The sequence below is a fragment of the Cheilinus undulatus genome, linkage group 4 (genome assembly GCF_018320785.1).
Source record: "Cheilinus undulatus linkage group 4, ASM1832078v1, whole genome shotgun sequence".
Lineage (NCBI taxonomy): Eukaryota > Metazoa > Chordata > Actinopteri > Labriformes > Labridae > Cheilinus > Cheilinus undulatus.
The window spans coordinates 16304543-16448721 of record NC_054868.1 but is presented as its reverse complement, the minus strand read 5'-3'; the positions used below and the strand labels follow the sequence as shown (position 1 = coordinate 16448721).

The window sequence follows — 144179 nt, the reverse complement described above, 5'->3', positions numbered from 1 at the left end:
AATAGTTGGGAACATGAGTACTTTTTTTACTGAAATTGATTTCAAGGTGGTATGCCCAATTAGTATTTGTGCTATATGGATGTTAAGTACTTTCATGCTGTGAAACACAATAAAGAATAGTGTTATTCATTTTCAAAATTACTTTGTATGTTATTATTTTGCACAGTTATGCTACACGCACATTTAATTTCATGCACTGCAACAAGAATGTTTAGTTTTGGCCCGTGACCCTCCACCCCAATTCATTTTTGGCCCTTCACTGAAAAGAATTTGGGCACCCCTGTTAGATACTGTAGATCCATTGAAACACCTTTGTATGTTGCTGGTCCTTTCTGTGAGCACTGAGCTTCAACCGTGGAGGCGCTGAAGCGCAAGAGACTCTCGTCATTAAATTTTGTACCTTAAATAAGACAAGTACTGCGCATAAAGAAGACCAAAATCCAAATAAATCATTTAATTGTATATAATTTAACTAAAGATGTGATCTAAGTGAAGTATACAGTAAACTGCCATTTGTGCTGCTGTGGTCTAGAGGTCATTTCTAATCAAGCAAACCTGCAGGGGATCTCTTTCACCCTCACTACTGTAGGTTTGGCAGCACACAGGGCCTCCTGTAGCTGGCACATGCATTTCCCTGACTCTCTCTCCCTTATTACCTGCCTGCTTTCCCTTTCTCTCTCTTTCTCTCTATGTGTGTTTTATAAAAACACAGTCTCTTGGTTCTCTCATATCATCACCAGTGTTTCTATTTTTACCAATCTAACAAGGTTGCTTGGCCACAGAGGACTGTAGGGAGTGGCAAAGGAAAGAAATGTTCACAGAGATCGAGGATGCACACTGCTTCTTCTGTTACTCCTGCCCTCTGTGTAAAGGACCCTGGGACTGAAAACAGAGATCCCCCCCGAGAATAGAGAAATATAGAGGAAACGACAACAGGCTGGGTGCAAGAGCCTCTGGAGCAGAGATGGACAGAAAACGTGCAACCTTGCAAACAGATAAAAGAATGTGCCTGCTGATCAGTGAAGATAAGTTTTTGGTTTCTATCAGGGCTGTTAGTTGTAATGTGGGATTCAAAGTTTGATCCTTTATATTGCAAAAATGTTTTTATTGTGACAGAAAAAGATGAAAGATGTAAATATTTGCACTGGTGTTACCTTCTTACAATGTCAGGTTTAACTGAAAGCAAGTGTAAGACACCTACAAGTTTGGATGGCCTACTACCATTGAGTCAGGTTGGTTGTTAGACTGTTACCAGTGATGAACTAAATGGTTCAGACAGAAAATACTGTAGTTTTCAATGTTTCAAAATATTGTTCATCAGTGAATGGACATGAACATATGCTGTAGCTATACTAAATTAACTATTTCAAAGTTACCAGTCTGTGACCTGATTTAATGTTGTGTTTATTTCAGCATCTTTAGCACAGTGGTTAGCACTGTAACTCTTATACTGAGGCTTGTAGCAGGACAGTTTAATTTTTAATGTTTGTAAACTTAGTGCAAAGTTAACAAATTCCTTGTGTAGACAAACATGCTAACCTTGCAACAAGATTCTGCATCCGTCATCAGATGGATCCATCTTGCAAAGATTCAATCAGAAAAGGTTGTGCCAGGTCTGAGAATGGATCAGCATCATTCAAGGACAACGATGCGGTGGCTACAGTCGTGGTTTAGATTACAAGCTGGTAAACAATGGCTGCTGCAGGAACAGCAATTTGCTTAGATGTAGCCTCAGCTGCAGTTTTATCAAAACTGGAAAACAAGCTAAATTGCACTAAAAGCTTTTCAGACACTTTTTTGCTCCCCTTCTGACTGTCTTCAGCATGAGTTTACCAACTGGTTCCATTGATATTGAACAGATAGCGGTTGCCTGTTATCTAGTTTACTCAACGGGGCTGCACATGTCTACATCATATGCCGGTAATGTCTCTAATTTAATGAATGCAACAGCCGCAACATTCATCCATCTTCCCTCTGAAAATGTTTTTCAAAGGTTCAGCCAGTAAAACAACACAGACTGTGCTGTTTCCTAGGTAAATGTGAAATAAATTCAGTGCAATAGTTATGTTAAACACTCTATTTGTCATGTCTGGTTATATCTGGCCAATAAAGATTATTCTGATTCTAATTGGTTGTGGGAATCATGAAACAAAACATTTTTGAGGATGTGCAACACAAAGCATCACTCTCTATCCTATGATGTAATACCTTAAAAATGGTTTGGATGAAATAAATGTTGTGTGAAGCATTAGCCACTAACTTGAGACCACATTGCAAACTAAAGCATTCTGAATCTTTTTGGGGTTTTTTTCCTTTTCAAGACAGCTCCAACAGCAGGACCCAGATTGAAATTGATATTTTCAAATCAGATTTGGGCCACTTTTTTAATGTGAGTCCATTGGCATGAATTAAGAGTGCAAAGTGTAAATATGCTGACCAACACCTCATTCTGAGCTGAGAGTCTGAAGGTAAGGATTGTGCATTAAGGCTTGCAGTGGGAATCAGCCTCAGGCTGGCTACACACAAGTAAACATTTTCAAATATTAACTGATTTGAACCCTCTGAGCTCTTTACTGTTTTTTAACCATTCTGTCTATCCTTGGACTTTTTTGTCTTAAAAGCTTGTTAAACAACAATCCTGTGGTTCACTTTCAAGCTCTAAACATCTCTTGTTTTCAGGACAAGGGCTTTAAGAATAAAGACAAAAGAAAAAATACACAGAAATTAAAACTCAAAGTGTTTTATGTATTACACACAGTAGCAAACATGACTGAGGTTTTTGGGGTTTTCCCATAAATGGAAAAAAATAATCATTCTGTGACAAAAAAGAAATCAGAATATTCACACATTAAAAAAAACAGTCCTTCTGCTTTGGAATTTGCCCTTTGAGTGATTATTCAAAGCAGTTGCTGTCTGCAGTGATACAGAGGGTCACATCACAGCCTCTCTGTGTCTCTTTCTCTCTATTATAAACTCCTCAGGCCGGCTCATCCAGTTTCAAAGTGTTGAAGCATGCAGAGTTTTGGCAAAGCATGATGTGATGATGGAACTGCCTGCCATTGGTTGTCACAGAGCATAACAATGCATTGAGAGAAGAATTATAGTGTCTAATACTAAAGCAAGAGACTTACTCATGTGGGTTTAAGCATTAAATAAAAGTAACCTAAGTTCCAGGCTCATTAGAAAAGGCCTCTATAATAGCAAAAAAGGCATGGGTAGCGCCTTTAGAATGGCAAAATGGAGGGCACCAGAGGGGGGAAAGCTAAGTGGGTATGATTTATGATTCAGAAGTTATTCAACTTGAAATAACATGCGATTCTTGTCGTATATAACCGGCGACATAGGGAGATTTTCATCCAATTTTAACAATAGAAATTATTCAACTGATTGCTTCAGCAAGTCAGCAACACTGTGATCCCACTTACCTGCTATTTTACAGAATTTCACAGTGCAGATTCCACACTGGATTTGTCACAAAAACTTGCATGACGTGTTGGGATTTTCACAACTTTGCTGTCACCTTTGCTGTCACATACCAGAGCAATCACTATAATCATTCAAAAAATCCACGAGAGAGCAGAGTGAGCTGTTTACACTTTTTCTTCCTGCTTTACAGATGTCTGCCAGCTGATCCTGAGGTTCAGCTCACCTTACACTACCAGGTCTCAGGACAGCCCTGACACCACCCCAACCAATCAGATGTAGCAGATTATTTAAGCACAGTGACTGATGAGAAACAGAGGAAGACATTGACCATGTACAGACTCAGTGATCACTGTCTGAACACAGAGACAGGTAGACACAAACACACCTGGATACCTAGAGAGGACAGACTGTGTCAGCTCTGTACACAGAACCAGGTAGAAACTGAAATACACTTCCTGCTGCAGTAAATATGAACACATTCGAAAAGAATTCAGTGATCAAATGAAACAAAGGGATCCTCACTTTGATTCACTACAGGATGAAATCAAAATGACCTACCTTTAGGAGAACAAAGAATCTTCTGCATAGATGCTAGGGATGGGACAAAAAATCCATACACTGTAATATCACTATATTTCCTGGCGAGAGACTGTATCGATATTTTAAAATGCTATATCGATATTTAATTAATTAATAATTCATTTTGTTGGTGCAGTAGGTTGTGGTGTAATTTCACCCCCTGACCTCTAGTTTGCCACGGGCATCGCCAGCTGGCAGTTGACTCTTGCCTCTTCTTAGACAACGAGATCATACGAGACTTCGGATCTGAGCGAGCCAGTTTCTCATACCTACCCAGCAGAGCGACTTCTGCTGCATTCATAGCGGATATGTGGACTTTATTTAGCTTCCAAAACATTAAAGACAGTACACACTCAGACAGGAGTTAGACCGTCATTGGCATGATATGCCACGTCAGAGTGAAATACTCAGACAACACGATGAGTCTGCAAGTTAAGCATCCTCGCCCTAGCATTACTGCTAACGGCTAACGACAACAAACAAGACTGTTGAAGCTACTGCTGGTCTCTATGCATGCAAACATAATCACACTTAATACTTTGTTTTACTTGTAAGGACCTGTGCCATGTAGTGTCGTTAAGAATGATGGCTTCCGTAATATTATTTAAAAAACACTGGCCTGTCACGTCTTGCCCTTCACTATATATATATATATGTTTTTGTAAAATTGTTTTTTGTATGACTTCATGCACTTTATGATCCGTCTTCAGCTCAGTCTGTGTCAAATTCTATGAAATTGACTATAAATTGCAATAAATAAATTGAGAATTCCTGCACTTGACCTGTTTACAACCATTTTGTATTCTCTAGTTAGACATATTTTGTGATGTATCATTATACAGTTTTCTTGTTATATATCGATTATCACAGTATCGTGGTAATATCAGTATTGTGGACCAAGTATCGCTTATCATATCGTATCATGAGGTACCCTGTGGTTCCCACCCCTAATAGATACTGTTAAGAACATCAGATCCTGTCATAGCCTGAGGGACAACCATTCAGTCTCCTCCCAACCAACAATGAGAAATCTTTGATTTTGTGCATTTATTATTTTCTATCACAGTTTCTGTAATATAGTTATTTTAAACTTTCGTATTACTGTAACAGTGTCATTATTTCTCTGTACTGCTTTGGCAACAACATGATGCACTTGGTCATGCCAATAAAGCACATTCAAGATTTGGTAGATGTCAGTCAGCACCATGGACAGCTCCACATTGACACACATGCCATTTTCAACACAAACATCAACAATCTTGTCTTTTACAACACAAATGCACACTCGCACACTGTACCATACATGTATTGCTTGCCAAATTATTTAACCCTTTAAAACCTACCATTGTGCCAGGACATATTTTTACATTTTTACATACTGTGGTGCCATTTTTGGGAGTATTTTTATTTGCTTTACATCAATATAACCCTTATATCTCAAGTTTTAATAATATGTATTGACTTATGTCTTAACTACTACAAAAAAATTGCTTAAAAGTGCAATAAACCTAAAAAAAAAAAAAAACATGAAAATTGTTTTTTTTTTTTCACATATATTTAAAATTACAGAAATTGCACAGCTGTATCCCTCAAATTTCTAAATGTATAAAAGTTGCACAATATCCTTTGGAACCACAGGCAATTTATTTGGAGTCTGTACGTAACTTGCTTTTTGACATATAGTCAATTTTGTAACCTGTAAAAAAAAAAAATTGAGCCAGATGAGTAGTTGGACTCTTTATTTGACGCTGTAATTTGTTCCAAAGCTTCATGCCAGCTGCAAAACTGGTTTTTGCGGCTCCATAACGACATATTTCTGGAAGTGTGTCAGAGGTGTGTGTGTGTGATGGATGTCTGGTGTGTATGGGTTGTGTGTCTGAGTGTTTTTGTAAATAAAGTAGGGGTGAAATGAGAGCGAGAGCAAGTATGTGTGCAAGCTAAGTTCTTCGGTGTATTCTGTGGAGAAAAAAAAACTACAACTTCTGGGAAAATGCACCACCTCCATCACTACAAGGAAAAAGCGCTCTGAAACATGGTGAATATGTGAAATGTTAGTGTAACTCCCCAGATTTTACATGCAAAAAGAATGATCGATCTGTCTTAACCGGTTTCAAATCTACCACCAATCAAAATGGATATGCTAATCGTAGCGCCGGTGCTACGCTGGGTTCTGGAGGGTTAAATCATCATCAAAATCATCAGTCCTCTGATTAATAATGAAGACTTCACAGCAGTAGAGTGAAGAATAGCAACAAAACCTGAGCTCACCTGTTTATCTGGCTCAAAAGCCCACTTTTGATTTCTTGGCCTCCTTTTTCTCTTTCCTCACCTGACTGATGCTCTGTAGTGTGAACTTGTCTTGTTTTTCTTTTGTCTTTTGTTTTTCTTGCTGTTATTGTTGCCATATTCTCTGCTGACAGCATTTTAGTCAGACGGATGCACTGGTTTAATATGGAACTTATCAAAGTTGATTTTCTTTTTCACATTTCCTCCCTCCCATTTGCTGCGTTAAACCAGACTGCTGATATTAAAAACTTAAATCGCATTATGTGCACAAAACTCCCACTTCTAAATGTGATGACGGCATCCTGATCTTTGTTTCCAAGACAAGAAAGGGCCAATATGTGCTGCGCCGTAGACGCATGACATGGCACACATAAAGTTGTTAAAATTTATGTTTCTTTGAAAGTTGAAAGTGAATGAAAAGAGCTGCATGCAAAATTATCTCAATATAGCATTAGAAAAAACATGTATTTTTATTTTTAAAAAGTTTCCTTTATTTAATTTCTCTGGCACAGCTGCAGAGAGCCACTAAGGAAGGGCAAGGGACAATTTAACCTCAAATAGACAACATGAGCGCCAATAGACAAAAAGCTGCAAGGGGTTCAAATTTTATTCTGTATAAAATTTCACAAACAAAATCAATATCAATATATACTGTAAAATAAATGCAACATGGTAGGATTTTTTGCAGAGTACATTTATTTCTGTTTCTCAGATGATGAATGTTAATGACGTTGTTTTAAATAGATGGAGCGACACTTGTGAGGAGACAACTTGGGCTGTGTCATTTTCACCGGACTGGCACATCCTCCCAGCTGACTTTCCATTTAAGCTGCTAGTCCCAGTCTCTTTCTTTGCTTCGTTATTGCCAGCTCTACCCTGCATCAGTATTGTACTTTTTGATTTCAGCCCCTTACTCTACCTCCCAGCATCCAACCGCAGGCTCCAGCTGGAAGTTTATAATACTTTCTCATCACTCCTTAAATATCAGCACTAAAAATAAATCTGCAAGCATTGGGGAGCCTGAGTGCCATGCAAACTTTTCTTCTACAGCAATAAACTATTTAAATCATCACAAATGTGAGTTGTCTTGAATTATTTCAGGTTATGTTTCCATGGGATTGATTCTAATCAGACTTAAGTATGTTAAACACCTAACACAATGGCTGCAAAAAGGACATTTTCTACTGATTGCTGGTAAACAAACATTAACATGCCTAACGGTCTAGCATGGTACTTTGCACCAGTCTGCCAACATTAGCATGTAAGCATTTTTGGTGACTTCATAAGCATGCTCATGTTATAGCTCACAGGTAAGATGTGTGTGAGTGTAACTTTGTTCTCTCACAAAATGGTAGACAGTTCTCTATTTTTATGGAGTGTTTTTCTACTTGTTTAACAGCTTAAACCCTTCAACAATACTTCCCCAGTCACACCACATTCCTACAATGATATCAGAAAATGCTCTGAAAAGTGCCATCACCGTAACTAAACCCATTCATATATGTTCACACATCACTTGCCACTTTGCAGATATTTGGGGTTCAGTATCTCACCAGCTGCAGTCCATCTTCCTTGCTTTTATTCTCTTTTGATAATTAAAAGACAGCTTAACCCACGGCTCTTGTCCTTGTCCTCTTGCCCTTTCCTGCTTGCCTATATTCAAGGTTTTTGCTCACCATTTTCTGGGGTGCAATCCCCAGATGGCACAAACACTTAATCTAATACATCCAAACACTCTTTTGTCGCATTTACATGCTCAAAGACAAAACAAGATACTTAAATACCCTGATCAAAACTGGGGTAGTCCATTATGAAAGCATCAGATCACTGAAGATTGTAGCAGCCATATTTTCATCCCACTTTAAATAAAGAGAATGATCCTCATTATCTTTTCACTGAGCTTTTAGAAGACAGCACAAGCTTTTATTTCAAGAGCCTTTTTTCTTCTGCAGCCATCACTACACTGATGAAGAACATGGGAACATTATTGGGGATAATTCAAGTAACTTATCACCCTTAACTTGTGACCAGGACTTAACTGAAGGATGTATTTGCAGTCGAGCCTCATTTAATATTTTGTAAATGGGCACAGAGTACATATGATTATGTTCCTCTAACACAAATTAAATCTTCTGATGAGAAGGACAAGAAGCACAGATGCCCTTTGTAAATTGAAGGCAATGTTCCTGCTTCTTCCTGGTTTCCTGTCTAACAAGCTGTCACTGTATGGTGCAATTGGATTTTAGAAAAACAAAGCTGCAGAGGAAATTTGTCATCTTAGTGTACTAACACATTACAACTTCATGGGAAATCATTCAAGTAAGCTTCTATCTGAAAGCATTTGCTATGATTTCTTTTGTGAAATGAAGGGTGAAGAAGTTAAAAAGATTTTCACATCAAAAATCTCAACGGTTGACAGCACAAGTAGTGGACAGAGAAACTGCTGGAGTGTCTTATTTTTTCACATAGAGGTGATACTCAAAAGATGGGCTTAAATCACCAAGGACTTAGGCTAGTTGTATGGGCATTAGAAGAGTCCTCAAAACCACTAATATCACACTACCTGTTTGTGATCAACATTACAGTATGGTCCCACAAAAGGAGAAATTTGTCTCGGGTACTTCACCCATACTGCAAAGGAGACAACATTCAACATTATACACATTTAACACTGAAAATAAAATGCAAATATCTACTACTATAATTGTCAGCATGTCTGGACGTTTTGATTTGCACACCACACTGTTTGCTCCAAATTCCCTTGATACCTCTCAGAAGACATCTTCAGTGTACTGGTTTGAAATTTTTGCCATTAAAAAAAATCTAATATTTAAATGTTTTCAGTAAAAAATTGCTGTGCCTTTCACTTCAGTTTGCCCCTCTCCCCATCCCTGTCCCCCATTACATCACTTCCTCTGTGTAACACACACATGAAGAGGAGACCGCCTTCCCTCTAAAACAGAGGCAGACTTTACCGATAGGCAAAGACAGACTATTGCCTCAGGCACCAGACTACTGTGGGCCCCATGAAGATATAATTAATGTAACCCTCTCTCCTGCACTGCCTGTGATCAACACGCTCCATGAAAACAGGAAATATTGAATTAATTTTGTCACGTTACAGACTGTTACAAAGAGGAGAATCTCAAGACAGTTTGGTTTTGTTTGTGTCAGTAAAGCAACCGAGGGCTTCACTGGCTCTTGGCAGGTAGACTCTACGTTTTCTTGGCACACGTTTGGCCATAGAAAGTGGTTGTATTTTTGGAGCACCTCTATCTCTCTTCTTCTTGGATTGAGGTGACAGCATGTCTGAGAGGTGGAAGCATAGCCACTGCCACCATAACTACTCTACTGACAGCTGTGTCTGTGTGCACTGATCCTTCAGCAGAAGCTCGGCTGCATCAGTGCTTCACAAATTCTGAATAACTACTAAGTAGCATCAAAGTCAGCTGTTAGTTATTAAATGTTAATAAATTGAATCATTTGTGTGACTCATCTGTTTTATGACTTTTTTTATTAAGAAAACACCAAAACCAAGTAATTTGGTGTAACTGTATCATTTTATCCAATATTTTATCATCAACATTATTAGAATATATTAACAAGAATAAATGGCCACTTTTTAAGAGGTTTTGGTTGGTAAAAACATGATAAAAATCCAACATGGACCATAGATTCTTTTCTTTGATTACATTTTCATTTATTTGTTATTGAAAACATTCAGACTTCGTATTTGTCATTTGGTTTTCAATTTAGAGACTTTGAATTGACATTTTGACCTCCACCTGGACATTTGGTAAATAGTACATGAACTTACAATGCTTTACTAGTCATCTGACTGCTCAAAGAGCTTTTACACCGTAGGTCATACCCATTCACACCATTCACTCCATATCCACACACTGATAGCAGAGGTTGCTATGGTATTAGCCAACCCCATCCATACACATTCATACCTATTGATACATAACCAACAAAGTGGTTGGGGCAAATTGAGATTGAGTGTCCTACCATAGGACACATCCACATGTTCAGCTGGAAATCTAACTGCCATTTTTCATTTGTTTTACATCAAATTTAAACTTGAAATTCTGTTGGCATGTGCACATGGATCCATTATGTTTTTCCATTATGCTAAAATATTACTGCAATAATTGCATAATTTATGACTAAAATATATCTACTTTTAGGAAAGAATACAACTGATATTTTATTTGAGCTAGTCAAAGAATAATTTACATTTGATAAAACTTTCATTGCAGTTGCTAAAAGATTGTATCACATTATAGAGGAATATCAACTCAACTTAAGCTTCTGAAAAAAAATATACAGCAGTAGAATGAGGGGAAAAACAGGAAGATAGAACAATAATAGTGCTCTTCTTTGTCTCCGAATACAGAGCTGCTTTTAACACTAGTTACCTAAGTAAGCCAACAAGAACCTGCAGTAATGTTGATACAGAAATGTCTGCTAGCATACAAACATTGGTTGCTTTTGTTCCTTAGTAACAAAATTATGAGATCCTAACTTGACAGTGGTCTTTTGGGGAGGAAAATAGAATAGTTGCCGTGGCATTTTCATCAGGTCTGTAAAGACACTTCAAACTCTGTCATAGTGCAAATATGTCATCCAGTACCATTTTAAACAAATTAAATCAATACTCTTTTATACAAAGGAGTTGCTACATCTTTGTTGGGGCTTGCATTTTACAAAACAAACTGTGTAAGCGCACTGTTTCATATAAATGCTCTTTCAGCTGACTGCATTTTTCTTATCCATTTGCCCTTTAGAAGCTGTGGCTGGGTGCAGCAGGCTACTGAATGGTCTGTTTTCCCTGGTGGGGATTTGAGCTTTGTACCTGATAAGAGGTGCTGTCTTTCTTCAGGGTAAGCTGGCTGATGTGAGAAAAGCTCGGTATCCTGGAATACATCCATTTCCTCAGGAAGCACACTCACAGTCTTGCACATGTGTGCAGCAACTGCCAGTTAAAAATGACATACAGCATCACCCCATATGATCAGGTAAATAAGCTAATGACAACAGAAAGCTGTCCCCGGTGTGAAAATGCCACACCAAGGATTTGTCACATGATGTGGGCATATTTTAATTTGACAACCTGACCTTTTATTAGCTGTCCAGTGATCCTTTAGGTGTGGTACATGTCCTCTGGGTCACAGAATAGCTTTTGCCAGCTCAACCCCTCAGAGATCTCTGTTTTTGATATTGTTGTGATGGTAAACATTGGGATGATTCTGGACATTATGCAACAGTTTATTACAAAAAATGTTCTGATAAAGAGACATTACATGAGTGCTGTGGAGTGCATCACTGGGACTTTCACAATGTGTATCACTCTAGCCAGTATTTCTGAAATCATAAAGAAAAGAAAAAAAGTAGCAGTTTGTTGTGGTTAATCAAGTTAGTATCTCTGAATCATAAAACAGACTCTGCCAAGTAAATGTACGTCAAACTAAAGACGTCATCCATGGTAATCACAGTCACAAACAAAGAAGCTGTTGTTTGGCTCTCCATTTTTTTCCAAATGGCCATTTTTTTCCATTCACTCCACATTCACACACTGATGACAGAAGTAGAGAGAGGAGAGAGGCCATCAGTGTTAGCTATTTCCATTCAGATACCATTTAGCTCACAAGCGGAAGGTCGTGGGTTTGATCCCCAAACTCCTGCAGTCACATTTTGATGTTTCCTATGTAGGGATGGGTACCTACCGATTCCCATTTTAGGTACTTTTGAGTGTGAATAATATGCAATAATAAATGTTATATAACCTCAAAACTTCAGAATTTCTGATATCAAAACACTATCAAATATATCAAAACAATATCACAACTTTTAGGATGCACTCACACAAGTCAATCCGAACCATACCTTAATCCAGTGTCTGTTAGATGACTGAGCAAACAAACATATCCCCTTATCTACTACACTTCCATGATTAATATCCACATGATAAACGGGCAAATCACGGTGTTTAAAGTGTGGATTAGGTACGAGAGAGAGAGGGGGGCGAACGAGCAGAAAGCAGCAGCAGCCGATCATCAATCTGTATCATCAATCATCACACTGCTTCCTCAGATTAGAAGTTTTGCCGTGGTAAGCCTTAAACTTCATGTCACAAATATTGCAGCGTGGCCTGCATGGTATTTTGAAAAGTGGAACGTTCCTGTCGAGCGCCTCCCATCAGCCATGCTTGTTTTGTTGATTCAGTTAGCTGCTACCAGCGTTATTACTCACGTGCGTGCAATGCTGCGTTCATGTCCAGCATGGAAAATTGTCTACTCTTCCACTCTCTTGCAGTCACAAGGATGCATTAAGGTACTGAAACATGGTTCCGTTTGATTTTACATGAATTGGAGTACCGACAGAATTCGGTTGGTACCTATAAAAGTATCGAATTCGGTAACCATCCCTAGTCTATGGAAAGACACTTAAACCCATTTTACTCCCACTGCTTCATTAGTTACTATTACAATCACTCTTAAAAATAAGTTTGCATAAAAAGTTACGTTAAAAGAACAAAGATGTTCACTTCTTTGGTCAGCTGTCATTCGGATACCGGCAGTGTTAATTTTGTCGACTAAAACAATGACTAAAACTATTCGGCGACAGACTTATTTTTTCCATGACAAAAACTAGACTAAAACTAACAAAAACAGATCTGTGATGACTAAAACTGACAAAAATTAAGTATAGTTTTCGTCAAGATGACTAAAACTAGACTAAAATGTAATGTAATTTTTGTCAGACATTCAAAATCCATGACGTTTCTCCACTGTGGGTAAATTTGTCAAAAAACGATGCATCTGTATCTTTTCTGCCTCTCAGCTGTAGAAAGCAGGGACCCTGGGTTTGGCAGGGTGCAGAGAAAACACTACCATGATTTGGTACCAGATTTAGGCAAGAAAATAAATGCTTGGACTAAGAGTAAAGACTAAAATGTGAGGACTTTTTATGGACTAAAACTGGTGAAATGTTTTGAGTTTCTGTTTACTAAAACTAGACTAAAACTAAAAAGGATAGAAATGACTAAATTGTGATTAAAACAAAAATGCATTTCATTTAAAGCCTAAAACTAAGACTAAAATTAAAAATAGCTGCCAAAATTAACACTGGATACCGGAACATTAAAGTGAGATACCACAGCAGTAAAGGCAGCTCCTGCAACCCCCTCTTTTGCAACCTACGTCTCGGTCTGTTTAGTCCGGCCCTGCTCCTGCCTTGAGGGCAGAAGACACACTCCTTACTGGATACTGGACTTAGCACAAAGATTAAAGGAAATTTGGGTTTGGTAGATAATTTCTTTGTTGTTACACTCCTTCTTGACAGAAAATCTTACTGCCTGTTTCAGACTGGGCTCGATGGTGACACACCTGGATTTTCATTTTTATTGCATGTTAACAAGTCAGGGCTTTCAGACTACCTGCATGTGTGCCGTGTCTTAAGCGCTTGGCCCAGGCGCAAAGAGTCTCTATTTTTTTCATGAATCGCGCATGGCTATGTACAATATCAGATAGCAAAACGATAAATGGAGAGCCGTATTTACCTTGTTGTACCCAGATTTTGTTTCTACTTAATCTTTTTAGTAATCATTACTTATTCTTCTGTGGTTTGTCAAAAACGTTGACATTACTAAACCAGATAAGTTGTTTGTACTATTCAGCTGAAAGATGCAATGCAATGGTCATGTTAAGCTGAGATAACTTAATATGTTTAGTTCTTTCAGGGGAGGGGCTATTTCAAAATTTTCAAAAAACCCTGGGTGAGACTGTCAGTGCATCTGTTGGCACCGGCAGGCAGTCCTTCTGTCATGACTACCACACATGGCAAAGCTAGTGCTTTGCTGCACCATGTCTCCACCCCACCAGGGATGGCGTAATCAGCTGATCTGGAGCACCGTCTGGATCCCGGAATGTTTTTAAAGGACTCTTCACTATTGGGAGATGGGGCTAATGGCGTAAGTCTGCGTTTTTTGAGTGCTATTCTAGTTTCATATTGTGGGAAGCAGTGATGAATGAGTTTGACAAGCTCTCACACAGGAAGTGTGAGTAGCTATTATTAATTCTGAATCACAGATACAGTCACATACAGACAGTGTGGTCTGCAACATTGACCCCCTCACTCATGGTGTCACACTTCAAAAAACACTTCTTACTAAAAACACAAGCTAATAAACTAAATGCAATGAACATGAACATAAAAACAGTAGAATAACAAATTCTTACACACAAAGCACTCCCAGAAGTCCCAGCTCCAGGTGACTGCTTCCTGGATCACCACAATATATTTTTATGGAAGTTAAACTGAGCATTGTTGTTTCATACAAGTTAGACTTCATTTATGTGAACTAATGATTTTTAGTAAAGACTACTAATATACACTTAACATGACGACTGCATAAACTTAAGGTTCTCTGTTAATACAATTTAACTTCTTTAGTTTTAGCGTGTGTAAAAACTAAAGTGGTTTAAGGCAATCAGTTTACTCGGGCTTATTAGTAATGTCAACTTATTTGGGTTTAGAGTGTAGTTGCAGATCAGACCTGCACAACGGTCAGGAGGAATTTTGGACCATTCCTCTTTACAAAACTGTTTCAGTTCAGCAATATTCTTGGGATGTCTGGTGTGAATCGCTCTCTTGAGGTCATGCCACAGCATCTCAATCGGGTTGAGGTCAGGACTCTGACTGGGCCACTCCAGAAGGTGTATTTTCTTCTGTTGAAGCCATTCTGTTGTTGATTTACTTCTATGCTTTGGGTGGTTGTCCTGTTGCATCACCCATCCTCTGCTGAGCTTCAGTTGGTGGACAGATGGTCTTAAGTTTTCCTGTAAAATGTCTTGATTGACTTGGGAATTAATTTTTCTGTCAATGACAGCAGTCTGTCCAGGCCCTGATGCAGCAAAGCAGACCCAAACCATGATGGCCCCTCCACCATATTTCACAGTTGAGATGAGTTTTTGATGTTGGTGTGCTGTGCCTTTTAATGTTGTGTGTTCCTTCCAAACAACTCAATTTTGGTTTCATCTGTCCACAGAATATTTTGCCAGTAGTGCTGTGGAACATCCAGGTGCTCTTTTGCAAACTTCAAATATGCAGCAATGTTTTTTTTTTTTTGACAGCAGTGGCTTCCTCCGTGGTGTGCTCCCATGAACTCCATTCTTGTTTAATGTTTTACTTATTGTAGATTTGTCAACACAAATGTTAGCATGTGCCAGAGATTTCTTTAGCTGACACTCTATGATTCTTCTTCACCTCATTGAGCATTCTGTGCTGTGCTCTTGCAGTCATCTTTACAGGACGACCACGCCTAGGGAGAGTAGCAACAGTGCTGAACTTTCTCCATTTGTAGACAGTCTGTCTTACCGTGGACACATGAACATCAAGGCTTTTAGAGATACTTTTGTAACCCTTTCCAGCTTCATGCAAGTCAACAATTCTTGATCGCAGGTCTTCTGAGAACTCTTTTGTCCGAGGCGTGGTTCACATCAGGAAATGCTTCTTGAGAACAGCAAATTCAAAACTGGTGTGTGTTTTTTATAGGGCAGGACAACTTTAACCAACACATCCAATCCCATAACATTGATTGGACTCCAGGTTTGCTGACTCCTGGCTCCAATTAGCTCTTGGAGAAGTCATTAGTCCACGGGTTCACATACTTTTTCCTCCCTGCACTGTGAATGTTTACATGTTTTGTTCAATAAAAACATGAAAACATATTATTTTTGTGCTGTATTAGTTTAAGCAGACTGTGTTTGTCTATTGTTGTGACTTAAATGAAGATCAGAACACATTTTATGACCAATTTATGCAGAAATCCAAGAAACCCCAAAGGGTTCACATTCTTTTTGTTGCAACTGTATGTCACAGGAAGGATAAACACAGGATAAGTGCACTTCTGGTTTGTGCTTTTCAAATTAAAAGCCTGGTTCAGCATTTCTGTAGAGAAACTCCTTTCATATATACAGAATGCTTTGGTTTTGAATAGTTCCCGAAACACTTCCATTACACACCAAATGAGGTTGGTTGTAGGGGGGTTTGTTTAGACAAAACTTATGAATAAGGTCAGGGCTTTGAGAGCAGGGAGATGCGGCTGACATGTGGCAAACTGGCGCCTTGTGTGAAAGCCGCACCGGCAGGAGCCGGAGCAGACACGTGCGGCAAACGCAAGCAGCAAAACACTCCCAGTCTGAAACGGGCTTTCTCTTTAAAATGGTGCCACATTTGTAAGAAACATTCATTAGTGGTGTGAGCAGCAGAACTGAGGATGTCACTTTCCACTGATGGCTGGTTCTAGCTTTGATAATGTTAATTCTGGTCCTGACGTGGCGCCATGTTTTACAAGCCTGGAAAAGCTGGTTTACCAAGTTTACATAGGCTTTCTTCAAATGCTCAAACCCTTTGGCCCTTAGTAGTTGTCTGGTCTGGAACAATACATTTCTTTTTCAACTGACCAAGCATCAATAACTATGACTCTGTAAGTCTTTTGCCATCCATTTCCTGGTAGAGCCTTGTTTTGTGTCTTATCATGGTGGAGTGGGTTAGTGTTATTGGCTTGGAAATGCTTTTAAAAGAGGTAGGTATATCTGGCACAACATCACCAACTTCCAAGGTGCATGAAAGCTATATTAAGTCTTAAGTAAAAAAAATCTCCAGGAACACTTGTCATTTGGAGAAAAATTTATTAGATCCTGCTTTATTAAAAATGTTTTTAAAAACAAGAAAAATCCCTCTAAGCTCTTACAGATTATTGCCCCTAATATTGCGCCAAGTAAAATCTGTCAAACCATGATGGAACCATCCAGCCTCTAAGTCTTAATGACGGTTTCATTTAAGATGTTTGACTCTTTGAAGTGACATAAAAAAGTCAACTTATCTTGACTCCCCTTTTGTCCATAAAGAAGCAGAACAAGGAATGAATCCTCTGCTGCTTCAGTCTCTTGTCGTATCACAGTGGGAGAAAAAGGCTCCCTCTGCTCCCCTGGGGCATCACTGTCAAGGACACCTGTCTGCTGCTGTGTTTCTCTGTGTTCTACTGCGCTCCAGTCAGCACGCTGCCTGATTACATAAAAAACTGAATGCATGAGTGTCCTACAGCAGGACGCCTTAGGCTTCAGCAGTCATGTTGTGCAGTGCCCACCCAAGTTCCTCTTTGTCCTGTCCCAGAGTGACTCCACCAGCTGGCTGCTCATCTGTCTCTCTCTACCTCTCTGTCTCTCTGTTGTTTGTCCCTCAGAAGACATGGGTAGGCTGTTTGTGAGGATGGAGAGTTATTCTGGTCATTCTGTGTGTGTCGGTCTCTCTGAGTGACAAAAAGGTCGGCTCTAATTAAAATCAGCATTTGTTGCCGCGGGGAATGGTAACCATTGTCGCAGCGGCAGTCGGCCCACTCGGTCCCCAGAGCAACAGAGCTGCAGCTAATGAGAGGAGAAGACACGACTCTGCTGCCAGAAGTGCATGAGCTGTTCTCCATCTCATTTTATTCTTCTATTCTCTGGCTTTTGGTTCTTTCTATATTAAGCTCATAAAATCGTTTCTGTTTTTCTGCTCTTTGTCTTCCTCTGACTCTATTATCGTCCATCTCTCTAATTTAGTGGACCTATAGGCGGGCTTGCCATGCTTTGATTATGTTTTCTGTTCTTTCTCTCATTTTCTGACTTCAACTCTGCTTTCCAATTACAATCCAGTTTTGTCTTTTAACCGTTCTTCATCTTGCTCTTCTTTCCTCATTAACTGCAGTGCATGCATCTCCTCCCTCATCCTCTCTCTCATCTCCATCCTAATTAACAACTTTATATTTCTTTTGTTTCCAGAATCTATCCGTCTCTTTTCCTGTTCCTTACTGGTTGAAGTAAAATTAACATATACAAGAGCTTGAATATCTTTTAAGGGGCTGTGAGGATATAAAGACATATTAAGATTCAAAGCAACATTTCTCCATCGATGGTCTGCAGTCTCATCTCTACTTTTGGCTCTGTTTGCCTGCAGAAATATCACCATTTATGATGCAAATCAGAGGCTTAACTACTAAAACGAAAAGATAACTGATTAGAATGCAAACATAAAACTATGAGATGGATGTTTGACTGCTTAGGCAACAATAGAGTTTGTCAACTGACATGACTGCCCAGTGCATTATGGGATTTTTGTTTGGGTCCAAACTGCCATTTTGGAGAGCCCTCAGTTGTACTATCTTACTACAATAATTGGTGGCATGTCTGTCTGTCCGTCTGTGTTGATTTGCCACACCACTGTTCCAGAAGAGGAAGCTGAGCCAAAAGGCAAAGCTTCAATTTACCAGCTGATCTACGTCCCAACCCTCACCTATGGTCATGAACTCTGGGAAATGACTGAAAAAATGAGATTGCGAATCCAAGCAGTCGAAATGAGAGTGCTTAGGAGGGTGGCCGGGGTTAGCCTTAGGCACCATCCACATGGAAACGAATTCAGGTGTATACGCAAAAGTTTTTAGTCGTATCGGGGTTTCATCCACATGGAAACACTGTTTCGGGTGACTGTAAACGAACCTTTTTGAAAACGGGTCACGGAATGCATAAATCCATAAACCACCACCATTTCGTCTCCGTGTGGATGGCTATCCACATCTTTCTTGAAAATGATTACGTCACACACAGTGTAGCTCTCTAACGACGCCTTGGCGGGTCCGACCAAAACAACGATGGCTGAATACAGGGTTCTATTAGTGCTGCAGAAGCTACTGAGCTTGTTATGGCTTTTACAGCAATATATGATGCTCCTTTACCACCACCGGGAAATGCATACACCATATGTCCTTAAATCCAACGCAGAGAACAACCAGAAGGGCAACTAGCAGAAAGTTTGTGTCAGTTTTCTGTGATCTTCTTCTCTCGTTCATCGAATGTTCGTGACAACGTTACAGCGCCATGCACAGGCTTGGCATATGCACTGCAGTGTTTTCAGTGGTTCTGTGCTTACGTGGATATTTCCTGAAACGATTCCATCTTTACGGAAAACTTTTTCAAAACGAAATGGCAATATATCATTTTCGTCTGCGTGTGGACAGGGCCTTAGAGATAGGGTGAGGAACTCAGACATACGGAAGGATCTCAAAGTAGAACCGCTGCTCTCTCACGTCAAAACGAGCCAATTGAGGTGGTTTGGGCATCTGATCAGGTTGCCTCCTAGGCGCCTTCCTGTGGAGGTCTTCCAGGAGCATCCTACTGGGAGGAGACCCCGAGGCAGACCTAGAACTCCCTGGAGGTAATATAGGAGACTTTATATCCTGCCTGCTGCCACCACGTCCCAACCCCGGATAAGCAGAAGAAGATGGATGGATGGACCGTTGCTACAATTGTTCTCGATTGAATCTTGTGACAGAGGCCAGGATGTCAAATAAAAATGGTCACTATTTAAATAGGGAAATCCAGTTCCTGTTAAAACTTTTTAAATATGAATTAAAAAGTGCATAAATGTGAATGGAAACCAGTAGGGAGATAACAGCGCTTGGCAGCGGCTACGGCTGTGGCCACACAATATGGCAGCACGCCTTGAGAGTCACCATGGTGGCCTGGGGTGTGACGTCACACGTAAGCTCTATTAACTCTTTGTAGATGCAAGATAATAATCCTCTCTATATTGCCATGTGAAGAAAAGAAGAAACCAGATTCAGAAAACTGCTGGAATGTCTAATTGTCAGGTTGATCAAAGAACCACTCATACTCAGAGAAAATATTGCCTTTGTCTCCAACAAAGCTGTTGTTTTGGGCTTTGGGTAATGTTCTTTGTCTCAGTGTCAGAGGAAGCATTCCTAGAGAGGAAAACCACCATTTGCTGCTCAAAATTATAACTTCTTTTTCTGTCAAACAGCAGCTACAACAGTATATAATTCACTCACCAAGCTGAGGCTTGATATATGAAAAACTTTGTGTGGTGTCAAAGTTGCATCTAGCAATTTTCTTGTTTTTACTTCCCCTAATTATCTTATTTTGCCTGCCATTCAGTATATAACCTGCTATCAGTGTGTCAAAGAGCAATATCTTTTGTCTGTGTCAAGTCTGCAATCTAATTTACTCACCTCACTGCCTCTGAAAACAAAGACAAAGACAGGAATTGTTTTGACCAAGAGGAGCATTCATTAGGGTGTCAGTGTATTTCTTTTGTATTATTAAATAGAGAGTTGTGTATTTCCTCGTGGTGATGCTGTATTCTACATCCAGTGTAGACTCTACAGTCTTGGTTTGCAATTAGCAAGGAGCTGAGTTTGCTAACGTCTGCTATTTAAACATGAAACTGAGAAGCAAACACAACAGAGGGTACTTTCATTTAAAGTTTTTCTTCTTCTGTAGTCAATTCAAAGCTCTTTAAATGTGTCTTGTTTTTTCAGCTAATAGTCATTTATCCCTTTTGCAGTCTTAAGTAGCCTGTAGCTAAATCACTTATTCAACACTGCAGAGTAAACACGATAAACGCTCTGAGTAGGCAGTCTCTTCTTTCATTTAGCAACACACAGAGTCTGATGTAACTTTCCCCTGTGTGTCAGATCTTTGGTTAAAAAAACCTCTCAAGTTCAGCAGCTTATTAAAGGCCTCTGTTCTTGTTTGAATAAAAGGCAGATAAAACCGTAACCCTAACATCAGATATATGTCTGTTCTGAGTGACTAATTGAGCCAGGGTTACAGTCTCAATGAAGCTTTTAAAGGGACAGGCCTTAAATGTTTGCTGCTTGGTCTTCTTTGTCAGACAGCTACAGTTGTTGTATGGAGTCCTCATGTGGTCAGTCGAAAGCTACTTGTAGATTTTTTTTAATATATTGTTTTCATTGAGCAGCATGCAACATCTATTAGCATACTAAGGAGAGGGGAACTACTGCACATTCGAATTTTTTGGCATAAAGACAATATAGATTTAGTTATGATTGATAATGATAATGAAAGATCTCTCTTTTAACTCAGATCCCCTTCATATCAGAAATTGAGAAATGTGTATATGACTGAAGAAAATGTGTGACTAAGTGAGCAAGACATCTGAAATTTTGGATGAAAGAGAAAACAAATATGCCACCATTTCACAACCAAAAGCAAAACTGTAAAAAAGACTGATTATTTTTCACTTAAAACAACATCCTATTTCATGGTAATTGGGAATATCTTAGACTTGGATGAAAACTGGAGGTATTGTTAGGTTTTCTCTGACTCCCCTCTGAAATGCTGCAACAGTAACTCAATCTAAAAAGCACCTTATATTCTGCATCTCTGCAGCTGTCAGTCAGCTGGAGTGGACTGCATCATCCTCCCAGAGTGGGTTTTATTTCTGGGACTTGCATGATTGTAGGTGTATAAAGAAAATGATGGGTTTTGTGAATTTAAATAGCATATGTTTAAATCTATAAAAATTAAAGTTAATGGATAAAAACATAGCACAGAAATTATATTGTAAAGCACTGAAACTATACAAAGCCTATACATTTACCCCCTTGGGTGTCTTACCTTTTTATGACTTTAGAAACCAATCATGGTCAATTTAATGTGGCTTTTTTGAGTAACAAAAAATTGTTAATGTCAAAGTGAAAACAGAATTCCACTAAGTGCTGTCAATTACATAAAAATATGTCAGTTAAAATAAGTGACTGCATAAATATTCACCTCTTTAAGTGACTGACCTAATTTAACAGAGGTCCAGCCAATTGGTGCTAGTAGTGAAATGTGGATCACCTGAGTGCAGTGAATGTGTCTCAAGTGATTGTAGTATAAAAACATCCTTGTCTGGAAGGTCCAGTCACTGGTTAATCAGGATTCCTGGCTACCATTACACCATGAAGACAAAAGAACTTTCAAAGCAACTCAATAAAAGGTCATTGAGAAGTATGAGTCAGGGGATGGATACAAAGAAAACTCCAGAGTTCAGTTGCATCCATGATCCAAAAAACAGACAGAATATGACACATGTATAAATCGGTCTAGATCAGGGCGTCCTCGCAAACTGAGTGATCATGAAAGAAGGAGACTATTGAGAGAGGCAACCCAGACACCTACAACTACTCTGAAGGAGTTACAAGCTTCAGCAGCCATGAGACAGCATAAAACTGTTGCCCGGGTTCTTCGCCAGTAAAATATTAATGGCAGAGTGGCGAAGAGAAAGCCAATGTTGAAGAAAAATCACATTAAATCTCAAATAGAGTTAATCAAAAGGCACATGGGAGACTCCATGCTCAAGCTGAAGAAAATTCTTTGGTCCGATGAGACCAAAATGGTGCTTTTTGGCCATCTGACAAGGCGCTATGTTTGGCAGAGACCAAACACTGCACATCAAACACACCATCACCACTGCGAAGCACAGTAGTGGCAGCATCATGCTATGGGGGCGCTTCTCGGCAGCTGGCCCTTGAAGGCTTTTAGAAGGTAAAATTATCGTGGCAAAATATAGGAAAATCTCGGAGGACAAGACTGCAAAAGAACTATAGCTTTGAAGATGTATTTGCCAGCAAGACAATGACCTGAAGCATACAGGGAAAGCTACACAGAAATGTTTTAAAGACCCAGTAAAGTTAAATCCAAAGTTTTTGTCTTAACATACATATGTTGGAATATGGTTGCTGTAAACATGTGAAAACACTGAGATCTACATGTGACTGAATTCTGGATTTGGACTGTTAGAAAGTTTTTCACCTCTTTCCTGGCTAGGTTTCATGTAGGCGGGGTCAATGTAGGGAATGACCCTGCCCCTCTGACAATATAATATAAAATTACAGAGCACTTCAACTCGGTACAGTCTGTTGTTAGGTGATGTCACTTCCTATATTGAAAGTTTACAGGCAGTTAAAAGTTTTTTTTTGTTCATTGTGAGGTAAATTTGCCAAATCTATCAGCCACAGTGGCCTATGGATCATTTAAAGCATCATAACAGAGATTTGAGCCAGAAAACGGACTTTGTCTCTTCCCTGGAACAGAGCCAGGCAGCTGCACTCTGATCGGTCAACATTCAGATTGTCACATTTTTTAAATCTGAGAAGATCGCATTTCTTCTGAGTGGGCCGTGGCTTCAGCTCATTCAACAGATATGCCCACACCATCCTGGAGCAGATTTTACTGCCTCGAATTTCATGATTTTGAAGAGATGATGAGATCATCATCTCAACTGTAAGAACATATCATTGTTACCATGTGGCAGCTCCCCCTCAAACCTAACACACGACAAGACCGACAAAATCTCATGTACATGTGTTGCCAAGAAAGCAACAAACAATTCACAACCATGAAAATGAACAGCATTCAGGTCATTTTGGAATCCACTACCACCACCACAAATAATCTGTTTAAAAATATTAAGTCTGAATTGGCACTTACAAGCTGGAGATGACAGTGTATCAGTTGGTAGGAAATAACATAAAGAATATGTCCAATGTATGAAGAAATACACTAAAGTGACAGAGTCATTTTTGCACGTTTTCTGTTACTTCTGCATCAGAAACAGTCAACTGATGTGGCTGGGAGTCTGGTTGATTTAAGTTATGTTTAACTTAATACACGTGGATCTTAATGTTGGTCTTGTCAGTGAGGAGGAAGAAATATTTGTTCATATGCATACATCAGTCTGAGGCTTTTGATGAAGAACCTGCAAAGTGTGAAAGTGTGTGCTGAACAGACCACAGCAGCCACCAGACTCAAATAGTTCAGGACTCCACCTTGTCTCTGGGAATATAATACTGTTTAAGAATTATTTCAACTTATATAGGGAGAATCATCACAACCATTCAGATTGCTACTGAAAGGTGTGTGTTTCATTTTTTTTATCATCTGTTGTTGTTTGTTCACACAGTACAACTTCTGCCAGCTTTAGAGGAGCTTCAGCTAGAGGTGCACAGAAATAACATTGTGATTGCTACAATATTTACTGCAACTCTTCAACTACAAGTTATTGCCACAGCTCACTTCTGATCGGGGTTAGGGCTGCCTGGCTGGTAATATCAGCAACTTCACTTGACTATGCACAAAAACACAGGTGGGTGCTACTTTGCAACCCTGTTTGTCACTATGCAGACAAAAGGTCACGTCTCTTTGCCTGCACAAAGAGGTACAGATCTGGCTCTGTTTCTTTTCCTGTTAGGGAAACAGTGGGCCTAATGTCCTTTCAAGCTACAATGTTGTGCAACCAGTACTAACGCAACACTGAACCATCTTAACTATATATAAAATTAGGTGTAAGTCTATTGAAAGACTATAAATGCAACAGCCAAAACCACACCGCACATTGAGGCGATATGAAGTGATACTGAAGACAGACATCTATCACTCTTATCTCATGCCTTTTACCATTGTTTTTTTCTTAAGGTTTATTTGGATATCTTTGTGCCTTTTTGGAAGAAGAGGACAGTGGAAAGAGTTGGAAACAGGGATGAGAGCGGGAGAGACATGAGGTGAAGGGCCTCAGGACGGATTCGAACCCGGGCCGCCCGTGTACATGGGGAGCACCTTTAACCACTAGGCCACCTGCTCCCCAGCCCCATTGTTTTTTTAATTTAAAATCAAGGATCAACCAATCATCAGTCAGTATTAGAAAAGGTTTAACTCTCTAAAGCCTGATCCTTCAAATAAAAGCCAGAAAATTCTTGTTTTGTTTTTTGAACTTCAGTGTTTATTTAACCTTCTAACAGAATCCCCCCAAAAATAAATATTGCCAAAATATTTTACATATATATTTTTTGTATCAAATTTGTTACTAGAGGCATTTTTGGCAACCGATGGAGGGCATTTTTTTAAAATCATTTACCAGGTTGTATACAAAATATTTTTAAGGTTAGACTGATCATGTTTATTAGATGGAGGTCTCACCAAATCACACATCAAATATGACTGGTATTGAAGGGTATTATAACTGTCACTGAATTTCCAAGATGGTCTTTGATTATGTGCTCAGATTCATTTGTAACAACAGCCACTGTGCAGAAAATGGGACTATATAAAGAGCATAATCTTGCAAAGCACATGGACACGCCCGTTTCCTTGTTTTCACTGGCGAATCCATCTTACAAAGCTCCCATTTGAACCGTTTGGGCCCGGTTAGAAAGTGACAGGACCAATCAGTGACGAGGGGCAGTACTTCCAGGCACAGCAGAGTCGTGACATTAACAAGCAGCAGCAAGAGCTGGTGCAGTTATGGAGGAAGAGATTAGCGTAAATGTTGCTAAAGCGCCAGTTGTATCAGAACTTGGCAACATTTCTTTGTTAAAAGAAGAACAAAGAACAGCAGTGAGTTGTTTTCTTTTCAAAAACAACAAAAGTCAAGTACTTATATGTCTCTCGTCGCCATGTTTCACATTATTCTTAAGTAGTTTTTTTTTTTTTGCTCTGATTGGCCCGTAGACATGTGACAGACAAAACGTTCATCCAATCACACTCCAAGTTTATTTCAAAGCCTCTGCCTTTTCTCAAACGTTTCCTATTGAAGCTTTCCCATCTGGCGTGTCAGGTTATAAAGAGCATATATCTATAATTTATTTGTATGCTGCTTTGGCAATGCTAATGCTAACACTTGTTTTCCATGCCAGTAAAGCACATTAAACTGAACTGAAATGAACTGAGAGAGAGCGAGAGAGAGAGGATGTTTTTTCCCATACTAAATCTTAGCTATGATGATGAATGGCTACCAGAGAGGTGTGATGACATTAACCTTTAGAGGCCTGTGACTGGTGCATTGAGAGCTTCATAGAGGGACTTTTTGCACAGGCAGTTGCTGTTGTCAGTTTTTCAGTCACAGAATAAAATTTAGCACTTAATTTTAATGTTAAAAAATGACCTTAGCCTCACTTTTATTACAAAAAAAACATCTTCACTCATAAGTCAAAGTGTAAAATAAATTTTGGAAGTGGGGTTTTAATTCATTTCAAAACTGGCTTGTAGGTCTCAGTCTTGGTAGCATCAACATCCTCCTGCTACCATAAACACGAAACAGCAAAAACAACATGACCTTTTTGCTATAGGTGAAACTGAGTGCTCTGTTGTTGCCAGAGAAGCTTTCTGTCACTGTTACTGGGGGTATTTGTGTGTCACAGGAGCTCAGGAAGCTGTTTTTTTAATTATTTTATTTTTTTTGCCAAGCATCTCTGAAACACTCCAAAGACTCTAGCACTAACTCTGATTGGACTAAAAATACTCCCACCTCAGAGCAAGACTTGAGAGTTATTTAAGAAGCTTCCTACACAAACTCTCAAGGGGCAGACGGTCTACTTTTAGTGAGAATTAAATTATCTTTTTAGGATGTCATGTTCTTTTTCTTATAAAAACTCATTTGCAGTCAAAACCATCAGAATTATCTGTATGGTGATTACTGGATTTATATTGAGGTGAGTATGGACATAATGGATTACTGTGTGACAGATGGATTCCTCCCATCTATCTCACAGAGAAATTATTTCATGGGGTTTATTCAGTGACAAGAAGAACGATATTTTTTTCATTATCTATGTTTTTTTTTAATTCAAGCTCAATGACACTTGCTTTTTGATTAAATAATTATCTAATTATCTTTATTGTGCCTGCATGTTTGACACTGCAGTGTGTTAGGACAGACCAGTCTAGTGGTATAAAATAAATGCCTATGAAGACAGTCTGACATGTCATAGCAGTGAAAGGAGCTGGGGTAAGTAATAATTACCAATGAATAACCCTCACTGACACTGTCAAGATGTCACATCTGAACTTAGGTACGTGAATAGAACAAGCTGTAATGTTACAATGCTGTATTCTCATCATGGACAATGAATAGACTATTATAAGCAACTCTGAGACTTAAATGATGTAAAAAAATTGGTCCTTTGCACAGTTAAATTTACCTGCAGTAAATAATTAAACACCATATCCATTGATGTGAGTTTGAAGCTACTGGATGAGTCATTTTTCAGGTTAAGGTCTGTGTTACCGATCAGATACTTACATGACTTACAGAACAATTGGAACATCTGATACACATTAACAGTAATAACTGCTACATAACTGTAGCAACAGGCATAACTGTTGCTACAGTTATGTAGCAATGAGTTAAAATGTCACAGGCTCCATCTTTGTTAAGCTTTAGGACACACAGGTTAATCTCTGATTACATTGTCACAAAAGAGCAAGAACAAATGATCAGACACACACAATGCAGAGCTTCACATCTGTGAAGTCTCTGAAATCCCACTACAGCTCCACACACAGCTGTATTCAGGAGGCAATAGTGGAATCGTTCATTTTAATTTGGGCTGGCAGCAGAGATTCATCAATTGAGATGTGAAAAAGGAGACTATTTGATGAAAGAGTTGTCCGAAAAAATTTTAAAGGCTTGTCTGAATTAATTTAGGGTTCACTAACACTGGGGTAAGTTGCCCCATACTGCGCCGAAGCATGACAATCCCCCCTCCCAAGTCTTCTGCTGGCCTGCACTCACACTGCTTCAAGCCCAACGGGCCTAAGCACAGACACGTCATCATATCGTCATAGGACACACGCAGTTACACAGTCTCACAGTCAGCACGATGGAAAAATACACAGACAACATGACAGAGACTTTACTCATGTTGGCCAGATAAGTCCATCTAACACTCTCCTGTTGTTTAAAATGACTATGGAGGGGGACTGTCATATCAATCATATGTCACATGTACACTGCATGTCCATACTTGTGTGTGCATGAGAAATTTTATGGTGCTCAGTATATTTCTCTGCCATCCACGCAAGGGACAAGAAGATAAATGATAAATGGATGTTTAGCACTTTTCTAGTTGTCTGACTACTCAAAGGGATTTTTACAGTGCCGGTCCCATTCACACCCATTCACACACTGATGATGAATGCTGTAGAGTGGCTTAGTCCCATTCTAATGCATCCATACACATTCACACGCCACTGATGTAGAAGTGGGAGCAAATTGGGGTTACATTTGTTGCCCAGAGACACATCAACGTGTGACTACATTGAACTCAAAACCCTCTGATTGAGAGATTGTGCTCACTGTGATATGGTGCATGAGAAATCTAAATGCATGATGTGTGGCAGTAGAATACTGCAGCCCTTCTTTCAATATTTTAAGCTACACCTGTCCATAGCCTACATGTCAGCAGATTTAGATGTGATCAGTTTGTGTAATAATGCTTCTATAGGAGGTGATGAGGTAATGTGGGGTATATATACTTCAGGTTGGGTCCTTTTTTCTCTGGCTTTGTTGAAAGAGATATTTATTAATTTGTTTAAGCTCAGTGGGGAAGGAGCTCTTTTTACTTCGGAGCTTCAAAACTGGCACACACTTCTTTGTGTTAAACATGGATTTGATAAATGATAGGGGTATGCAATGACGCCGTGAGGAAGGTTGCATGATTTTACTGACCCCCCCCCCCCCCCCACACACACACACAACCAGCACACGCATAATTTAGTCATTCTATCGGAATGGCTATGAAACAATTTGAAGTATCTGCTCACTTAGACAACAGAGGTTCACAGCAGCTCCAAGCATCTGTCGTTTAACAGTCTCTCGCCGAGTTTCACCACACGGTGGCCCTGTGCCTCTCCTCGATACTTCAATTCTTCTCTCCGTCCACAGCTCAGCTTCCCTCCCTCCCTCCTGCTTCCCCACTACTACCTCCTCCTCCTCCCCGTCCTCCCTCTACTTCCACTGCTTCCTCCCGTCGCGCTGCGTAGAGCCACAGACGCTTCTCCAGCTCCGTGCAGCCCGGTGCGAAGATGGTTGGCGGCTTGTGTGCTCGCAGGTTGGCCCGTCGGTCGCGGTCCGCCCTGATAGCAGCTCTCACGGTGCTGCTGGTGCAGACGCTGATTGTGTGGAACTTCAGCAGCCTCGACTCCGGCGAAGAACGGGACAACGGAGGCTCCAACGTGCGGGAGAAGAGGGACCGGGTCGCAGGCAACCGTGCTGTTGGCAACGACTATTTCCAGCACGGGGTCCAGCAACGGCAGCGGCAGCATCTTCCTCTGCCGGGGAAGGGGACGTCTCGTCACATACAGCAGCCGGTAAGACACTACCTATGTATTCACGTCATCCCCCCGCTATACGAGACCGTCTCTCCGGGGATGAAGCCTGGAGGGGTTGGCAGGCAGGTCAAAACATCTCCAGCTTGCGCTTTTGGGAGACAGGCACACGGCCGGGCCTCGGATGAATGAATGAATGTTGTCATTTAAACGGAGGCTGCCTCACGAGGGAATGATTGCACGTCTGAAGCGAGACAGATGCAGCGCGAGCCCCTTTTGACTCCTTTGGTGGTGGGAGACGAGCATCCTCAGCCGATGAGCTCAGGCAGCCACATTGCACCGTTTAAATGAACGCAGAACGCTTTAAAATGCCAGAGCTGAGTATGAAACCTGAACTCAGCGTGTAGTTCACCCCAGGGCAGGATGATAGCATGGCAGGGCAGAAGGTTGTAGCTCAGGAGGTGACTGAATAGCAGAGTCACTGACATCAGTTGTACCTGTCACGGCTGATTTAGTATTCTAAGTCAAATACAGTAGCTGCATGGCTCAGCAGCACTGTCTGAGTAAGGCCAAATTGAAACATAACCTAATTTGTTGGGTTGATTTTGTTGAGTCTACAAAGAGCAGAGTCATCTGTTGTCCATGAAAACAAACAGTTAAATTGGTAGTGGCATCATTAGACATAAAGGTCAAGATAATAAAGACTGTGGTGCCAAAGAAAAGAAGCAGCAAACATAATGGCACCATAGAAAACAGTTTAAATGACGTAAATTTAGGATAGCCTGTAGATCTGTATCTCTTTAGAGGCACATAATACAATAATTTGTTCACTGAAAATGTTGAAAGTGAATCCCAGAAAACCAAATGTTTACTTGCAGACTCCCTGACTGCTCCCTGTGCCCTGCAGGCTACACAGTGAGCAGGTTTTGTATTCTTACTGTGCCTCCACACAGCATGTGATTAATTTTCACAACCTGATGTCTGGAATTAAATCCTTTTAAACAGAGCCTTTTGCTGGCATGGTCTGTCAAGCAGTTAGGCTGCCCTAGAGAAACTGGACGCAATGGTTCCTGGCAAAGTTTGTAGCGTTTTCCTCTTCACAAAGCTGCCAGCCATTCAAGTGTAGCCCGCACCTCTGCCACCATGCAACCAGCAGATAACCGGCTTTGATGTAGTATGATACACTGTGGCCTCCGCGCTCAGTCAGTCACTCGGAGCCGTGCACTGTATCATCTGTCTCCTCTGCAGATCATACTGTGACTCACTCACTTCATCTGGTAGCACAGTGTGTCCCACCTGCTGGCATCTCCACAAACCAATGTCATGCTGAGGACTAATAATAATAGAGGCTTTTATGAATAGTTTGACAATCCTCTAATGAAATATCTTTGCGACATCCTTGATGTAATCTTAGAGGGATTCACACTGGGTTTGCAGGGCTCATTTCTGAGTATATAACAATACTTAAGGGTATATGACTATACTTAAGGTTTTATCTGTATTAGTAATATGGAATAGCAGCATTTCATGTCAGAATTGTACACCAATTAGAAACTCAGTAGAATAACAGGCACAGTGGCTCAGTTGTGTCAAAACCTTTTCACGCTGTGTCAACACTGATCTGTCTAAATGTGTTTCACTAATAAAACACACAGCAGATCTGCACCCGTGACCTTTTAAAGAAGGCATTTTGTCCCCATTGCCATCGCCTCAGGGCTCTTCACACAGCCTGTATGCCAGTCAGTCCACCAGCCAGCCTGCTTGCCCGCTGCCTTTCTGTCAGACTGTCGACTCGCTCTATGCAGCTCTGGTCCTCCACACATTCAACTGGTCGCCATGGGCCATGTGCATTACCTCAGCTGGTTAATCACTGCATTTTCATTCTTTTACCCTTGTGGGTGGTGTGTCTTTGTGTATGTGTGGCTTGGCAAAGCAGCCTTGTCCACCCTAAGGGTGACGCATAAGCGCCAACTGATGCTATATGAGGAATCGCGGCTGACTGAGGAGAGAGCAGCACTTTGATCCAGAATAGAATGAGCCAGAAGCTACAGTATGACAATAGCAGAATTTCTGTGTGATAACTTGTGTTGGATGGAAATGTTGTGAATAGCTGTGGATGTGTCATCCCAGCAGGCAGGAGCTACAGTTGCCATTAGTGGTTGTTTCCTGTTGTGTCTCTTGAGGGAAAACTGTTAGAAAGGATAGACATTTTCTTCTTCTTTCAACAAACAGCACAGCTTTTGGGTTGCATCGCCATATCCTTATATAGATCAAATGTTCTAAGAGTTTTTAAAAACAGTGGCTACCTGTTGTAGATTCCCCATCAAGAAACCATGAACTTAATAATTAGCCTTACTTGTTTCCCCTGACATCCATTTATTATAGGAGGTGGCATCACAATTATAATTAATAGGTGCTTATTAAGCGAGACCATGTGATGGATGTGGAAAAACTGCTAATGTGCCAGAATTAAACCATTCTACCTTCAGGAGACCGTTTAAAGCTCTGAAACACGTCCAGCTTCAAGCTTCACATCTGGTTGTCAGCACTTTTCTTCCATTACACAGTAGTCATATACTGTCATGAGCCCTATGTGCCCAGTGGGAGTCCAGCTCACACATGTTGTAAAGAGTTTCCCTGTTAGTCATGGTATTACATGTAACATTACCCCAGACATACACTTTTTCCATAGCACTGGCTTTTCCTCATGGTTTCCTATGGCAAAGAAGGCTTTACAAATCATCAGGAATTGCACATTTTACCAGTTTTCTCCCCACATACATGACAAGCTTAACCACAAAATATTACATACTAGAAAGACGTCCACTGCAATCATTTTCCCATAGTGGCTTGAAAAATGAGTTGCACTAGATGTTTTTGATTAAACAGTTTTTGAATGACACAGATCTTGTTGCTTGAAAGGGAAACAGGATTTCAAGAACAAAAAGAAAGTGTGGAGGTCCAGTTTTATTTGAGGCCTGTGGTAACTTCATATAGATTCTATTCTGTAACTTTCGGTAGAATTTATTTTCTCCTAAAGTGATATCAACTTTTTTTAGTCTTTGAGGCTGTTTTTCAGGATTTAATGGGAATTTCTGAGCCCTCAGATGTCGAACATTAAAGGGATTGAAAATGAAATAACTTAGTAAACACTCCCATCATGCTGGGATTATCGTTGGAACCGTGATCGTGTACAGTACGAGAAACAATGTGCTCTACATATGTTTTGTGTTTAGGAGCTTTACTCAGATCTTTTGTTGCTACCATTCTTCTCTTCAGCCACCACCACAACCACAAAGTGATTCATCTGACTGTGTGTATGAACACGATGCTGACTCACACACACACACACACACACACACCCCCACACACCTACACACACACCCCCACACACACACAGACACCCACTGGCACTCACTCCAAATTATGTATGTAAGTACGTAGATGCAGGGAAATCATTCCACATACAGTATAAACACCTACACACATATACATATTTATAGTAACACACACATGCACAGACACACAAGGCATGATCTAATCTGGTTTTTAAAATGGCACAGGATCAGGCTGTGACAATAGAGGATACAGTCAGTGATGATGCCATCCTACTGGCTGCAATATTTGTGAGTGTTTGTATGCGTAGACATTTAGCAGTTTGTGAACATGACCGTGAACGTAAAAATTGAAATTCAGGTTTAGTGTGATCATGGAAACAAAAAAATCATCAATCGTGTGAAAGGATGTAAAATTTAACAGAAATCAGACATTTATGTGTAGTACTTTTTCCTTATAAACCATCAGAAATGAGCTGTCCACTTTGCTGACATAAACAGGAGGGTTTTATTAAACCATGATTATCAGATGACCATGACATCTGACTTTCTTAGACAATAAAGCATGGATAAAGGAAGTGTTTCTTTTTTATAGCTGTAAAACATCTCAAGAATTCAATTGTTTTGTGTTTGTTTGTTTGTTTGTTTGTTTGTTTGTTTGTTTTTTGACAATTCAGATAAAGAAAATATTCAATATATGATGACTTATAGGGTTATAACGGTTCACAAAGGTCACGGTTTGGTTCGTACCTCAGTTTTTTGTGGTTTGGTTTATCAGTTTAAAAGGAACATAAAGTCCCAGAGTTAGGTTTCCCTGATTTATTATCATTTTTTTTAACTAAAATGTGTTTAGATTATAGTTTGTTCTAGCTTATTTAGAGCTATCTGTGATAGTTGGTTCAGCCTGTGATGTTCAGTGAGACAGAGAATTGAATAGCCATACATCTACTGATTTGAAATAATACAAATGAGTACATCGTATAATTCAAATTTAAATAAATGCACAGTCTATCATATTTATTATTGATTAAGTGTAGTAAATAGCTGGTGCAGATGTTAATGGTACAAAATCCTCATGTTCGTCAGTGAGGGACTACAGACAGACTAGCCCATGTAAACACAAGATAAGACACTTTTCTGTGTGTGTGTGTGTGTGTCTCTACTTCTACAAGTGTGTGCATTGCCTTTGTCATCTATTAACAACAGTAATATCTTTGACTCTTTCTGCCTCCACATCTGGAGGCTTTTTAAAAACAGTATGGAGATGAGGAGAGGGAGAAAAAAGTTGGCTCTATCTACTGGAGCAAACTTTTCCTCCTCGTGTGTTTTATTTCAAGGGCTTCTTCCTCTTCTTCGCTGAATGATTGATATCAATTTTTTCAGGGCTGATGCTAATAATCAGTAGTTCATGAGATCAATAACTGATATTTGGAACCCACATACATTTATTACTACGCACAAAATGTCTTTAATTTGGCAAAAGTAAAGTTGCATAATCAAGAAATAAATGATTTAGCCAGGGCTTTTGTTGAGACTGTGGAGAGTGAAAATAAAGCCAGAAGGGAAGACACAATTTTGAACCAAAGCAGAGTACTTTTTGATCAAATGAACTTGTAATTGTCAATAACAAAGAATTCTGATACCAATGATTAGCGAAATGCCAAATACTGCCATCAATAATCAGTCAGGCCAATAATCCATTGACCCTAATAAAATGTTGGCGCTGTAATAAAAGTTCATGATTGTTCAGTGTTGTATACTTGTTTGAGAAGTTTTTGTGCTTCTTCTCATGAATTCATGCTTATTTTTCACCACTGTTTCATTGTGAATATGTGGTTAAAGTTTTATATTACATTTAGAGTGATAAAAATTACCATTGTTGCTTCATGTGGATTTTTCCTGCCACTGCCATTTCATGTGCCAGTCACTGTCAGTGTTGGTTTTTGTATCATAGCAAAGTCACTTTAGCAGTTGTAATTGGCACTTAAATTGGAACTCCCCAAAAGGAAAATGTTCCAAAATGTGAGCTATTCTGCCCTAAACAGACCTTTGAGCACACATAATTATAGTCCAGAGCCACCAATGCAATATGTGCTTTAAAAATTTAAATGTCCCAATGATTGCCTCAATAAAGTGTTACTCTGTAAAACCTGTAATGAGTGAAAAGTAAAGGACAGCCTGCCCATCATCAGTCCATCCATCTGTCGCTGTGATTTTGCAGACAGGGAGCTTCTTTTTTAAGTGCTGTTAGTCTCAGAGAGAGATGGGAACAGGTTGAGATCTGAGGGAGTGAGCCCCTCAGACTTGAAAGAGGCACATCCAAAACCCAAGACACTTTGATGTTGAAGTGTAATTTGTATACATAACGCTCCCCTTCGAAACCTGCGACTGAAAACATTTTATTATTATCATAATGCGGTATACTTCTAACACCCTGGCATGTTATTTCACTGACTAGACCCTATGCAAAATATCAGTGTCAGTGGAATCCAGAAACTTTTAAGTTTACTTTGCAGGCTGATGGTTTGGGTCTCCATAGCAGCTCAAACATCAGAACCTAGGCACTTCCCTGCGAAACACTTCTTCTTGCACAGGTGCTGAATGTATTGCAGACCTCTTCACTGTGGTATCCGTGTTATGTGTTTACATCAGAGGCAGCAGCCACCCTCTGGTCTGTCCTGTGTGCGGACTTTGTGTGATGGAGGAACAGAGTTTAACTATTCAATGAGTGTCAGGATGTTTGAAATACAACACTCAGGGGATGAAAACATACCAGCATGACTCACACAGTCCTGACAACTTTGTTGACTTGAAAGTATAGCAAGTTTCATTATGTCACCATATTTAATAGAGCAAATAAATAAGTGCAATGTCAAGTTAATAGTATCAATCCTTGTGGTTGAACTCGGCACAAAATGTACAGTGTGCTTCACAGCTCCAAAGAGATGCAGTCAGAAGGAATAAGGATGGTGTTTTATATTTCATGGGAAGATGGTTAGGAAGTAGGCCCGCTTTGTATGAAGAAATGATGTGATGTGTGATGACATTGCTCAGTTTTACTTTAAAGGCATGAATTATGATAATTAAACAAGTTAAAGAGTGCATATTAGCTTTCATTAAAAAATAAGTGTTCTTTTATGTTCCGTTCTATTTGATTTACAAAGTAAATGAAATGAAGCTGGCGAATTATTTCTGTTGATAATCTCAAGCGCAATGATTCACACCTGACATGCATCTTAATCATATTACATGACTCACATCCTCCTAAATTAGTTGTCTATTTAAACTGCAAGATTTCCGGTCTCTTTCTCTGCTCTGCAATCATCTGCTGCCCTGGATCAGCACTGTGCTCTGGCTTTCAACCCACCTCCACCCCAGCTTCTACCTGTTGGCTCCAGCTGGGGCTTTAAGCAGTTATCTTATCATTCCTTAAATTCTGTATGTTAAAATCTGCGAGGAGTGATTAAGTCAGAGCCTGACGCCAAACATATTATGTTGCCATAATAAATGCTTAAACAAACTACAATGTGAGATTATTAGTCGAAATGTGTTTGCAACCTGTCCCTCCTGAATACAAGATACATTTTAAGAAGGTGTTTTTCTGTTCTCACCAATCAACCAGGGTAGCTAAATACCGAGCTACCTAGATGTACTGTAAGTATCAAAATGGTGTGAAAGCATGACCATTATTCCCAGGCCTCCATGCAACAGGTAAAATGTCCAAATCCCAATCGAGAAATGATTGCTATACTACATTATACATTTTCTGTATTGACATAAAATCTGGAATATACAGTAAATTGCCCTGGTATACAAGCTGCTCTCTGTTTTGTTTTAATCTCCTAAAAGGAAAAGACCATCCTCCTGCATGCTGATTTCCATTTCGTTCAGAAAAGTCCACAGTGTGCTGTTTCTATACAGCTATATTGTTCTTTTAGCACAAGAGTTTGTGCATCTACTAGCAGTAGTATGGTAGTTGAGCTCTCAGCCTGCAGTAACAGTTGTGAGACAGCCCACAGTGGACACAAGTCACTCAATGGTAAGGTTAAAACTAAAGGTATATTTCCAATTTTCTTTAAATGCACAATTATGACCCAGTGAGGAAGTAAAGCAGTTAAAAGTGATTATGTTGTTGTGTATTCAGCACGTTCTGAGCAGTGAAGTGGTCATTTGCAATACACAATAAATTTTCAATCGCCTTTGGTTTGTCTCATGCAGTATGTGACAGGGACAGCTGCACACACTTGCTCTGGTATATAAAATGCAGCCAACCTTTCAAAAGAAAAAATCTGTATTAAAAGAGCACATTACACAAGATTTTACAGTCATTTGCATTAATTCAGACTTTTGATTTGTATTTAATGAAGACTCGTATCACAATAATGATAAAACATTTATTGCATAGCCCTTGTTGGAAGACAGTGTGAATCAAAGGTAAAATATTTAAACATACGCAAATTTTAGAATGCAATTAAATGTTTATCTACCACCTAATTGTTACAGCTGGCTGAGTTTCTCATAAAGTCACATGAAGCGGCTTGATCAAAATAGTTAACCTTGAATTGCTCCTGCTGCTCTGAAAAATATATAAAAATGTGCCATCAGCCAGTGTTGGCTGACAGTGCTGTTGTTCAATGGTATGCATTAACAAAAAGATATAGTAGTGCTGAACAGACTTCTCCGAATCCTGCCGTCAAATGTTGTATTAATTTGTGCAAAATATTACATCCTTAAATAACAGTCCTGCAGTACACTACTGGCTGAAAGTCACAGATGACAGTGATCCTGATAATGATCTTAGACAACTAGCTTATAAAGGGCAACCAGCACTTGCCTACGCTTTAATGAAGAATTTCTTGCCTTCACTTCCCAAACAGCAGCACTTTCTACCCAGCCACTAAAGGAGCTAGGCCATTTTCCATGGGGTGGCCAGAAAAGTCGCTCTTTTCTTCTTTTTTTTTTAATGTTTTTTCTTTGAACGTGAAAAGGTTTCCAACTCAAAAAATAGTGCCTGTTTTAGTGACATACTGTACAGACAACATATCACTCATTATCAGAATTCAGGCCAAATAACATTCTTGTATTGAACCTCTTTATTCCTACAGGTAAAAAGACAATGGAGCTCACACTCTCATTACAAAGTAAAAATTCTGTCTCTACAGTGTATTACAGATCATAACCTAAATGCAGATGTTTCTTATTGAACTTAATAGAAATATAATCTCTATGACCCCTAATGTAAAAATCCATTTATGTTCACAGAAATATAACTTTATTTCACTCTGAGATTTTGAGATTAATGAATTTGAGAGAGAGTGTGACATTTCCTCAGTCATATCTGCAGTCCCATTTATCTATAGGCCACATATGAACATAGACAGGTTTAGAGAAGCGGTCTAAACCAGTTACCATAGAATAAGTATTTCATTAATTCTGACTTTATTTAAGTTGCCTGAACTCTCTCTGCTCTATCTTGACATGGTATTAAATGTGTAATTAGTCAGTTATTAATTTCTAATCAGTCTTGATTTTATCATCCTTCAACTCAATCACAGACCTAAAAATCCCACTCTAAACCATTAATTTTACAACGTGTTATAGTCTGTGACTGTTATATCTATATTGGCCCATTCAAGCATACAGTGAAATACATGAGCATGTACAGTGCTCAAAAACACATTTTTTAGACCACCTGTCATAAAAACGAGAAAACATAAATATTTTAGAAATCTTTCAAAAAATTTGTTTAAAACTAAAATCTTATTGTTATTTATTTGGCAAATAACAAACTGAAACAACTAAATAGTCCTTTTTCACACATAATAACCAAAAAACTAAATATTTTGTATGGCCTCCTTAGGCCTTGATAACAGCTTGCATTCTTGCTGCCATTGTTTTTATGTACTTTTCCACAGTCTCTTTTGTTATTGAGTTCCAAATAGTTTCTAGCTGTTCCCACAGACTTGCTTTAGATGAAACTTTTGTGCCATCAATCTTTGAATCTACTAACCAATCAGATTCAGTCCAGAAGGGATTCCATGATGTACTAAGATGCTGTGGTAGACGTTCTTGTTCATGATACTACTATTTTCACTAATTTGCCCACAAATTTATCCACAAATGGAACCCCATACCATAATGGAATCTCCACCGTGTTTCACTGTGTGTGCGATGCATCTGGCATCAAAATGTTCTCCAGCTTTTCTGCGGACATAAACACGATGATGCTGACCGAAGAGTTCAAACTTGGACTTGTCCGTCCAGAGTACCCTCTTCCAGTCATCAGCAGTCCAGTGTTTGTGGTCCCTGGTAAATCTGAGGAGTTTCAGGATGTTTGCAGGCCTCAGGAATGGCTTCTTAGCAGCTATTCTTCCCTTTAAGCCTTGTTCCGTCAGTCGTCTGCTTATGGTCATTCTGGAGACTTTCTCAGACTCTGATTTAGAAGCATTCATCATTTGGTTTCCTGCCTCTTCCTTGGCGCATTTTGTAAGTACCGGTCTCGGCAATTGACTCCAAAGCATACTTGACCACACTGTGGGAACACTTTATGTCTTTCTCTATTTGTCTCAGAGACCATCCAGCATCATGAAGTGCTTTAATGCGGACTTTTTTTTATTTTCAGTGAGCTCTTGATGTTTTACCATTTTGAACAGGAATGAGGAATTTCAAACTGAATTCACCTTTTTATACCCAAATTTGAGCCGGCTCACTGGGCTTCTCTGAAAAGTCGGAAATTAATAAAGCATAACATTCAACCACTGAAACTCATTTTTCTCTTCAGGATTGCAAGTAAATACTATAATTTGGCATATTAATCAAGAAATAATCATGTGCTTTACTATTTTTTCTTTTTTTTTTTTTTTTTTTGTAAATCAGTAAATTTGAAAATTCATGGATAACAATTATAATTATATTTTGGCATGAAAAATATGATTTGGGTTAAAGAGCTTCTACATATTGGTGTATTAACCATTGCAGAAACATAAAAAATGATTTTGGTTTTACTCATTTTTACCAATGCTGTTAATTTAGGGCAGCTGTGGCATAAATGTTACTTTGGGTGGTGGTCTAATAAATTTGTTAAGCACTGTATGTCCTGGCCACCCCCCAACTCTGCATATGTACCCAGCCTGTTAAAACTACATGAATCCCATACTTTTCTCCGCTATGAAAACTATAAATAAGCCACTTTACATTAGGGCTGGATGATTATGGCAAAAATAATAATCATGATTAAATACTCAAATTTTGAAATCACGATTAATAAACACGATTATTCATTGATTTCAACATTTGAGTACTTATTGAACTACAACTTAAAAGAACAATCAAAAATAAATTAGTAACAAGTAAAATAATAACAATATATTAAATAACAGCAATAAAAAATAACAAATAAAAATAAATATCCAATCTACATGCACTCCTGTAAAACTTGAAAAATTTGCAACATGCAAAAAACTACTCACACAGCCAAAAACACAACCCAAAAATACTCTTTGAAGCACACATTAATTGTTTTTCTTTGATTATAATGTTTTTATGATCATGAGAAGCCAAAATTGAAATTACGATCAAAATTCAATTAATTGTCCAGCCCTACTTTACATTGCAACTAACACCATTCGTGTGTGAATGTGGTGTGATGGGTGAATATGATGTGGTTTAAAAAAGCTTTGAGTAGTCAAAAAAGAGAAGAACTATTTAAGTCCATGTTAATCCTTCATTTAGTCAGATCACTTGTAGCTCGGGGAAATGTTGACAGGAATTTTTAGCTGCTGTTGTGTGTACACTTTTGACCTACAGTCTTACCATTAATCACTCTTCAGATTGTTGTGGAAAGGAAAAACAGAGAGGGAAAGCATGGCAGAGACATAATTTATGAGTAAGGTGCCGGTGTGAGAGATGCTGAATAAAAACCCAACTTACTCTCCTTCTCCTCTGTTTGACTGTCTGCCTTCCTGTCTGTGTATGCTTGTGCCTGTCTGTGTGTGCTTTATGCTCAGCTTGATGCCTTTGTATGCCTCATCTGTTCAACTGCAAAATCAAAGATCATAACCACAGCGCATCTCTGTCCTGTCATGTCTATTCAAACAAACTTCACCATTACCACCAATTAGAGTTGGATCGCTCCGTGTCAAACCTCCATCTGCAACACACAAACACACACACACACTTCAATCGCTACAATTGCAGCCCAGTCATCTGTCATGCCATAGCTAAGCAGCATGCACATAACCCCCCCCCCACCCACACACACACACACACACACACACATCTTCCACTCATCCTCCCATCATGCTCTGCTGCTGTTACAGATGGTTTCATTCCCCAACACATTAATAACGCATCATCCAGATGAATGGAGCTATATAATATCTAGTGTTGCCAATAATCCCATAGGTAAGAGGCTTAGCAGACATCCCTGAGAGAGAGACGGAGGGAGAGACATAAAGAGAGAGATAGGGAGACAAGGTGGTGGTGTTGGGGTGTTGGGGGGGGGGATTAGTTTTATATGAACTTGGGTATCTATGTTGATATGTAGTGCAGAGCTAAAAGGATAAATGCGCACACACAGGTTAAAACCAGACCATCGCCGTATGGAGAGGTCATTGGTCAATCTCTTGAGTCCTTTGCTGTTTAGTGGTTACAGGGTTATCCCTTTAAATGGATCTGCTGTATTTCACACAGAGAGTTCAAGGAAAACTGAATAAAAAGTCCTCTGAGATAAAACTAGACTAAATATTATTTGAAAAGAAAATTCCCAAAATCAGTGGGTTTGCGTTTTTATGAGCCACATAGTTGAACAGGATGTGATACTGGGTCCTTATATGTTCGATTTTCAGTACAGACAAAATGGCTTGTACAAAATTAGAACACCTCATTAGCAGTTTTTTATTTTTAAGCTCAGTGCACAGCAGGAGGTCAAGAGCCAACTGAACTGAAAGAAATTGCTAGAAAACTGAGGTTATAGAATATAACATTGTTTTTCCTAGATAGAAATCATTCAGAGGTCTAGGAAAGACATGAAATATAAAATAAAAGGATTTAGAAACCGAAAACACTGCAATGCTCAGAGATAAGGACTGCAAATGCACTGGACAGATATTATTAATGTGGTCTGCCTTCATGAACAAGATGCACTACTAAAAGCCTACCTTTGGTATTTAACCCAGTTAGAAATATTACTCTGGTCCTCTTAAATGAGTTTTTCTGAGTACAGGAGTTAAAGCTTTGCAAAGCAGCTTTTTGCTCTTACATTAGAGCTGCTGGAACAAACTGCCTGGGCTGTTGAAACTGCTGATATTTTAAAACCTTCCTTTTTAAAGAAAATTCCTTTGTCTTGTCAGTCATTCATCTGTAAAGCACATGAGACTATGCTAAAGTCTGAAATAGCCAGATTCTTTTACCTAAACCTAACCTCAATTTAAAGCCCCTGGAAGAAAACCCATTTCCAAATTGGCTTCAGGTTTCTTACTTAAAATATGCTGAATCTCTTGAATATATGGAGCAAGGTTTTATGGGTGCCCACAGCCGTGATTTACCTTTGGACAACTATCCCCATTTATCATATCTGTTTCTAGCAGTAAAGTATATCAAATATGTTTGGATATTGTGTAGTTTGACATTTACTAAAGTTGTCTAAATGTACTTACAATTAACTGTAAATAAAATATTCTGTCTTGTTAAGTAAAAAATGAAATTGTTGGTCCCAGGCCACCATCCCAGGGGACAAACCTATTGGAAATACTTGATCAGGAATGGTTAAATGTGAATAAATTTGTATCTTGTCATACACTTAGTTAACTTCAGTGAGTGTAAACTGAACTTAGGCATTTAACAATGCAGCCTTTGAATCTGACTCATATTTGAAACAGGAAACATTTAGATGACTGAAGCTAAAATACAACCTCTGCTGACGATATCTAGAGAAGGAGTTGTGAATGAGTATTTTATCACTTGTGTTTCCATACACAGAGTCTGTAAAGATTTGAAATTAAAAAAGGAACACATTTTTTTCTGTAATGGACTATAAGTGTTTTTTTTTCCTTTTAGTGTTTGTCGCTATGGTAGGTGACATGATAAAAATATGTGCCTTTATTGTGTGGCTGCCTGCAGTAGCAGTCATACATCCTCTTTGTGGCTTATTTCTTCAGCCTGGATCATATTGTGCAGTGTATCTATAGTGCCAATATTGCAGCCCCTACAGCACTCACTATGAATAGAGTAGGGTATAGGGATCATTAACAGTAGAAAGTGTATTTGTCTGTCAACCATAATGGTCACATCAGAGCGAAAGAACACTTGACAGCCTTGTTGTTTGGTGCAGCATACGGCAGATTGCCCACTTCTGTGAAGTCGCTACATTGCTGCTACATAGACATGCAACACACTGATCCATACGTGACACCCGAGTGCACATGAACATGTAATCACACCCACATACATACATTTATGGCATTGAGCATGAGCTCATGCCTTGCTATCTCCTCCTTAACACACCATGCACTAATCCTCATGTATTGCACCATTCTAATAATTGGGTGTGACAGAAAGAGAAAAAGTGCACTGGATGGTTAAGACACAGGGTGATGACATGTCGGCCAGGCAGAGATACAGGCGATACGGCCTGTCAGGAAAAGCTTTTGTCCCTCCAGTCCTGTGGAGCAAGAAGAGAGGAACTGACAGCGGCGCTTTTCTTCTACCTCTTCCCTCTCCTCTCCTCCTCTTGTTTTTTTTTTTTCTTCACACTACTGCAGCTGAACGCCAGCAGCCCAGAAGACTTGTCTTTATCTGTGATTAAGAGAGAAAGTGAGAGGAAAGAGAATGAAAAAGAGATAGAGACAGGCAGAGAAAGAGAGACAGATATGCAAGACAGAGGAAAGCTGGAGGAAGAAATGTTGGGGGGGGGGGCAAAGAAAAGATAAACGTCTCATCCCTTCAACAAATCCGACGTTGACTCAAATCCCGGCGTAATCCTCCGGGGAACCCGGTCTGGTTTGAAGGCTTGTTAGTGTAGCTCGGTCCCAGGCTGGCAGAGGCTGTGTGGTTGGAGTCTGTTTCTGGAAACCAACCTGAGTCCAAATGGACTCTACGCATGCTGAAATCAGGTCTGTAATTTTCCCCTCTGCTGGTGAAGTTAAGGACTTAGAGGTAAGCTGATGCCCAGACACTGATCAAGCTGGTTTTATCAAGCATCTCTAAATAGGAGCCCTGATTTAGGATTACTCAGAAGAGGATGGTCGAGGGTATCTGCTCATAATCCCTTTTCCCCACTGCCCCTGAATCATCGGTTTGATGTTTCACATTGATGGAGAAATACTCTGAGATATTGCTTTGGGTTAGGTTTTGGGGTGTTGGAGATGATGATCGCTGTTTGAAAAAGAAATGGACTTTTAAGCATTCACATCCAGGCAAACTATTGTCCAATTTAAATCATCTCTGGACCATAATACTGCAGCTGTATATCTGCCCGTGATAAGTCTCTTTCAAACCAGTGTTGTATTTTCGGTCATTGTTAAAGCATCATAAACACAATCAGGTGAAGTTAGAGTATACAGGAAGTAAAATATGCTCTTTACATTTAAACTTATAAAACCCAAGCACACCTCTGTATCTTAGATGTTAGCAGAGCTGCTTAATCCTCCTTTGACATTTCAGAAAATCCTTGTATCCCTATATTTGATTTTCTAACCAAACAGTTGATTAATCAAACAGCTGATTTAGCACAGAAACTGGATTGGAAAGAGAAGGAAAACTGAATCCCACAATCAATTGTGATTCAAAACAAGCATGCTTTTTTTAAAATAATCAACATTTGTTCTACTTTCACAATTTTTCTGTTGTTTGTATTGTCAATAATAATAATATTGTTATATGTTGTGGTTTGTGTTAATATAAGGTTTTGTCTGGGCAGATATACAGCCAATAGCCAAAGTTCATGGGGTCAGTAAACCTTTCCAGCAGTAGGCTCCACCAGTTGGTAATGCTGTTGTTACACTGTTGGATTGTGGGAACTGTAGTTCTTTTCCTTGAGACAGTATATAAACCATGTTTTCTTGAAGCAGTGTTGATATATTAACCTGCTACATTAACCATGGTTGCCCACTCAGGTAGCATGTGGCAGGTTCTCCTTATGACATTATGGCTTATAATCATATTCACTATGGAGATAATAAAACACACTGCTGAGGGATGTAGTCATCTTCAGTTACAGTCATCACCTGTTAAGGGAACAGGACGGAAGTGCAAAGACTGGCGTCTTACTGCCTGTCACAATACTGTCTATCCCTCTGTTATTCTGCTGTGTTTGAAGACAGGCATCTACGGGTTTCTTTTATGATGTTTTTTTTTAATTAAAACAAAAAACATAAAGCATTTGCAATATTGGTAAACAAACCATCAATATTTTAATCCTTCTGTTGTCCTTGGGCCAAAATGACTTTTTTTCAACAGTGGAGAAAATTCCCTGAATTATATTTTTTCAACTTGAAATTTGATGACTTTTGTCAAGTAAAAGCCCTACATCAAACAGGGACGTGTTACCTTTATTTACATTTCCATGTTATCTGTACAAAAAAAGGTACCAATATTGTCATCGGGTCAAAATGACTTAACAGTTGAAGTCATAGTCACAGCGTTAGATTCATACCACAAAAATGTGAGAATGCTTTATTTCTAAGACTTATCAGTAGCGCACGTAGACATGACAAAACAGGTGGTCTTCACCAATGAAGTGTGTTTCCTTTGAACGGCTCTGACCCAAACAGGTGGCACTATAGATGAATGTGTTGAGGAAAGAGGGAACAGACAAGCAATAATGATCGAGCATGTGTGCCGTTTCACACCCTACAGAGGGTAAAATGTGCAGGAAACAGGTGCTAAACATACAGGCTACCATGATTGAAATATAACATTATTGCCATCTTGTGTAGGTGGGTTGTGCTATTAACAGTTCCCCGAATTCAGCAAAAGTAAGAGGAAGAGGTTTCAGTTCTGCACACCAAAGAAGGACTGTAAGACTCATACTGTGTGCTGTGGGTGTAAGAAATATACCTATAATGGCTGTGCACTTGCACACTGCCCTATGTGTGCAAATTAGTTGACTGTTGTTTGGTTCACATGTTCACATTTTTGTTTTGTATATTGCATTTCATTGTTCACTGGCAAAGTTAGTCACTGGGATGACGTTATTGGGATTAGAGATGTTGCAATAACATCTTTTCTTTCCTGATACCAATTTAAATACCAGAATGTTGGGTATCAGTCAATATCAAGTACCATTCCAATACTGGTGTTAACTTTCTGGACCAACTGTGCTGTGGAAAACAGGCACATTGTTTTAGTCCTACAGTGAACTCAGAACATGGCTAATCAAATTTTAGCCGTATCAGACGTATTTCCAATTGCAGTGTCGGAATTGGAACAGCTCTAATCTGGATAAATAAAAATGCATTCAAATCTACTTTTTGCACCTTTCTGCTACTTTCTTAGGCTATAGAAATACTAAAGAATTACTGTACAAAAATTACAACAGTGAAAATAATATACAATAAAAACAATTGGCAGTGTCATAGTGGGGTCTCTTGAATAAATGCACATGAAGAGGGAAAACTCAGGGATTCACACAAATGGCTGTGACAAGTTGTTTCTTCAAATAAAAAAGTGGATTTGGTGTTCAAAGTTTGATTAAGCTACTTTAAGCAACTTTTTGGGGGGTTGAGTGAAGGCGAGTCATTTTGACCCGGCCAATTTTTAGTAAACAGAATCATAACAATGCTCACTGAGAAAAGTCTCCCTTTTGGGATTATTTTGATATTAAACTGGAAGCAACATACAAAAATGAAGCATCTGCTGTCTTTGTGGATGCCATGGCCAATTCTTCCTGCTAATCAAAGTCATCACAGCATTAGGGATGCATGACTACACATACAGACTGAATCATGGATGAACACCTTTTCACACCCATTCATTGCACAGCAACTTCGAAGGGTGTCCTAATTATCTTTGAGCTGCTGCCCTCTTTTGTAAATGACACATCAAATATGCTGCAAAATATGGAACAACAGTTCCAACTCCTCTTTTCACTCTTTGAATTGCAGCTCACAGGTACTTTTTGATCAAGTTGAACAGAAAGAACCTGATAAGCAAAACATAAAGGAAAAAAAATATTAAACCAAGGATGAACTCCTGATAGCACCTACATTTTTATCCCATCAGCTTTTTATTACATCCTGTTTCATGTACCAGTTGACTGTATTTATGAAAATCGAGGTTTGTCTTTATGTTGAAGGTCATGCAGTAAAAGGTCAGTAAGGTAGTTCAGCTTAGACTACCTCGGGGCAGCCACTGTACAGGATGCTGGAAGCCACACTGGAGACGCTAAAGATGAGCTAGGTAGACAAACACACCTGCAGTGCATCCTTACAAATTCATACACATGCATACACACTCCTACTCACTCTTCAGTGTCCCCTCAGTGCTCGAGGCGCACACCTACAGAATGCATAAAATCATAAAATACTCTTCTTCCTGCATCACAAAAAAAAACACTCACCCACACAATCTCTCGCTCTCTCTCATTGCACACACACAAGCACAAGCTTGCACATGCATAAAGAGCTCAATCTCTCTGCTCCCTTTCCCTCCCTTTCAAATACAGCACACACAAACACACACTTTGAGAGTAAATAAAATCATAAACCACTGTGACCACATGAAAAGCTACTCTTCAGAATTCATGTTAACCACCAGGAGCAGCCAGAGAGCTGGTGCTCATTACTGAACAGGTGTTTCCTCCATCAATGGTTAGTTTCCGATTTGCTCTGTCCATGCTCTCCTCTAAACACCTCGGTTTCAGAGCTTGTGAGGTCACAAAGACGCATGCAATAACACCATCATGTCTGCATCCTTCACCTCGACTTCTTCCACACCCTCCTCATCCCTGTGTGCCTCCCACTCTTCCTCTCCCTGGTCGTCCTCTCCTGCCTCCTCTTCCTCGCTCTCATTTCAAGTGGGAATGTCTTACCGCGCCACCGAGTCACTCACTGGTCCTCCACACGCCGCAGGCCTCCCAAATCAGCTTCAATGAGGAGCCCTGTGGAGGCTGTGGCTGCCGGGGAGAAATTGCGCTGTAATTGAGCTGCTTGATAATAATACGTTCTTCTCTCTGATTTCCTACCAGCGGTGAATCATCAACACCATCATCATCGTGCCATCACATCAGCAACGCTTGGCAGACGCTTCCACACCACTGCCACCGCCGCCGGAGTTGACCTGCTCTCCAGCTCGCTTCGCTCTCTCTCTCTCTCTCGTCAATTGCTCTCGTTACACTTATTTTACTCCCATTTCCTCCCACTTTCACTTCCTCACTCACTCCATCCTCCCCACTACTCACTCCTCTCATCTGTCCCCAACCACCCTCGCCTTTCCGTTCCATTACACTGGACGGTGTGCCTCAGAGGTATACAGAAATTACAACGACAGGAAGAAAACGTGTGTCTGTGTGTGTGTGGGGGTGTGTTGGGGGGAGAAGATAATTAGGAAGGATGACTCTGTGAGTACAAAGTCAAATGCCACTATGCTGTGTACTGAAGGAAATCATGCTTGGGTCGCTGTCAGTGGGTAAGCTTGGTATTTTTTGACAAATGATTTTCTGCTTTTTTTTAAACAGTCCTTTTTAAACTTTACTCTTCTTTGCATTCTGATAGTACAGAAAAGTGCACCCAAGGGGTCTGGCTGGGACCCCATGTTGGGTTGCCAAAGATCTTAGAGGGGAGGCTCTTTCTGCTATGAGGTAGTCAAAATAAGATGTACACTTATCAGGACCACTGGGATAAAAGAAGCAGACACTCTTACCAATTAGTATTTTTTATTCACATACCACAAATTATGCTGAAAAGTTTGGAGAAACTGTTTAATGTGATTATTTTTATTATTATGATTTTATTACAAATCTAACATGAACTGTTGTTTTGAAGGATTTGTCATTTTTATGCCATTATCATTTTGGTTAAAAAAAAGCATGCCATTCTAAAAAAAAGCTGACACTTGAATGTTCGCATAATGTGTAGAGCATAATATCTCTGAAAAGTTGTAGTCGACCTTATAGTAGTTTAATCTAAATTAATTGCTCAGCCTGACCACAAACACATAGGCCAGGTCTAAATACATACACATTTACACAAGCAGAATCCTTAGGACGTGCTCTGGAGAGATGTCAGGGTTAGGGGGCTAGCCACAAATAGTCATACTGTACTTGTTGGTCTTTTTGTTGCCTTGCTCAGGGGAAACTTAGCAGTGCCCAGGAGGTGAACTGACATCTGCCCAGCAACCAGGCAAAATTTTGGGTCCATGATGGGAATTGAATGGGCAACCATCTAGTTCCTTACCCAAGCCCCTACTGCCATCCAAACTAAATAAAAACGGCTTAAAGGAAATATTTGGCCGACTGAAATAGCACTCACAATCAACCTTATCAGTGACAGTGTAGTCAGTGTACCTTTCTGGTAGTCCAAATGGACTCAAACATAAACAAAGTAAGCTTTCAGCAAAATAAATTCTTTTCAACTGCATTATGTTGTACTGGAATAACAATTGACCTAGACCAGCATGCACCTGCCTATGATTATATGATTTCACAGCACAATATTATAAACAAAATAACATCAGGCAGATAGTAAATGTTTTTGTCTCATTTATAACAAGGAACAAGTTGTTCCATCTTGTGCTGTAAATTTCTGAAGAGATATTTCATCCTAACAGCATGTAATATGTTTGTTTACCAAAGTAAAGTCAGAACAGGTCTGCAGGTCAGGATGTTAAAAAAACACACACACACAATGTGTACAATTTAATGAGATGCTAAAGGTACTTATTATGTATTTATTAACCCATGAATTATCAGGCACCTTCAAGCACATTTATGTTGAGTTGTCGATGTGTTTCCAAGTACTGTAGAGCATTACCCCAGTGAAACAGTCAGAGAATACCATATTTTTTCCCTGCTTCACTGCTTTTTTGTGTGCCATTGCTCCCTTTTCTCTTCCTGGATCACCCACTGCTGTGCTCACCACAGACTTAAAATAAAAAGAACAATCTTAAAATGGCAGCACAAGCAACAGAATCCACTATTAGATGTTTAAATGACATTTTTTTTGCCCTCATGATGAAGTTTGATACATTCACAATATCAACAAAATAGTAGAAAAGAACATTCTTAGACCAGTAAGCACAATAAAGCAGTTTTATAACATGAATTAAGATGGCACAGGTCAGATGCATGCACTCTCTAATTGTACACAGATGAACTGAATTTTCTTGAAAATTTCCTGGTGTGTTCACATATCAGCTTATCCCCAACTTATACCGGAACATTTTCCAGCTTACTGGCAGGGAAAATGTGTGAAAAAAAACCTGTCTGTTTGCGTTCACTCATGTAGCTCAGGCCAAAAAACATCAAAATTTAATCATTGACTTGAGGATTTCATTAATGATTTTATTTACTTTTTTATAAATCAATGCTACTTGTCATCATTTACATCTGTCAGTGTTTTCCAAAGAATTTTGAAGCAACAAAGTGTCAAGTGTCAGAGATGCTGACTATGACCATTCACTCTTGAATTATTTGATAAACAGCACTTTTTTAATCCATGAAAAGAGGTGATTTTGGAGGTAGTAGCCAGTGATATGTGAATGGAGATCATGTCAGAAGTTCTTTTAATCATGAGGGATTTTTAATATAGATCCCTTAAATCATGAAAAAGGATGTGAAGAAACTCAATTTTGACTAAGAATGATAGAAACATCAAAAAATGGTGAGAAAAGTCTTTGTAGCTTAGAGAGAAAAAGCAGAGATTGTGGGTTAATTGACTCTGAGATGCTTGTATTGAGATGTAAAGAGGAAAAGAGGTTGAAGGAAAGGGAGAGCTTGCCAAGTCGGGTTTGGCCTGGTGTGTGTTCATGTGTGTGTGCTTCAGTCTGTGTTTCTATAAGGGAGAGTTTACACATGGCTTTCAGTGCCTTAACCATCCTCAGGAGAATTTCCTCTCCATAGAAAAGAACCTTTAGGAAAATCATTGACTACTTATTGGTGTCAGCACTCTATTTTTGTTGGTGTGTGTGTGTTTATATGTGCGTGTGTGTGTGAGAGAGAGAGCTTAAACAAAGAACAATACTGTTCTTTTTTCTCACTCCACCCCCCAAAATGGCTGGTGGAGCTTACAGAGGGGAGTGTTAGGGCTTTTTTGACTTCTGTCTTTGTCCTCAATTTGTGAGTGAAATCTGTTTTACTTGGACAAATAGGCCTACAACAATCTTTTTATGTAACTCAGTTTATCCACTGAATGGATGAATACTTTTTTCAGGAGGGCTAAAGAGGTGTCTGTGCACCCCTTCAGTCAAGATTTTTTGAGGTGATCTCTGCCTAAACACTGCTTGTTTCTTTGAAGCTGAAATGGGAGCACACCAACCATCTACCAGACCTGTTCATAAAAACAGTACATGCTTCATAGCTAATGCTGTGTAGGTGTATTTAGCATATTTGTTAATAATGGCCTCCTGCACCTATGCATATGCTCCAGAGGCACAGAGAATATGAGACGTAATTGTCTCAACTGCTGAGAAAGAGATTTGGTCAAGGTAATTATAATTCATCCAGGGTACATCTGCTTGCTTGGCACTCAGTCTATTAGGCTAAAAGACACAAATGACAACAATATAAGAGCAGTAGAAGAGAACTGTAATGAGGTGGTGACTTTTTTGCCTGATGTGGGTGTGTTGCTCTTAGGTGGGAAGAAGAATCAAAGAAACTCTATTTTCACCAGCAGTATGTCCAGTTGATGGAGATAAATGAGCAGAAGCATTATTAGCTTTTTAAAATTCGTTGCTACCGTCTACAGTCTTCTTTGTTTTCAGAATGTAGCAGAATTAAATATATACTCATGATACTGTGGTGGAAGTTAATCACTTTAATACCTGATTAGAAGGTTGGTTGTTAAAATGATGCTGCCTGGTTACAGTCATTATGTTCACATGATGAAAGGGTCTGGTTAAATGATTACCTTACCATTTGCTTAATGACACACATTCTGTGGAAAAACAACTGTATACCGTAAAATCTGGTAAGTCACTCAGATTATAAGCGGCCGTCTGTTTTTGACATCATCCATGGGGAAACGGGTTCAAACTGTAGACCTGCATGTCAGCTAGGGCTGGGTAATTAATCGAGATTTAGATTAAGTTGCAATATATCCTGCTGCAATTTTCAATCACAGAAGATGCAGTATTTCTTTAGCCTAAAATGTCATCTCAGCAGAAAAGACTATTTGGATCAGACCATACAGGAACTTAAGCACTACCTTTTGCCTTTTCTTAGTTTATTTATTGGATTTGTCAGTTTCAGTATGAAATGTTTTTGGATGCTATGACAGCAGACAGAGATGCTCTCAGCAGGTGCAACGTTTCTGTGGATCCAATCAATGAAGAGGAGACAAAAGTTGTTTGACTTTTAACTGGGTAAAAGTTTAGTCTCTCTCCTTCTCCGTTGTTGTAGATGTTGCCCTCTTTATCTAATACACAGAACTCTTTTTCCTGCAGCTTGTTGTTAACCTTACACACATGTTCATTATTATAGGACAGTCAAAACATTCAAATTTGGTTTCAGTTTCCCATTAGACACTCCCTGGGCCTCTTTGGCAGTGTCTATTGGCCATAAAATACATGATCACATGCCCAACCCGTTGTTGTTGTTACCCTATTGGCTTGTATACATACACTATATTGCCAAAAGTATTCACTCACCCATCCAAATAATTGAAATCAGGTGTTCCAGTCACTTCCATGGCCACAGGTGTATAAAATGAAGGACCTAGGCATGCAGACTGTTTCTACAAACATTTGTGAAAGAATGGGTCGCTCTCAGGAGCTCAGTGAATTCCAGTGTGGTACTGTGATAGGATGTCACCCGTGCAACATGTCCAGTCGTGAAATTTCCTCACTCTTAAATATTCCACAGTCAACTGTCAGTGGTATTATGACAAGGTGGAAGCAATTGGGAACGACAGCAACTCAGCCATGAAGTGGTAGGCCACGTAAAATGATGGATGGATACTGAGGCGCATAGTGCGCAGAGGTCGCCAACTTTCTGCAGAGTCAATCGCTACAGATCTCCAAAATTCATGTGGCCGTCAGATTAGCTCAAGAACAGTGCATAGAGAGCTTCATGGAATGGGTTTCCATGGCAGAGCAGCTGCATCCAAGCCATACATCACCAAGTGCAATGCAAAGCATCAGATGCAGTGGTGTAAAGCATGCTGACACTAGACTCTAGAGCAGTGGAGACGCATTCTCTGGAGTGACAAATTGCACTTCTCCATCTGGCAATCTCGTGGATGACTCTGGGTTTGGCAGTTGCCAGGAGAATGGTACTTGTCTGACTGCATTGTGCCAAGTGTAAAGTTTGGTGGAAGGGGGATTATGGTCTGGGCTTGTTTTTCAGGAGCTGGGCTTGTCCCCTTAGTTCCAGTGAAAGGAACTCTGAATGCTTCAGCATACCAAGAGATTTTGGACAATTCCATGCTTCCAACTTTGTGGGAACAGTTTTGGGATGGCCCCTTCCTGTTTCAACATGACTGTGCACCAGTGCAAAATGCAAGGTCCATAAAGACATGGATGAGAGAGGTTGGTGTGGATGAACTTGACTGGCCTGCACAGATTCCTGACCTCAACCCGATAGATCACCTTTGGGATGAATTAGAGCAGAGACTGAGAGCCAGGCCAACATCAGTGTGTGTGACCTCACAAATGCGCTTCTGGAAGAATGGTGAAAAATTCCTATAAACACACTCCTAAACCTTGTGGAATGCCTTCCTGGAAGAGTTGAAGCTGTTAAAGATGCAAAGGGTGGACTGACATCATATTGAACCATATGGATTAAGAATGGGATGTCACTTAATTTCATATGCAAGTCAAGGCAGGTGAGTGAATACTTTTGGTGATATAGTGTTTGTGGATGCATCTGATTGGTTGCATTTATGTAATTTGGTATCATTTTTTCATATTTTTTCTGTTCTCATACTACCCTATTTAAATGTTGTCAGCAGTGTTTCTTGATGACCCTGATGAAGGCTACAAGCCAAAAGTGTTGCTGGAAATTTTTGTTCTCTTCAGTTGCTCTAAGTGAAACGTAAGCAAGCTAAAGGAAGCTCTGTTCCACCACTTTTGTGAAAACAAAACTGAAAACAACACAGTCAAGAGGAGCCAAAATCAGTCTTTAAAGGGGCTCTATGCAAGATTTAGAAAAATATCAGTGTAGCGACACCGCCGGCCATTAGGGGGGAACTACAACAACATTGTGTTGCTCGTCCATGACGGCACACTCCTTGCTCATGAATGAGCCTCCCGTTTATCAGCTGATACACACGCAGACCAAGGTGATTTACCGGCATCATGTATATACAGAAGAGGTAAGTGAATTAACACTTAAAAGTTCCACAAACTAAAAATGAAAATGAATAAAGCATATTTGAACATCTAGTGCGGACACAGCTCAAAGGCTATTAAAAAAGGACAATATTTTTGCAACCATTTCTATGTATTAACAACTTAGCGACTTAGTGCTGTATTGACCAATTTAATTGTCTTTTTATGTGTGTAATGTGTATTGAATGGGATGCGTTTTAGAGCAGAAGCAACAGGGCTAACATTGCTTAGCTCTGATAATGGTGCCTCGACCACGGATATCAGATAGCTGACATTATGTGTTGAAGATATTTTACGAACTAAGTATCAAAACATAAACTCAGTAAGTTGAGTCCAGTGCCAGGAAGCAAGAAAAAGATGAAATATCATCCGGAAAACACTAAATGAGTAACGTGACATTCTCGTTGTTTGGATAGCATCTTTGTAAGCAAGCTAACGTGATGTAGCGTATAGTTTATACAACATAAAACACTACATTTTGTTTTATGGTCCAGAGTGATGCTTTACCTTTTCCACAAAAAAACGGCCATCTCTGGATAGGTATTTATCCCCAGCAGATAAAACTGTCGTCGTTTTTTATGTTTTTGTTTGTGTGGCTGTTTGGGCTGAGCAAGCCAGTCGTTTACTCGCAGAAGCAGCCTTCTCCATTCAACACGCCTCAGGTATATACAGAGCAATGGGGTGCACGCATTACGTAGTACCCGACGTCACTTCCGTTGAGATTTCGCGGAAAATTCGGCTCGAAATCTTCACAGAGAAACGACTCCACAGGCTTATACAGGCAAACAAGGAAGACATAAAGAGCCTCTTTCTTCACATCGGGATAAAGTGCGCACCATTATATACTAAAAAGTGGGAAGTTTTAAAGCAAAAATCTTACATAGAGCCCCTTTAAAGATCAAATTTATACCCAATCAGCTAATGAGAGATGACATATTCAAGATCTGCTGTACTGACGCTTTCAATGTCACATATAATACCATTTATAATGCATACTACTTAAGGCTCCAAAACATTTCTAGCATTCATAATATTGAAATTAAGTCATTAGATCTTTGTTTCATATATATCACAGTGCCTGTGCTCACTTTTACAGTCTACAATTAAGACACTTAAGTTCTATCAGAATTCAGATTACACTTTCAGCAAGAATTCAAAAAAATGTGGTTTTGAAATGTTCAGTGCAAGTTAATTACATAAAGTACCAGACAACTTGACTATGTTTTACATGACTTTGATGTTTGATTGTCAATCAAGAACAACTTTCTTGTGTAATTTAAAACAAGTTATACAGTATGTGCTTTGGAGCAACCCTACCACTCAGATTTCTCTTCAAATCTTTGTTACATGCTTTATAATCATTATGACTGGTGAACTAACACTGTATGTTTGTAGTTTAAAATACCCCCACATGCAATGATTCTTAGGTTGTGTTCAAGGTGTCTATGTGGTTGTGATTGTGTGTTTGTGTATGTGTGCTTTGGATGAGTAGTTTTGTGCATGCTGCACTGAACATTAAAGGTCAGGGAAGGTGATGGTTCCCCTTCTTTCTATGAGTGGGTGTGTGTTGAGCCTCACATGGTGTCTCAGCCTGCAGCGGGCCGATGATTCAGAGGACACAGGCTGTATGACGTGCTCTGTCTTTGACCCTCTCTACAGCAGCTGTTAACATAACGCTGCTCTTGTGTTTGTTTACGTTCTTGTGTTCTTGATGTGCTGCATAAATGGCACTAAGTATGTACCATTGTCATACACTTGTTGCTGTTAGCATGCATTCATTGTGAATGATATGTATTGCTGTGTGTTTTTTCTATCAGTGTACAGCTGTGTGTACTTAACGCCTGCTGGGTCACTTCAGGCCCTCTGCACTCTTGCCAGTGCCCTGCTTTGGCTCCCAGGGGCCCCAGAGGATTTCAGCGGGGTATGCTGACAAATTGATGCTGCCGAACTGGCTAACTCTTCCTTCTGTGGCTGGCATAGGCTGCAACGTTCCCTGAATACCAAGCGATATCCATGAGCGCTTTTCTCTCTTTGTTTTCCACAAACACACAAACAATATGACATCATACACAGTGTCAGATGGGCTCAGCTTGAGGAAAAAGCCTAAAATCCAGCCTAAAAATCTGGATGAAAAACCTAATCCTCAACTCCAGGGGATCCGATCTGAGTCGCTGCGGGGTCTGGCTGTTGGCCATTGCTCCATTCCTCGTAGTCCCGCTTTCTCACTCTTTCTTTCTCCTCTTTTTTCTATCTCTGTTGCTTGCTCTAAAATATTGGACAGCTGTTTCACACAGTGAAAAGGGGGGAAAGTAGCTTTAATTTTGCCAATAATGCCTCAGTCTGTGCATCTGCTATGCTGGAGTGATTAGCGCAGCAGAAGCTGCCTCTGCTGTGGCATCAAGCCCATATGGTTTCCATATGTAAGCATTAGGTTTGATCTGCCACTTTGTATTAGAATTTGTTTTATGTGGTGATAATCTAAAAATCTCTTCCTGCTATACATTGGTAAATGTTGTGTATTTGATTCAAGTTCATGTTAGTTGTTTATGCTGTGCTTCCTCTCACACCAAGAGTCTTTAGGGAAATCAAAAATGGATGAGACAGCAATCATCAATGTAGACCGCTTTGAGTTAAACACAAAACATACACAAATGTTCCTTGCATTCACAGTTTAGACTAACCCAGTGAAACTTAGCCACTCAGGCCTGCACTCTTTATTACAGATACTCCTTCATGTGCATCACACACTCACACATTCACACTTACACGTATACACACACAGAGGGAGCCCTGTATGGCTCTCAAACAGTTTCCTCTCAGTCATTGGATGTTTGACTTAAGCCTGGTTTTGGTTTGCCACACAGTGCACCTCTGTAGCTGGCTAGTTGTTCCTTTACCTTCCAGGCCTCTAGCTTTACTGATCATCAGCTAACCTCCAGCACTTGCCAAGGCTAACTACAGAATGACTGAGCCCATCTGGCCCAAACGCTCCTCACTGTTGCACAGAAGCATGATCCTGCAGTTGCAGAGAGCAGCTTTAGCCGAAACCTCAAGCAAACGAGACTACAAGGCTTCAGCTCAGTTCTCATAACCCTCACTGCTGTGTGGTGAAGATTGAGCTGACTTTCTCAGCTTATCTTTTTCTGAAGGTCATGGATTAGCAATCCTTGGGTTTTGTAGCTCTGACTCATTCTTATGGATCCTTGCGGAGCGCAGTCGATCAAGCAGTATCTCCGAATGAACTGCCCAGAGTTGTGGTAGGAAAGTCTGATTGCTGTTGGTGAGACTGTGGTGGAACTGGATCGTACCAGCATTCCTCTGGAGGACTGGAGAGGCACTCTGCTAGACCAGCACAGAGGAGGATGCTGTACTGACTTGAGGTTTTTTTTTTTTTTTTTTTTGGGTGGGGTTGGGTGTGTGAAAGAATGGCAGGTTTACATGGCTCCTCTGTTTCCCTCAGTGTGAGCCTTTCATATCCTATTAGAATACAGTGTGTGAATCACCAGGTTGACATGGATGACATGAATTTCCCCTGGCAAAGACCTGAATATTACAGCACTAGAGAAACCCAGCCAGGAAACTCGGACGCCTCTGGGTCATTCATGAAACCCAGGGACTTGCGTTTTTTTTTGTTTTTGTTTTATGTTCTACATCAGACTCAAACTGAATGAATATGTGACCTAAACAAACATTTTTTAACTTCCTGAAAGTTTAAATGCTCTTTAGTCTTATTTTAACCACAAAGTCTCACTTTTAATTCCCTATAGAAAGATACATGCCCATACTCATTATAAAGATGTTGGTATTTTTGTGTGGAGGTTGACTTAAACACAGGGTATGCATTTATGGAGAAAGTCTGATCTTCATAATGAAATACTAATTCCACCTCTCCTTTATGTGCTCCATCAGAATCATTTACATACAGCTTCATTTAACAAGCTATCAGTATAATGGCATTTATTGTGCATTTATTTAAAAAAATACTGCATAGTCCAGAGCTCCAGGAATTCTTTTTTTTTTTTCAATTTTTTTTGTAGAGCAAGCTGTAAATAGGATGTGTGTGTGTGTGTGTGTGTGCATATATATATATATATATATATATATATATATATATATATATATATATATATATATATATATATATAATTTATTTATTTATTTATTTATTTATTTATTTATTTATTTATTTATTTTAGACAATTTTAGTATGATTTTCCCCACTGACAAAACCATGCAAAGCTCTGATTTTTTTTCTATGGTTCTAAAGATTTTATTGCCACATTTTAATTCGATTTATATGTAAGGTATGTACATATTTAAAGTTAGTGCCTATTTCAAATTGCAAGTACTAAGCAGGATTATATTAAGATCTGATATCCTGGTGTCTGGAAGGGAATGCCAAGTAGAGCAAAACACACTCTCTAGCCTTTAAAGAACAGGTTTTCGTCGGCGCTGTAACGAGGTTAAATACTGCCCACCTGAGCTCATGGTGGTTAACATTGGGTCTTTATAATATTACATGAAGGAGTACAGTCTTGCTCTTTGTAAAATGTCTTGTGTCTTGAGTATCTTCATCTGACTAGACTCGAAGCACTTTGTGGCACTTACTAATGTTGATCCCTCCTGTTGAGATCTGTGCTTGTGTTGTTCTTACTCTCAGATGTGGGTTGCTTTGGACAAATTTGCTGAATGTCATTTTAACATTGTAAGAAATTTGGTTATGAATTGGGGCTGTATAAATAAAGATTGAAAAATAATAATCATAAATCAATATCATAACACTGCACACACCATCAAAACAAAAGTAGATGGTTAGCCTAGACTTTCAGCCAAGATCCACTGGCGTCTGACAGCCTACAGTCAGGCTGGCATGTCAGGGTGCCTCCCAGCCAATCATAAAAGAGAATTGCAACCAGAATCCTGGAACCTCAGTTGTGTGTTGCAGCCCTTAAGGAAAACACTTAAGTCATAGCGAATGTCCTGCTGTGCTGATGGAAAATGTGTAAAAGATTTTGCCTGGTCAGATGCTTTGTACAAAAGTAATTTCCTCTTGTTTTTGTTGAGGCTGGAGATAAGCCAGGACCCCTAGTACACTGAGAAACAATTTACAGATTATACACACTTTATATTAGAGGAGAGAACACACACACATGGGTGTGCTATAAGCTGTACCAACTCTGCATCAGATCCCAAGAGAACAAACAATATATGCAAATTGCGAACTTGCACCCACATGTACTGTACATGCTGACCTACATATACACACACAGATACACACAAATAGACGTCAGGTACAGCCTGAACACTTCCACAGGCTAACAGGTACTCTTTTTTTTATTTTCTTACACCACACAAACACTGTAAGGAGATTTCTGTGTTTAAACCTGCCCGTATTTAATGCCAACATTCAATTATGCATTTACCTCTGCAGTAAATTCTTTTGGCAAAATAACATGATGCATCATTAGCGAGATAACCTGCTGAGCCAAACTGGCAAGTGCGAATGAGAAAGAGAGAGAGAACGAGAGACGAAGGAGGTGAATGACAAACATGATGAAATAAAAAAGTTTTTGGAATAACGCTGCGTGGGAGGAGATTTGGAGTGACCTAATTAAAATGTTGGAATCCTGAGAAGAATAAATTAAGAAAATGTCAGTTAGGCTGAGCCGGAGGAGGGGAGATTAAGAGGCGCGAGCTCCAACACTGTCTTATTTCAGCTCTTCTTCTTCTCTTTTATCATCACTGCATGAAACATTGGTTTTTAACAACAAAACAGTCTGATGGTTGCCCTATTACTAACCATCTCAATACATGTAGAAAGTTTGCAGTTATGTCTCGAATATTAGAGGGGAAGAAGAAAGGTGTTGCAAATTGAGAAAGTTTTGGCTGTGTCAGGTAAAAGAAAAAGTTGAATAGGTGTGTAAAAGTCTGACACGGCTGATGTTCTATTCTTTAGAGTTCTTGTAGAAACTTTGAAATAGAAATGGGAATCTGAGCATGAAAAAAAGAAAGTGAGAGACCAGGAAGCTATAGAGCTTCATCAAAACTGTCCCACCTTGCAGTTTAAGCAGCTTAAGGTTTCCATATAGCAGCACTATGAAAGCCTCCATTCTATTAACATCATGCAGAGAGCATCTTCCCTCACTTCCACCAGACGTCCCAGTTACATTCTCCCTGTGGGGAACTCCATATGGGGCCAGCATGTTTCTGCTGTGCTGGGCAGGAAGGGAGCATACGGGTGCTGTCGGACTGCATGCAGTGAGTATTAGAGCAGATGATGGTGGAGGCAATGTGTCGATTGTCAACCTAGAAGAGGCAAGAGATGGGATGAACAATGAGGAGGGGGGTCTGAGCAGCAGGAGGGAGGGAGGAAAAGGAAGAAAGGACAGCTGGTACCAAGATTGGTGTTAGTTAAGGATGACTAAGTGACATGTTGACAAGAGACAGATAAGAGGGCTCCGTGGAACAAAGATGAAAAAGGGAAATATCAGTGAGCCCCTGATGCCAGCGTGCTGTAGGAAAGTACAAGATCTTTGATTCCACTCCTCTTTGAAGTGATCCATGGAAATAACACCATGTGGCATGCATGAATTTCAGCACTGGATGAAAAAAGGATCCATCCTGGTGTAGCATCTCTAATGCTGAGCCTTCGCTGTCTGCACTGACTTGCAAATTGAATGCATTCAATGCCTGCTTTGACAACAATGCACAGTGTGCATTGTCACTGTTTATACACTCACTTTACTTTAAATTCAGTCAATTCAGAAAGTTAGATTTCATCAAAGTTTTAACAATGAAAAACGTATTCACTGAAAGGATGTTACATTCACTCCATAGGACAGACAGAACAGCAGTTTCAGTTTAAATTTTTATACCAGCTGAAATAAAAGTGAATTGCTCCCCCAACGCTTGCGTGCCACACTCCAGCACCCAGAGCCACACTGTATAATCCAGGCATGCAGTGTTTGTTCAGAAGGCATCCATTTCAGAGCTCCACAACAATAACACAGGGCCATTTGTTTCAATCCAACAAGAGATTGTTGCAACATCTATTTTCCTTACAAAACTTTGCATCAGCTTTAGGAGGCTTAACGTAACTTGTGTCATTTTTCTTTATTCAGAACTTAAATCTTCTTTTGCCTTGAATGTGTGGCGGTCTTCTCTCCATGCAGCACCAAGCAGCTTCTAGCCTGTGTTAGTTGTTACTGGTGATGGTGTAACAGTGGCTGTGGGGCTACACTCCACATAAGCTGTCACGCATGTAGTCAAGAGCAGTGTGAAGCAGCTCATGTTGTGTGTGTCTGAAGGGAGGAAAAGACAGTTAATCTAAAGTAGGCCTATATCATTAAAATATAATTGCAGCAAAGTAATGGAGGAGCTTTGGTAGTTACTAGGGGTGTAGCGGTACTTGTACCCATCGATGGTTTGGACATCACTGTGCTTGTTGCACAATAAATATGTCTGAGTCGAGGAAAAAGGCAAACACAAGAAGTACTAGTATTTAGGTGAAAAACGTTGCCAACTCCAGCTGCTGCTGTGACTAGCATGCAGACACAATTTAGGCTGCTGCTGCAGGACAGTCATACTCCAGCACTCAGAGCAACCATGACAAGTGCACATTTGAATCAAAAAGAAGAATCTCAATAATGGTTTTGATTTCAAGTGGGGGACATATAAGCTACTTTGATTCAACTCTAGGATACAGTCAAAAGTCAGTCAAATTGATGTCCTGTTTTAGTTCCAACAGTGTTTTTTTCTCTAAAGATCATTTTTGTGCCAAAACTGTTCCAGGAAGATTTGGTGTGTTAGCCTACCAATAAATGACAGCCTGGCTCAAGTACATGAGTATGAAGCTAAACCAACTTTAAAAGATAATGAGGGATCAAGATTTGATAAAACCCATTATTGAAAAAGGTAACACTGATCACACATCCAAAATAATCACAATTATAAATTTTATTAGTGTAGCTGTCTGAGTATTACACTATATTGCCAAAAGTATTCACTCACACATCGAAATAACTGAAATCAGGTGTTCCAATCACTTCAATGGCCACAGGTGTATAAAATCAAGCACCTAGGCATGCAGACTGTTTCTACAAACATTTGTGAAAGAATGGGTCGCTCTCAGGAGCTCAGTGAATTCCACCATGGTACTGTGATAGGATACCACCTGTCACCACCAGTCGTGAAATTTAGTCGCTCCTAAATATTCCATAGTCAACTGTCAGTGGTGTTATAGAGTCAATCGCTACAGACCTCCAAACTTCATTTGGCCTTCAGATTAGCTCAAGAACAGTGAGTAGAGAGCTTCATGGAATGGGTTCCCATGGCCCAGCAGCTGCATCCAAGCCATACATCACCAAGTGCAATGCAAAGCGTCAGATGCAGTGGTGTAAAGCAAGCCGCCACTGGACTCAAGAGCAGTGGAGACGCGTTCTCTGGATTGACGAATAGCGCTTCTCCATCTGGCAATCTTATGGATTAATCTGGGTTTTGCAGTTGCCAGGAGAACGGTACTTGTCTGACTGCATTGTGCCAAGTGTAAAGTTTGGTGGAGGGAGGATTATGGTGTGGGCTTGTTTTTCAGGAGCTGGGCTTGGCCCCTTAGTTCCAGTGAAAGGAACTCTGAGTGCTTCAGCATACCAAGAGTTTTGGACAATTCCATGCTCCCAACTTTGTGGGAACAGTTTGGGGATGGCCTCTTCCTGTTCCAACATGACTGTGCACCAGTGCAAAATGCAAGGTCCATAAAGACATGGATGAGAGTGTTTGGTGTGGATGAACTTGACTGGCCTGCACAGAGTCCTGACCACAACCTGATAGAACACCTTTGGGATGAATTAGAGCAGAGACTGGCCTTCTTGTCCAACATCAGCGTATGACCTCACAAATGCACTTCTGGAAGAATGGTGAAAAATTCCCATAAACACACTCCTAAACCTTGTGGAACGCCTTCCCAGAAGAGTTGAAGCTGTTACAGCTGCAAAGGGTGGACCAACGTCATATTAAACCCTATGGATTAAGAATAGGATGTCACTTAAGTTCATATACGAGTCAAGGCAGGTGAGTGAATACTTTTGGCAATATAGTGTATATTAAGATGCAATCTGAATTCAGCCTAAAACGGCACTTAAGAACAATCCAAAAACCTGGCTCTGTGGTCAGAATCAAGCTGAACTCATTGGAGGATGAGGTCGAGAGACGCACAATGAAGAAGGTGGAGGCCATTCTGAGGAACATGGATCATCCACTTCATATCTCCCTAAATGACCAACAACGGCGAAACAACGGTGGTGGACGGCTCCTATCCCTGCGCTGCAGGACAGAAAGATTTAGAAAATCTTTCATTCCATCAGCAATTAGACTTTATAATTCTACCATAAACAGATGAGAGAGACTCCAGACAATTGAATTTCCCTGCAGGGATAAATAAAGTTATTGTATTGTATTGTAAAAGAATGTCATAACTGCAGCATAAGGAAACCATCCTGTAAATGCAGCCATGAAGTAGTACAGTATGTCATACCTTTGAATGTGTAACTCCACTGTCATTGCACAGCCTGGTTAATGGCCATTAATCTGTCACTCTATAGCCAAATCACAGAATAACCTTTGTGGTACATGGTAAATGGCCTGTATAGCTCTTCTCCAGTTATCTGACTGCATAAAGCACTTTTTCAGCACCCATTCACACCCACTAACTATTAGTTCATAACACATCAGGTTACTCATTATATCAAAAAGTGATGTGAGTATTCTGTCAGTATGATGTCATGTGTTTACACCATCGTTGGTGATGAGGACAACTGTTAATTTCGTCGACTAAAACTATGACTATGAAAAATGTTCAACAGCCTTTTTTGCCATGACAAAAACTAGACTAAGACTAACAAAAATGGATCTGTGATGACTTAAACTGACAAAAACTAAGCTTAGTTTTCATGAAGATGACTAAAACTAGACTAAAATGTAATGTAGTTTTCGTCTGACATTCAAAATCAGTGATATTCCTCCTCTGTGGGTAAATCTGTCAAAAAACAGTGCATCTGTGTCTCTTTTGCCTCGCAGCTGTAGAAAGCAGGGACCCCAGGTCCGGCAGGATGCTTAGAACACACTACCATGACTTGGTGGCATGTTTAGGCAAGAATAGGCAGAATAAATGCTTGGACTAAAAGTAAAGACTAAAATGTGAGGACTTTTTAATGAACTAAAACTAGACTAAAATGTTTTGAGTTTTTGTCAACCAACTAGACTAAAACTAAAAAGGATAGAAATGACTAGAATATGACTAAAACTAGGACATTTCATTTAAAGACTAAGACTAAAATTAAAAATAGTTGCCAAAATTAACACTGATCAGGATGTAATTGAGATATCATGTTGCTGTCAGAGCCTCCTGAGGATGTCAGTGACAACTGGTACTTCCTGTATTCAAAATGAAATGGTAAAAGACAATGTCAGACAATGTGGCCACTGTGGCTCTGTAGGTAGAATCAGTCAACCTGAAGGTCAAGATTTCAATCCCCAGCTCCCTCAGTCACCTATCAGTGTGTCCTTGGGCAGGAGACTGTACCCCAGACTGTTCCCACTACTTCATCAGCACCGTATGGATGTGATGGGATCAGTTCATACTGATGGACACGGTAGCGGCTTTTGACATCAGTGTGTGAATGCAGAGGGAATGAGTGTGAATGGGAAAGTGGGATTTGTGGTGTAAAAAGTGTTTTGAGTAGTCAGATGACTAGAAAACTCATAATTACCATTTTAATGAGGGAACTTTGAAATTCTGATCACTAATGTTTTACTTTGTGACTTAACCTATTCAATTAGACAGTATTTAAAAGGAGACATAGCCGTTCAGAATCATTATTCCAATGAAGACTTGAGAGGATAGACAGACACTGTCTGGCAGAGCTCTGAAAATTTTTTTAAAGAAATTCCATGTTTTTCCTCATTTGCACCATTTATTTTTCCTCAGCTGTACGTGTCTCATTTATCTTCATTTTCCTCTCTCTGATTCTTTTTCTTTTCTGCCTCCACTTACACAGTAGCTGTCTCTTCAGCTCTTTCCCTCTGTGTTTGCTTTGCACAATGCATGTGTTTGAGTGTAATGTTTGCATGCGTGTGCGTGTGTGTGTGTGTGTGTGTGTGTGTGTGTTTGTTTCTTATCCTTGTGACATTTCCGTGCCAGGTGTGACAAATGGCAGGCAGAGAGGAAACATTTATTCCCTGTGGTGAGCTTAATTAGCCTATCAGCTAAGCCTTGGCACCAGCTTGTTTTGAAAACCACACACACAGAGACATGCACACACACACACACACACACGCATTTAAACACTTTTATCCTCAAGTAGGAACCCACCGACAAGAGCACGAACAAGCAAACAGACACACAAACAGACAAATCACTTCAGAACATGAACCACACACATAATTGGACAGTACAATGAGATGATGTTTAAATCACAGCTCCAATCCTTATTTTTTCTTCTGCTTCACATCCAGAGGGATTCAGTTGTAGCCAACCTCATCTTTTCTCTATTAAAAGGTTAAATCATTTACAAATTACAGTGCTCTCCCAGCATTTAGCATATGGTGGGTGTGCAGAGGCCATTCAAGGCCAGCAGGCAAGACTGGAGGAGAGACAGTGAAGAGATCACATGTGTGTCTTTTCTCTGTGTAATGTGTGAGCAGGATTTTCATTCAGGGCTGTTTTACATCACAAATCCATCTGTGTGTATCAGTTTGTGTATCTGCTGAAACATCTGTCCACTTCTGTGTTGGTCCGTTGTCATGCCAAATGCAACATCTGCAAGGGAAGGGGAGAAATTGGGGTGGGGGTAAAGGAGGAGAAGGACTCCTGATGTTCTGCAAACCTGCAGCCAAGTGAGGGAACTGTAACACAGCGCTGCTAATTACACACAGAAGAAAACAAACTCACACACAAGTGCATAAATGTGCTTTCATCAGAATGAGTGGTGTCTGAGGGCCTTTCATTGTCTCTTCCCTCCTCAATCTGTGGACAAATTACAGACATTATTGGCTGAAAAAGAGACTCTCTGTCTACCTCAGTCCTTTCCTCTCTCTCTCTCTGAGTGTTGGCATGTCCCTGAACCCCCGCTGTCGTGGAGGAAATGAAAGCCAAAAATGTTGCTGATGTGTCTCCCTGCTAAGCACAGGGTTCTGGGCTTTGATGCCAGCCAGGTGGTGGAGGGGATATTAAGGTGCCCTTAAAGAGTTGTGATGGGGGAGGTGAACGTTGTAATTTGACCAGATTGTGTTGCGACTTGTTTGGGTGTGGCCTGGTCCGGCAGCCCTGCTGGCAACAATTGGCTTTTGATGTCAGGGTTAAAGGGTTTGGTGGGATTTTGAAGAGACTCCATGCTGTGTGGAGGTAGGATTAGTGTTAGAGAGTTAACAATGAAAAGATGCAGAGCCTGTTGTTCTTTTGCAACTCAGCAGTTCAGCTGATTAACTTTAATTGCTTGATAATTGAATGCCATGTTTGCATGTAAACTCTTTAGTGATATTTTGTTGTGCTCCTCTCATAAAGTTAGTGTAGGATAGGGCCAGAATTAAGGTAATATATAAAACATATGCATACTTGATATAGGCATCAAAGCCTCCATTTGTAATGATGTAAAATCCCATCTGAGCTGCTACTGTACACTCAGCAGGGGTGGGTTTAAGTCCTGGTTTATACAGGGTTAAAAATTACCATGTGACCTACAGGTCAGTCCGCTTTGTCTGGTCAGGGTTTGGAATTTGTATAAAGCCATTTGTTCGCTGCCAGGAGATTAAGAGTCAAGAGTTAAGAGAGTAGAATATGCGGCCCTGATGTCTGAACACAGGAAACAACTTAGGCTTTCACTGATTAGTTCACACAACTTTAACAACACATGCAAACAAACTTTTAATGTCACATGAGCTCCATAGATATCTCCTACTTTAAGACTGACTCCTATGCTCATGATGTTGCTTCTCATGTTGTTGAGTTATATGTGTTAATTCAAAGCTTGCTGAATGGCTCTCCTCACGGTGAGTTGTAGATGTTTGGATCTTAGCTTCTTTTTTGACACCATAAGCTAGTCAAAGTTTTGCAAAAAGACATTTCCATTACTTCTTTATAAATTCAAATTTCTATGCTAATTAGTGGGGCTGTGAATCCTAAGACGGTTTGTTTCAAATCTTAGGCACAGGCCAAGATTCAATTCTTTGACGATTCATTAAAATACAGAATGATTGGGGCATAGATGGCCTAGTGGTTTATGGTGTGCCATGTACACGGTCCTGGGTTCAAATCTGGCCTGTGGCACTTTCCCACATGTCTCTCCCCAGCTCTCTCATCCCTGTTTCAGATTCGGTCAACAGAGGCATAATGTCCTTTTATCCACTTGCTCTGTGTCTGACTGTTTTGGTCTGTTTCCATTCTTAAGTTGATCTCAAACTCGATGAAACGCTGTCTGTTTAATATCATGTCAATGGGCTCAAATATATTGATTCCTCAGCAATACGTCACTGTTGTAAGCCCTGGGAATAAAATGGGCTGTAGATGCTCAGTTAACAAAGACTTCTCCAGGTCGTGATGGAGAAAAGTATTTAATATGTAGTTCTGTTTGTGCTGCATGTTAGTGTCAGCGTCATAGCTGAACTTTAAATCTCAACAGGTGAGATTTATGTGCTGCTGTTGTACTGAATCACTTTGCTCCAAAGCGTACAGACAGTCAGACATTAGGAAAGTTCTCCTTCCTTCATTTAAAGGCCACAAAGGAATTGTCATTATATCATCAGTCACTTTTAACTTGGTGTTACAGTTTGAGATCATTCTTTCTACATCATGAGAGTCCCCCATCTGGGGAGGGGTGGTGGGAAGTCTCCCCCTGTAAGGTGCATATGTGAAGCAACAGAGGATGAGCTTGGGAGTAGCCTGCCTGAAATTTGATGTCAATTTTCAGGACTGTATGTGTGAAAACAGCTTTAGTCTTTTTCCTTCTGCCTCAGGATACACTGTTTTGGAGAATGAGGCCCCTAATCATAAGGGGAGTCCTGCTTTCTTGTTTCCTCTGATCTTGATCTTCCTGTCACTTCATCAAAGAGATCAAACTGTTTTCTATGTAAGGAAGTCAATAACTGCCTTTTATCTGAAACTACTGACTTGTATAGATGTTTAATGGTGTGGCAAAGTATGACAGTCTGTCCACTAAATAAACTCAGGAGAGGATCACAGCTGTTTAACAAAATGTTGTTGTTCCTTGTATGTGTTGTTTAATTAATAATGTAATGCCAATCTTACCACATGATGTGACTTTCAAATAGATTGATTATTTTCATTTAGAAAATGATATTTAGAACTAATGTTTAACTACTCAGCATGCAAAGTGCATCAAGCAAATGTAAATGCATCAACTGGACCATTCACACTTTTGAAAAAGTAATTTTTGTGTATTTCTGCTTCAGTAAACATTAGTGCTGCGATTTTCTACCCCGACTCTCTCTGTGGATACACAACCGACAACTGTCTCCACAGGGTTCTTCTGATTCCTGCAAAACAGCCTGAACTGTTTTTGTCTGACAGCCAGAAAGCGATTATAAGACTGTGACCAGATTCAAAATATCCCCTCTGGAAATAATTGGAGCCCTTTAGGGGTCCTCAGTTACACTGGAATGCGTCATACATTTATGCAAACATGACACTGCTGTGCATGACTTTTTCATGTGCTGGTGCCTGTACTTCAGTTCTGTTAGTCAGAGGCTGCTGCTGCAGTGATACCTTAACAGTTATCAGCAGTTACAGCGGTGATACCTTAACATCTTTTTACCTTTACCTTCACAACAGTGCAGGAGTCTTTATCCACCAGACACAGTTGTCTTCTTTTCACCTGATGTTCACATCTTTTCATCCTAAAATGAGGTGTGGTCGCGCAAAGCTGGTATATATTTATCTTGGTGATGGGGTAAAGAACTGCGCCATAGACTACCTGACCTTTTGTGTCTGTGGTGTAGGGTCTCCCTGAACTCACCTGAGCCTTTCCATCCACACAGGGTGCATCTTGGCTGTGCCACAGCTTCATCTTCATTCTGGTTTGCATGTTAACAAATCGGGGCTTTCAGATTACCTGTGTGAGCTCCACGTCTCATGTGCCTGATACGCATGTCTCACATGAAGAGAATCTGGCAAGATAAATATGGTGCAAGTACTTCCAGTTAGTGCTTTTCAAAGTAAAAGCTTTGTTTAGTATTCCCTTGGTAAAACTCTTTCATTTAGAATTTGACCTTTCTCAAGCCGTGACAATACGCAGCACACATGTGCTTGATATGAAAGCCATGACAGTGAGTGCTGCATACGCATGGCAGCTTCATGCAGATACATGTGCAGCAGGCGTTGTATATCTTCTTGTGTCATTACTGACATGAATGTGTCTGAGTCTTCAGATAAGCTGGACCTGCTCCATAATTTAAGTGGTCTAAGTGCCATTAAACTCAACATGGCCACATGACAGAGAACTGATGACTGTTTCTCAGGCTTACATAAAATTAATTCATACATAAACTGCTGTCTGTTTAGATTATCTCATATAATTTGAAGTCTCCACCTTGGGTGTAACATTGTGCCTCCTCCCCAGCTTTCATCTTGTTTTTTTCATCACACCATCAGTCTGTCGGTGCACAGAAATTAATTTCCTCTGCAGGAGTAAATACAGCAGATAGGCTCCTAACCTCTGTGTGCAGTATGTGTGTTTCTTGTGGTGCTAGAGTGACACAGGTCACTGACAATTTATGTCATTTGCAAAATTGTGTTCCGAGAAAAATGCCTCTTGTTACTTTCGGGCTTGATGCATTTAGGTGTTCCTCTTCATAGTAGGATGCTTCTTGACTCTGAATACAGATTAGAGAGAGAGGCAGAGAGCTGGCATGTGACTGGTTAATGAGCCTCATTTGAACCCAAATTTGATGTGCTTCTGCATAACTAGACCTGCATATAAATATTGTTAAATAATTTGATTAACAGATGCCAAACATTCTTTGGGCAGCAGATATATAATATTGAGACAATACATAAGAAGAAGTGAATGAAATCCTGTGGCTTGTCTTACTTCAGATATGGAGGTCATCTCCCTTTATTTGCCATTAGACAGAATATGTCAAAGTGTGACACTCATTTGCTCTTCTCCTGATCTCCTTACTGATCTGTTCCTTCTTTACCAGCAGAATCTAGTCACTCCAAGTTCACAAGGCTATAGATGCCTATACATGTCATGATTAAGTGCACTTGTGGGGCTTATCACCATGACAGTCTTAATCAGTGGGATGGAGGTCTAAACAATAAGGTGGATACGAAAGATCTGGAAGAAAAGCAAACACATGGCATTAGATTCTTTCAAATCTGACACCTTTTAACAGATATCAGTGAAATATTTTAACAGCACATGACAAATTGCACAAAAGAGATCTTACAAAGACATTTTTTCTGCCAATTCCCAGAGACTTTTCCAATCCAGCACTATAGGGCCAAGCACAAGTAATTAAGACCCTTTTATGTGAGCTTCATCACCCCTTAATTTCAACTCAACAACCCTAAAAATAATAGCAGCAATGCTAAATCTGACAGATTTTTGTAAATATCTTAGTTTTAGTTTTCTAGATATTACTGTGAATTAACAGTTGCCTGATATGACAGAAACCATCTGTGTGAGGCAGGTAAACATAAATTAAATTTAGATCCTAACAGTAGATACACAGTAGTGGCTAGTAGAATCTGACATGCATTCTTGATGTAAAACTCATACTTCTAAATGTTGTTGATAATAGAATATGATAAAAAGAAAAACATGACTTGTTCAGTGACACTGGTGTTTTAATGGCAGCTCTGAACAGGGTGCTGATCTCTGACATCCAGTGTTGGGGGTAATGCTTTACATAGTAATCCGTTAGAGAAACCAGATTAGTTTTTTGTTGTAGCGAGTAATGCAACATATTAGTTTTACAATTCAAGTCATCTGTTATTAGTTATTTTCGTGAAATGTAATCTGTCACTGAAAGAAAATTTCCCCAATTCCTTTTCTCTTCTGGCCACAAGAAAAAGAGAGCCAGAAAACAAAATTGCTCCTCAAAGCGTCAGCACTGTTTGTCCTTCTTTCTTTCCTGTAGCACTGTTGGCATGCAGCGGAGGGTGCCCATGTTGTTAGTTCTGGTAATTGTAGGGCTGATCTTTGGGAAGATAATCTAATTGTGATATTTTTCAACCAACATTGCAGTTGCAATTTAACCTGATTATTCTTCAGGTTCCTCATCTTATAAACCATTCTATATTATAACACACAAAGCTATTTCCCCAGGAATGTATATCCAATCTCCCAAAATCTACACATAAATGTTAAACAATTCTAAGATAATAACTAAAAATTAAAAACCTGCCCCACCATCCAAAAAAAATCTAATCCAATTCCCCCCAAAATTACAAATATATTAAACAAATTTTCATAAAAATACAAAGAAAAAATCAAAGCAACTTCTAAAAAATTTAAAAAGAAATTTTTCAAATTTTCATGAAATTACCTAAAAGTTTCAAAGTTAATCCCCCCACAAATTTCCCCAAATTTACAAATAAATGTTAAAAATTTTCATTAAAATACCTAAAATTTTCTAAACAAATTCCCAAAGAAATTCCAATCAAATTCCCAAAAATTGACAAATAAATTTATCAAATTTTCAAGAAGATACTTTGAATTTTCAAAGCAATACCCCCCCCAAAAAAATTTAAATTAAAATCCTAAAAATGTAAAAATTAATTTCTCAAATTTCTGCAAAAATATCTACAGATTTCTAAGAAAAAATCACCCAATATCAAAATCAATTCTAACAAAAATATCTGATTGCATTAAAGACAAAAGAATACAAAAAAAGAAGACAAAAATCTACACAAAAAAAACAGGGAAAGTAGGAACTTTTGTCAATTATTCATGAAAATATTGGCACTTGAATGTTTGCATAATGCAAAATTCAAAACACATCTGCTTAAAAAAATGATTAAACTGCTATTTCAAAAACACATTTCAGGTCAGAGAAATATTGCACCCTCTGCGATTGAAAATTGCAGTAGGTCACATTGCGATTTAATCTACATTTCGATTAATTGCCCAGCCGTAGTTTATTGAGCTAGTGAGATGATTGAGAGCACATCATTACCCTGTGGAATTATCCCCTTTATGTTGGGTTTTTGGATGAAAGGGGCAAGATCAGCATCATGGTGAAGCATAAGTTTGAAAGCTCCAGTTATTAAGCACAAAGTTTGCATGATTCTGTACACCTCTGCCCAGTTTGTTGTTAAATTGTGAGCATGTTAAAGAGCTGTAGAGGTATTTATGGGTTTTAGTGGTCAGGCTGCAGAGAACCTGATAATGGGCTGTAAATTAGGCTGTTCAATGTTAGTACATTAAAAGGCAGACGTTTGCTATTTTCACAACCAATAAGTGGAACAAATGGCTAAAGGGTTTTAATATTTAGTATTGCAGAAGTACTCTAACATGTTAATTTCTCAGTAAGTAACACAGTAATGTAATGAGTTAGTTTCAAAAGTAATGCTACCCAGCGCTGATGATGTCTACATGTCACATTGTCTTTTGGATCGGAGTAACCCTGAAGTTCTGATTTTGAAATCACCCTAAAATCACCCAGGATTTTCAGCTTGCACTTGAGATGATGTTACCTTATGTTAGAAAAAGTCAATTTATCATGTCAGTTAATAAAATTTGACTTTTATATTTTCAGAGAACAAGACAAAGGAACCAGCATGGGGAGTGCTATACCATATAAGCATGTTTTATGGACAAACAAAGGAACACAGTTAATATTAATGATAATATCTTGAATTTATATAGCGCCTTTCAAGAAACCCAAGGACGCTTTACAAGAAACACACAAGACATGGATGAACTACGAAAGGGACAGGATGAGTGTAAGGGCTGGTTAAGCTTAACCATAAACATGTTGTGTTCTTTTGGTTCTTATTCAATCAGTTACATTTTGCATGGTTTATTCTAGAAGAACACCAAGGAGATTGTCGTAATTTTTACAGTTTAGTCTGATGAGATGTCAGTGTCTTTGTAAGTCTTTATATGCTAAATAAAATCTCATGGTTGGGTAAAAGAACAAAAATTCATTAGACCACCAAAAGTCAGCAGTTTCTTTCCATTCCTGCATCTATGATATTCTTCTTATTTTAGAAGATTTCCCAATACTGTGTTTCTTAAGGCTTGTCCAGCTAGCAGAACTGGCTTTTACTTTGTGGAAGTGAAAGCAATGCTCTCTCACCACTGTGATATATTAGCACATCATTTGCATGCTGTCTTTAAACACTGACACAAAAGTGACAAACTGCTCACAGTCCTCTTTTTTATGACTTCCTCTTTCTCAGCAAAAATACATAGATTTTAAATGAATGGATCTTGCATAAATCAAAAAAACAACCTACAGTCACAGAAAGCTGATTCAATCTGACCTCTGCTCGAGTGTCACTCTGGGGTCATGGCCTGTCACTGTTATGTCACACAGCGGCCTGGAATCTGTGCTATGTTCTCTGACACACTCCACACAGACCTTAGATCATACATTCACATGTCATTCCCACCAGCCCTTTCATGCAGAAAATGGGGGGCCTTTTCCATTAGGGGTCTCTTCCCCATCTCTGCTCCCCCTCTTTTGTTCTCCTCCTCCAAAGTACTTTTTCTCTCAGACTTTTTTCATTCGTCTCCTCCTCCCTCCTCCACTTGTAATCTTCCTCCTATAGCCCCCTTGTTCTCCATTTTCCCTGTTATTCTTAACCCCTGGTCTTTTTGAAACCTCTGTAAAATGTTAGTGTGAAGGGCTGTTCCTCTGTGCCTCATTCACACACAAATGCGTGCCCAAACACACACATACACCTCCTTTTCACCCCTATAGATCAGCTGTAGGCTCCCACTGTTCCGTCTGACCACGTGGCCTCTATGCACAGAAGGGACCCTCTGTTGCGGTGCCATTGAGCAGGGGCCCATGATGTCACAGGGAAATCACCTTCATCTCTCGAACACTGCACAGTGCGTCGCCCCTCCCCCGCTCTCCTTTATTCTCATCGCCGTGGTGAATGGAATTGCATGGCTGTGCAGTTCAATCACTGTCAAGTGCGGAGAAAAGGGGTCTCTTGTGCAAAATTTCATGATTCACAATTGATTAAATAGGGGTGTCATTTCATGGATGAACAGGGAGGTGTGCGGAGAGGAGAGGAGGGGTAAGGCTTTTTCATGCCCTTGTGAGATATGGCTCAGAAATCGTCTGATGGGGCCCATTCAAAGCTGGAGATGTAAAGTTCTGGGGTTTATTCACAGCAAAAAATAAGAGGCCGGTATTAGAAAGAGGAGGGGGAGAGGGGACACAGAACGAGAGTTGCCAGTATCTTCTCATAGCTTGCTAAAGGGCTTTCATGCCCTTTAGAGATATAGTCCTAATATACAGTGTGTAAGCCGTATGATTTAGATTTCTGTTGTCATGTGGAAACTCACCCAGCAAGGAGGTAGAGCAGGACAGAGGACAGAAAGGGGTTTTAAGAATAAAAGACAAGGAAAGAGGAGGTTTTGAAGCAGTGCCTGGGCAAGTATCATTCTCCATATCCTCCCAACAAAACAGTGACTACAGCTGTAATGAGGTAAGGAGAAAGTCATTCAGCACTATACTGTGGAAACACTGTGCAAACCTCAGAAGAAACCATTGAGGTTTCTTAATAGAAATCCTTTTATGCCAGAGGCTGTGGGAGTCTCTGGTTTATTATTAACAGTAAAGGTGACTAATTTATACTTACATAGACCTCCAGCAGACACTAGGTTAACCTACTATCTCACTTTCATGAATGGCTACGTGTAGGAAACTGTTATTTTTTTACTTATCTGAAAGATGTTGGGATGTGAACTAGAGGTCGACCGATTATTGGCCTGGCCAATTATTGAGGCAGATACTTGGCATGTGGCCGATAATCGTTATCTGCATTTTATTTTACCAATAACCTATAAAATAATATCACAAAGTCCATAACCTTGGTTCCAATGCATGTGTCTCCTCTGGCTTTAATTTCACTCTCCATGGTCTCACCAGATGTCCTGTGTACACCGTCTGATTGGCTAGATGTCACATGAGTGCTAGTCAGTCAGCACTTATTCCTGGGTGCTACTGACACAGCAAGCGCATAGCATCACTTCCTGTTTTCCTGCTTCCACCGTGTTACTCTGTGCTGTTTCTCATGCTGATAGACCTTGGGCTAAATTGCTTATTTTCCTTCCTTTTTGTTCATCATGCAGTTTTACTTTTGCCACATAAAGTACATTTTGTAGGTCATAATAAATGCATATTGCTTTCAAATATCAGTTATCGGTCTCATGTACTAGGGATACGCGTGGTTAAACATTTAGACGGTTCGATTCATGTATCAAATTAGCCAGCGCAAAATTTACAAGTCAGTTAATCTGATTACCCATCATTTTTCATAAACACAGACTTGAAATGCTGGTCTAATGTTTTTTTAAACTGTAATGAAGCCTCCCACCACTAGAAGCTGCTGTAGCTTCAGTTAATGGCCACTACCTTACTGTCATAGCTTTTCTGGGGATGTTAATTTGTGAAGCTTAGCAGTTAGCCTGTAGTAGCAACAACATGGTATGACCTTTTTTTTTAAGTAGAAAATTAAAGTAAAGTGGTGTGTAGTAGGGGTGAGGGAAAAAATCAATACAGCATAGTATTGTGATATTTTGTGCGGCGGTATATCGTATTGTTCTTCTGCCAAGTATCATTTTTGTTTTTGTTTTTTTTTTTCAAATTCATTGCTAATAATGTACGGAAGTCTATGATACTGGATAAATAGCATCAGTTGCTTTTCTGTCCACTTGATGCAGCAGGAGATAGTTCAACTAATATGGCTGCACCATGGAAATGACATTATGAATGCAAGCAGGGCACACACAACATGGACATGACACATGGGCTTTGCAAGGAGTGCTGCATGAAAATAAAATACCACAGTAATATGATAAAAATGAAGGCAAGGCTACTGCTGAACCAGCTAAACAGCTTAAAAATGGTATAGATATGAGTATATCACAGTATATAGTATCGCCATTCGCTGTGTATTGCAAAATGTTTAAAGCAACATCAAATGGCAGATCATGGAGCATAGTGGACCTCTTCTGACACCATGCTCTGTAACCTGGCAAAGCAGATGGATTTACCAGACTCTATGTTTGTCATCAGGCAGTCCATCATGAAAAGCTCCAATCCACAGCTGATTCCAAACCAAACACTGTTCAGAAGAATCAGCATCATTTGTGGAGCTCAAGGCGGTAGCCACGGGCAGCGTTTAGTTGTAAAGCCATTTGCAATGCTGCCTCCGTATGGTGATTACCTCAAATAAAGCTTTGGCATAGCATCATTTTTACTACAACTGGATCATGTTTCTGTTTGGAATAAACAAACAGCACCAAAAGCTTTTCATGATGTTACAGATTTGTTCACTCTTCTGCTGACCTAGTTGTTGTGGAAGTGGCTGTATACAATGGCTGCTAGTGGAGTAATTAGCTTGGACGTAGCCACAGCAGCAGGTTTGGCAGAACTGGACAACATTTCTATACTAAAACAAGGGCAGAGAGCAATACTGAATGCTTTTCATGACAGAAAAGATGTTCTTGCTGTTTTCCCAGTTAGCTTTAGCACAGGTTTGTGATCATTATAGGTGTGGTTTTTCAGGGTTCCTATGGCTGCTGCCATGGTAGCTATTAGCTAGAATGTAGCTGTAGGAAAGTAGCTGTTTATATGGACCACATTTCTTTTTAAAACAAGAACATAGAGACACAGGAGAAGCTCCGCCTGTCTACGACAGCATAGCCTGTCAGCTCAAGAGTTACACCATACAGGACATTGTTTGGTCTTGTCCCTCTAATTGGCCCGTCATGAATGTGACAGACAGAATGAAAAGTCCTGCCCTTCCCAAGTGCTTTCTATGGGAGCTTTCCCACATGAATGTGAAATAAATCCATGCAATGCATACACGGGCTATCAGGCGTGTCAGGTAAATGCTCTGTCCATAGAGCTGTGGATACCTTGTTCGGGGGAGTAGGCACTCCTCTCCTCTGTCTGGCATTAAAACAAGCGTCCCAGATAGTTTCAGTCACCAGCCTTATACTAGGTTTTAAGCTAGTCTTGTTTGCTGTAATTACTCTTGTTCCTGTTGTAGAATTTGGCTTTTTTGAACGAGTATGGATGGGATTTCTGGGGTAAGCAAACTCAAGGTGATACTTGAGAAACTCAAGTTTTCTTGACATCCGCATTAGCTTCAACACTGGAAATGAACACTTGTTATTAATTCGTACATGAGATTGTATTTGTTACTTATTTTTATTTTTTTTATTTTCTATTTAATTCTCTGTTAGTTAAAAAAAAAAGAATGAAGATAAATTAATCCCAGGGAGAAAAGGAGATATTTTTCACATCAGGAGGAATGTTGTTGAAGGAAACTCCATAGCTGTGTGACCATATAAACTCTCAGTCATTCACCTTAGTCTCCAATTATTGGATTACATAAGAGAAATCTTCATCATTTTTTCAGTGTCAGATCTGTGCATTGGGGCTTATATCTGTTATACTATATGTGAAAACTGCCCTTACCCATGCACTCTACCATCCATACCTGGCTATGTCGAGACCCGAGGAAACAAACACACAGCTTTTTTTAAAACTAAATAGACTTATTTAATGTTGCTAACATTTTGGCCCTCTCAAGACAAAGAATATGTTACACATGCATAAGGATGTTCATGAAAATAGAACGTGATATTTCAGTTTGTGATGGATAAGTGTCTTTGGATATACCTTATTCTGCATAGTAGCCAGTCTTTGGTTGGAGAAAAATTTTTCTTTTTGTTTTTTGTTTTTTTTCTTAATTCACTGCACTTCTCTCTCCAGTGAACATGAACACTGAGGCAAAACATTTCAATTTCCAATTCAGTGCTCTCCACAATTTCTAACCCTTGCTTCCTCTGCTGTGGAGAATTCATATACAACTCCAACACAACAACACGCAGCACAAAACACAGATCGACCCCAAGTAGTCTCACATGTGGTAAAGATAGGTGTGTAAGTGCGGCTGTGTGTGTTTAGTTATCTCCCTATGTAAGCTGTTTGGATGATTAGGGGGAGGTGAACCAAGCCTTGCCTCATACACAGGCAGCCTGGCCTCACTTCTGCCACATGCTTTGGGGATTTTCGCTCTAATATTGTTCCCAGTGTGAGTCCCCTTGTTGTTAGTACACACTCAGAATAAATCTTGAGGTTATTTCAGGTCTACTTTTAACTCTGTTTCTTCTTAATCCAATTTCAGGGGAAGTTCCAGAGGAAAATAATCTTGATATGAACACATTTCCTTATTCCTCCACAATAATGTTCAGTTCAGTTCAGTTCCATGTTAATTTTTCATACATACAGCGACTCATTTACAATTTATATACTTGTGTGCACATTTTGAGTGAAACACAGGGAGCTTAACCAATTGATGAGTTAAAATGTCCACATTCAAGATGCTGAAACATGTTGAAAATGTTGAATTTAACTGATTCCAAGCATAGACAAGGAATCAAAGATGAGGGGAATGATTTTTTTCTAATCTAAGAGTTAAAAACAGTTGTAGCTATTGAAGACATTAGAGGTGGAACTGAATCAATCCGTCTGGAGGCCAAAACAGCTACTTTTCTAGGGAGAATAGGAATTCCCATTGATCCCCTGTGCTACTCTTAATTGAATTGTGTTTTACTGATAACTTATCGCCAGGGATTTTACTATCCCAGCATTAAATTTGAGCTATTTTTCAGAGAAAAAATAATGCTTTCCTGAGTGGAGAATCAGCAGGAGTTAGAGCACGACAAAAACATTGATACAACTATCAAATCTGTACATCAAATATAAAACTACAACAACTTTCTGGTTATTATATCTTGTCTTATATCTTAATATGAATAAAATATGAGGGCTTAAGCAGGAAAGGTATTAATCAGAAACTCATCAGCTGTACAAGAGATCCTGTTATTTTTCTTTTCTTACATGCTGGTTAGCAGTTGTTGGCTGATATTCATTACTGGGGAAAGTGTCTGTATGATGTAAGTTAATACAAATGAACTGTTCCTGGAGTAAGCGATGTTACTTCAGTTTTGCACAGTAAACAGAAAGGTAGGGTCAGCTATTCTCTTGGCTGGGAATGAAGGATCCATTGTGAGTCTTAAAACTTTTCTTTTGGAAAACAGGCCTGGCTGTGTAACTCAGGGCTCTTCAGACAGTACAGGCAGTATGTAAGTATGTCAGATACTTCAAGGGATATTTCGGGATTTCTGAAAATGGTTGTATAAGGCTATAGTAGTGGCATTAGCCTCCAGTGATTTCTGTGAAAGTTGATCCTGTGGTTATTAAGAGCTCAGAGAGATACGTGGCATAATGGCTATTGATAAGAAAGTTTTATCTGCGTAGTTTAACAAGTTTTCCATAAAAATATGTTGGCTCTCCTGTACGCTGTGTTGAAAACATACAAAGCACTTCATTTCTCCCCAAAAAATTTCCGATGAAGTTTTCGGCATTTTGTCTCCTTCCGCTGCGCACTGATTCTCTGATCAGCTGTGTGGGTCTGCGGATTTCTACAGGGATAATAACACTACATCAAACTAAAACAAAGATGATATGAGCAATTTCAACTCAAGTGATGATGATGTGCTGTTTACTGTGGATACGAGAGGATATTTGTCTGAACCAGGGTACACCAAAGAAGAACTTACACAGATGGAGAGTCAGCGTGCTGAAAGAGACAGCAGAGAAACTTCATTTGAAAGTTTTGAGCAGGAGAGATCCCGAATTACCTGGTGTAGGTGTAGAAAATGCAAACCCGTGCTCGTGATCTCTCCTGCTCAAAACTAAGAGCTAGCACTGCTAATTCTAATAGCGCAGCTGAGCCATACACCCTGCAGTGTCTGTGTCTGAGATAGCACACTGAAGAATACTTCAGTGCTGGTTGCAGTTCAAAATACACTCAGGATGTAATAAAGTATGTTTACAAATATTGATTTTTGGACATTTTGAATGGTAGATATGAATGTGATTCCATTGTAAATCATTTTTACTGGCACTTGAATTTAGTTTCTGTTACATAAATCAGAGTGAAACAGACACAGTATAACTTGTGTTTGAAAAGTGACACATAAAGACAAAAAGACAACCCTTGTAGATATTGTTAGATCACACAAAGTGAGCAGAAGAGTGATGGAAGCCTTAGTTGCACTCAGTTTGCATATGCTCACACACTCCAGAGACTAATCAGCTATAGCATTACATATCACCTGTGTGAAATTGTAGCGAGTGTGCAGGGCCTTGAACATCATGTTTAATGAAGATTGAACTGCAAAGATTTGTGCTCCACCAGAGAACCCCAGTGCTTTGAGGGTGTAAAGCATTATGAAAACAAACTGCACTGGTTAGAATGTTGCAAAAGATCTGAAGACAATTGCAGTGCTATGCAAATTATATTGTGAAGGAAGCAGAATTATTTTAAATTCCACTGAGGCCTTGCTAGAACAACCAAGAGAATCCCCCCACAGTTTATGCTTTTCTTCTAGATTTTTATTACTTTGCTGTTTTGTGCAAGGAGCTACTTTTTAGGAGAAAGACGAACTCTGTCTTCTTTCATCTGTTGTTTAGAGTGCAAAAGTCTGTGTTTTCTCTTCTTGCTCTGCTGAAATCCATACAAATATAGTCTGAACGGCTTTCTAAATGAAACAGAAGAATATTCAACTAAAGTGGAAATTCAGCATCGGACTGTGAGTTCACCTCTGCCCTCTGGTTTAAGTGAACACCCACAAACCTCAACCCTTAGACCACAGTCTGAAAAAGATTTTGTTCTATTTCAGTTGTTTCAACTGTAAGTAGCAGATTACTATCATCCATTGATAAAAATTCACAGACAAGAGGCTTTAAAAACACGTTTTCTACATTTTCTTTAGATAATGCATCGTTTCTCTGCAATTCCACAACCAAATCAAAAGCTGTTAAGTAGTTTTCGGAGGGTCTTGCTGTCTGTCTCCTCAAGGTATTTGTAACACATTTGCACACACGCACACACACACAAAGACACATTCCCCTTTCACCACTTTAGCTCGGGGGCTTGTCGCGGGGCACACAACAAGAGGCTTCTGTGCATACCAAAACCAGCCGGTTCATTCAGAGCTGCTGCTAATCGTGCATTTGCGCACACACACTTACATTACATGTGACCAGCATTCCTTCAGATTTAGCCTTCGGGAGAAAAGGGGATTGAAGGGATTTGCCAATGGGTAAAAGAGAGAGAAAAAGGAAGCAGAAACTCAGGAAATATTCATAACTAGAAGATAGAATGCAGTGAAACCCTAGAAAGAAAGCACAAAATCTCTTGTGAAATCCACTTGACTGGGGCATCAGAAAATATCTCTCCATGTCTCATATTCATTGTTTTTACCCTTTTTAAATTGGTAGCTGCTGTTTAGACCTTTTAAAAGTCTTTATGTTAGCTGCATGCTATTGAATTAAATTTAAGCAGAGTCTACCTTACCATAGCAATTGACACCTAAACTGTAAATCCAAGAGAGCAGAGAAGAGCAACCGCTTTCGCACCCAGACTTTACAGCTGATAAGCCATGATAAGTAGACTTCTAAGCATTTAGGTCATCCCAGCTGTAGCCTGGCTCATTTCTACTCACGGTCTGCTGAGGTGCTCGAGCAGCTGTGCACTAAGTCTGTTAGTGCGTCAGTCTCCTATGTCATGCCAGACAACACATCTTGCTCAGAGTATCGCAGGGATTCAGTCCAGGTAATTAATCTGAGCTGGTTAGCCACATGGCAGGCAGGTAAGAGCAGAAGCCATCCTGCACGCTGCTGAGGTGACTCAACAACCTTCTACTCACACAAAGGCAGTACTTTATTTCTTAACAAATTTGACTTTATGTTTACGTGCATCCTGGTATGATTGCGTGCCTGCCTGTTCATGCACCAGCTTGTGTTGACAGAGAACACACTGCTGGCACACGCAGAAGCTTATCTCAGCTCAGGGCCCTCAGGAATGGTGTCTTTAAAAGGAAGCTGACAGGGGGGTGGGGGGTAGAAACTGATATAGGCTGCTACCTTGCTCTCCCTCACATCTACCATGGGACTGCACCTGTAAATGATGGCATTAGGAAGGAGGAGAGGAGGGCGGAGCAGATGAACAGCTTTTTTCCTAGAGCGAGGGATGATAACGCTGGAAAGAAGAAGAGGAGGAGGTGAGCGGTGAAACTGGACAGGTGCTGAGAGAGAGATATGTGCTTTCTTTCTCTGCTGCACAGGAGACTGTGGACAATGACGTGAAAGGAAGAAAGAATAAAGGACAGGTGAAATATTTCCCCCTGTGGCAAAGGAAACAGGGGAAAGTGAAAAAGGCCAACTCTGTATTGAGAAATGGACTAAACCATTCCCGGGGGGATGCTTAAACTCCTAGCCCCACAGGCCTCTCTAAATGTACCTTCCAGTGATGGATGATTTTAATGTTACCCCTTTCGCTTTTTCCTCACTCCTCAGCAGAGCTCTGGGAGGGCCGTTTGTGTATTTGTATGTGTATTTGTGTGAGTGTGCACAACCAGTACACTGCATGCCAGGCAATCCTGGCTGGGCCTCCCCGACACTCCCAGGTAGTAGAAAACATTTCCCCCTGTAACAATCGATAGCTCCCTCCCCCAGCTACCAGCCTCATCTGCAGCCCAGCACAGCCCCTATCTCCAACAGCCGCCACTACGATTAATTCGGTGCCACACCACTTCCTGCTTGGAGCCCAGGCCCTGAGATTAAAGAGCGGCATGGCTACTGGAGTCCTTTGCTCACAGAGGGAGGGTGAGAAAAGGGAGAAAGGGGGTAGTGTGTGAAGATTATTTATTTATTTATCCACAGGAATCTCCTCAGTGCCAGCTTACAAATAGCACTCATTTTCATTGAAGGGCCACATGGGGCTGACTGCATCTCACTCTTATCAGGGTCAATTCAATTGCAATAAATCAACATCTAAGTAATGCATTTTAGCTTTTATTTGAGATTGAAACAATTACAATAAGCTGGGATTGAAGGAAGCAGTGTAGCCAATATTAATAGCAGGCTTACATGAGCAGATGGTTAATCAGTTCAGTCTGTCCAAATAATTAGAAATTATTCTCAAATAATATGAGTTAAGAGTTAAAAGTCACTCATTGGCCATTAATTAATTATTTCTTGCTTATATGTTCATTACATGATTGAGATTTCAGTGTTTAGGGGGTTTTGAGCATTTTTGGACAAAAGACATTTTTGCAAACTGTCATTGACTAATTGACAAATGTTGTTTCTCAGATCTCCCAAAAAAATGTTTAGACTTCTCTTCTTTACATCCATATGTTTTTTAGTATTATAGCGAGCCAGCATTATTTTGAGGATAATTATCAGTTTAGTAAAACAATCAGCTCAGTTACTGGTCCATATACTGTAAACAAGAGGTCATCAACTACATTTGTACATGGGCCAGAATTTTTGTTTTGGCTGATGCTGTAGGGGCCAGACTTTTCAATGAACTGAACTAAATAAATATTTTTGGTTTAATCGACATATTATTGTATTGGTATTTCTATTTCCTCTAATTTTCAGGCATTGACAGTGAGATCAGCCCCTACTTCCAATACAGCAGCCAGCCATAAGGAAGCACTTTAGATATTTTAGCTCCATATTTCTGGGGTTGTCATGTTCATCACTGGGTTTTACTCTGTGCTGTGTCCTGATAAGTGAGAAACACAGGCATGAAGCAGGTCTTTTCTTTAAAATCTCAGGCAAGGAAAGCTGCAATGTCCAAGAGCCTAAGTTTAGGGTTAACACAAACCCCCCTGCAGATTTAACCAATTAGAATGTGTTTGTCATGCATCATGGTTACTAATAATGGCTGATGTGGGGGTGGGGGGTGTTAAAAAGGGCAGACTCTAATTAATTCCAGATAAAACTGTTTCAACAATGTTTGTTTTGAGGTTGATTTAAAAGCTAAAGGGATATAAAGAACAAAAACTCGGAAAAAGACAGAGGTTCTCTAAACTTCATGGTCTTTTCAGGGCTGTATGGGAAGGTTTGGGGGGCCTGATATGGCCTGTGGGCCACCAGCTGATGATCACTGCTGTAGACCTATACAGGTGGTAAATATATTTTATGTGTTGGCATTCCCTGCTTATTTCACCTGCAAACTTAAAGGAATGGGATGACATTTAGGAAAGACACCAGAAGATTAATGCCACTGTTATGTCTGCACTGTGGAGAAAAAGCTTCTGTCACTAACTGGTTAGCTTAGCTTAACATAACTCAGCTGGTATCAGTAACTTCCTTAAGTCTCTCAGCTTGTTGTGAAGGCACGACACATCGGTTAGTTGTCATTTCTATGCCACTTTATGCAAGGTGAACACAGAGAATAAAATAATGTCAATTTATGGCATAAGAGTAACAGGAAGGGCTGACTGTTTCCCTTTACCCTAACTCTTTATGCTAAGCTAACTATGTGATGTTCACATAGACAAGACAAAACAATTTAGATATACAAATAACTTGCTGTGCACTATAAAATACAGGACTCATATTTTTGTTTATTTATTTATTTATTTATTTTAAGTTTAATGATCTTCAGGTGAAAGCCAAAAGCTAACAGTTTATGAACATTAATTCTGAAGCTAGACATGTCTCAGATAAACCTATCCTGGCTGTGAAACTGTCTCTGTAGAGAGGAGCTAAGTATACTTTTGTGGAGGTTCATGCTGTATGAAAGCAGTGATAAAAAAAATAAAAGAAATGCTGCATCAGCTTGTGTTTGATGATTTGAAAGAAGATGTTGTGTTGCATTGACCAAAGCTGTTTTAGTCTTGTGCACTTGTACTAAAGTTTAATATCTCAGTATTAGGGCTGAACGATTTGCAAAAATAATCTAATTGCGATTTTTTTTTCCCATATTACAACTGCCATTTAATATGCAATTATTTTTAGGTTCCTCGTCTTGTGTATTTCTTAACAAATTCAAGCAATAAATCATTCTATTTTATAACCTTTATTCTGTCAGGAACACTGTCATCATACATTTAAACATTTTGTTGCAAAATGGATATTCAGTTTTACTTGCCAGTGAAGATCTGCTCAAAAGAAGATCCTTGGGTTTGTCAAGCAGATATATTCATGACAATGGATATTGAAAACAATGGAATTATTTTTGAAACATTTAATCCATAATAGCACGATTTTGAAGATACAACACACTTTAAGCTTGAAAGGAGGCAGCTGGGGTGGAGGAAGTTGAGCTTTGCCAGCAGCAACAGCAGCGGCGTGGCGCATTAGCATTAATGCAAGCAATGATTAGTGAGAAGTACGACATATTTAAATGGGCCGCTGTGTTGAGAGAAAGAGCTTTGATTGGTTGTGGGTGCTGGGAGGCAATAATTGGGATCAGCTGGCTATCAGCTGATTGTGGCTGGGTGTATGATTTCTGTGAACTAATATAAAAAAATGAACTAGGGCAGAATGATTAAAAAAATATCTGATTGCAATTATTTTTGCTCATACTGCAAATTTGTTACCTATTGCTTTATTGAAGGGGATTATCATTTTCGTGTCTGTTGTTTTGATTAAGAAAAATGTACATAAATCACAGAAGGGAAGATTTTTGTAAACCATTCTAAAAAAATGTTTGCACAATGTGCATAAAATCTCTGCTGCTGCAAAAAATGAATGTATTAAACTGGTATTTGACACCAAGTTAAAGAAATATTGCAACTTCTGCAATTTTTAAATTGCAGCAGGCCATATTGTGTTTTAATCTAATTTGTTATTAATTGCCCAGCCCTACTCAGTACACTACTTTGTAATTAGAGGTTGATAAATTATGTGAGATTTACAAATGCGAAAATTAAGAGTACACGTAATACCCATTTTATACTACGCTGTTAAGCCGAACAAGTTGAATATACTCAAAATATTTGTTGAAACTGATTATGTCAAAGTTTTTAAGTAGTGGAAATACATTTTTTGAGTATTAATCAACTTAATATGCATAATTTACACTACAATCCTTGTTGAGTTAATAGAACTCAAAATAAAGGTAGTTGATTACATTAAAAATTTAATCACAGATATTTTGTGTTGTCCTCCTCATTTTTGTTTACAACATGGGCAAACTTGGCTCAAGCACTTGCTCAGAAGGCCCAGACTGTAAAATTTCGTCTTCTTTTAGGCTTGTTTGAGTGTTCCTTTAAGCTGGTTACCTCCACCTATTGGACAGTGGTGTGAATAAGCGAATTGGCAGCCCAGCCCTCAGAGAGTACCTGGTCACTTTAAAATGACTTTACTTGAAACAACAGTGAAGTCATTTCCTTCACCTTGTAATTAAACACTGCCTGATTTGACCTAGTAATGAGTACTTGAATGTTGAGTAAAGTTAACTTACTTTGTGTGAGTCTGGGTTTACTGTATAGCTAAAATAGTGTGGGGATGGTGCATTATTCTCTGAGGTGAGGTGCACAGATGGTCTGGTATGTTCATCTTAGTTAGATTCTTTAAAAAGTTTGTTAGCTTGCTAACACCAGGGTGCAAACCACAGGGGAGCCAGGAGGTGTTTGAAGCCCCAAAAAAGACAAGAGCTCCTCAGGAGAGTGATTCATTACTAATTTCCTCCTGGCATCAAGATAGAAGAGAACAGATAGTGACAGCAACTTCACTGGCAGCAGCACTAGCTCAGCCTGGTTTTAACTAAGATATCTGCTGAAAACAATTAATCCACTGACAAATTAAGCTAGTGTATGTGATATTTCTCCTGTATCAGCTAGAACCATGCTACCTGCACAGCTGATGGAGGGAAAAGCACGTCTATTGATTTTCCTACATTGAAAGTCCAAAAGTCAAATATAGTTGAAAAAGCTAAATCTAATCATTTCCAAAACCCACAGCATAGTTTGTCTGACAAAATTGTCTGCCACTGCTACTGAGATCACAATGTTTATTCTCCTGCACACATGCATCCACGATGATTGAACAGCAATCAAACAGAACCATAAGTGCTTCACTAACAGTTTTGTTCATGTTCCAAAAAAGTTAAATTTAGGCCCACAATTCTGATCAGTATAATGCAACAGCAGGGAATAGCAAAACCAGAGGTAATGGTCTGTCAGACTGTTGTTGGAGATTTTTATTTAGATGAGTGTAAAGGGTTCAAAAGGATGTCACTCTCTGATTGTTTCAGTAATCTCACTCTGTAGTTCAATGTGTTGGCATTGCTCCAGATCTGTTTGTTCAAATGTTTATATGACAGAGTAATATTGGATGAGTATGATATGCTGACTGGAGCCCATCCTAAAAGTCTATTTTAAATGGTACATAGAGGTTTGATGTGGTCATTCAGGGATATTGCATGCTAGTTTTCTCAAACAAGTGGGCCTATGTGCTTGCAGCTGAGTTCTTCTTTGTCCTTTGTAATAAGACTCAGTGAGTCCTCTCCTTGAGGCACGCACAAGCCCCCTTACCCCCCAAAAAGTGGTGGTACAGCCTACTGGCTAACACATAATTTAAAAAAAGCCATTAACAGGCTAACAGAATTAGCACCACAAGTTGGATAATTAAACAGATGCATCAATCTATTTTACTCTGCAATATTAGATTAACTATTAGAGATGTACATCTTTAAGTATCTAACAATTCATTTTCCGGAAGAAGCTACATTGCACACTTAGTGAACATGTTGGGTCAGGCTGCCTCTTACCTGGGATTATAGAGTCCACAGTGAGCCTTTATTTTGTCAAAATGAGACAGGCTAACTCACAGGTCCACAGACAATGCAGACAGAACATGAGTACAGAAACAATCGCCGACACTTAAGACTAGCACTACTAATGCTAGCAGCACAGCATACGAGCTACACATCCACCTGCTACAGGGATGGCACACAGCAGTGTGCTCAGGTTGAAAATGCACTCAGATGTGATGAAAATATTGATTCTTGGAAATATTGAATATATTCAGAATTGTAGTCATTCTTACGTGAATCTATTTCTCTGTCACCTTTATGAACTATATTGATTTCATTTAAAGATACCGAGTTAGTTTCTTAGCATCCCTTGCATCTGTAATGCTACAGTTGTTTCACTGGTCAAAAACTGGTGACCTGAACTTCACCCAGATGATCAACGAATCAAAGGGCATGCCATGACACTTGTTGCTCATAAACATGATGAAAGCAGAGTAAATGAGGGACAGGAAAGTAGAACATGTTTCTTGTAAATGTCGGGTTCTGTTTCACCAGCTCCATTACTCTAGGTATCACTGATGTTTGAACTATTTGTTGAATGGTGCTCATCTTTTCTGTATTATAAAGGGAGGGTTTAACCCTGCTAACATGTTTTCTGACACTTACAATCTCTTGTTTTAATTCTGTATTCACTTGGGCATTTTTCAGATTTGATTGCATCCCCCTTCCTCTTCTTGTCTCACTGTAAGGCTAACATGAGAATATCCTTTTCTACAGAGCAAACACATGCTGAGTCTTCTCTACTTGCTCTCTTTAAGTAAAAAATACTCGGAGCATGCTCTGCAGACACACAATCATGAATGCTCACAGCCTCATTTTACCTCTGCAAACATCCAGTCACTTGCACTGCATGGATTAGCCTCCTAAAGCATTCCCTTTGAAACTCAGCAAGTAGGGATTTCTTTTTAGGTGATCACTGGCCTAAGCAGCTGTTACACGCAGGATTAGCAGGTTTGCTATTCAGACAACACGGTCTGTTTAAACTGGCAGGGTGAAGAAAGTAGAGGAAGACAAGAAGGGGAGGGGATGAGAGAGGTTATGACAGGCAGGAGCAGGGATGAAGCTGAGAATAAAGGTGAAGGAGAGGAGGGGGTGTGAAAGATGTGAAATGGGGAGCAGATGATGGGATAAAGGAACAAGGTGAGAAGCAGAAGGCATGGGAAGTGAGGGAAGAAGGGCACGAGGTGGGACTGGGACGTGTAAAGAGAAGTATGATGGAGGAAAAGAGGGGAAGTCAGTAATACATGGATAGAAATAAATTAGGAAATGAGAGGCAGAAGCTTAGAGGTAGCTTAAAAGAATCAAACCTCTGCCAGGGAAGTGGCTTAAAAGGAGCTGACAATGACAATATTATTCCCCCTCTGTTTTTATCTAGTTTGTTGTTTCTTGTTTCACTTCTATATTATCATCCCACTTTCTGTCTCTCCGAATGGGAAAGTGTGTCATGCAGACACCTCTGTAATTGTGCTGCTACAAGGTGTTTGCAGACAGGGACGCTTGATGGTCTGATAACAGGCCTTGCTTTAGGGCTGGAGGGACATTTTCATGCTTTTTAGCTGCCTTACAATAGCATCCGACTTGCTTCTTTTAGTGTCTCTCACCTGTTTCCATTCTGTCTCACCTACCTCATATTGCACTTAGCTCCCCCTCCTCCTTTCTCTTTTTTTTTTCTCTGTGTCTTGTAAATGGAGAAACACATCAGGGACCTGTGTTGTTATAGGCTCTATCTTTCCTTAGCTGCTGTTTGTCGTTCTGTACACCTAACTCCCCCTCCCCCTCCTCCTCCTCCTCCCTTGCGTCTAGCAAGGTGTACAACTGTGGTGTGGCAGCCAGGCAGCTTTCTTTAGTCTTCTGTTTGATGCATCGTAGCACATTTCAGTGGAGAAAGCTGGCGCTTCCTGGAAGCAGCACCCATGCCTCGTGTCAGTGCTCCTTCGCCTCACACTCCCCACTTTCACTCATTACCCTTTTTTCCTCTTTCTGTTCTCCCCAGTGCTCCCCCTTCGCTTTCAGCCTATTCTGCTGGAAAGATAGGGAAATTGTACATTCAGACATTCACGCACGCACACACACTATCTCACATATGCAGATGCACTGTGCTGTCAAGTGCAGCCTTTCCAGTCACACGTGACACCACTACAATTCCTTCACATTCTTATGTGGCCCCACTAAAAAAAAAAAAATAACACATACACACACATGAACACAAACTGCAGTACTATCTTACAGTCATATTTCGGGCCTTTATCCCCCCCTTGGTAATCTGTTTATGGGGTGCTGGGCCCATTTGAGGGAGAATCTAATTGAAACCAGAGCTAATCTGATGATGGCATGGAGCAGTAGAGCCCTCAGCCCTGGATCACCTCGGTTAGGTTGCATCTTATAGTCCCCTCTCTCAGTACCTCACTGCTTTATTTCATGCCTCATGGTTCAGTACAGCCCTGCCCACTCATTCATGCCACATTGATTGTTAATCCGACATTTGATATGCACCACCGTCACTCAATTCCGATCTTGTTTTCCTTGTTTGTGCCCTCCCTCCTCCTTTTTTCACACTTCCCTTTCATTTACCACGCTTCTCTTGTCTTCCTTGTTTCAGGATGGATACTACTCTCATCGCCCGAAAGAGAAAAGCAGAGTGGACAGCAACAACGAGAATTCTGTGCCCAAAGACTTTGAGAATATAGACAATAGTAACTTTGGTGCACGCTCTCAGCCACACCGGCAGTCTGTAGGTGCCACCAGCAGCAAACAGCAGCGGGAGCATCTGCAAGAGAAGGCTCACGCACAACAGCAGGCCTGGAGGGAGAGCTCACCAAGTCTGGGTCGCAGCTCTAACGAAGTCCTGCCTGTAGGCCACCAGTCGCTGGTGGTCAGCAACAATGCCTCCTACCCTGGTGTGGCAGGAGTTTCACGGCAGCACAACCGTGCCTCACAGGTCCAGCAGGCACAGTCACAACACAGACATCAGCACCCGCACAGGAGGCAGGTGACCGCAGCACCACTGGAGGTGACCTACGACCAGCCACCCAAGTGTGAGATCAGTGGAAAGGAAGCCATTTCAGCTCTATCCAGAGCCAAGAGCAAGGAGTGTCGGCAACAGATTGCTGAGGTGTACTGCAGACACAAAGAGGGACAGCTGATGCCGGAGAAGGTCACTCGCTACTGCCCCATTGAAGGTGAATCATTAAGCACAGTAATTAAAGATTGATTCTTAGATTTAAGTTAATAGAAATGGTTATATCTGTTAAGTATGTGCAGTCACTTTGTATTCTGCACAAAAACTGTCTGATGCAAAGGGTCAATACCTCATGACTGGTTGTTGAGTTTTAAATGGTTGGGGTAGGTAAAGCATTGCTTGGTACGATGTCTTCTTCTAGATAGTAAAATCAAGCCCTTTATAGTTTTCACTGTTAAAACTATTTTTAATAGTAATACTAATCAACGATTAAGTTTGGGATCAAAAATATCCTGATTCATTATTCATTAAGAGTATGAAATTCATGCAAATAATCCCATTACTCACATTTCCATTCAACACTTTCTAAAATGGAATGGTGCACAAAATAAACTTAACACAAAAAGTAAGGAAATTTGTTTTTAGTAGATTGTTTCTTTGTTGTAACAATGCTTCTTAGCAATATACGTGATAGCGTTTCCCTTTTAAATGATGCCACATTTGTAAGGAAAATACATTTGTGGGATGAGCAGCAGAGCTGAGTATGTGGGTTTTGCCAAATCTTCTCAGCTAACGCCAAACAGCTTTTGTGTTGTTTGGTGGATTGGATGGTTGAAGGCTAAAGAAGCAAGATATATTAGCAATTTAACAATTTATTCATTCAACAAACAGGAGCTTCAGTAGCGTGTGGAAGAACCATACACAGCCACAACAGCCTGGCACCTCCTCCTCATGCTGGTCACCAGCCTGGTCTCACACTGCTGTGGGATGGCATCCCATTGCATTTGTCACAAGTCAGCCAGTGTGGTTGTGTTGGTCACTCTGGTACAAAGCTGATCCCTCATGTGTTCGATGGAGTTGAGGTCAGGACTGCTGGCAGGCCATTCCATCCTCTCCACTCTCCAGATTCTGGAGGTAGTCTCTGATAAACCTCACTCTTGTCATCGTGGAGGATAGAGTTCTGTCTCAGGCTGTGGAGATGGTTTGGCAAATTTTTCATGTGTGCAGCCCACATACTCAGCTCTGCTATTCATCCCACAAATGTATGTTCCTTACAAATGTGGCACCAATTAAAAGGGAAACAAAAAGGCTTTCCAACATTATAAGATTTCTTGCTGAGAAGCGTGGTTACAACAACAAAATAACCTACCAAACACAAATTTCCCTACTGTTTATGCTAAGTTTTCATGACTTCACATTTTCCAATAGAGCCCTGCAAACTGAAACACTGAAAATACACAGCGAAAAAGGCTGCAAAAATTGTATGTGAAATTCTCAAGATTATTCAAGAATTGTACATTTTCTTGGTGATCAGAACAGATTTATTTAATTAGTGCTTCACCTAATTTGAAAGAAAGTAATATAAAGCATAATTATTCTCAATAACACTGTATGCTTGCATAATACATCCTTTAAGAATATCATGAGTAGTAAATACTTCAGACACAGCTACACTTGAATTCAGTAAAAACAGATGCCACTCTTTAAAACTTCAAATGCCCTTTAAACAATTATTTTTGAATCCCATTAAGAAACTGCCCAAATATGCAAATCAGAAAATCATGAAACTATTACAGATTTTTGCTTGTGTTGATTATTTTAATGGACTTACTCAAGTACAAAAAATGAACAAAAATTAGAATCAAAATACTTTACCTGTAAGTTTGTCTTTTGATTTTCTCTACATTTTACTTCTGACTCTCCCCTGTTTTAGCTTTTATCGACCAAAAAAGAAAGGCCTATCGATAAAGCTGATGATAGAATAGTTGAAGCTGTCTGGTCTTGTCATCGTAGTTTTGATCCAAAGTAAAAATGTGTCTTTTTATAATTGGTGGCATAAAATAGATGGGGAATAGGGAGGTTGCTTATGTTCACTCTAAACTATTTTTCATTTGTTTTGTCAGGCTGGCTATTGAACACAGGTTCATCTTTCTTTTACGCAAACTGACACACACACAAGCGCACACATACACACAAACGGGCTTTTCTTCACGAAAAATTTCTGGGCATCTGCAGTCTGGTTGTGGATTCTGTAAACATAATCTGTTGCGGATGCCACCATAAGCGAGCCGCATGCATCAGCAACCATGTTTTAGCGAACAGCACATACACACAGTAGCATTTATACACATGGGAGTGGACTGAATACAGCATGGACAGCAGGAGAGGAGGAGAAAGCTATTATGCATCCTGCCTGTTCCAGTCAGATACCTTCCTGGCCCTCGCTCATGTTATGAGAACTCAAGAAGGCACCGTGACTTAGCAACTTTTGTACATTCCCCTTCCCAAGTGCAGAGATATCGTTTCTCTGTGCGTAAGCTCCTGTCATCTAACACAGCAACTCACCATCCCACTCAAACCGACAGTTTGATCAAAGAAGACAAAGAAATGAAAAGGGCTTTCCCTGGTGGCTGGGCTATAACAACACAACAGCTAAATTAAATCACTTTTCCTTCTTACTCAGTCTCCCTGCTGCCTGCCATGGGCTCTCGCTCTCTCTCTTTCTATCTATCTCTCTCTATCATTTGTCTTTCCTCCTCTGTATCCCATCCAAATTCAAGTCCTACCTTGTTAGCACAAAATTCTCCAATTTGATTTGATCGGCATCCTGCCCTTGAGGCTTGGCTGGATTAGCAATTGTGTTAGCTCTGGTATTAGCATCATTGAATACAGGAGGAGCATTCACTTTCTTTGTATGTGATTTGCTAACTCAGCTTATCATTATATGACTTGGCTGCAGTCTTCCAGTATGAGTTCTAGCAGGCAGTCAGTGAATTTGTGCCAGCTACTGTAGCTTCAAACTAAATACCTAATAGGGAAAAGGTTTAACAACCATAATGGCATATTAAAGGCTGCTTTAGGGCATAGTAGGATCTTTTCTGGGCTAACATGAACATAATTGCAAAAGAGGACAAACTCACAGAGAAATTTCAACTGGGGAGGAATTTAGGGGGCCAGGGAGGAAGCACCAACAATAAATAAACTTGGACACTACATTATTTAGTAATTGTTTCGTGTTTCATCTGCACTGTTTGATTTTACCACGTTTATTCCACAGTGCCTCGGTGATATTCTCTCACCTATATCTGTACTCATGTAGATTAGGATCTGCTATCACTGTGCTATTTAATATGCCTATTTTATATACTCATAATTGCTCCACTGTGATTTCTTGCTATGAAATTCACGTGTATTTATTTATGATCATTTTTGCCATTCCACACTGTCTACCAGTTTCAGCTCAAGTTATCCTGCCTTCCTCTTTTGATAATCATATGGCCCTCACACATTAAACATTGCTCTTGTACAGACTTTTTACACTTCCTGTACTTTTTTGCTTAGTGTACTCCCTTTATCTTTTACCTGTTCCAATAAAGGATCAAAAACTATCTATATACAGTGCACTGAGAAAGTTGTCAGACCAGTTTTCAATTTTATATACTTATACTGATTAAATTCATTGTTATTCTCATTAATTCACACTCTTAATTTTAAAGATGTTTGCTAATAAGTACAAAATAAATAAATGAATAAAAACTGAAAAATTAGATTGGCATAAGCATTCAGACTCTTTACAGAAACACTTGAAATTTCACTCAGGTTCCTTCCATTTCACTCAGTTATTGCTGATATGTTTCTGCACTTTGATTGGAGTCTATCTGTGGATACTGTCATCACACCTTCTGTCTCTCCTGTAAATTGTTTGGACATAATTTGGAAAGGCTCAGAACTCTCTATAGAAGGCCTCACAGCTCACAATGCATGTCATAGTAAAATCTAAGCCACAAGGTCAAAGAAACTGCCAACAGAGCTCTGAGACAGGATTGCTGCTAGGCACAGATCTGGGGGAGGGGCACCAAAAAAATTTGCTGCACTGAAGATTCTTAAGAGCACAGTGGCCTCCATAATTGTCAAATGCAAGAAGTTTGGTACAACCAGTACTCTTCCAAGAGCTGGTCACCAGGCCAAACTGAGCTACTGGAGGAGAAGGACCTTAGGAAGAGAGGTGACTAAGAACCTGATGGTAACTCTGACTGAGCTCCAGAGATCCTGTGTGGTTCCAGAGCCACAAACTTCACTGCAGCCATCTGATCTGGGCTTATGAAAGAGTGGCTATGGAAGCCTCTCCTCAGGGCAAAACTCATGAAAGCCCACTTGGACAAAAACTCCAAATGAAAGCCAAGTGTTCTAACATAAATTGACACTTCATTGTTTACACCATGTGTAGATCATAACATTTTTGCTTAAAAAAAAACAAAAAAAGAATTTAACTTGTATTTTGACACACATTTGAGGTCAAAAAAATATTGCACCTTTTGTGATTTGTTGCAATTAAATCTAAATTTGATTAATTTCACAGCTCTAGTAAGTAGCCACTGTGGTGAAATCACATAGCTTACAAAGGCTAGTTTATCCACAGTAGGCAGATATATTAAGGAGCATTGTCCTGTTACCTATCTGGAACCAGACAGAATTAACAAAGAAGGCTAAGGTAATGTATTTTACTGAGCAGAGTATAACATCTAGAACTTTGTCAGCTGATGATGTCAGCTCATTTTTGGGGAACTAATGTATTTTCTGGTCATTTCTTTGGTAAAACATTTTGAGAATACTTGTTTTGTTGTAACTGGTAGTATTTTGCAGTAGCGTACATGAGAGTGACATGCTAGTTTTCTTAGCATGTTGTAGCTAGCTCCAAATTTAAACTATTGTTCTGTGTCTGCAGAATGTGAATGTTAAAGCATTGGCTATGAAATTTACCAGCTCATCTTGGAAAATAATAATATGTCAGTCAAAAGGTTTACAATGTGAAATAGAATAATGGTAAAAGCTTGTTTAGTTCATTTAATTAGACTGTTGTTCTTATCAGACTGTCCAAGCACCAAAGAGAATCGATTTATCATGGGAGTTTTCTGCTATGATAGGCAATGCTGTCTTTCAGCTAGTTACCACTGGAGCTTCTTCCAGTTGGCCTATTAAGTCACACATCAAACAAATGACAAGTTAGAAAACAACTTATTGTGTCCAACAGTGAAATAGCATCTCATTTGGCACAACATGAACTGGATCACCTCCTCTGTCCAAAATAGTGTGGTTCTCACTCTAGCACTGGTCATGCTGATACCTCCATCTTCTTCTCTTCCCAGCTTGTTTTGACTCATTTAGGCTGTTTGACTTCCAGATCAAAGCCCGGCACAGCAACTGCTGCATGTGTGGAATGCCTTGACCAGTTTTAGGCCAACTGGGGTGTATAGCAGTGGTTCTTCACTGGTGTGGCCTCAGGACCCCCCCAACACCTTAATGAAAAGTCTAAATTCAGATATCAAAACATTTTCAACCACATGAGTTGATGAAATTTTTATGGCTTGAACCTTAGATTAAAAAAAACACTTTGAACAAAGACACAGGAGAAAACAAACATGATTTTTGAAATTACAAAAGCAAATTCTTGCATTTTGTTTACTGCTCTTCTGTTATAAACATACATTTTGGATGCTTTCTAGAGATTTCAAGAAATGTGCATATTATCATGTGAAGACTAGTTTTGTTATCTTAAGACAATGACTGTGTTTACAGAGACTTGACTATCCTGGAAACCAGGATATGACTCCAAACTGGGGATACTGAAGTCACTGTAAACACACTCAGAGATAAATAAGTTATAGTTATCATAGCAAATTGAAAAGAATAAAATATATGGATGCACATCTGGTTACGGCTTAGGGCTCCCTACACATCATATACTTTGCCACATTTTTTCCAGGCACATGTTTGCAAATTTGTTTTTGCATGTTTGGAGCAAATTTGATTAAATTAACATTGTGCATTGAAATCAAACCCTTGGATAGTGTTGTTTTGTTGCTGCAAAGGGCAAACACCCTCCAAGAGACATCTAAATGCAATATGATACAAGCCCATTGGGCTATAGCTAAGCTGCTCAGCTCTTGTTCTTATTTCTTATATGAGCAGTTAAGATGTAAGGTGGATAAGAGCCTGAAGTTATACAAGACGATGGAAGAGAGCAGGTTGATAGCAGATGAGGGAGAGGCCATTTAAAAGATTGATGGTGATCGGAGGGATGATGAAGAGTTATGAGTTCAAGTTAAGGGCTTCTATTTTTTTTTTTCTTTTCCGAAAACCCTGCAGTCTCTTTAGGTGCTCTGCTGTTTAAAAAAACTACATGTAAGGCTCTTCTGCAGATAAACACACATACTAGAGTAAACTGACAGTAAAATTTAAGTTCTCACACACACAGCAGTGCTCATTAGTTCAGCTAGCTAGCATAGCTCACACTCTCAAAGTGCTTTGTGGAGCGACTGGCCAATTATCCGTCTGCAAAGCAAACCAGTGAACCTTCTTAGCTGGCCACCAATTACCGTTCAATCTGATACGGCCCATAGCAGATTTCCCTCCTGAACTGCCCACACACACACACAACACAACACACACACACCCACACACCCAAGCAGAACAGAGAAGCCACATGTAAGTAAGTAACTGAGCGACAGGAGTCACAGTCAACTGGGGCCAGTAGGAGCCAAGGGAGCGTGTCATTAACCCACCGTTGTGGTCAACCCTTAAACAAAGCCATGTTTGACTCCTGCACTTAAATCTGAATGAATGAGATTAGTTAAACAAGGGGGAGTAGGCCTTCTAAGTCCATCCTGTCAACTCATAAAGAGAAGATATGCTGGACACTTGCCCTTAAATTTAGAGTAATTACAGGACCCAAAGGGTCAGACAGGGAGAGGAGCAGGGAGGGGCTTTTTCTGAGGAAATGCAACCCCAGGGGAGAAAAAGAAAACTGTCTCCACCTCGGTATTCCCTCAGCATCTTCTTATTCCTCAGCACAGACATGCTTTTGGGAATTGAAGTCCTAAATTAAAGTCATTAATCTCCTTGTGGCAAGTTCAGTGAACAAATATGTCTCATAAGCTGCATGTGCACATTTGCTAGAAGAACTGAAGATTTAAAAACAAACAATGTCTGAGATGATGTTGGGGGACACAGTGGCACAGAAATGCTATGACAAAGGCTTGAAGTGCAAGTGTTTGTTTTTCAGTGGTTAAGGGTGGTTCTAAACCACACAATGCAGATATGTGAAATTACCAATAACTCTGCAGGGAACCCTGGAATGGTTTAATTTAATGGTGGTTTTGCAGGGGATGTTAGCAATGATGATTTGCCAGAGTTTTGCCAAGGCAAGGAATAATGGCACATCTTTGAACTGTGCTCCACCCTAAACCCCAGAGGAATCACTTATGGGATTCCAGTCTGTATTAGAGTAGTAGTAGTGGATCTGAAATTGTCATAGCCCCAGCTAAATCACATAAGAAGATGGATGAGTAGTTTTGTGGTTATGTTTGCCCTAACAGGGCTGAAGAAGCAGAAGGGCAATGGCTTTGTTTTATTCTAACTAGCTCAAATGCAATGTAAGTTTTATTCTTGCCTGAAATTACAGATTCATTTTAATTGTACATTACACAGTTGTGACTGTGATATTTAATCTTAAAAGTGTAATGGAGCCATGGCCACATGCCTAAACAAATTCAAGTTTAATTTTAATGTAAAACAAACCAACAATAACAGTTTAGCAATGTTTTTGTATGGAAGTGTCCAGATGGGTTTCAAAAGATCTGGAAACCAAATGACCAATACAAAGACTGAATATTTTCAATAATAAATAAGAAATTAAAATTTACTCAAAGAAAATAATCTGTGGTCCAAGTTGGATTTTTTTTTCATCTTTTTACAACCAGAACCTCTGAAAAGGGGCCATTTATATTTGATCAAACACTTGGTAAATTAATACAGTTTCACAAAATTACTTTGTTTTGGTTTGTCCTTAATAGGGATGTAACAGTATTGAAAATATCGTGGTACAGTGGTTTCAAAATTCTTGTAATAATACCGTGGCATGTGACGGTATCGAACAAGAACTCGCAGGGCAGTAATATGCCTTGCAGCGTCTACACTGCCGGAAATAAAAAGGAGAAGAAGAACTTGGAGTACTCCCGCTTGTGTAGTTTTTTCTAGCGCTATTGAGTGGGCCGGTCTGAGAAGCAAACCACATCTCCCATGATCCACTGTGCAGTATAGGAAGACATGGCAGAAAGCATGGAGGGGGAGCAGAGCCAAAAAATTATACTCGTGGAACCTTCTGCAAAGTTTAAATCAGAAGTATCGACGCATTTTGGTTTTGCAGTCAACAGAAACGATCGAGGAGTAAACAGGACGAACATGTAGAAAACTGTTTGCAGACACTGCCAGACCATTGTTTGTGTTCAATTACAGTTAGTGTGTTTTATCCTGAACATTCCTGGCACTTAATTTTCCACACTATGACATTTTTTCCAAGTCATCTTTTTTTTGACAACACCGCAATAATACCGTACCGTGGCCTTATTACCGTGATGATATCATACCGTGAGATTTTGATATCGTTGCATCCCTAGTCCTTAATAAAAAAAAGTCATAGAAAATATAGTTAGTCACACAGATGTTTCAATTTATTGACATTTTATTACTAGCAGCTGACATTGATGCCATATAATAGCAGCCATGTATACAGAGTATTAATACTTAATTTCCAAATGACCAGAATATAGGTGGTGCTGGAGAGAGGGTTCCATTAATTATGTGTTCTTGGGGCCACTGGTAGTCTGCGTCCTCAGGCAATCACCTACCTTTGCCTAATGGTAAAGTCCACCTCTATTTAAGAGTGAAGGCCGTCTCCTCTTCAGCATTGTTGCAGAGTGAGCATATGTGTTATACACATAATTACTGTGGTGGTGGATTGAGGGGGGGCGCTAAAGTGAATGGCGCAACAATTATGAATTTTATTGAAATTTAGTATATGTTAATGCTCTTTTTATGGCACCAGTTTAAACCCAGTGCACCCAATAAGTCTTCTGAGAGGTATGAAGGATAATTGGAGCAATGGCTTAGACAGACATGCTGCCAGTTGTAGTAGTAAGATTTACAGTTATCCTTTTCTTTATGTGTGGCATGACTTCTATCTCTGTATGTGATCATGAATATTTTTATCTCTTGAAAAAAAAGTTAAAGATATATTATACAAGCACCTTGTTCTTCATAAATAGTTTCAATGCATTTCAAAGGATCATGTTTTTGTTGATTGTTCTGAGTTTATAACACTACCTCACACTGAGAGAAAATTTAAAACAAGCACTACATTTTCACTCTTGACACAGAATCTAATGTTGCAATTATAATCTTGCATTGCCACCTGCTGGGTTGCTTGGCAACCTTGTTGTTTAGCAAATTCTTTTGATTGTTTAATGAAGGAATAACTTTTGATCAGCATCTTTAACTACATCCCTAATGCTTGAGCAGTTGCTCCCTGTGTCCCTCAAATATATTGTTGGTGCTTCTCATCATATGGTGACTGAAAGTGCCTGGGGTTTTTTTTTTGGATATTCAAATTAACAACAGTTTGATTTGATAACCAAGCAAGGAAATAACCCCTGATTGTGTTACTGAAGAAGAATTCATCCAATAATGTGTGAATTAAATGAGACGTATGATTGGTATTCACTGATATGACTACAATATTTCATACAATGTTTTCATTGTGTCCCTCAGGTAAAGCCAATGCCAATGTCCAGTGGGATGAAGACTCAGCTGAGAGCTTTCCATCAAAACCAGTCAGAATAGCGTTTGTACTGGTGGTCCATGGGCGAGCCTCTCGCCAGCTTCAGCGCCTCTTTAAAGCCATCTACCACACCTCACACTTCTACTACATTCATGTTGATCAGGTGAGCCCAGTCCCAGTCAAACCTTTCAATCTACTGTTAAATTAATGAAGCCTGTTTTGAATATTCACTAATCTTTATCAAATTTATTACAGTTACTTGTAAAAGAAAATTGAAGATTTTCTTGATACAAACAAAGTCAATGTGTAAACATTTGTATTTTTTTCAGCGCTCAAACTACCTGCACAGACAGGTGCACGCCATGGCTGCCCAGTATCCAAATGTTAGGGTGACTCCTTGGCGCATGGCCACCATCTGGGGCGGTGCCAGCCTACTGACCATGTATCTCCGCAGCATGGCTGACCTGCTGGCCATGAGGGACTGGAACTGGGATTTCTTTATCAACCTCAGTGCTGCTGACTACCCCATCAGGTAAAGGAAATGGATCTCACAGAGAGTGGACTCGAGTAAAGGGGTGGGGGGGTCCTGAGGGGAGGGTAGGCAGACAATGAATTGTCCTGTAAGGAAATGAAGTGAGGTCGAGGGCCAAGCATCGTATATAATGACAAAGGTAGTCTCCAAGACACAACAATAGCAGAAGACTCTCAGCCAATATGGGGGAAATTCAATACACACTGGTCAGGGCTCCTGTGGTTAACTGTGAGCTTAAGTAAGAGTCACTCCAATGCAAACAGATCAATAAAGCAGAATCTCCACTTTTCTCAAACACTGTTTGTTAACACATTCTCTTCCAAGTTCCTGCTTCCTTGCTTGCACTCCGCTGAATGGGTTACATGGTGAACTGATTGCAATTTAATTGCTCAGGGTCAATACCTATTGACTTTCCAGGCTTGTTGTGTACTGTACCGTCTGAAAGTTGTATTTCCACTGGAAAACAGCCCTTTAGAAAAAGCTGTAAAGGATAATTAAAGCAGCAAAGTCTAAGTCAACTTGATGTGAAGTCATGAAAAGAAGAGATTGGAGAAGAAATTCTTTGACTTTTCTTTTTTGTCTGTGAGTGTATAGTCCTTTTGGGAGTTCAGGGTCTGCTTGGTTTTTGATGTAGCTCTGCAGCAGCCAATTAAAATCTTCCTATTAAGGAGAGAGTTATCTCTTCAGCGCAGCCAGATGTCCACCCGTTGAATTTAGTCAAGCTGTAGTGGCCACTGAGTAAAAGGGAGCTGGGTCTGATGTCTAACAGCTGGAGACAAGATGCAGGGGCAAATATAGTTTTGGATCAGACCGCAGTGTTGACGTGTTTAGATTTTTCAAGATATCATCCAGCCAGTCTGTTGGTTTGTCTGCCTGATCATCTGCCTTTATCCCAGTTCATGGTTAAAGTTTGTGCTCTGTTTTCTTCCTGTTTTTTCCCTCCTTATTTGCATGAGGGTGATGTTGTTTAGAAAAGGGCTGACAGTGGAGGTTTTAAGCCCCATCTGTTGGGAAACGAAACGATTGATGGAGCGAAAGAGGGAGCAGAGAGGCTGATATGACAGGGAGAGGCGAGGGAGCGAGAATAAGCAGTTAGGGAAGGGGAACAGGAGGGAACTGCATGTTTGGATTCATGCAATATGGAAATGAAACTCTTGCATCTTTGCTTCACAAGTGCACTTTTGTAGTCACTTCTTGGATTTGACTTAGTCTGGGCACTGCATATTTACTCAGTTAAATTTGCAGATAGGGTCCTTTTTAGTGGCTGGCCTGGGTTCAAGCCCTGACAGAAAGCATGGGTGCTACTTATGTATCCTTAAGCACGAAAGTAACACCCAATCAGCTGTTTTGTAGCTGACCATCCATTCTGATTTCTTTCTGAATGGGATTATACAGAGACAACCTTTTTTATGAAACAAACACCTCAGTATTACATTTTTATTACACACTAAAGCAGTGAAATCAGGGTGATACCTCTTCACTGACAGAATGCAAACACAACAATGTGGAAGGCTGCCAGACTGCCATTTCTCTCATGTTCAACAGTTTGATATGCATGCATGGGTTGGTCAGCTGAGCTGAAATGAGAAAGGAGCCAAGGTTTAGATATTCTTTTAATTCATCCTTCATTTGATACATCACATCTTTTCATGATGAGGTTTGAGTGCACCATTTATGATTGCCTTCCAGGAGAGACTGAAATGTGAAAAATGTGGCCTATTATTTTAAATATTAAGTTTCCAGTTTTTGTTTTCTTTTTAGCATTTTAAACCATTGTACATGCACTTGTTTTGTAGCAGGATCAGGCATCTCACGCGGTTATGTGTTAAGCATAATCCAACCATAACCCCTTTACTTTGTTTGGCAGTTAAGTGTTAATCATAGTCCATTATTTGCAGTTATTTTTTGCAGTTATTTAGCAAGAATATGTAAAGTGAACCCTCACAGTATGTTAAAAGCACACCTGAGTTTCAGTGTTTGGTCTCAGATGGTATTGGTTTTGTTGCGCTGTGACCACAGCTCAGGGGCCGGCAGGAAAGGGGGGCCCCCTGCCCCAAGCTGCCCTGACTACCGCTGTTGTTATCAGTGGGACTGGAGACAAGCATTATTTCCCCTCTAATTCCCTGATAATGTCTGTCCTGCCGCATGGATGGCTCTCAAAGGCAAGCCCAGAGCCCCTCACACCAGCAGAGGGGCTGTGTGTCCAGGGGGAGGTATACTATATGCATGTGTGTGTGTGTGAGAGAGAGAGAGAGAGAGAGAGAGTGTGTGTGTCCAGAGAGGCCAGAGGATGGGTTACACACTTGCTTTGTCAGAGTACAGCCATCTTTTCCAGCTTTTATCTACACAATCTCCTTTCTTTTACCCCTTTTTCTCCTTTAAAGCTCCTTTCATTGACTTTGCAGCAGCCTTAAAGAAGTCTGAGCTCTGTGAGACAATGACTGGCTTGGGGCGTTGTATCTACTAATCTCTGCCACTTTGTCATCTCTGCCTCAGGAAACTGATGTATCCATATGTGATGGGTGTCATTTCTGTTTGTGAAAGCCCTTAAAGCTGGCAATATGCCTCACTCATTTCAGTCAAACTTTAAAATTTTTGTAGATTTTTAAAGGAGAGAAATGATAAAAGGATCCATCTCTCATCTGTTTGGGGGTTGTATGAGAAAAGGGTTCATAACCTTTCAGCCAATAAAGCTCAACTCTCCCCCTCCTAAAGCCATATTTAAAGTCTTTGGTTTAAAAAGGAACAGCATTTATTTCACAACAAGTGAAACAGTGGCATGATCTTTAGTGTTGTCTTTGCTATTAAAGTGGCTTATTTTTAGGTGTGAGATACAGCACTTCATGTTATTGTGTGCGCGTTTGTGTTCCTGTAATATGTGCGTGTGAATACCGCTGTGAGATGAAGCAGCCACAGGGCTGACAGTAAGCAAACTAGACCCAGTGGACAGGGTGACCACTCAGGTGGCAAATCTGGAGCTTGACATAAATTCCCCTCGCTCTGTGTCCGTGCGCGCCAAAGAGTATTTGTGTGTCTCTGTGCATGTATACTATATTGTGGTTTTACAAAATAGCAGATACACAGCGTGTTTGCGTCTGTGTGTGGGAAGTAGAGACAGAGACGACTGCATTTGTCAGTACAACACATCATCAGTTGGGCTTTATGGCTCAGGACCTCCTTAGATAAGCCCCCCAGGCTGTGAAATTGCTCCTTCAAGAGAAAATGACATTAATATGCGCTCGTCCCTCCCCCCGCTGATCCTTGAGCTTTTTACCAGAGCCTTGCTGCTCTTTTAGAAAGGCAAGCCAAGCCATCATGAAAGGCCCCACCACAGATGAAGTGTTACAGCCATTGACTGGGGCATAGCCTGCAGAGCAAAGCTTTTAGCCTGTCTGGCCTGTATGTAAGGAAGTAGACTGCTCTACAATGTATTAGCAGCATGAAGTCATTCATCAAATCATGGAAAGCATGATCTTTTGTATAATCCTAGAGAGTTTAAATGGCTTGAAGGGACTGAGGAGCTGACACTGGGAGCGGCTTGGATCTCTAATTGATCAGTAGAGAACTTAAAATCCCTGAAAACTTGGCTCGAAAATTAAAGATTTTCTCCACAACCACCACAGTCCACCACAGTTTTTTTTTTTTTTTTTACTTTGGTGTTTAAGCCTCATGATGCAGAGAATGTACAGCTAGTTTGGATAAAAAGGGCATAAAGATTTAGCATTACACTGGCAATCACTTAGCACCATGTTTAACTCTCGTGTCTTAATGTTGAAGTCAAATGTGTTCCTTTTTACAAAATACATGTAAGAGGCACTAGTGTTTATCCACTATGTCTGATTAGATGAGATAAGATGATAAGACTCTATTGATCTCCAGAGGGGAAATTCTGATGTCTTAACAGCAATTATTATTGCGAACTGCATTTTGTCTCAACCCAAACTTCCAGCAATTTTAAATGTACCTCTATCTATCTGAGTTGGGCGTGATACTATTACCTTCCACTGTCTGCAAATATGACTCAATCAGTGGCCAAGAGAAACTTTTTTTTTGTCTGTGGATTTCTTGTGTTCTCATGGTATCTACAGGGTCTTAAAGTATTAAAAGTTGATCAATCAATTTAGCAAAAAAATAGAGCTTTTGAAAAGTATTTTAAAAGTCTTAAATGCAAGAACACATGGTGTCAACATTTTTTAAGTTGTTTTCAGTTTGTACATATGTCGAAAGAGGTTGAGATTTTGAAAAACCCCACCAGATCCAGCATCAGTCTGTTCACTTGTTTATGTTCTGGCCTTTTGAGCTATCAGTGCATCCTTAAAGCTAACTAGCAAGTTAACTATGTAACTGAGTGATGTGTGCATGTAAATGATGGGTAAAGTAAGGGTTAATGCCCAACGACGTGTCCAATTATCAGGGATTAATGGACGACGTGGAGGTGTGAACCGCGTCAGACGGTTGCCTCCGCCAAGTCCATTAATCCCTGATAATTTTACACCTAAAAGGGCATTAACCCGCTTATATCATGGTCACTTGCATTTCATACATTTTCTGATCAAAATAGAAAGTTTTACTATAACAACAACTTCTTTCCCCTAGCAACAATCAATCCCATAACATTCTTAGGAAATGTAAACGTTATTCACTACTCCAATAAATAGGCGGGCCATAGATGCGAAGTGGGGGTGATAATGCACTTCGGATGGGGGTAGAATGATTTGGAGTCTGGTGGACATTTAGACAAGTATTTTCTTAAAACTCTCAACTGGACACAGAGGATCACCAGGCCTGGCAAACATAAAACCTCTAAGGTTTTCTTTTTCGGGGTCATACGGGTCCTTGTGATTCTTGTCATGTCTGGGTTGTGTGCCAGGCTGACGTACTCCACCCTATCCTCGTCCTTCTTGAGAATAAAAGATGACATGGTCAGCTCCCGGCTGCCCTCCCTATCTTGTTGGACAAAACACAGCTGGATATCAAACCAGACTTTTCTTATGAGACCAAGAGGAGTATTACCAGACAGCGCTGCAGACTTTCTTATTAATTCAAGCTCTGAATCTGAGATCGGTGGATGGTGGAGGCTAGTATCTTTTCCGCTCTTCCTGTACCATTTAAGGATGGCTGTAAAAACTGTGTTACTGGTCTTAAACCTGGAGTCTGTCATTATATTAATGTTGGTTAAATGACGGTTGATGCCGGCCCGCAGGCTCCTCAGGCTGGCAACGCTGTACTCCCTGTCTGCCTTTTCTCCAGGTATCATTCAAATTATCAACAGGGAAGTTTTCAAAGTTTGTATTCATTCGTTTTTTGTGCAAGAAAGTTTCTCAGTGTTTTAATTGCCCATTTTGTTGTTTCCTTCGTCTTGATTTTCATCCTTCTCGTCTTCGAGTTGATTTAAAGGTGCAGTGTGTAAAACTGGGACTATCAACATCTAACAGTCAATTCTGGAGTGTGATGATCATTTCTCTGGTGATAACTGTGGGAACCAGTGAAGTTTAAAAATCAATACATGCTTAACTGTTATTTGGTTCCTTCTATGGTGCCATAGAAACAGGCAAAATGCAAAAATCCAAGGTGGCAGCGTCCTTGGAGGGGACCCTCCCTATGTATGAATAAAAGGCTTATTCTGAGTTAATTTAAAGCATAAATTTAAAAAATGTGTTATCAGATGTCAACACTAATTTAGATCAGTCTACTTATAAATGTTATGTTTCATTTTAACCAAGCTTGTTTTGCTAAATGCTACGAGGCTAAATATTATACACTGTACCTTTAAATCTTCTGGAGTTAATTCTTTGTGCCGCTTCTCTCTCTTCATTTTTTCCTCCAGTTTCTCAGCAGCATCCCAGTCATCAAAGTTGTCGTATTCACCAAATACATGAAATGAAATGATTAAATCACTCATCATTGTATTACATTTGCCAATTTCTGTCCTCAGAGAACTTAACATTTACTTATCAGAAAATCTGACTGTGTCAGGTTGCTATGGTTACTCCTATATTCTAACGGCTAATGGCTGCTGCGCATTAATTTGGAAGAATGTAATGATTTTTTGACCGAACTACCTGAGAAGTTCGGAAGGTGTCTGTATATCAGAAGTTTATTGAAACCAATGGAATTCTCAGAGCCAATCAGAATTGAGTATTCACCAAGACCATGGTATAATGCAAGTTATCTGCAACATGGTTGGAGTAAGAGGTGTTGGAGCCAAGGCTACTTGTTAACATTTTACAGGATTTTGCAAATTAAAAGCAGTATTGCCGTTTATTCCTGGCACAGTCTGTTAATGTTAGCACTGTTAGCATCTCAAAAAAAGCTTTATTTTTATACACAACAAATACTCTTAGCATTTTCTTGACTATGTTGTCATATTTTTATCTTATCTGCACCAAACATGCACATAACTATGCTACCATTGTAACTGGTTAGAGATTGAAGATACAATAGGGTCCTCATTAGGGCTGAATGATTTGGAAAAAATAATCTATTTGTGATCATTTTTCCCAACATTGTGACTGAAATTTAATATGCAATTATTTTCTAAGTTCTTCATCTTCTGTAGTTTTCAATGAACACAGGCATTACATTATTTGATAACCACCACAATAGATTAAACTAGGGTTGAACAATTTAGGAAAAAAATCTAATTTTGATTATTTTAACTCTTTTTGCAAATTCAAAACAAAGAAAAACATACAAAATTAGGAAAGTTGGAATTTTTGTAAACTATTCTAAAAAAGACACTTGAATGATTGCATGATGTGTAGCACATAACATCTCTGCTGCATAAAAAGTTTTAAACTTGTATTTTAAGTCACATTTCAGGCAACAGAAATATTGCACCTTTTGCAATTTGAAAATTGCAACAAGCCATATTGCAATTCTTTTCTAATTCTGATTAACTGCCCAGCCCTAATATCTCTAAATATGTATTGAGAGAGTCTTGAAAAAGGTCTTAAAGCATATTAAATATAATGTCAGATTTTCTGTGTATATCCTGTTTCTTTCAGAACTAAAACTGTACATTTAGGTTCTGCTGTACTGCAAAATTAATGTTCCTCTGTAAGTGAGGTCACAGCATATATTTTCCGGTCAAAAGTAAGGCTGTTTATTCTATTTTAGGACCAACAACCAGCTGGTGGCCTTCCTGTCCAAATACAGAGACATGAACTTCATCAAGTCCCATGGCAGAGACAACGCCAGGTGAGCTGCTAATTTTCAGACTTTATTTTTAATCTCCTAACAACACTCTGCTGTTCTGTCTCTTACTCATGCACAGCATTACCTATGTGCACACAGCATTCTCCTACCAGCAGCAGCTTGCTCACTGAATCAAATTACAATTAGCTCCCATCTGTAGCTTTATTAATTAACCTTCTTGGTGGGGTGAGCTGGCGAGGTCAATGCAGTGTCCAGCACTCCTCTCTGCAGCCACAAATCTCCTTTGCTCCCTCTACTTCCTGCTTCATCACCACCCACTGACAAACCAGTCATCAAGTCGATGCTTTGGGCAAAAAATACCCACAAACACATTTAAAAAAAAAACTAGCATGGATGCATGAGTCAGCATGACTCAGCGGTACCTTTTTGTGTTCCCAGTCACGGTATTTATTCAGTGCTGTGTGATGGTAGAGAGGCTGTATTTTGTTTCCTGCTGTATTTCAGTGTTAACAACAATTGCCATGGGGTCCAGAGCCTTCAGCTGCTCTGCCCCTCACCTCTGGAACTCCCTCCAACATCAACACATTGACTATTTTTAAATCTCACCTCAAAACCTACCTGTTCAAACAAGCATACTCAACCTGACTATCACTCTGTAGATTTCCCCTCTTTTTAACTGTTACATCCTTTTAACTTGTTTTTTAACTTGTTTTTGTTTTTATCTGTTTTGTACGGTTTCCTTGGGTGTTTTGAAAGGCGCCTATAATAAAATGTATTATTATTATTATTATTATTAATTGCGATCTTACTAATCCACCACTGCTTGCTTCTGTGAGGAATGACTCCAAAGAAGTGAAATCCTTTCAAACTGATTAAGCGAATTTCTGAAAAACCCTCTGCATTGTGAGCTAAAGGGCAGTAAAATAATTGCCGTAGTCTTACAAGAGAAACGAAGGAACAATGTGACTTGGTTGGCCTGAATTTGACTCCTTTCATTTGACATTTAAATTATTTATTGTTGTAACACCAGCCATTATGAATTCAATGTGTCACTCTTCTATTTTTATTTTTATCTAATTTGACAAAAAAAATGAATAACATGTAGGATATCCTGCTGAAAACGTTAAGTGGTCACAAACAATGGCCTTTGAGATTAGCACAGCTTGAAACTCTCCAGTTAGAGGACCTGAAGAAAAAAAAGCAGAAGTAGATGTTAGAATTAAAATAAAATTATTTAAATGTGTCTCTCTAATTATAACACAAGCACGACAGAGTGCTTTTTCCAGTTCAAGGTTTATTTTTAAAGTCAGATTTCCACCCTGAGTTTTTAATTTCTGTGTGTTGTTTTATTTAGCCTTCAAAGCAACACACACAATTTGCTCTTAATGCCTTCTGTATATCGTGCAGCATCAACTACTTAATATATACAGTACGAATGCACTTAAACATCAGTTCAACATCTGTGTCGGTTGAAATCGGCCCAGTTTAAAAATGTCAGCCATTGGTCAAATGATGAAGTATTAACAGATACCAGGTATCAATGTTTATCTGTTGTGTCTAATCAATTTTGTGCTGGTATCTGGTCTATCTAAGTGCAAAATCAAGTAAGAGCATTTTTAAAGGGCAGAAAAAGTGACCTGTTGGACAAATTCTGATCTGATTTCATGGTCAAAAGTAAGAGAAAATGTGGGCATACTAGGCATGTTTTACCCAGAGGTGGAAAAAGTACACAACTATTATACTCAAGTAAAAGTACAGTTATTCAGGTTAAAATTCACTTCAGTGAGAGTAAAGATACTGGTCTGAAATTTTGCTCAAGTAAAACTAAAAAGTATTTAATTTAAAGTCTACTTGAAGTTTTAAGCACTGGATACTGGGGAGTTGTACAGTAAAATCTGATCTTTCCTTGTTGGTAAGAAAACTAGAGAACAGATCTCTAACCAGGTTGTTCATGTAAAGTCAAACAGCAAAATTCACAGCCTGAGTAGCACTGGTTTGTCTCGAGTGGGGGAGCAGGCGCCCATTGACTGGTTCCCAGTCTCGGAGCTCTCTCTCCCTGCGTTTCATTTGTCTCTCTTTTTAATTGATATTAAAGGTAAAAAGCCCCAAACAGTGACAGTGTTCATTAAACTCATATAGAGTTCAGTTTAAAACTTTAAAAGTGTCTATACTGGGGGACACTACAAATAGTAAAACTATACTTTTGAAAGTGTTAAATATTTGGCAGTATGACAGAGCTGCAGAGAATCAACCTCATCGCAAGGGAATGAATACTCAAGCAGAAAGTGCACTTTATGTCCTTAAGCAGTACCTAAAGTCACAGGTGGGAGGCCTAACTCAGTGGATAACTTCACTCATGGTGCCAATGGGTCTAACAACAAAAATAACAATAATCCACCAGGAACATGAGCAAAAGAACCCCAGCAGGGATTACTGTACTTTAAGCCACACCCAAACACAACTAAACAATCTAAAACACATCTTAACACTGCTCAAGAGCATAATGGAGAGCTCTGCCCACACACACACACACACCTCTACACACACACACACACACCCACTCACAGATTTGAGATCACAGTGGGCGGAGCTTAGATCAACCAACTCCGCAGAATTGAACTAATGCTGGTGGATCAATACTGTCAGATAACTCTAACACTGAAGACCATTTCACTCAGAATAGAGTTAAGATTACACTGGGAATAAAAACAAACTCTAAAATGTTAAACCCTGAGGTATCAACATTTCTGTGTTTGCTGTTTACAACAGCTGTTTTGGGATGTGATGTGGAGTCATTCTCTTTCACTATGTGCTACTGTGTAGAGGTGGGAAAAGGTTATAACTTGCTTAAGTAGAAGAAAAAGTACTGATTTCGAAATGTACTCAATAAAGTAAGAACCCCAAAAAAACAGTACTCAATTACAGTATTTTGAGTAAATGTAATTAGTTACTTTACACCCCTGCTTTTACCAAAATAAGTACTTAAAATCATTGGTGCTGGCATTGGTCTCCTGATACAGTATAAGCTAACCATACAATTTTGTATGTTTTCTAGGTTTATACGCAAGCAAGGTCTGGATCGTCTCTTCTTTGAGTGCGACACACACATGTGGAGGCTGGGTGATCGTAAAATCCCTGAGGGTATCTCTGTAGACGGCGGGTCTGACTGGTTCCTTCTCAATCGTATGTTTGTGGAATACGTCATTAACTCCAAGGACGATCTGGTCACCAACATGAAACGCTTCTATGCCTACACCCTCCTGCCTGCTGAGGTAGCACACTCACACGCACACTTTAGCACATTCAGAGGTTTGTTAACCTTTGACTGACACAGAAGAATTGATTTGCAGTAACACTCCATCGTTTATAGAAGCAGCACACACTTGTTTCTCTCCGTCTTTGGGAAAATGCAAAGGCTGAGTGTCTGTCTGTAAACAAGGAATGGATGAGAACTGAGTGATCTCTGAGGGGAAATTGGATTTTTATCATGAGCTCCTGTGAATCTCCTTTCTCTGCTACTACTCTATTTCCTCTCAGTAAATTGAATGGTGTAAAAAATAAAAGGTATACAATTTTCTAATTTTGTCTCTCTGTTTCTGTCTCACCCCTCTCCCTTCACCCCCCTCTCCATTTCTTTTTCTCAATTCTCAGTCATTTTTCCACACAGTGCTGGAGAACAGCGCCCACTGTGAGAGCATGGTGGATAACAACCTGCGCATCACCAACTGGAACCGCAAACTGGGCTGTAAGTGCCAGTACAAGCACATCGTGGATTGGTGTGGATGCTCCCCAAATGACTTCAAACCTGCAGACTTCCACCGCTTCCAGGTAACAACACCCACAGAACATTGATGTGGAGAAAATCTCCTTTAGTTGCAACCTTTTATCATCCACTAGCCAAAAGCTGAGTGGCAGCAGCCGGTCAGGGCTCTCTGTAGGTGCTCTAAACAACTCTATAACTGAAATGTACTGCACACAAAGGGCTCAAAGGGACAAACTGAATACAGTGTGGAAAAAATAGATGTCTGACCATGTATAAAACCTTATATAAACCTTATGTAAAACATCTTTTTCTTGTGCCATCTTTTTTATGTGTTTGTAGGAGCTGCAAGAGTAATACTTAAAAAATAATATTAACAGAAGTTAGATTCCTCTTACTCGGGATATACTTGCACAGGTTGAAATATTTCTTTAAAATGTTCTGGCTGCTGGCAAAAAAGACATCACACAAAAATAGCTGCAGGCAAGGCCTCTAACTGAGGATGATTCGACTTCAGTTGCCAGTAAAATAAAATGGAGACATCAGCCTTCATCTCAAGTTACACCATCAACATCATGTAAAATGCATAATTCATGTGTATTTCTATCTGTTTACGAAGTTTTTTTTTTTTCAAAACTGTATGTGCAGATAAGAAAACTCATTACATATGAATGACCAGAAATCTTTTCAAATACAATTTTACTCCAAAGAGTCATTTTAGGATTTTAAAAAACTAAAAGATTAAATGATCTTTAAGAGTAGGCCTTTGGTGATCACAAGATTTGTCAGATTGATGTTCAGAGCAGAACAAAGCTACAGTAGCTATAAGCTAGTATAGTGTTAATTAGGATACCAACCAAAGGTAGCCAGAAACCATAAAGCTAGGGATGTAACCAAAGAGGAATTTGTCAAATCATACCCTTTTACCACCTTTTGACCCAGTCCCCTGTGATCTAAACTAGTGATGCTCAACTGGTCCAGCCATAGGACCCAGCACTTACTAAAATGGGAATAAGGGACCCAATTTTCAGATTATTATTAATTCAACAAAAAATGCTGAAATTTGGATGTTGGAAGGAACACAAAAAAAGGCTGAACAAAGGACATGCATGCAAAAATTTCATTTCATCATGTTTTGCCATTATAACACATTTTGGTTGTCTGTTTGGTTTTTTTTTTGAAAGGTGACAAGATATTTACAAATTATCACATGAAAACTTCTTTCTTAAAAATACTTCCATCCAAGATAACATGATAAGTTAGTGAAAATCTCATGAAAACAATCAGAATTTACTAATTTTCCTGCAAAATAAAGTATATGGATAGATGTCTGCCTAGGGCTTCACTATCAGAGATGTTTTTTCCTTTTTCTTTTCTTAAAACCAGTTCACAACCAACTGAAAACAGCCCCGCAACCCACTTTTGGGTCCCAACCCACCAGTTGAGAACCACTGGTCTAAATGAAACATCTGTAATATGTAATAGAATGAAACAAGCACCAGGGAAGGTTTGAGCCTGTATAAACCATATTTTCAGAAATAAGAAGGCCAAAACCAAGGTTTGGGTTGGCTAATGATCATTTTCTGGATTGATAATAGGGATGTTTATCTTTAAGCATCTGAAGACTCAATTCGATTCCGATTCTGGAGGTCAGGATTTGATTTAGAACCAATTTTCAATCCAGTGTCTGACTGAACTATGATAAAACACATCAGTGATGGTGTTATTTCTCACATTTGCACCAAGCAGCTGAAAATCTGCATTTTACGACTTTTAATTAGCTCCAACAGACATCTGCTTTGAAAAATCTTTTCTGAAAAGTCATGGTTTATGTGACCTACCATTGATGGGTTTCTACATCACAAACATTACATAAAAGGTAGATCATTACTGCTTCTAACCAACTTTACCATTCAGAGACCACTCCCATCCTCTCCTGCACCTGCATTGCCATGGCTCTGAGAGCTCTGGCGTTAGTAACGCCGGTGCTGGAGCCAACAGCCCAAACAGGTAGTGCTCAGGACCACCACGGTCCACCACCACCACACACAAAAGCCTGCTTTAGGGGACTCTGGAGGTGAAAAATCCTCTACTTCAAAAGATCACCCTGAGGCAGCAGTGCTGCAGTGCTCTGTGTTACTTTCTGGCAAGGGGACTTCACTGTCATTCCCACCTCATCTGGAAAACCACGCCCTTTTCCACTCCCTCCTCTCAGGACCAAACTCCACACTTTCTGTGCATTTTTTTGAAATCCTGAAGTGGGCGGAGTTAGCTCTGAGCTGGGGATGCACAAACACTTTAAGTTTACAATATCCATTATTAACCCAGATGCATGTGTATAGTCACCAGTAAATACGGACTATCATTAAACCATTACAGCGGTTATTGATGTGAAACCAGACGATAGCTCCATTTATTATTATTGTCCATGCCAGTCAGCAGTCGTTGGCTGAAAGAGGAGTGTAATTTCAAAGTTGTTTATTTGAGACGTGTTTGTCAGATACACATGCATGCATGATTCTGCAAGCTTTGAAGCCACGATTAAGATTAATGCTTGATATGAATATGATTGATGAAGTCACATTGGAAATTTGAGAGCATTTTTAAGTCAAATTTTTACAGTTATCTTATCTGTAAGTAAAAATTTCCCTTCTAGCATTTTGATGTCCATGAAAACATACAAACAGAGATATATTTTTAAAACTAAATGTCCTTGAGGACATTTGCAGCACAAAAATCCCAGTATGTTTTGAAAAAATCATCAGCAGTCAATGTCTACATTTCTGTCCTCTCAGTCTGTTCCCTGAGCCTCAGCATTCAACATGTTTCCACAGCCTTCAAAATCAATATGTGCAAACTTATGTCTCCATTAGTATGACCCTGAAAGTGAGGTGGAAATAATGGTAATTAGATCTTCTTTGCCTTGAGTATGAGAGGGAACAGAGGCTTAGTTAGCCCTTCAAATGAAAGAGAATGAGTGGCAGCGACTCTTAAGACCCTAGAGAAACACTGCAGCACACTTTGACTTTTAATGTGCTCCTAAAAAGAAAAAGCTGCAGTACAAAGTGAGAACGTTCTGCTTCAGTTTAATATCACTTCAAGTCATTTCCTTTAAGAGCTGTGACTCACTTCAACTCCCCTGTCCTTCTCATACCAGTCAAAGACTTCGCACTGACCTCACTCCTCTCTTCCCCGGGCCCGTCTGCCGGCTGTCTCGCCTCAGTCTCTGCCAGCTCAGTGCCAGCACATTACCACAGGTCCTTGGCACTGCTGCTGGGTCATGTTGGCACTGTGGTATCAGTTAAGTCCAACCCTGGGAACATGGCAGTCTTTCCAGAAGCCAGCCAGACCTTGGTATTAATAGGACTTAATATCCCTTTGAGCACACAATCCCAGTTTCCCTTTGAACCACAGCATTGGAGAAGATACAGACAAGGAATGGAGGCTTTAATTTGGTTTGCAGATGAGAGAAATAATTCAAGGTACAACTGTCGAGTTCCCACAGGATGAGTTTAAAGTCACTTACCAGGGAAAAGGGTTATTTTAAAGGAAGAGGGATGTTGTTCCTTTTTCTTAGGGCTTCGTTGTTTATTAATAACAGGTTGGCCCTTTCAGTTGACTGCTCTGTTGGCATAAGAACACGTAAAACCTTTAAATGTATTTTAAAACTCATACAATACCTCTTTGACATCTGTAGTCAGTCACTGAGAGTTGAGGAATCATGAGGCACTTTGTGAAATCAACCCAAAGGCAGTGCTCCTTCATGAGAAAAAGCTTCATTAGGTCTTCTTTTTTCAGCAGGTAGCACCAAGGTGTTCAGAGCTGGGTAACTAACAGTAAATAGTTTTTGTGTCCAGGACTGAATAGATGTCTTTGTGTGTAAGCCAAGCTGTGTAGGTGGTGGTTTTCATGATGAACTATCAACCGCATAAGCAGTAGAGCAGGGACGAAGAGGGTGAGAAAAGGCATGGGTGGAGGAGGCCAGATAGAGCAATGAATACAAAGAACGGTTGATACAGAGATGAAGAATGGATGGAAAAATACAAAAAGGCAAAGGGACCATGCTCTTGTATGCCACAGATGCTGGGAAGGTAACATTTTGTGCCTTTAAAGATACTCTTTATCCATCACAGTGAAGAGCCGAGCCACTTTCACTGACTGTCTGACAAACATAATCACAGCAGCTTACACCTGTAACAAAATGCTTTTACCAATAGATGCAATGGGTTGTGGTTTACAACTTAAAGAGTTCTCTTGGTTATTTATTTGACACCATCTCTTTGCATCTACAGGGATAAGATGGATTTTTTTCATTGGTGATCTAATTTTTCAATGAGACATTTTAAGACCAGCTAGAACATGTCCTAAAGGACTCATGAGAGCAACAAAGAGCAGTTGTTGCCAATATTTCTCTCATGTGACTCCTCATAAAAATTATGTTCACCTGGGAACTTTCACTGGTCCCTCATGTCTGCCAGCCTGAGCTTTATTGTTCACTCTTACATTTTCAAATGGCACAGCACACACAAGTTTATGATGAATAATTCTGCTTTTTTACACCAGTTTTTAAACATCAGAGTTTGCTAACAGAACCCAAATTTAAAATTCTAATTTAAAAAATGTTAATAGAGCTTGTGGAATTCTAGTAGCACAAAAGGGAAATTTGAGAAATAATATTGAGAGTATCTTAAGTTCTTTCACTACAATATTGTGTTTTAACTTTCCACTCCATCATGAGGATGTAAGAGGAGCACAATGTTTACTGAATGAATTATTCTTAGAAGAACTCTTTGTCCCTTTAACCTGTCTTCTACAGTCAGATTTATAGAGTGCTGCTATATCAAGTCCTAAAACCCAGAAATGAACACTATAGCACTTATAGTTCCAACTTCTTAACATCTATACTGAAAAAAGAGAAGAGTTGAATTAATTTGAAACATTACTTTAGGTAGTAACAAACAATTGAATTAATTTTTCCCAACTTAAATCAACAAGTTGTATTAGCCCTGTTGTTTTGAGTGACATATATTTACTATTAAGTTATATCAACTCCATTTTATTTGTATATTTCTGTTAGGTTAACTTCCCTTTTGTAAGTTAAACTACACAGGTCCGTTCATAGGTTTTTGAGTTGTGTTGCTAACAAACAAACTAACAAATCCTGCCAATCACAAAACCTCCTTGGCGGAGGTAAATATCATTACAATAGTGAAAAAACTGAACATATTGGTAACCACTGTCAAGGAGAGCACAAGATCTAGGAATAAAATGCTAATTCTGCATATTTTCAATAGAGAGCCCATGGAGTAAAGGGATATAACCATCAGTTCTTACAAGCTATTCAGTAGTGGCCTTAAAAACGCCTGTCTTAATGGATGGCATTACAGTGGCTACTTCCAGTCTGTAAGAAAGACTGAAGAGTCATTTTGCTTGATTGTTTTAATTCACATCCGCCTTAAAGAATTATTCTACTATCTACCACCTCTTTCTTCTCTCTTTCCACACAACACCTCCAAACATATCTAACACATCTTATTTTCTGTGCCCCCTGGCACAACAGTACTTCCTAATCTCCCTTTTTTTTCTCTTTTTTTCCGTCCCTTCCTAACCTGCTGTATCCTCTCCTCTTCCTCCATCCCTTTGCAGCAAACGGTGCGTCCCACTTTCTTTGCCCGTAAGTTTGAAGCCAGTGTGAACCAGGAGATAGTGAACCAGCTGGACACCTATCTGTTCGGACCGTTTCCCCCGGGAACAGCGAGCCTGAACTCATACTGGGAGAATGTGTACGACGAGCCAGATGGTGTGGCCAGCCTATCGGACACGCAGCTCACGTACTTCCACTCCTTCTCACGGCTGGGCCTGGCCCGTGCTGCTGCCTCGCTGCAGGGAAACCCAAGCGATCACAGCTGCAGGTTAGTTTGTAAACACATGCACTTTCACCTATGCAAATACTCTTTCCCATCATCATTACAATCCTGGACCTTGTTCCACAGGTGCACTTCAGTTAGTTTTTACTCTCAACAGCAAGCCACACCCATGGTAGCATGAGATACTACAGCATTTACTAAAAGCTTTTGTACCCTTGTTCATGCATGGATTCATCATTCAAAGGAATAACAATGAATTGTTCCAATCAGCAGCTGGGAACTCAGAGTAATGCTATTAATTTTGTAACATGATACAACTCTCTCAGTTTATCCCACAAATGGTGAGGCTATATGGGTCATGGCAGTGAAAGCTGTTCCTTAAGCCCAGGGTATTATCAGTGGAAATGTATGATTTCAAGTGCTGTTAACATGTGTGGTTAAAATGAAAAGGGAAAAAAGTACTAAGCTTTCATATTTAATGATCAACTGGAACATTTCTGCTTCATGTATTCAGTATGGGTTTCTAACAACATATGTTGTCAGGAGCATCTGGTCTAGAAGCCTTTTAGGTCAGCTTCTCTTCAGTTTAATTGCACAGTTAGACACAAAGTGATTTAGAAAACAGTGACAAGCAAAATGTGCTGATGCACAACAGAAAGCAGAGGTGTAAGCTGCTAATTAGTGTATGTTTTACAGAAAGCCCCATGCATCTCATAAAAAGCCCCTCATCCTGATTACAAAAGATGAAGCAAACAACACAACATCTGAAGCAAGCATTAAGGTGACATCTTTACATTGATTTTAATGAACAAACGTTAAGGTGGCGTTTGCTCTGCATGAGGCAAGGTAACACAAACTCTTTACAGCACAGCATGGAGAAAAGCATTTGCTTAACAATATGGAGACCCACTGTGATCAGTGGTGTATTTTGTATTGGTAGTAATCGAAGCTGCAAACTCACGTTGTTCTGGCCTGAAGAGTTTCAGAGATCATTGGGTAAACTTTTCTGATCACATTTTTGTGCAGCTTTACTCGCTGTAGCAGAGGAAATCTGTTAGGTAACAAAGAACTGATTGCCTCCTGTCAGCTGAGTCGGTTTACTCCTTATTAGCAAGGCTTTCTAATAGCAGGGAGTCTAGTGCCAACACTCCCCCCACACCCCGCTGCATTGTGGGTGTTCTCTTATGTCTTGTGGGTAAAGCAGAGTAAAGAAAGGAAGCATGTTTTCATCTGTCAAACCTCAAAACCATCTATAGGTTGCAGCTGTTTCTACTCTTACGCTGCATGTGTTTGTAGGGTAGACCATTAAAAAGGTGCTGACATATACACACGTGTGTATGTGTCTTTTGTATGTATAGCACAAAAGCGGTCTGCAGTTCTCGATAATTGCTAGAAAATGAATCCATGAGAAATAGCTTTTTTTTAAGACAAACAATCAAAACTCTGCCCTAAACATTTACATTCAGAGCACTTTAACAGAGCTGAGGGCCCAATGGTCAAACATGAGGAAACACAGAGAGCTACTGTCGATGGCTGCATTTATCTGTGTGTAAAGAGTGAGTTCTAAGTGTTTATAGAAGTGACTCAAGAGGGATGCTGACTGTATGTCTGCTAACAAATGTATGCATCACTTCCTGTTAACAAGTACACAAAGAGAGAAGTTAGAGAATGTTTTATATTTCCTGTTATGGCATTAATGCCAAGCAAATACACACAGACTAAGGTGTATGCTTAACTTTGTAAGTTACTTAAGGCATTTTTGTGAAGTCTAAGGCTCTCACATACAAACTGCAAGTCAGGATGAAGTCAACAATACCTAAAGGCCTAATGAGCTTTTTAATTTGCCTTCTAAAATTTTTGCTGCAATTTTTTTTTTCCAACGGAGTTTATTGAATACAAAAGCAGGATCATAAGAAAATAATTGACTGGCACAGTGTGACAGCCTTCCTACCAACATGCCTACCGACCTTCCTACCGACCTTCCTATCGACCTTTAAGGGCTGCTTGATTATGTAAAAATCATAATCACAATTTGATTGAGATCCCGCTTGCAAAACATGATTACTCAATTATTTTACTACATCTGCATCACTTTCATTAATTAAGAATAAGCACTTTCAAAAACAGGCAGTAAATGAAATAAATGGGTGAAATATTGGAATTAGTTTAAGGCACCTCGTTTCTAAATACGTATGTGACTGATGTTTTAGTGTCCAACGCAAGGAACAGCATTTTTTATTGGATATATGAAAAGCTGAGAAACTACCCATAGCAAATGGATGATATCTGGTTTTTCACCATTAAACAGCTTGGAAGCTATTTTTGATTTTAGTCTTAGTTTTAGGCTTTAGATTAAATGCTTGTTAGTTTTAGTCACATTTTAGTCATCCTTACCCTTTATAGTTTTAGTCTAGTTTCAGTCAACGAAAACTCAAGACCTTTTTTATCTAGTTTTAGTCAATAAAGAGTCCTCACATTTTAGTCTTAACTTGTAGTCCAGTCATTTTTTCTTTTGCCTGAATCTGGTACCAAAACATGTACTATGCACTCTGCCAAACCTGGGGTCCCTGCTTTCCACTGCTTAGAGGCAGACGAGATACAGATGCATTGTGTTTTGACAGATTTACCCACAGTGGAGAAATATCATGGATTTTGAATGACTGACAAAAACTAAATTACATTTTATTCTGATTGTAGTCATCTTGATGAAAACTTAAATTACTTTTTGTCAGTTTTAGTCATCATAGATCTATATTTGGCTAGTCTTAGTCTAGTCTTTCTCATGAAAACAAGGCTGAGACAAACATTTTTAGTCATAGTTTTAGTCGACGAAATTAACACTGCTACCGTACAAGTTCAGTTTTTTCAACATATGCATGGCACATTCCAGATGAAAATATTACGGAAGGGAGGAGTTTTGTAGGCAGGTTGGACGTCACAGAAATTCCCACAGGAAAGAATGGACTTTCTGTTGACTTATCTCTATAAACGTATGTGAAATCAAGCATCAAGTTTGATACATGGCAACACACGTGTGTCGCTCACCAGCCAAGGTCAATCTCAACCGCATCCCTTTTGTGGGCCTTTTCAGCCCTGGTAATACGCCTGGAGACCACCGGCAGTTTCGAGACATTTGGACATCCACAGCATAACCAGGACCTCGTGGCATCCCTACTACCCACCATGATATTACCCTAGGCCATGCTTACTTGCCCTTACTCCATCCTAAAGGTGTGGACTTTGTGATTTTTTCAACAGATTATTTTCCCATGCCCCTGGTAAAATGTAAGGACATCTAGAACATCTACCGGATTGTGTCATTCTTCCTTCCTGCCTGATGGTGCCCTCAGGTGGCATACTCACTACAGCTTTGGCACAAAATATTTTTGGACAAAATATTACAACAAATACTGAATCATTTACTAGATGACAAAACCTGATTGCAAATGAGCATAACACGGCATGTGCCACAGTAATCCTGTAAACACAGTTATCCTGTTTTCATGGTCATAGTGAGCCAAAATCATGATTGAAATTGAAACTTGATTAGTTTCCCTGCACTACTACCTGCTTACCGTTCTACCCTCTACCTTCCAACCTAGTAGCAGAGTTAAAAATATGATGGTAAATAATGCTTACTGCCACAAATGTAAACGTTGTTTTACTAAAACAAGAAAAAACTGCTTTTTCATCCTTCTACTTCTAGTTATGTAAAAACAATGATATCCAATCAATTCCTATTGTCTTGAAAGAATTTCCAGAATCCTTACACACTCCTAAAGAATACAGATGTTGCCTAACAAGACTCTTTCTTTTCTCATTTCTCATTTCTTTTTGTGCCTACATTGTGATTCACTACAGAAGGTATCCTGGTTTTGATAAGCACAATGGCCTTATGAATGTATTAAAAACATTTTATTGAAAAACAAAAGAGCAAGGACATATAAAGTCACAGTTTGCACAAGAGGATACAAATCTTTTGTATCATCCATCAGGAATCTACAAGCTGGTTTGAGGTGTCTTTTAGCTTTCTCTCTGAAAAATGAGCTGGTCTAAGCAGAAAGAATATTTTTTTGTAGTTTTTCAAACATCATATGTTAAGCTCATGGAAAGACATAGGGTCCAAACTGGACTTAAACCAACATATCTGTTTTGTTTTGTAATGTATGCTGTCATATAACACTGTAGACTCAAATGCCAGTGGATTAATAGAATGTCATTAATAAACTCATTTTCAGACAGCTGTACTGGGCCTGTCTGCTCCATGACGAGTTCTGTCATAAATTAATCACTGCAGTATTATGGGCTGGAAGTCATGAATAATGCACTGTTTCTCATCATTCTTGGTGTACAAGTCAGACAAAAGGGAATTATAAATACTCTAATGTGTTGCTAGAGAAGCCTGTGAGTGGTTCTGTTAAATGAAGTACATGAGCAAAAAAAAAATCAAGAACTTGTACATAAATAATTTGTTACAGTGAGTCACAGCTGCAGTAAAGCAGTGGTTAGATCTGGCTCAACAAAAAGGGGGAAAAGAAGTAAAATGTTCCTTGTGATATTTTCTTGTAATTCAGCCACATTGGTTTAAAGGCTTAAAAATTATTCATTTCTTTTTTATTGATGTGGAAATTTACTGATCAGCCAGCTGAGTAAAACCAAAGTCCTTCTCTGAAGTCTGAACTGAGTCATAAAAGAGGACTCCTCTCCACAGCTAATGATGTCTTGAGTCCTGGTCTGAGTCTGACATAGGGTCACATATGGTGTGTGTAGCTACATATTTTATATGCGAGTAGAATTCAGATGTGCTACCAACAGATGGATGGGTTAGCCTCAGAGATGGACGGGAGCACAACAGAGGAAAAGGCCACGGAGAGGGTTTTGGTTCTTTTAGCAGCCTGCTGTGACTGGCTCAGAGAAACTGTGGAGTAAAAGCCTGAATGGAGCTTCTGTGCAGACTATGCCCTGAGCCCTGCTCACTGCCTCCCACTCTGGCAGCCGCCTCTCTTTTGGGAAAGACGGGCAGGGGGTGGGGGCTGGAGTATCAAAAGATGGCAGAAGAAAGTAGGATGAAAAAGTAGGAGAAAAGGGGGGGCTAAGAGGAAAAGGCAGATGGGAAAACAGAGAGGAAGATAAAGGGGGAAAGCATGGCAAAGGGAGCGGAAGAGAAGGGAGTGTGCAATGCTATCCTTGTGGGTGTAAATATTTGCTGTTCTGCTTGTCAGGGTAGCATTTACCGGGACGGGTTGACTCCTGGTCCTTTAGTGGAATACTGATGAGGCCTTGGGCATGGGAGTGCAAGGAAAGGCATTGTGTATGTGTGTTTGTGTGTGTGTTAAATAAAGATGAATTCAAGGAGGCAGAAGAGGAGAAGAAGGATGAGAAATCTTGGCGAGAAGGAGATAGAGTCAGTGTTCAGAGAGCAGCTGTGGTGTGTTCTCCAGCAGTGCCCACCCTGGTCCTTTTTTGTGATTTTCCAGAAGTCACTCGTGCTGGCTGCCCTGAGGGCCCACCCTCTTCCTCATATGAATCAACATACAGAATAACAACAGACTCATCAGTCGGGCAAAACCTTCATTAGGCTGCAGCTGACAGGATGACCCACTTCAACTTTGTTCAGGAGACTTAGAATGTGTTTAGTTTGTCTTTGTGTGTTCAGACTGAATCTGCCCGTGACTCTTCTGTAATTTCCTTAAGCCTTCAGGATGCTGTGGTCTCGAACGTCACAAGACTTCCTTAGCCATTCCTTCCACTTTGGATCAGAGCACATGTTTGTGCAAACAGCCCTTTGTGAAGCAATAATTACCATGGAAGAGGTTGTAATTTAAGTGCTTCTTCTTGCACTTGTATTTAAGTGCTTCTTTATCATGCTATGGTTTTTAGAAATTGCTACAAAATCCATTACTCTTCTTTAATATTCTTTGGTAGCCACAAACAATGTGCAAACAGTGTGAAACTCTGGTTACCATTGGTGTAGCATAAAACAAGTAATTTTAATGAGAGATATCTGCATGGTGGACACATGTCTCTGACCAATTGGTTTTCTGTTAAAGGTCATTGAATTAATGTCCACCATGTTGCACAGAGCACATTGACTGGCCACTTATCTTCACTGCGAGCAGACATTAGCATGCAGACACATTAGCATGTCCAAGGCCAGCTCCTCACAGACGTTATCTAGATTAATCTAGATATTCTCCTCCTCTTACACCCTAAAAAGCAGAGCGGCTGATGGATCGCAGGTATCAGGTTTGCTAATGGATTCTCACTGTCTCACTGCTCTGCCAGGTACTTTCCCATGGGCCACCCGGTGTCTGTGCATCTCTACTTCCAGTCAGACCAGTTCCAGGGCTACCTTGTCAAGCACCATGCCACCAATCTGGCCACAAGCAAGCTGGAGACCATGGAGACCTGGGTAGCACCCAAGAAGAACTACAAGCTAACAACACCTCCCAGCAGCACATTCAGCCGTTTGCAGTTCGCAGAGGTGAGTCAGCAAATAGGCTTTCATGACGTAGCATTTAGTTTTAATTTACATTTAGGTCACTTAGCTCCATGTGAGTCCTAAAACCATCAGTCAGCTATTGCCAGTGTCAGGAAATGAGTTCCATTAAAACCCTAAGCACCACATACTTTTTCCTTTGTGGTGCATATAATTAGTGGTGAGATATACAGCTCATTGCCATGGTGACCTCATATTCATTGCTATGGCGACCTTGCTGAGACTCATTGCTGCACATTCCCCTACAATTAAACTTGCGCCTGTAATGGCCTTGTAAAATGTAAATTGATTGAATTCATCCAAGTTTACAGGGATGAACGCCTCATGTGCTGCTTATTTGTTGTTTCCTAATAGAATGTCTCCTCACCTTCACACTGGAATGCTTTCCCTGATTGTCTTGTTATGTTAATCTGTGTTTCTGTTTACTAGAATGCCTGTTTAGGACACAGCAGCTTGGCTGTAATGTGACAGCCACAGAGTGCCTTTTTTAAAAATGACAATGAGTAAAGGTACATTGACCTTTTCTCTTATTTATCATACACAGCTTTAATAGATGAAATTTCAGCCAACTTGTGAATTTGTTTGGTTTGATTGTGCAAAGCACATACACCTGGGCATGCTGTGACCCAGTTTGACCCCTACAAGCAGCCTCAAAGTGAACCCAATTGATCCAGGCAGCTAGCCGCCATACTGGTTCCTCTCACTAAGCTCTGTTTGTGTGTCTAGCTTATGAAACCGTGAGTGGCAGAGAAGTGATGTGAGTTGAGGCTTTATCTGGATGCTCAGCCTGAGAAAGTATTCGCTGTCTGGCACTATGCAGTGGCTGTCAGTCAGTCAGTTTGTCCATGTGTCATTCAAAGGAGAGCACAAAGAGCTTGAATAAGACAGCGCAGTGTAAAACCAATAGCTCAGAGCTTTTTGTCAACTTAGCAGATATGACCCATTATACTGAAGCTATATGCTGGAGTTTGCTAGATAAACCATATGGTTGGCTTAACAATATGTTCCCTGTCCTCCTTCAGGTATAAAAGAAGACAGATATGTCTTTCTTTTCACTCCTGTACTGCCGCCTGCCAGCTGCCTTTATAGGCCTTTTACAGGCATGATTTAGTGTCGAGCCACTTACAGCCCTCACAGTTAAAATTAGTATTTCACCTCAAGTCAGACTTGACATTGAGAGGTACATTACCATTTTTCAGACAAATCTTATACAGTAGAAGGACTGACTTTGACTGATGGTTTGCTCCTTGTTTTCCACAATGAACTTGTTTACTCATGCTTGCTCTGGTAGAGGGTGTACAAGGAGTTTTTAAAAACATTGCTGTCCCCCAAAATAATAAAATAACTTACAGTAACATGCAGTATTACTTTGATATGTTGTCCACCTTCTGTGTTGAATGAATGAATGGACATACATGTTTCAAAAACATACAATAACAGGGACCAGAAAAAGTTCCAGAAAGAAAAAACTGTACTGATTCAGATTAAATGTAAAAAAAAAATATGGAGCCTGGAGATGGTCATTTCAATTCAATTTTTTATTTAAAAAAAAGAATTTGTTTGGCCACAAAGATTTAAAAAAAAAAAAAGCAAAATATGCATGCATGCTCACTTCCCTCTCCAAGTGACCAATCAGTGTTGATACTCAGTGTTGACCTTCCTTCATTAGCAGGAGGGTAGTTTACTTTTCTCGACTGTCTGACTCTGATGAAGGCACAGTGAGAGTCATTATGTCACTCTCTTGCTCCTGATTTAATTGCTTAAGTGACTTGTTTGGTCCAGTTTCTTCTTAGGATTTTCCTGTAAGAAATCCAGAAATACAAATAATATACTTCTACTAACATTACATTCAGCAAACAAACATTTACGTTGTAGAAAATGCTTAAACGCACTGTTTACACAATGCATTAACAGACACTTGCATCCAATTTGGGTATCTGGATACCAAGAGGCAACCCTTAATGCTTTGTGTGGATACATCTCAATATGTACTGAAAGGGTTTGATATCCCATACCTCCAAATGAACATGGAGTTGGTCTTGGGTGGCTTCATGTGGATGAGTTTGGTCCTGTTGACGTGTACACAACCAAACCCATGCATTGAAGAACGCCCCACCAACTAACACGATCCGCTGTATTCGAGAAGCTCCTCACTGTAGTGTGCAATGGGGGGTCCCCAATGGGGAGCTCAGTGTGAGTGATGCCAAACATTGGGGATTGCCCACTTAGTGCTGCCTAACCTTTTCTATCAAACCTGTGGTGTACTAGGAAAATAGCACAGAAAAAGATAGTTTGTGACCCGCCAATAAAACAATACTTAACAATACTTAAAAGTGCTAAATGGAACAACAAGTATCTGACAAAAATCACGATAACTGAAGGCATGACAACAATATAAGCGGAATAGACAGTTGAGTTTAATGTGGTAAAAAACCCTTTTAATTGATTGAATATTAAAAATCAAATAATCTATCAGTGAGTGTTACATTGTATATATTATAAACTATGGTGTAATAGAATTTTTGAAGATAAATGATAAAAAGTTCAGTAAATATTTCTGTTCATTTGTAGCAGTTGTTTCACAGTGCTTGCTGGTTAGCCTGCTAGTAATCCTGAAGTGAATACAATGTATAAAGCAAAGACAATGCATGTTCGAGTGTGAAACACGTGAATGCAGTACATGGAGATGATAGAAACTAAAAAAACATTAATTTTATCCATATATCCATTTATATTTAAAAAAAACGCATATCCAAATGTGTTTCTCAAACAAGTAATTTCCATTTGATATTATTTTCCCGCACTGTTTATTTTCTGTTTCTTGAAAGCGGACGTGATGACGTTGATCAATGAGTGATGATGATGTAATGATGTAGGCCAAATGCCTGATTTGACAGCAGCTTGACAGTGGGTGGTGTCAAACACTCGTGGAGCATCGCCAAGTATTGCACACTGCATTGAGGGCTACTAGCTGCATTCCACTTGTAATCAAAAAGAATGGCTTTATTCAAATCTGTCTTGCTTTGCTAAGAATGATGGGAATTGCAATTCTTTTTAGATATCCAGATTATTTGGCTCAGAAATGAGCACCTCAGTAATAAGAGACTACCTTTGGTTATGAAACGGCTTTTATTTGGCATCTTTAAAACAACAAAATGGAAAAAAGGAAACCATCTCTCAAATGGCAGCTGGTACCACTGTTCATAAAAAGAACCCACTCTTAGAGGTGGCTTGTTGAAGGACACATAATGACTCCCTCATAACTTGACATCTTGAACGCAGTCATTTCAGTTGGTGAGTTACCATGTCGTGTTGTCACTGAATATGTACGTTATTGATGCACATATTAAAGTTCAGTTCCTTGGTTTCCAAATGCCCTAAACACAATGCATTGTCTAAACAACCTTGGGCAAAACACTTAACCCCAATTTTCTCCCACTGCTGTGTTGGTGGTGTTTAAATGTGTATGGATGGGTATGCATGGGATTAGCAAAATACTGATGGCCGATTTTCCATAGCAACCTCTGCCAAGAGTCTGTGGAGTGAATGGGTAGATGTGACCTGCAGTGGAAAAGCGCTTTGAGTGGTTAGATGACTAGAAATGTACCATTCAAGCTTAAGTCAATTTACCATTTAAGTCATTACAGACTTGATGGATTAGGGAGGCTTCAAGCTATGACAGGAATACAAGACCAAATGAAAACAATGCACACTGTTTTGCACAGCTCACAAAAAATGGCAAATTTTGAGAAAGGACTTCCATGTCAACATAAAACATTACACCAGATATCACAAGACGAGTCATATCTTGGCCTATGTACCATGGTACACACTCCTCACTTTTGCCAACTCCTACATGTGAGTGTTTTTGCTGCTATTGCCTCAATCAACAAGAAATATAAATCAAAGCATGACATTGAAAAGAGTGGCAGGCTCATAGCAGTACCTCAGACTTGAGAAATATTAATGCACAAAACGAGTCAAAATTAGTCACTGGAATGGTTGTAGGACTGCAGTATATATCTTAAAGAAGATTTTATCTCTTTTTTCAGGTAGCCTAGTTGTTCTTTTTCAGAGTCAGGTTTAAAAATGTCTGCTTGAAGCAACATCTTTGCTTTTACAACAAAAACATTACATTTAAAAAATGGAAGTTTCATGTTGCAGTATCACTTTAATTGCTTACTCTATAAAGTTAAAGGTTGCTTTTCTGTCCTTTCTGCATATTTCAAGGTGGCTTGAAAATAGCTTCATCTGTCAAAGACCCTGCAGAAAATGTTTATGAAACACTAAAACAATCAAAAAAGTCTCAGATGCCACTCAGAAGTCTTGTTGTTTACTTGCTTATGCACGCTTACTGTGGAAATGACAAACTGACAAGAAATAATATTAACAGGGTTGCTTTAGCAGTGTTGATCTCAAGTTGTTTTCTGATCTTTTAAGAAAAACATCTTATCTTATTTCTTTTGAATATTAATTGATCTGCTGTACGTCACATAGCTCTCAGCATGTAGCTTTACAACACAAATATCCTGTTTTCTGTCCTGTAGTCTCTGTTCGTTACCTTTCCTTCCTTAGCATTTCACAGTGTATCTTTATTATCAAGCATACAGCCATCTTACCCTCAGTGGTGTAAATAGGGTCCCCAGGGGGGCCTCTGGTGCTGCTAGTGAGCACCTGTGTTTGATTACCCCCACAAGAAGTGCCACTAATAAGCCTCTGAATAGAGCCTCAGGGGCATTTGTGCCCTATAGTTTTAATCAGAACCAGATGTAGACTAGGACTGTCCATACTGCTACCTGATCAAATTGACCTGTCATGTATAATGGAGGTGTTGGAGTGCGGGTGCCAGCTGGTTGATGACATAAAGGAAAGGTCTGCAGGGTTGCCAGGTCAGAATGACGAGATGGAATAGAGGTGGATTATGGGATAGGAGTATTTTATGTTTCCTATTAAGTCCGAAAAGGGATGGAGCAGAAGGTCAGCAGAGTAATATGAAATGTAAAATGAAAGTCCAGGTACTTAAAATGGTAGAACTGTTTTGAGCTTGCTAAATCTGTGTAAAAAAACAGTGAGAGCACATTTAAAGGAGAAACCAACACAGAGTGACTATTCAAAAATTCAGTGCAATATTGCTCCCTACCTGTGCAAAATAAGTCTTGGTGCAAATAACAACTAATTCACAAAGGCCAGCACTAAGTGCCACAGGCAGTAAAGTGGTTAAATCAATGCTATTTCTTTCTTTAACTCTCTTGCCTCTTTCATTTACTCAGTTGCTGCGGTGTGTTATTAACACTATTAGCCAAACACACTGCAGCCGTTTGTGCCCCTTTATCAGAAAGAAATACATTTTGTCTGAAAAAACCCCAGCTAACTGTGTGCAGCAGTATTTGATGATGATGAGTCAGATTTTTTAATATATATATATATATTACAGAGAGATCAAGCATAGGTGCAGCACACGTTTATATCTGACACAATTCAGATAAGCCTATAAAAGCTTATTTTAAAAAGTTAATGCTTAAACGTTTTTGTGGAAAATTGTAAAGAGTTCAGGGATTTTTTCGCTTTGGCACACTGGTTTGATTTTCAGCCTAATCATGCTTTTAGACTGAGCAGCAAAAACAGATAGTTCTCTAAAATGTGTATTTCTTATTTGATAAGTCGTTTATTGGCATTCTAAAAAAGTGACAATTTGAGAGAGGGACAGAATTAAGGCGCACTATTATGCATTGTGCTGGGGTAATAATAAAACTGCATTGCTCCTAATATAATTTGGTTTACCTGTAAAAGGATCTAAAGAACACTATAGTGTCTCACATCGATGCTGTCGCATATAAATATCTCTGATGTAGTTTGGGGTCAACAATGTCTGCACATCTCCTCCTCTGCATTAAATCAATGTCTCCCACAACTTTTTCCATTGTAGTTATAGCCCAATTCTGTGTGAACTTCTGTGTTTTTTGTTTGTTTGTTTTGTGGAGAGGATCGGTGAAGTTTGCCCTGTTTTTATTTGCTCCATGACTATTGGTGAAACATGCAGAGTTTGCTCATCTACTAAATGACGTATGATTAGTGCAAATTCTTTTGTGAGTATGGTGTTAAAACAGGACAAATAGCAGATACTAAGTCTCCACTAATCCTGACACTCTCAGCACATTCAGTTCTCTCTTTGTGGCTCTGGCCCATAGTGTACCAGTCTTCATTTGTTTGTCAGGCCAACAGCAGAACATAGATGGTAAAATATTTTGAATTAGCAACAGTCGTTTTGCTGGTTATAGTTTTAGCGTCTGAGTAATTAGGTCAAGTGAGTAAAAAGTGTAAGTCAGCAGATTAGCCTCGACTGGGAGTAATTGAAAAAGGGGAGTAAAGGGCGTAAGGTTGCTGGATTGGCATTAGTTCCACCAAACTATGTACTCCTAAGTCCAGCTGTAAGTGAAAGAAGATCATAAGCCTGAGACTTGGTGAGCAGTCATAAGGTTTGATTGGGTGTTGGTCTTAAGCCAGAGCTTACTGGGTAGAAGCAGCAAGGGACAGGATGAGTGTGGAGGTCATGGTAAGCTATAGGCTGAAGCTGAAATGGGCCAGAAGCTAATCCGTGTTTGACCCACTTTCATACTGGAAGAAGTTTCCTCCTACTGGTGACTCTGTTGGCTGATTTACTTTGTGTATAGTCATTCATGTCGTGGCACTACAGTCACAAAGAATTTAAATCATTGCAATATTATAAGCTACATAACTTTGTGAAAATAGTTCTGTCAGACTTTTAGCTTTGGTGAAAACCGTTGTTTTTTAGCCTGGATTAGATGCCCTCAAGATTTCTGCATATTCAATATATTAGGTCATTACAAGTTATACTACCATGTGTTTTATGCATTTTAGATTTTTTTGCTCTTGAAATTCATCTGTGGTACCCAGTTGAGATTGAGCTTAAGTCATGAGACACACAGCTGATGAACAAGTTGCACCTTATTAACCTCTTGTGCTCTATGCAGCATGCTTGTGTGGTAGAGACACTGAGGAGTCTGTGGAGTGAGGCTGCCCACTGGACTGGCCTGAAACTATTCAGAAAAGTGGAACTTTGACTGCTGCATCAGTTGTGGATTATTTATGTTGCACTACATTTTTTCGATTGCAAAATAATCAATGTGTAAGACATGGATGCAGGTCCCCAGGGGGTACCTTCCTACACAAAGCTTGTGAGCACAGGCAGAGTACCTCCTCTCACAACTGTAACATTAGTCTGTCTTCTACAATGCTCTCCAAGTGGGTTGCAGTGAGGTTCCTCTGTCAATACTTCCTTCATTTCTATCTGTGGTTTTGAATAGCAGTGCTGCCAATCGGGGATGCGATGTGTGCCAGTGAGTTAGCCTTGAATAAAGCAATGAGCAGCAGAAGTGCAGAACTGGACAGGAGAGTTGATCAGTAATTTAAAGTGAAAAAAATGGTCCAACGGTCAGAAATGGCAGAGGTCATTCCAATAAGTGAAATGAGAGTGAGGTATCTTTTACAGAAGGCTGATAAACACTCACAAACACACCGTCCCATCAATGCAAGTAATGTCTATTTATATTGTACATCACAATCTCAATTCTCAGAGGAAGTAAAGCAGTCAGTTCCAGGCAGCCATTGATCGTGCAGGAGGGTGAGGGTGTGTTAATCAGCTAGCTTTGTAAGGATGAGCGCTTCCTAAAGCCGCCATCCCTCTCACATTTCTGCCAACATCCCAGACATCTTTCACTGTCAGTGCATGTGTGTGTGTGCATGTTTGTGTCCTTTTGTGTGCTAGCTTCCTTTCTATCACCTCATCTCCTCCACCACTCTCAATCACTCCATGTCTCTCATTTTGCATACCACAATTTCTGCAGTAACACAGATCACGCCTCCTCAGTTACAGTCTTTACTGCAGTGAAGAAGCCAATTAGTTGTAGCATGCTTTCTTCCTGTTTTTGTAGTTTATTTTGTTTCCTCAGCTCTTGATTTTGTGTGTGGGTGTGTGGGTTTATGGGTGGGGGTGGGGGTGTGTGTGTTGTTTCTTTTCATTTCAAGGGGCAGAATCAGAATTCAAGTATGAAATCACAAGTTCAAAAACATAACCTATAAATCTCAGTTCAATCAAACAAACCAACCTGGGGTTTACTCTAAATGTTAGTTACATAAGCTCACAGGATGTAATAATCTTAAACTGGCTCAGGCAATGCTCCAGTGTGCAACAGGCTGGCAGTTCTTTCTGTGTTCTGCAGCCACAGGCGATGCATGGCTCATAGCTCACCACAGATATAGTCCACTTTGGTATCATCTGGTTCATTTTTTTCTTTACTCTTTATTTTAATTTACTTTAGTTTCACAAAATTGTTGCATTAAAGGCAGGCTTTTCTGTCCTTTTTTAGTAGATAACAAACCTTGTATTTATAGAGGCTAACTTCCTTTTTCCTGTCAAAAGCTGCAGTTTCATTGTCTGCATACATCAGCATAAAGGAGTGTGTTCCTCTGTTTGGGTTTCTTCACTGATGTTAGGTTGTAATTCTCTGTTTTAGTTTTCTCTTCAGCTTAAAAACTGCACATACAAGAAACTGCTTCTCATTGCCTTCCTTGTCTGTTTTTATCTCTCTAAATGTGCTGAGAAACCAAACAGGGATGCATTTGATCTTCACCCCAAGGGGATGTGGTCAGGTTCTAGTCATACGCCTTTCCTCAGCCTGCCTCTTACATTTCTTGTCAAAGATACACTCAAGCATTCAGCAGCACAAACGTTGGACTGACAGACTCAAACATGAAGTAGCAATCAAGCTTGTAACCTTCTGTGCATTATAACATTATATAATGTCTGTGTGGAGAACTGTGTTGGAGAGGAGTGTTATTTGATGAAAAATGTATGCTGAAGATTATTTCCCATGACAATTCAGTGCAGATATTGGTTATTTTAATAGTATGGTCAAATAGCAGTGCATGCAGATGTAGTTACTTATTTATGATCTCTCTGCTTATATGTGCTGTTTCAAGAATGAACTGATATAGGCCTACCAGCATCTCTTTCTCTGTTCCTTTTTTCTTGTCTCATGTCTTACCTCATTCTGTCACTCACTCTCTTCCTCCTGTTTTCTCTACCTCAATTCTCTATTTTCCTTTTCTTTTGTCAGATCGGCACAGAGTGGGATGCCAAAGAACGAATGTTTCGAAACTTTGGTGGTCTGATGGGCCCTATGGACGAGACCGTGGGCATGCAGAAGTGGAACAAGGGTCCCAACGTCACTGTCACAGTTGTGTGGATCGACCCCACCAATGTTATTGCAGCTACCTATGACATACTGATAGATGCTAGCGCCGAGTTCACACACTACCGTCCACCGCTCAACCAACCTCTGCGCCCTGGAGTGTGGAGCGTCCGCATCCTTCATCACTGGAGTCCTGTGGCTGAGATGCGCTTCCTCATCGCCCCGTTGGCATATAGCAAGCACCAGCCCATACGACAAGGTGAGAGGTCCACTCCTTTGTAATTTCATAAGGTATATTTATAACAAGCAGTTGCCATTTGTTTCAGCGTCATCATAACACAAAACAACCATTGATTTTGTTGTTTGTGTAATTGGTGTTCATAACACAGTGAAGTGCTGTGCTGTTCTTCAACACAACGATTTATCGAAAAAACACCTAAGAAGTTACTCTATGAGCAAAAAATGTATTATGATGTTAAAATTCATATTGAAATAGTGCAGTGTCAGTTAACATAATACCTTTGTACAGTGCAAAAGCTCTGCTGTATTCATGAAATTTTAACCCCTGCTTGTCTGTTTGAGAGTTGAGTTGGCTGAAAATATTTAGGGTTGTTTTTTTTTATTTCATAGTCCCACCTCACCATTTAAAGCACAATTATATTTCCCACCTTATTAGTGTGTGTAGTGAATCAGCAGTAAGAAGACTTAAAACGGTGGTAGTGGCTCAGTGGTAGAGTTTGCCATCTCTCAGTCGGAAGCTCAGGGTTTGACCCCCCTGCTCCTGCATTCACATGCAGAACTATCCTTTGACAAGACACTGACACCAAACTTGTTTACCATTGAGATTTCTTAATAGTGATGGCCTTTTTGCTTAGTAAAAAGAAAAATGCCATACAATCTCAAGACCTTTTATCATCTAATTTATAAATAGATATAGACATAGTTAGAATCTGTATCTATATCTATTTAAGATACAAAATTAAAATACCAGTATAATGTGCTAAATTGTTTGGAAGACTTACGGCACCATCATTGTTACTTGTGACCAGTCCAAGAACAGGTCTCGAGTATCTTTCATTCACATCAACTGTCATTTTTCTTTAATAGATCAGTTGTTTGTGAGCAAGATGTTAAAGAGAATCAGGCAGGTGTCTTGTATGACAAAGAATGCTTTTTTATTTCAATTGACACAAACAGTGTTGCACATCAACATTGCATTCATTGTGGACTAACTATTTCAACTAAAGGTGCATTGTCTGTATAAATACACAAACACACTGCCTTCGCTTCTATGCCACCCTTTATAATCAAGCCTATGGGCCTTTGCAGGCCATGGTTGTTTGTTGTCAAGTCACCCTTGGTAACCTTCTGAGCTGTTCATACACACTGAACAGTGTTCAACAACACTGCACTTAGTACTCCAAAAACAATGACAAAGTCAGTCAAGCTGTATGGATAAGGGGCAGTAATATTTTTTTAGTGTGTAAGCAGTGTATTTTTGCTCCAAAGACAAAAGATGCAACTAAAGAGTGCTGATAATAAAGTATTCACCCCCTTGGATGTTTTACGCTTTTATTGATTTCATAAATCAATCATAGTTGATATATAACAGCATTTTGACAAAAAATTACAATAAATCTCTTTAATATCAAATGGAAAACAGTGTTCTACAAAGTAATGTCAATAAATAAAACTATGCAATATAAAATAAGGGATTTCATAAATACTCCCCCCTTTAAAGTGACTGACCTAATTCAACAGAGGTCCAGCTAATTGGTGCTAGTTGTCTCACAGTTAGTAAAATGGGTATCACCTGAGTGCAGTGAATGTGTCTCAAGTGATTGTATTCTAAAGACTCCTGTGTCTGTCACTGATTAATCAGTATCCCTGGCTACCATTACACCATGAAGACAAAAGAACACTCAAAGCAACTCAGAGAAAAAGGTAAGTGCTCTGAAGGAGTTACAAGCTTCTGCAGGTGAGATGGGTAAGACTCTACGTACAACAACTGTTGCCCAGGTTCTTCACCAGTCAAAGTTCTATGGGAGAGTGGCATGTTGAAGACGTGGCATGTTTTAAAGACAACAATGCCAATGCTCTGGAATGGCCAGGTCAAAGCCCAGAACTCAATACAATAGAAAATTTGTGGCTGGACTTGAAAAGGGCTGTTCACAACAGATCCCTGTGCAACCTGACAGAGCTTGAGCAGTTTTGCAAAGAGTAATGGAGAAAAATTGTAGTATCCAGTTGTGCAAGCCTGATTAAGACCTATCCACACAGACTCTACATACTGTGGTGCTGGCTATTGGTTGCCATGTGTCTGCTATTAGGTTACGCTTGTCTGAATTATTAACAACTTTAGAATGTTGTCCAGTGTTAGTTTGCATATCCAAAGGCATTTTAAATCATTGATGATTCACAACAAGTCATCTTATTGACAGGTCCGACTATGCTCACTACGGTAAAGGAGAAAAACAGTGGGGTACGTTTTTTTTAATTCCATAGCTATGATAATTGGTAACACAGAGACAAAGATGCTGCAAAACTGTGTTCAGAGAGAACTTCTTAAGTGGATGATTTTCACATACAGAGGAAAGCCCTGGCATAAAAACAGTTAAATGTCTTTCAAAAGCCTCCTTATTGCATGATCCAAATCTTAATCACAACTTGCCATTTTCTGCATGTAGGTTGCCAGCTCCAAGGTTGTTGTTTCACATAGCAAAGAAGATTTTGAAAATGTAAACATAAAAATAGTGTAAGCAGAAGAGATATCCATGTGAAATATGCAGCCAGTTGCTGGCTAATACACACATTCTACATCATGTGAGTCAGAATATGTTTGGATTGAAAACTGTGGCTTTGATTTACATGGCATAATAAATATCTGAGTGAATCATAAATATATCAACTTGTGATTTTTAGGTCTTGAGAGATATCTTTTGTGTTTAAGTGTAGTTTATAGTCAAATTAATGAAACTTTTGATGCCTAACTTACTTTGTGTGTGTTTACATGCACATGTGTGGGGTGTAAGTGTGTGGGTGTGTGTGTGTGTGTCTAGGCTGTTTCAGCCACCCTCCTCTAATTTACTGCCACGTCTGGCATCAGGTCTCCCTCCTACATGCAGTGCCGGTAAAACTTTATGACGTGGCCTTCCACTCACATTGGCAGCAGCAGACACATGCACACACACTCACATGCACTCAGTACACTCATTTTAACACAACACAGAACTGCACAGATGCATGACTTCATATCACACTCTGCTAACACTACGTTATCTGGCTTTGGTCAAACTTCCTGGTGGAGCAGCTCATGTCTGACTGCATCTTTCTGTCACCAGGACATTAAAAGTGCTGATGTGTGTTCAGCCATGCTAGTGCCCCAGTTAGAGGACCAGTGTGGAATTTACAGCTCCACTGGAACTCAGGGTGGAGAAAGTGTTTAAAGTTGTGTCTACATTTGCTGTCTTACCAAAGAATGAGGGCGTGTCTGAGTATGTCTGACCGTTTCCAAAAAGTCAGCATCACAGTGACTTAACAAACCGCATCAAAGGAAAGGATTTATGGAGTCCAGTCATGAAAATCAATCCGAGCCAATTAGCAACCAGTTAAAGTATTTCAATCAATAATGAGTCAAATCACGTTCTCTGCTTTGATATTTCACCATTCATGTCTCTTTTTCTCTTTTCTCCTTTCCCCTCTTTCATTCCTTCTTTCCATCTGACCGCTGATTATCCGCTCCCTACACATCATCTGTCTCCCTCTCTCTTCCTTCCTTCTCTCCAGAGGATACTCTGAAGCTTCACAATGGGCCAGCTAAGAACAGCTACATGGAGCAGAGTTTCCACGGTCTCAATCCAGTGCTCAACATTCCCGTCAGCCTGGGCTACGTGGAGCAGGCCAAGAGGAACGCAGCCCTGACCGGCCCGGAGTTGGAGCATTGGTTAGACAGCCTGGTAGGTGAGCTATGGGAGGCAGCTGATGTCTGTGCTGTGGGACTGACTGCCTGCCCTGTCATGCAGGCCTGCCCCAAGAACCCTTGGAGCTCCCTGAGCCCAGACCCCAAATCCCATCTAGGAGCACCACGTGCCAACGGGCGCATCAGGTAGCAGCAAGGCCTCCAGCTGGATAGGAGGCCATGACACTGTTGATTTTTATTTATTTAAGGGTTTTTGCAAACGGGGAAGGAACAGTGTTCCTCCTCTCTCTAAATGAGAAGGAAACAAAAGAAAAATATATTTTTGGGGACGTTTGGTGAGGGTGACTGGACAGAGAGCAAGCATGATTTTCAGATCCTCCCACAGGTTTTCTCCTTTGAGGGGATTATGCTGGCTTTGCTATTTCAGTTTCTCAGTGTATTTATTTTTCTTCTCATGGCTGAGTTTTACTGTGATCAAACATTGCAATTTTTCAGCATTTATTTTGCTGCTGAATGAATTATGAAGTCAGCTTTCAAAGCCACAGTGGTTATGCGAGTGAGGATTGTCGACACTGACAGCAGACCAAGTTTTGCTGTGAAAAGGCCTTAGCTGTAAAACATGAAAATGGAAGCCTGCTACTGAATTTAATGTGCCTCATTCAAAGTATGCCAACATAAACAAAGCAAAGTTATCAGAGTGCTGAGATATGCTTGAACTGTCAGAACATAATTATTCTGTTAAAGTTGTAGTACCATTGAAGAAAATATCCTCCTTGGGGGAAAAAAAATCTCTGAAGGACAATTACTCATGTTGTTTAAGCCAACTTATTTTAAGAGTTTCTGATAGTCCATACTCCGTTTGTGAATCAGCAGAATCAGAAGCCGCAGCACAACTTCTTTCAGTTGAGTGCCTGATCAGGATGTGGGACTGTTGTGGCCGGGCTAACCATCTGCTGCAGTCACATAGTGAAATTATGGAAAAAGACAAATGCAAATCCAGAGGCCTTCTCAGAACAATTGAACCCATTTGGATTATGCTAGAAATTTAAAATAGATATTTTAGTTTTCTTAAACCACAAATGCCTCATTTGTGGTTGTTGTACAATAGTATTTTAGACTTAACATTCACATAGCACAGTTTTTTTCTTTTGTAATGAAGTTAAGATGTTGTGACAGGCAGAGGACAAATAGAGAACTGTTTTGTCTGACTTGGTTTTGTTACTGAACTGCCTCAAACTTGAAACACAATCATCTCAAGCTGACCTTAAAAACTCCTGTTCTTGTTTTAGTGTCATCTTTTTTTTACATTCTTCAAGTTATTTTAATGACACTTGTGTACATGATTATACATGAAGTCTCAGAAATTGTGTGAATGGGGCTGTAGGGGTTGGGGGGGAGTCCATGAGTCGCTATTTATTTATAAGTTTATATAAATGCTGATATTTTTAGTCAGTGACTAAATAATTGCGACGCTGCCTTGGCAGCATGATAAATATTTTTTGTAAAGCCGCCTTTATTTACAAAGGCCAACACCCCAAACTTAGACTGTACCTTTTGAGGCCCACATCTGTGTGTTAGTCAGTGTTGTCCTGTCTGAATAGATCCTCTTGTCTTGGTTTCTGACACGGTTGTTTGACAAGTGCATCACAGGAGAAAGTCACCTCGACCTGTGAGGTCAGAGATCAGCTACCTGACAACCTCACCAAACAGAGAAGGTGCACACAAACACTCCTCACAACCAAAAAACACTGGACAACGTCTGGCCATTGAAGGAGGAACTGTGGTGTTAGGTGTTTTACAATTCCTGAGTAAGATAGTGAGTGGTGGTTATCTTCATGGTGTGACAGTGATGAACTATTTCAAGTGAATATTGCACGGGGTCTTTATTGCAAATGCATCTTCAGTGGATTGCATATATGGCACCTTTGAAGGATCTTTTCTGTCTTCAAGACAATCTCTGGACATCTGAGACGAGTTTATGACACTGAACCGCAGAACATCCTGAACAAGAAGGGGTCGCATATTTGTTTACTTTGGAATAAGTTTCATCTCAAGGCAATTAGGACTTCAATCTGCGATTGTCAACATTGTTTAGCCACCACACAGGCTAAGTGAGTGTTTTTGCACTGGCTAATTAAGAGACATTACTGTTCATTAATGTCAAGTTCACCTTGCTCTCCTCTCTGTAGGATGTGTCCATTATAATCACTCCTTCCCTCTCCAGCCTTCACTGTTTCCGGTGTTTGGTTGAAAAGGACTGCTTTGTTTTTCAGTGGCCGGCTTCTGCTGCCACCTTTTTAACTTCTAGTGCCACCATGCTCAGAACAATTCCTGTACATAATACATGCTATTATGTAAGGCCAATGACAGGTTTGGAAAATGGTGAATAAAATAAATGTAACTCATTGTGGAAGTCCTATTTTGTAACAAAATGATTAACAAATGAAGAAGATGTACATAGGTATTTTATATTGAAATGTTGTTTAAAGGTGTTGTACATGTAAATACAGATGTGGTCAAAATGAAATTGAATTATAAAGAGATGTTGAAGTGTCAATAAATGGACACAGAGTGAATCGATGGTGTTTATTGATCAAAGTACATAACCTGTTTCAGTGTTTTTGGACAGCTGTGACAACAACTTTGTCCTATTTGCCTCTCAGAGAAAATCACATGCCAGATTGTTGTTGTTCTCGCTGGAATGTATTGTTGAGCAACTGTTGCACAAAATTTCTCTGAACTGACGTTTCCCCCATTCTTTTGTTTCAGGGGAGGCTCTGTGTGCCTTAGCTGACTTTAGAACCTTCTCTTTCCATTAAAGGAAATCCTTATTTTGTTATTTGTTTTGATCTTAAGTTTGCTGAGTGATTCACTGGTACTGCAACACCAAAAAGATGTCTGCTGTTGTATATATCATCAGGCCTTCTGTCTATTTTTTCTGTAATTTTTTTTTCTTCCCTTCTTGGGGTGATTTTTTTGTTGTACTCAACTGGCTTGTTTTACTTTTCTCGACTGCTTTTTGGAAATAAAATTCTATGAAAAAAAAAACGGCTCCTGTGCTCCAGTAGTGGATGATTTTAAAACTTAAATTTGCTGAAACGTCTTCCCACCATTACTCTCAAACCTCACTACTTATTAAGTACTCAATACTTTGATGATAAAGTCATGCCAATGTTACAGTGTAATAATGTTTTAACTTGCAATAGATATTTATTCACTCACAGGGATCATTTAACTTTAATCTTATTTTATTAGTTTAGTTTGTTTGATAGTCACGTAAAAGTGTTTGGTTCTGCTGTTTACATGTTTCAAAAAAGAAAGTCAAGATGATTTCAATTTAATGATGCATTACTTTAAAGCAGCACCAATCAAATCATTCAAATATGAAGTTAGAAACTGTTTAATTTGAAACGATGCCAGTAACAGACTTTTAGATCCCCTACAGAGAGAGACATATTAATGTCTTAAAGGTCAATATTTGTAATCTTGCAAAGCAGTTTGAATTTGCCTGACTCCATGTGTGTTGTAGCTCAACTGTAGCCATAACAGCGGCAGCTTTTCCAGAACTGGGCCATGGTTCTGTATGAAATAAAGAGTAAAACAACACTTAAAGCTTTTCATGATGGAAAAGATGTTTTCACTCTTCTGCCAACCTGCTTTGGTTTGTGAGGGTTGTGGGGGGGGGGGGTTAGTTAGTTGTAGTGTGAGTATATATAATGGCTTGGAGTGGAGTGATTACCTCAGTCTTGGCCATAGCGGAAGCTTTGTTAGAAGTGGACAATATTTCTTTATCAAAACAAGAGCAAAGAGCCACACTGTAAGCTTCCATGACAAAAAATGTGTTTTTGCACGTTTCCTGGCCTGCTTTGGCATAAGTTTGCAATCTTTATGGTTGGAGTTTCCCAGTGGCTGCTGCAGCAGTCTCCATTAGCTCTGATTTAGCTGTAGGAAAGCAGCAATGTAATCATAAAGGGACCACATTTATTTTTTCATTGAGATTTTTAATTCACATTTCTTTTTTAAAACAAAAGTAAAGATCTACACTGAAAGCTTATCTTGCAGAGATGTTTTTGCAAACCTTCTGACCGGCCTTGGCATGAATCTTATTCACTGAGAAGCTCCACCCTTCACAAACTACATCTGCGGTAGTCTGTCAGCTCAGGAGAAGCACTTGTACAACCTCATTTTGCCTTGCCACTCTGATTGGCCCATCATGAATATGACTCACAGAACATTCCTTCAGTCACCTTCTGACAACTTTTTTGGAAAGTCCTACCATTCCCTGTGTCGGGTTACAATGTTTTGGTGAGGACCCCCGAAACTACGTATATTGTTTTGGTTTATTCCTGGTTCCCTCATGGACAATTGTTTTCATAAAAAGAGGCAAAGAAACTTTGTTATCTGCCCTCAGACCAGACAGCTGGCAGATAAAATTAGCGACTAACCTGTTTGTGAAGCAGCTCGACACGCAAAAAATTTTCACCTGGGGAGGACATACTCTTTTGTCAAGTGATTGCTCGTTAGCATGACAACTTGACAATTTTCTGGATAGTTTTGATCAATACAGTTTTTATAAAGAGGATACTGATTTAACAATTCCAAGTATAATACATACACAAATGTTATTAAGCAGAATAACAGGGAAAAAGCAGTTTATATCTTGCATAAGAGATACTCCTTGAGTACGTCTATCTCGATGCCGCTCACAGTTGGAAATCATTTTGGGCTTTAACCATCACTTCATGCTCAAAGTATTTTCCTCAGTCAAACTAAAGTTGTTGAATTGTTAACTGTGGGTACAGCTAGTTGCTCCCATATGTTTTCCACCAAATTAGCCTCAAAAATTGTCCTCTCACAGGGATTCGCACCCAGCACCCTCATAATAGCACAGCTCTAAAATGTGTAGCCACAGGGAACATTTAAGCATTACAAATGAATGATTACTTCCTATAAAAGAGATGGTATGAGCCATTCTGTTCTCTCATAAATACCACAATGAAGTGCACTTTGACTACACTTCTTGTTTTGCTTACTAAAACTGAGAACAAAAACAGAGACGTGTCAATAAGGAAACAGATAAATATGACTTATGAAGCTCATTTGTATTTGTGTGTGTGTTCCCCAGAGGCTCTCTGCCACACGGTAGCAGCACACTGAGTGTTTGACAGGCCTTGATCAAAGAAACACTGCAGTGCCAACAGATCCCACTTACTGTCCCATAAGACTTGGGACAGCCGCCTAATTAGTCCTCCCTTACTGCTTTTCCGGAGTACGCGAGCAAGTCTCTAAATGAAAGCACAAAACACTGCACGCAGGTTTACATGCATGTGTGGGTGTGCTGGTAAAGACGGATGTAAGAGAAAATGTGCAGCCTTGTGTAGCTCACTTCACCAGGATGAGCGTCATTGTGTTTGTTTGACTGTGATCTGAAACATTGAAAGACATCCTGCTGATGCTAGGAGAAAAAAAGTCAGATAGCACAGGCAGATAAACACACTGATGATCATTTAGAGCTTTTAACTCCAGCTCACTGGCAAACATGCGGCTTGATTAGTAAGTGCCGCTAAAACAGTGGGATTGTAATAACAGTGAGAAGCATCTCACTCACTTCTGCTGTAAAGGCAATCTGCACATGGAGAGCAGGGGAGGGCACGTTTGTCACCTCTGAATGTATTACCATTACAATGATTTAAAAATATGTTAAGCTTTAGCTTGTATCTTGTATTAATCCTTGATACAACCTTTGATAGCTGTAGTGATCGTGTAACTGATTGTTGATTTTACATGCTTACTAAAGAATTTAAAATTCCTTAATTTGATTTCTTATAAAATAAGATGACTAAATGACTTTATATTAATGTTTAACTGCCTTATTACAAGTGCCAGATGGGCTAAATAGACTTATTACAGATTAGCTGTAATGGTGTGTTACAGCTGACCTCACTCACGTTGCACAAATTGAAAAATGTCACAGCATTTAAGTTGAAATTAAAACAATGTTTCGTATTATCTTTATATTATATCTAACTCTTACTATATATATCAATTTATGAAATAATCTTGGTATAATATAATTATTATAAATAATATAATATAAATCATGCTTAAAATGCAAAAAAGAACCCATAGTCATACTTCCCTCTTCCTTAACTCAGATTTTCTGAGTGCATTTGGGTTTATTAGCTTTAAAAGACAGTTTACACACAATGCAGATTCTAAACTTTATTATTATTGTTATTATTATTATTATAGTAAGTAGTAGAAGTAGTAGTAGTATCATTATTATGATTAGTAGTAGTAGTACTAGTAGTAGTAGTAGACGTAGTAGTAGTATCATTATTATTATTATTAGTAGTAGTAGTAGTAGTAGTAGTAGTAGTAAAAGTAGTACTAGTAGTAGTAGAAGTAGTTCTAGTAGTAGTAGTAGTAGTAGTAGTAGTAGTAGTAGTAGTATCATCATTATTATTGATGGTAGTGGTAGTGGT

General features: G+C 39.6%; 1 protein-coding gene across 1 annotated transcript; it reads left to right on the top strand.

The window, feature by feature from the left end:
* The first annotated feature begins 28949 nt into the window (after positions 1-28949).
* On the top strand, positions 28950-140701 carry xylt1 (xylosyltransferase I). Its single transcript, XM_041786170.1, has 11 exons — positions 28950-29285; positions 90553-91132; positions 100738-100910; positions 101077-101279; positions 108399-108479; positions 111493-111709; positions 112089-112265; positions 117844-118109; positions 124350-124548; positions 133701-134034; positions 137562-140701. Exons 1-11 carry the CDS (start codon positions 29001-29003, stop codon positions 137882-137884), a joined length of 2838 nt encoding a protein of 945 aa, XP_041642104.1. The 5' UTR covers positions 28950-29000; the 3' UTR covers positions 137885-140701.
* The last annotated feature ends 3478 nt before the right edge of the window (positions 140702-144179 follow it).

Coding starts and splice junctions, on each gene's coding strand:
- xylt1 (XM_041786170.1), top strand. CDS start 29,001: ATGGTTGGCGGCTTGTGTGCTCGCAGGTTGGCCCGTCGGTCGCGGTCC. Junction 108,480..111,492: donor CATGGCAGAGACAACGCCAG/GTGAGCTGCTAA, acceptor TATGTTTTCTAG/GTTTATACGCAAGCAAGGTC. Junction 124,549..133,700: donor GCCGTTTGCAGTTCGCAGAG/GTGAGTCAGCAA, acceptor TTCTTTTGTCAG/ATCGGCACAGAGTGGGATGC.